This window comes from Microtus pennsylvanicus, chromosome 1 (genome assembly GCF_037038515.1).
Source record: "Microtus pennsylvanicus isolate mMicPen1 chromosome 1, mMicPen1.hap1, whole genome shotgun sequence".
Lineage (NCBI taxonomy): Eukaryota > Metazoa > Chordata > Mammalia > Rodentia > Cricetidae > Microtus > Microtus pennsylvanicus.
In genome coordinates, this window is record NC_134579.1 from 205064797 (window position 1) to 205208975 (window position 144179).

The following is a 144179-nucleotide window of genomic DNA, read 5'->3' on the forward strand; positions in this document are numbered from 1 at the left end:
ATTCTCTATTATTAAGCTATATTCCCAGCACCAAATTAATTAATTCTCTATTGCTATTCCTCCATTTCTATCTCACACCCCTTCCCCCTCTTCCTCCCTCCCCCATCCTTCCTTCTTCCTTAGCACCCCTCCTTCTCTGAGGATCAAACCCAGGGCCTCCCACATACCTAGCAGGAACTCGACCTCAGAGCCCATCTCCCAGCCTCCTTATCCTCCAGCGAAGCAGCCTTGAGGGTAGATGCGCGCATCCAGGGGGCGACTCTGAATATGTGGAAGCTGCATCCCTCGTGGGAAGAAGTGGGACAGTTGGGAGGTGGCCACTTCCAGAAAGGCCTTGATCACGGTTAGACTCAAACCCTCGGGCAGTAACGGGCTGGTGGCTTGTCAGAGGAGTGTCTTTGTTACAAACATGGCCTCACTCTGGATGCTTGCTCAGTCTCACTATGTGACGATTGCTGCCATGTGTGTTATAAAAAGCAGCGAGGAGGCCCTCACCAAATGCTGTTGGGCTTTCCAGTTTCCCAAATGTGAGTGGAATAAACTTTTGCCACAGCAATGGGAGAAATAACGAGTAACAGTAAATGTGTTCGGGTCTTTCAAGGTAGTTGAAAACTTTTTTTTGAGATAACATTAAAATAGAATGCCTACGCTATAATAGGTGCCAGTGATGGATAGCTTGTGGTATTACTAGATCCAAACCACTATCTAGTTAGGTCATCTGAGTACAGATAAGACTGGCATAGACCTGCCTACCCTGAAGAGTGGCCCGCCTCCTAGAAGTGAGTATACACAGCATAGTGAGGTCTAGACCTCTCCTGAATCTAACCACAGGGCCATGGTAAGTGCTTTTCCCATCTTCATTGGCAGTAGCCGGGGAGTTGTGACTTGTAGAAGAGCACCCAGTCCTCCAGGACACTGATAGTGCATGTACTGGGTCTTTACCAGTACCCAGACACCCCTCTAGTGTGGTGTACCCTTTTATAGCATTCGGCATCATGCAATGATTCTGACAGTTATGGATCCACACAAGGCTGTGGACTTCTAAAACAAGGAATCCACACGGTTCTGCATGGCATGTGATGACCATGTGATCTCAGTAGGAGGGTTTCTTTCCTTCTGGGTCACTAGGATCACTGGCATTTTAATGGAAGATCTTCAAACAAGAAATTAAAGCCAGTGTTGCATTCTCTTAGGCTGGAGGGCAACACTCAATTCCTATTGCTATCATTATAGTTATTAAAATTTATAAGCCATTTACAGTTGCAAAATGAGACCAGTACAATGTGTTTCAGGGAGTGGCTCCCAAACTGGTTCTGAGTAGTTTGCTATTGGCCCACGGTGACATAAGTAGCTCAATCGGGATAGATGCTTATGGTTTTTGAGGCATTTGACTGGGTCATTAGACTCAGAGCACAGACATAGAACGGGCTCCAAGCTAGTCAGAATGCTGTCATATACAGTGAGTCACAGTGACATCAGCTACATGTTAGCTGTAACTACAAGACCACACATTGCTCTACAGTGAATCTGGTAAAAACAAAACAAGGCCTCTGCAGCCTTAGGGGCAGCTTTGAGATTATTCCTACTTACGCAGCTGTGGCAAAAGAGCCCATGGATCTCCTGGGTGAGGTTACAGAGTCAGAGTTACAGACTGGCTTGCCACCTGCTTCCTCAGTCCCTTGTTCACAGTGGTGGATTGGAAAGCTAAGGTGGATGCTTAAAGGAAGGGGTACAGATTCCACTCATGAGTAGAACTGGGAGACAACTGTGTCTTTGTTCATTATGGAAATATAATAAAACTCAGGGGAGTGTCTCTTTGGAGTGAGAAGTACTGCTCCCTAGGACCTGAAACCAGTACCATTCTATCAGGGTCTGTGCTGAAGGGAGATGAAACAAACCCAAACTTCCTTTCCCTCACCTCCTGTCCCATCCCATCACCTCCCCTCCCTTCCCATCCCATGTCCTCCCCTTCCCTTCCATCTCATCTCCTCCCCTCCCATTTTACATCTCTTCCTCTCTCATCTCATGCCCTCCCCTCCCCTTCCCTTCTATCCCCTCCCCTCTCCTCTTCCCTCCTTTCCTATGTCTTGGTAATAGGGATTGAACCCAGAATCTGATACATGTTTGACAAGTGCTCTACTTCTGAGCTAAACCTCTAGCCTTAGACCTGAGTTTTTCCATATTTGTGCTGGAGAATTGGAAGAAACGGTGTGTGTAGACAGGCCCACTCTCTCATTAGTGTGTGGCATATATCGTGTGAGAAGCATTGCTCTTGTGCTTGAAAGTAGATACAACCACTAGCTACACCATAATCTCTGAGAGCTCTCAGTTTAGTGGGAGAGGCAGATGACCACTAACCTGTCATTAATGAGATATAGTGGCCACTGTTTGTTTCATAGTTATAGAAAGTAGAAATATCAATGTGAGCTACAAAATCCCTGTCCTTACGAATATACTTTCTGCTGATGAACACATACACATATAACTTCCAAACAAATAAAAGAAAGAGAGGGAGGGCAGAGGCCAGAAGGTGTAGAGGCAAGGCCTGTCTGGGGAATGACATCTGAGCAAAGAGTGGGTCACATGAATGCTTCCTGGGTGACAGGAGATCGGCAGGCATGGTGACCAAGAGCAAGTGTGAAAGCAGAAGCTCCCTCAGACTAGAGTCGTCAGGAAGGACTTGGTCAAAGGGCCGAGAACAGAGCTAGTGCAGAGGCCGAACGAAGGCCAGCTTGACACCGGGGAACCTGGGAAGACACAGGTTGGGGACACAGGAAAAAGAGGGCTGAAAGGATTTCCTGAGAACAGGGTGGGAGAGTGTTTGAGAAGACACTGAAACATAGAGCCAGGGCCAGCTCGAGACAAGCCCGTGCAAAAGGCCAGCTTGTTTTGGACTGTAGCCTGAAGGGAGTGGAAACTTCGGGAGGCGTTGCAAGTGCTTTTCACTCATCATGACATGGCCATATTTGCATTAGTAACAGGAGGAATGGAAGGAAGGCTTTCTGGATGGAGGGACCCAGAACCAGAACAGGAGAGGGCAGAAGTCTGGGAGAGAGGGTCAGAGCTGAGACAGAAGCAAATCATGGAATCATTAACATTCACTCACATGATCTGGTCTTGAGCCCAGAGCCTACACATGCTAGGTAAGCACCATACCACTGAGATACATACCGCAGGCTCTCTCTGGTTCCTTTGTGGCACCTCTTTTTGGAAAGATCTTACATATGATCTCTGTCAGTTACCCAGGGTCAAAATTGCTAGCCAAGATGTTTAATATTGGGGGAAGAAAATGCCAAGTGGACCAATAACCAGCCGGGACTGCCATCAAGAGGAAGGAGAAATGGGGCTGGGCCTTACAGACACACTCCGCCAACAGCAGCACTGGGCATGCTGAAGTATTTCTACTACTGGACTGGGAAATCAGTTTAGCCAGTTGTGACATCATTCTTTAAACTTAGTGGAACAGAATAGAATACAGACTCCAGAGTGTCAAAGTGGATCACACGCAATATGAGGAATTATATATATATGTGTGTGTGTGTGTGTGTGTGTGTGTGTGTGTGTGTGTGTAGATATTTGGGTCACAACAAAAGTATATTGCTTATTGTGACTGGTTAGAAATACTTAAAAGACACTGGGATGGAACACCTTTTACATTGCCGAGTGTAAGTAACCCCAAATAATCACTATGTAAGTTTTTTTTCCTCTAATGATTCAATAAAAGTATGTACTTGTTTAATCATGTCTGCCCTGTGCCTCAGCACTGAACGCCTGTGCTGTCCATCTGAAGCTGGGACCCAAGACCAGCTCAGTCTCGTGGGATGTCTGTGGCAGGTAGGTGTAGTAAGAGTTGCCGGAAGCTGCAGTTCTGGCAAATGACAGCCTTGCACAATGACCACCGCGACTTTAACCAAAGGCCATCTCTGCAGCGGCATCTGTGCCACATCTCCCTGCCTGGGGTTGTCATCACCCTCGCTGCTGGTTCCTGTACCCCAGGATTATGCCTACAAAAGAGCTTGTGCAATGTTTCCCATAATGCCTTTAGAATTCCCCCTTCCTTCCCTCTCTTTGAGTCTGCCCACATGCATCTCCATTCACTGATAGCCCAGATAAACTCGCTACCTTTGAAGGATCTATTTGTTGTGTAAGTTGACATAAGTAATGAGCAAAGAACAGGTCATGAGTAGAGCTGGGAACCACCTACCTTTAAGGGGAAAAAAAAGGCACAAACCCCACTGCCAGCCCTCAATCGGTAGGCAACCGAGAACCAGGGAGAATGCTGAGATAGAGACCTTAGTGGAGAGGGCTTGGAGATCAAGGTTATCAAAGAAGGCAGGAGGTCAAATTACAAAAGTGGTGAAATGTTATCAAGGACTCCTGTCGCAGGAGTTGGGAGTTGGCTGGTGACCTTGTTGAGGGCACTTCCGGTAGGGGCAGAACTATGGAGGAGCAGACAGAGACAGGAGAAAAGATGAGGCTTCAAGCAAAGAAAGGGAAGAAGACAAAAGTCCTTGGCTAGATGGGAGGATAACGTCTTCCATAAACTTAAACCTTGTTCTACAGAGAGAGACAAGATGTACTATAAGTTAGAGTCAATAGAATGGGAAGGATTTTAAACTTTTTAAAACTGTGACTCCTCCCACCTCACCCCCCACACCTGCCACCCACCCCCACATCCCCACACTACTCCATCCCACCCCACCCCACTCCTTCACCCCACCACCACACCACCCCCACTCCACGCCCCCCCCAACACCCTATCAACCCATATCTTTTATCTTGTATGGATGGTCAGGAAAGCATTTTCATGGAGACAAAGTTTTAGACTTGTGATTAATAACTTCTGGTGTTTATGCAAGTAAGAGCTGGATTCATGTCGGAACTATGACTAAATTATAGAATCAGAGGCCTAGAAGTAGAAGAAGCTCAAAACAGATGACACACAGATCAAAAGAAAGACTACAGCTTTCTATACTGGGAACAACCCTGTTCCATTTCACTTTATTCTGACAACTGAAAACATTGTGCATCATGGATAGATTCCCAAGGCACACATTTGATTTTTTCCTTGTTTAAGATGAAAAACAGACTTAAAAGCACTGTTTAATTGTCTTAACATACCCCTGAGACAATTAAGATATATGCATCTTCTATTACGTGCGTGTGTGTGTGTGTGTGTGTGTGTGTGTGCATGCGGGAGCGTGTGTGCGTGTGTGCGTGCACACACACAGCTTGTGAGGAGGTTAGAGGACAACTTGCCTTGGCAGCAAGTGTCTGTACCCATTGCGCCATCCTGCCAGCCCAAGGATTTAAACATAGCATTACTGGCCTTATTACTCTAGCTAAGAACACTGTGTTTAAGTTTGTGACCTTAGGGTGTAATTATAACATCCCCAAGGGAGATCTCCAGGTGTTGTGTAATTATGATGATATCTGGTCTTTTTGGTGGCAAGGAAATTTGTGTCTGAGCATAAACATTCATGAAGCATCTGTTTCACGGGAGGTTGAAGAACGCCCAGAACTGCTTCTTAAATAATTCTAACATCAGATATAAAAACCGTATTTAGATAGAAGACCTATATAACTCCAGAAAACAAAACACCTTCACCCAAATCAAATATCAAGGGAGGAAAAGAACATCCAAAATAAGAAAGCAAAGATCTGAAGAGAGGAGATTGACAACAGCCACTTAGCACTAACTTAAATCAAATTCTTAGGTCGCTCTCAGGAGGAAATAATTGCCTATGGGGAAAGTTCATCTCTTGCTTTCTAAAATCCTTCCATTGCATTTACTAAAAATTTGTGATTCACCAGAATAAAAAAAATGCCCCTATGTGTGTATACATATATAATATGCACATATGTATATATACTATAAATGAGAACAACTCTCAGTTTTGCTGAGTTTGCTCTCATTTTTGTTTCTTTTGGCATGGAGATGGCTCCCAGGACCTTGCTGGTGTGAGGCAAGAGCTCTTGAAGGCTGAATTCTGCCAGCTTAACTACTCATCTTAATAAAAGGACCCAGTCCAAAAAATAATTACTTTATTCCCAAACTTTTGGGCTTTGCCTTGGGAAATCTATAAAGCAGTTGGTGAAGAGTCTACAGAGATCTGCGTGTGAAGGTTTGTGTTTTCAAGCACGGAATGAAGTGTGTTTTTGGGGGTGTAGGGTGGTGGAGTTCACTTCCAACATCAGTAATGTATGGGTTAGAGAAAAATTTGTTCTAAAAGAGGGGCTCTGGATTAGTTCCAATTTCACTTGTCTATAACAGTGACTCATTAGGGGATGGAAGGCTGTGCAACTCACTGGTGATTGTTCCTACAAGGTCAGTGTGTGGCATCTACATCTTTTGTACCATTTGAAATTGCAAGTTAAAACTGAGTGTTAAGCAACAAGCAGGGGGGGGGGGGGAGAGACTCCCATCCTATGCAGTGAGAAAGAATTGACTCCAGAATTCTTCAGAAAGAACTTTGTGAAAATTTCACAATTACTTTGAAGCCTTGCTTCAACGACTGACTTCATTGTCCAAAACTTCAGGGCAGGGCGCAGGAATTTCCCACCGTTCGCCATGCTTTAGGATCACAACAGCTTCCAAAATAACTAGTATTGTAGGGTCTCAGTGCCAGGCCAGGGAAGACATGTTGTATAGCTTCTCCTTCACTAACATTTCGGTGGTTTCTGTTTTGAGTTAGATTCTGGTTAGTGCAGTTGGTTAGGACTGGTCTTGAGAACTTGGCAAGGAATGCACTGTCTGACTGGAGGAGGAGCTCACACAGGAGGGGATCACTGTTGACTGTTGTGTTCCCTTCATTCCTCCACATCCTCCTGGCAAGCAGGTGGACTTTGTGAAGACACTCACCACTTGGCTATGCCTTTGGTGTTTAAGACAATCAGAAATACCTACAAGGCAACCATGGGTGGATGACGTAGAGAATGGCTGTTGTCTCCAGGGTCTTATCATGAAAATTCATTTCGTTCATCTCTGATAGATTTGCAGGAAAACTCACCTAGTGCTTAGATGGTTTCTGCATTCTCCAGAGATCTAGTTTTTTGGTCTTGACTCTCTTCTGAGAGGAGTTCAAAACCTACCTTATCCACCCTATGGTAGGACACTGTTGTGGAATATTTGTTTAACCAGGCAGGCAAAGATGTGTAACACTTGTTTATACTGCAGAATATTACTTTAACTGTGTAAATGTGTGTTAGTTTTGTTTATGCTGCATCTGTTAAACAATGTAAGAATGTAAGAATTAATTCTGCAAAGGTGGGCTGCATTTGTTTCATCTTGCCTTCCTAAGATGCCTGATTGATCCAATAAAGAGCTGAACGGCCAATAGCTAGGCAGAAGAGGGCTAGGCAAGGCTACTTGGCAGAGAGAATAAATAGGAAAAGATGTAGGCTCAAGAAAAGGGAGGAACAAGAAAAAAAAGGAGAGGGGATGGAGGAGAGAATGGGGTACTTGCCTGGGGGCAAGAAGCCAGGCAGATGCCAGCCAGCCAGACTTACAGAAGCAGTAAAAGTAAGACACACAGAAGTAGCAAAGGTAATAAGCCCCAGGCAAAATGGTAGATAAAGAGAAACAGGTTGATTTAAGTTAGAGCTAGTCAGAAACATGCCTAAGCTAGGCTGAGCATTCAAAACTAATAATAAGTCTCTGTCATATTTTGGGAGCTGCTTGGTGGCCCCAAAGAAACAGCCTGGTATAGGACACCCTCTCTAAGGTCCTTCCTTTGTGATTCTCAAGGCCTCATGGTGTCCTCCCAGTGAACCGCAGGCATGGGAGCCTGGGAAAATTCCCTCACATTCTCGCTGGAAAACCCCACATTGGAGAAACAAAGGCATCTTAGAACCGGGGTAGAACCGAAGAGCCAGTGGGTGGTGCACAGCCTGACCCGCTGACCATGGCTTCGTTTTCTGTCTTACAACGGAGAAGCCCACCTGGACATTTCTCCAGGGGAAACCGCTCAGAGGGAGCTGACATGGTGGCTTCTTTCCTTCTGAGAGCTTCTGGGAACCTTCACCAGCTTGTTTTTACAATCTTAACCGTTGATTACTTCTCTTTGAATGTCTTTGTGATTTCTCCCAGTTGTCCGAACAGAAATGAGTTGTTATGTACAACAGGAATATGTTAGTGTCTCCCTATGATTTTATACACACACACACACACACACACACACACACACACACACACACACACTTTTCTGTTTATAATTCCACATCCCACCTCTTCGCCCTCAACCTTATAATAAGCTCATTCATTCGTAATTCTATTTGGTTGCATGATGTTTTTCAAGTAAGCTAGTCAATGCGGCTGCCTTCCTGAGCGGAAAAAAAAGAGGTCGTTTAGAAATGGCCCTGGGAGGAAAGCTGTCTGAGCTGAGAACACAACAGTAGATTTTAAGCCCAGCTAACCCTGAAACGCTTGGGGTCCTGATGGCACTAGCCCCTCACCTTCTGGGCTGTTCAAACCTTTGAGTCCCAGCTTAGGGTGAATCAAAGGCGCTTAGTAAGAAAAGGAAAAACCGGTCTGGGAATAATTTCTCAACCGTGGTGATTGCCTGATTGCACAAACATTGCCTCGTCAATTTTCTTACCAATCCGACAGAGGAAGTGGCATCCGTGGTGGCCATGGCGTGAATAGGAATGTGTGCTTGGAACAACCGGGTGGGGCCAGCCAAAGGAGAGGGGAAAAGACATTCCCTGTCATCCTGGAAGACCCTCAGGCGAGAGGACCTCGCAGCTCGATTTCCCACGACCTTTTACCCTGTGGGAAAGAGCTGACCCAGATTGTGGGAGTCCACAGATTCCGTGCTCCCCAGGACTGCGAAAGAAGCACAGTTCGAATCAGCAGAGCAAGAGACGAGGACACCCGTGTGCAAGACCGCCTCTGCCCTGCCATCCAGATAATCCACGCCAGTCTCCTCTCTGGACTACACAACCCAACACCGGCCGGTTCCCCCGGGACAGATTCTCCACCTCAGACGACTCTCAAACCGGGGGCGGTCTCTGGGGCTACAGCACCAGGGTCCTCGGAGGCGTCTTTAAGGCTGCGGTCCCGCCCTCATTGCCCGCCCTCCTCCCTCCTCCCTCCGCCAGGATCCAGCGGCCAGACTCGCGGAGCAGGTGCGGGCCCTCGTATGAGGCTGCCAGGGCCGCGGTGGTAGCGGCGCGGGGCGCTCGCCCGCCCCTTCTCCGGGCCACTCTCGGGCTCCGGCACTCGGGGACATGTCGGTGGTGACTGGCGGTGGCGAGGCGGCCGGCGGTGCCGGTGGCGGCGGTGCGCGCGTCTTCTTCCAGAGTCCCCGTGGTAGCACAGGCGGCAGCCCGGGATCCAGCAGCGGCTCGGGCTCCTCAAGGGAAGATTCGGCGCCAGTGGCCACAGTGGCCGCTGCCGGGCAGGTGCAACAGCAACAACGACGTCACCAGCAGGGAAAAGTGACAGTGAAATACGACCGTAAGGAGCTTCGGAAACGGTTGGTGCTGGAGGAATGGATCGTGGAGCAGCTGGGTCAGCTGTATGGCTGCGAGGTACTTGGGCACTGGCTGGAGGGTTGGGTTCTCTTTCGCCCCTCTGTGCCCTCCTGGGAATTTTCAGTGGCTCTGACTCCCGCTTGTGCGTTGCTCTGGTTCTTGGGGACCAAACCCCAGAGCGGGTCACTGCGCGATCTCTCTCTCCTGGGTGCTGGGGCGCAGCACTTGGGACTCCTCTACTTGGGTTCAGCAGCCTAGTACCGGGAGAGCTGCGGGCTCCCTTGATGGCGTGGGAAGAGGGTTGGGTCTCGAGAAGCCCAGGGTTTTCCTCCGAGTTTTCAGAGCTTGTCTGCACAGCCCTAACTACACCCAGTGGCACTCGGAGAGCCTCGCCTTGACTGCACCCTAGTAGAGACTGGGGAAAGGAGAGCCTTTAGTGAGTGCCCTGATCCCGGGTAGCCTGGATTTCTGTGGGAATGAAGAGAAAGAACCTTAAGAAGCTTATGGAGAGGAGAGGTTCTGGGGGTCTGAGTCCCCTTGTAGCTCACAACTGTGAATCCAACGCTCTCTCTCTTTTTCAGCCTCCCACCTCCCCTGCTCGTGAGTCCTCAAGGCTCTTCCCCAAGCTGCTCAGGTTGAGCTTTGTTGTGGCTACTTTGCCTTCCCAAGCTGCGTGCTCAGGGTAGTCAAGCTCTTCCCAACAGCCCCCGGTTCCCCACAGTTCAGGGTGTGAGGTCATGCACAGGTCTGACACACATACATTTGATGTAGGGAGAAAAATGACCAAGGGCAAATGATTTCCCGAGAGTCATTAGCAACAGGGGTTCTCAGTGAAGTGTTCTACTTCGGTTAGCCTAGTAGAGTTTGGAAGGAATAAAAACAAGCGTAGAGGAGATTAATAATTAAGAATGTGGTTTCCAAGTTAAAGCTAGATTTGCGTTCTTGTAGGCTCTTGGGCAAAAATGAAAGCCAGATGAGCTCGCTGACTTTACCATCATTTACCATGCGGCCATCCTGTTTTCACATATTTTATGGCCTATTGTGAACACATGTTTTCTTTAGCACTCATATTGCACAAGGCAACAGCATTCTCCATGCTGGCTACCGATGAATGATTGCAATATAATGAAGTTTGACTGTATAAACAATAAGCTTGTAAAAATTATTTTTCTGGTCTAGCTTTCATGAAAGCCCATTTAGTTACTTAAGGAAAAATTGGCAAAATTGGACAAGATCGTGGGTTTTTAAAATAGGGTGTTGGTGAAACTCTTTAGAGAAACAATGTGTTTGATTGTGATGAAATTCTTGCTGGGTGAATGGATGTGTTCAGTCAGGCCTCTGTAGAATACAATTAATTTTACTCTATTTCTTGTTGAGTTTTGTATCCTTTGTTAGGTTTGGAGAAGACTTGAGTTACTAGAGTAACTGTTGTGAGTTTAGCAATGCTTCATTAAAGATACCTTGGGAAAGGAGAAGCGTTCTACCTGCTTAGCCCAACAAATAATACATTCTGCAAATTCTTCAGAGTAGTTGGTGGTGGCTGCTGCTGGTGTAAGTTCGAATATTCACCGCATTGAATGTGTAGTTTAGACCACTATTTCCAAGGGGTAAATATGGCCTTGACTCTTTCCTTTGGAGGTTTTAGGCCTCACAACTAGAGTGTGTGTGAAATTCTGTAAGATTAGTCTACACACATTTCAGTGTGTCCGTATTTCCCTTCAACTCCGTCAGTCGTTGGAGGCTGGAGGGACAGAAGTCAATCAGAGAGTGCGAGCAGTTAGAGGTACTGTAATGATGAGGACCCTGCTAACTAATAAAGAAACATGTGGGGTACTGCACAACCATGGTGGACCTCTTCCCATCTCTTTCTCCACTGAGGAGCTCTGTTTTGAGTGGGAGTTTCTCACCGCTTCCTTGGCTTCATGATGAGAACCCTGACTTGTAGCTTTGAACCTTATGAATATGAAGACTAGGAAGTATTACTTTAATATTTAAAATTGGAAATGGTCATGTCTTTCAAATGCTTAGTGGCACAGCAAGCCAGTTGGCTAGACTTCGCGCTTCATACCAGCAAGAGGCCTGCGTTATCTGCTGAGCTGGGCAGTAAAGAACACATATTTAATTTTAGAAGGACTTGTACCAGACATATCGGCAGTTAGATGAGTTGTCCTTTTGAGGGTGGGAAACAATTTTCCTTTGCAAACCATAAAACAAAACATTTGAAGTTAGAAAGGAAAGGGGGAGAAGCAACACATAGGCCTGGCTGAGATTTTTACTTAGAATTTCCAAGAGGCAGGCAACTTGGCTTGGTGATTAGTGGAGTGGAGGTGTAGAGAGCCCTTGTTTGGTCCTAGGAGCTGCTTTAGCCACTTGGCATGCACCAGTTCATTTCCTGGTCACGGCATTCCTAAGATGAGAGGGCTCTTGCTGTCATTGTCTTGACAAATAGGGAAACCAACTTAGGGAAGGCTAAGAGGATTGAACAAGCTCACACAGGTGGGAGTGTCTTGGGAGAGGGGCAGTGTGACCACCATGTAACTATGGGCCCAGCTGGAGCTGCACAAAACAAATGACTCACAGAGGTCATGTCTCGATGTCTCAGTATTGGAAACGCTATGTATTTAAGCTAATAGGTGTGATGGTAAATGTGTTCTACCCGTCTACTTTGATAACTGCATCCTTATAAGGAATTAATCGCAAGGCTAAGTGTGGAATGTTGAGTTCTCACATGCCCCAGGGCATTCTGAGTTGGAATAGAATTGAGAAAAATCTTCCCAAGGCCCAGGTGCCTTCTCTTTTGCCCCCCCCCCACCCGGGACAGTCCTGGCTGGTGGAGGGCATTTGGCCACATGTACTGCTAGGCTTTCCTTCCAACACGTGGACTCTGGGGGCTCAGACTTGATGGTGTGTGCCTCTACCAACTCAGCCATCTCTTCAGTCCGTGTCTGGGATTTGTACACATCTTCTTTTCTTCCTGTGCCCATGCCTCTGGCTCATGCCCATCTAGGTGGAGCTTGTTCTTGCTCCGAAAGCTTCTTGACAATAGATGAAGGAATTCTGGTCAATTGGAGCATAAGCTAAAATTATTTCGAGGCCCATTTGGCATGGAAGGAGTGGAGTTCAGGACTAGGCCCTTTCTCACCCAGTCCAAGAGACTTGTGTTCATAGATAAACATGGTCATTAAATCCTGTAGTGATGGGTTATGTGCTTACAGCTCTTTTTTTATCTTGTGAGAAAGCTTACACAGTGAGATTTTGAGGTAGGAATCTGACTGTAACAGAACTGCTAGGTTAAATCTGCATCCATATGTAAGGAATTCTGTTTTAAGGCATTCTTGCTATCTTCCAAACTGTTTTTTTTAAGAGACTTGAAATCTGGCATAATGTCTATGCTGACAAGTGTTGCAAGACGGTTTGCGGGGTAAATCCTGTCATTTTCTTCCAAGCTTTCCCAGCCTCAAGGTAACGTCTGCGTTTATAATTTTGCAATTTGGTTTGCTTTGGAAATTAAAATCTGTTGCTAAGTGCAAATCATTGGGATGGCAGCGTACCTTAGTTATGAACATTCTCCAGTGCTGGCTCATCCTCCACATTTGACATCTTTTTGAAAGTTGTCTTCTGACTTATTGGCCCCTCCAACATTGGTGTTTCAGGCATGTGGGGCCACTCCCAGTTTTTCACCTGGGTGCTAGGGATCTGAAATCAGGTCTTCCTGCTTGCTGAGCAAAGGAGCCAACTCTTCAAACTCCAAGTCTTTACTTTTTCATTGACTTATGGACCTATGATTATTAGTGTTCCAAGATCATACTACAAAATCATACTATTGTTTTTTCTTAATTTGTTATTCTTCTGTGTGTGTGTGTGAGAGAGAGAGAGACAGAGAGACAGAGACAGAGACAGAGAGACAGAGAACAGATGCACATATGTCATGGCACCCATATGAAGGGTCAGTGGACAACTCGCAGGAGTCAGTTTTCTGCTTCTACCACAGGTCCTGGGAATTGAATATTGAATCCAGGCAGTCAGATTTGAACCACAGTACTTTTACCCACTGAGTAATCTTGCTGGTCCCATCCTATTTTTATTTATTTATTTATTTACTTACTTACTTATTTATCTATCTATCTATCTATCTATCTATCTATCTATCTATCTATCTATTTATTTATTTATTTGTATTTTCGAGACAGGGTTTCTCTGTAGCTTTTGGTTCCTGTCCTGGAACTAGCTCTTCTAGACCAGGCTGCCCTCGAACTCACAGAGATCCTCCTGCCTCTGCCTCCCGAGTGCTGGGATTAAAGGCATGCGCCACCACTGCCTGGCTCCATCCTATTATTTTTAAAAAATTAAAAACATCATTATTCACATAGGTGTGCCAATTGTACAGATTACCATGTTTCACTGTGACCTTTCTGTATTTTTTGCAGATCACGTCTTATGGCCCTGTGTGGCCTACAGGGCACAGGTCTCTCAGTGGGTTCAGTCTCATGTTCAGAAGAGAGCTCTCATTTTTTGCATTAAGTCCTTGTTTTGAGCATACCTCTCTGCTCGCCAGCATCGAGTTAGCCTGCCTTGCTTCAGCTTTGGCATCGCAGCTGGGAGATAAAGCTGCTGCCTAGAACTCAGCCTGTGGGACATGTGCTGAATTCCCGCTTCTCGGGTATTTAGGAATGGACTTTAAAGCTTTATTATTTTTTTAATCACCATAAATGCAACCAACAGAGAGTAGTACTAAGGTGTGGCGATCTCTGTAACCTTCACAGGTAGTGGAGAGATGAGCTGAGGGAGGCAGGAAGGCAGTCGGTTCAACGGGACTCAATAGTTGATGCTGGTTCAGATTCTGAGAGTCTGACCACAAGTGGTTTATTTTAGGCATATTTAATCATAGATCAATGTGGCAAAAATTATTCTGGTGATGATTAACTTAATGTCCTGCGCACAACAAAGTGTACATAGGTCTTCTTGAGGAACAAACTAAGCTAAAACACAGATCAGACATGGCTACATTGAACCTCTTTGCAAAGTCCATAAAGACAGGTTCTGGATATCAACTGAGAAAAAAATGGGTTTGCAATTTACTGGGAAAAATAAATTTATGTTAAGTGTCTGGAGGAGGCTATGATGCTAGCTCCAGCCACACAGATATCGCACGGGTCACAGGTCATAGGGCTAGAAAGCTCGTCCACTCCAGCCTTCCCTGTGGAAAACAGACTTTTCATTCCCTCCCTTGAAGGAACAACTCTGTGTGTAACATTCCAGGTTCCCCTAGTGCATATCTGTAAGCACAAAGACCTTCAGGCCCTTAGTACAAAAGAATAAATTAAATAGACAAAAAAAAAGCAAGCAGAGAAAAACAAAATAACAAAAGCAAAACAAAAAACCAACACTATGGATAAAAGAATTCTGAATTTCCAATGTAAGAAAAGAAAGACACACTTAGCCTCCTATAGGAGGCAAACTCACTGGAGTGTCTCGTGAGGTTGCTTCCAGAGAGATTTAACAGATGGTGGGAAGACTCAATGTGAACCTGGACATCTAGGGTCCTGGACGGAATAAAGAGCAGAAAGTGATGGGAATGCCAGCATTCACCTTTCTCTACTCCCTAACTCTGCAGCAGTGAGACCAGTCACTTCATCTCTCTGTATTCCCACCACAGTGGACTGGGCCTCCTCAAACCGTGAGCCAGAGTAAGCCCAAAGTTGCTTTTAGTCAAATATTTTGTTGCAGTAGTGGGCAAAGTAATAATCACACCTCCCTTTAGAGGTATGATAAATACGGGGAGCTGAGGTTAGGAACTTGTACTCTATAGCTGGATTAACTTGTGTTTTTACTGTTGTCCCTCATTTAGCAATGGGGTATGAGATTAGACAATTCCTTTGATCTCTTGAGTCTCCTTTTTCGCCCCTCTGTGCTGTAGGAATCATACTTGTTGGAGGCCTGCCTGGAGATCAGAGAGAAAAACAACCCCACTGGCCAGTCTTACAGACCAGGCAGTGGTAACATGCACCTTTAATCCCAGTAGTCACACTAGTTGCATAGAAACCGGGTGGTGCTGGTCTTTAATCCCAGTGGTGCATGCCTTTAATCTCAGCCCTAGACATGATTATAAAAATGGGAGTAGACAGCTCTCAGGCTCAGTCTCATTCTGAGATTCTTGGAGGCAGGATCACCAATTCACACTGAGGTGTAGGTAAGAGCCAATGACTGGCTCTTTTGTTTTCCTGATCTTCAGGTTGAACCCCAACTTCTCTCTCTTGAGTTTTTATTATTCGTGCTTCACCTGGCTGACAAAAACATCAAGGATAGTATAATAGTTGGTATGTCTTTGTTGTTTTTGTTGGCTTTCTAACTGGCCACTAACCATTGGTGACTCTTTGTGATATGGAGAAAGTGGACTAGGAGTCAGGAAACAAGGTGCTGGTGTCAATCAAATGTTAAGCTTCGGGGAAGCATATCTGCATCCACTGTAGACAGAAGGCTCGTGTGTTGTTTCAGTTGAACATAAGCAAATATGTTCTAGGGTCTTCCTGATCTTAGATAATTCAGTGGATTTAACTATTTGAAAACAAGAGCCACGTTACTTTTCATTGTGCTTGTCTCTAGTAGGGCACGGTTCCTGAACTTTTAAGGATTAGTTTGGATGAAGGAAAACGGACTAACCAGAAAGTTCTAAGAAAGTCTACTTGCTGGTTGTATGTCAATTTGACACAAACTAGAGCCATCAGAGAGAAAGGAGCCTCAGTTGAAAAAATTCTTCCATGAAATCCAGCTGTAAGGCATTTTCTCAATTAGTGATCAATGTGGGGAGGTCCCAACCACCAGCCCATGTTTCATGGTGCCATCCCTAGACTGATGGTCCTGGGTTCTATAAGAAAGCAGACCAAGCAAGCCATGGGGAGCAAGTCAGTAAGCAGCACCCCTCCCTGGCTTCTGTATCAGCTCCTGTCTCTGGGATCCTGCCCTGTTTGAGTTCCTGACCTGACTTCCTTCAGTGACTGATGAACAGCAATGTCGAAGTATAATCCAAATAAACCCTTTGCTCTCCAACTTGCTTTTGGTCATGGTGTTTCATCACAGCAATAGGAACCCTAACTAAGACAGAAAGTCTTGGTGTTTTAGGATTAGAACTAGCTAGCAATGTTTATTGTAGATGCAGTAAAGAGAGAAAAGTCCATCTATTTTGTTACTGTAACTCTTATCTTATCTTGGATCCTTACTATCGGTATGTAGCATTTTTAAATATATGCCAACTTCGTGGCTCCAAGCAGCTATATCAAGGAGGCAGTGATGAATAATGGCTGTGTACATTTAAATTGAGGGAATGCACTAGAAAAGCCAACCTTTCATGGGTATCCAGACTGCTCTCAGGTGACCCTGCCATGCTACTCTGCCAGGCCCATCGATGATGTGTGTTTGCTTCTGATGTCTTCTATCCTTGTCTCCGTCTGCAACCTGGCCTAGCCCTGGAATGAGGGAAGTGAGTGCTACATTGTTTTGAATTTTATTTTCTGTGCTTTCTCTGCATGGCTTCATTTTATCCCCCGCCCCTCGCCACTGTCTCTCATTTCCTGCACTTGGGTATTTCAAGCTTTGGCAGACTTTTAAGGCTCTTGTTATCTCCTCCTTTCTCCACTGGTGTCTTCTTAGCTGGTGTCCCAGGAGGCTGCTCCAGGCACACCTCTCCACTGACTATGTTCCCTCTGTGTCTGTGTTGTCAGAGCCTGTTTTTCTATCCACACTTTCAATCTCACTAGCCTGTAAATTGAAATCTTTCTCCTCTGTTTAAAGTAGCTACCGCCATTTTGTTTTTCTACCCAAACCAGCACTTCTCATTTTCTGCCATGTACCCTGGGCACCATCTATCTTTTCCTTTTCTTTTCTATTTTTTCCCAGGTCTTTCTCCACCCCCAAGACATACTTCTTTCAGCCACAGAAAAAATGATGTCAGATCCCACCACCACTGGTTTAAGGACCGCCTTCTGTCTTAGTCAAGTGGCTTTGCTTACTACTGACTTTGATTTGACCTCTAACAGTATAGGCAGCCTGTGTTCCTTTTGAAGTTCTCCCTTGTCCCTGAGCATCTTAAGCCAGCGCTGCCCCCCCCCCCCCCACGGAGATTCATCCTCTCACTCTCATTGAGTTCCCATTCCCAGATCCTTTCTGAGTCTGTACAGTGTCTGCCTCCACGATGACACCTCTCAGGGCCCATCTCCAGCCCCCGCTCACCTCCTTTTCTGCCTCTTTCATTTGTGCATAGTCTTTCTGGGTGATGTAACTCTCCCTACCAGTGCCTCCAGTTGACGTCCGTCTGTTGAAAACTTCTAAATCTGTCTTTTTTAGCCTGAATTCCAGGCATCTGCAAGGCACTTTGAAATGGACATCTTCCCTAGATGCCTCAAGGGAGGCTCATGGCCAGCTGTCTGTGAGGGCGTTGTTTATGTTCTTCTACAAATTTGCTCTTCTTCCTCAGTTCCCTCTGGGTATTCATAGTCATTCCAGGAAAATATGTGGCATCCTTATCGCTGGCATCTCCCTAGCCCGGCACACCCAGTAGTCCTGAAGTCTTGTTGGTGCTTGTTGCTCAGATTGGTTGTGTCTAGTTTTCCTGACTTCTCCCAGCTACCATTGAAGTCCGGTACCAGGCTGGAGAGATGGCTCAGAGGTTAAGAGCACAGGCTGCTCTTCCAGAGGTCATGAGTTCAATTCCCAGCAACCACATGGTGGCTCACAACCATCTATAATTAGAACTGCCGCCCTCCTCTGGTATGTGGGCATACACGGAGGCAGAATGTTGTATGCATAATAAATAAATAAATCTTTAAAAAAAATGAAGTCCGGTACCTTTTCATTTGTCACTTGCTTTACAGCAAGGGCCACTCATTGCCTTTAAAGGACCAGTACTCCTACAGCCGTCAGCACCCCTGACCACAGCTGCTTCTGTTACTACTGCTTCTGCCATTAATCCATATCTCAGGAGACTCATCCATTTCATTTCTCAGTTCTCTCCATAATTCTATGAATTGTGTATGTGGGGGGATATTGTCTTCCTTCTTCCTTTTGTAGTGAAGAAACTGAGATCCGAGGTGTCATTTGTTCTTGTTCAGCGCCATACTCATTCCTAAGTCGCTTAGCCAGGATGCTGCCATTGCTCCTGACATATGAATGCACGAAGTTCTTCCTGATTTCCCATCGCTAAAGAGGAACTGAAGAGGCCAAGGTGCAGAGTGCTTGAGCCATGGGCCATGGTCCTGGGGACATGGTTTCCTTCACCTTTGCCTCCAGCCCTCTGCCTCTGTGTCTTAGTGCTTTGGAAAAGCCAGCTCCAGAAGCTTGGTTGTTTTCTAGAATCCGAATAGAAAATTTGTATCCCTCTCTCCCCTGGCCTCTTAGGATGGAGCAACCCAGGGCTCAGAGGTCTATCCTATTCGCTTCTGTGAAGTTGTCTGTGGAGCTGTTCACTTCCTGCCTCACACCAGGCTGCTCTTTTCAGGCTCTCCATACAGGTCATCAGGAAGTCCGTTGGCCAGAATCATACGTCCCCACTTCCTTCATGTTACATGTTGCTTTCGTCTTGTTTCAAATAGACACAGGCAGTTTCTCCTCCAGGAAGCCACTCTATCCCATCTTCCCAGGAGGCTGGCTGATAGGTCTTTCTAGGCAGCCCTTTCTACTATCCTATCTAGGCATTTCTAGACAGCCCTCTCTACTATCCTATCCCCTGCCTTGCCACACCTTTGTAAGGATGGACTCTTGTACTGTCTGTAGCTCCAATGATTCACCCTCCTGGCTGCTCCTGGGTGTCCCTGCTATGGCGTAACCATGTTTCTTTGACACTAATTCCTAATTAGAAATGTTTATTTCTAAAATGATAGTATTTGGACATGGGGCTTTAGGGAGATGACTGTGCTCCATAAGATCATGAGAGTACAGCCCTTCTGGTGGTCTTAGTGCTCCTATAGAGAGATGAAGAGGACAGAGCTTTCTCTCTCTCTCTCTTTCTCTCTCTCTCTCTCTCTCTCTCTCTCTCTCTCTCTCTCTCTCTCTCTTTCTCTCTCTCTCTCTTTCTTTCTCTCTCTCTCTCTCTCTCTCTCTCTCTCTCTCTCTCCCTTCATCTAGTTTACTAGTGCCTCATTGCTATGTCTTAGAAGAGGTCTCTCATGCTGACACTCTCTTAGATTTCTGGCTTCCCACAGCGGGAGAGGTGAATGGCCGCTGTCTAGTCCCAATCCGTGGCCTTGTGCTGTAGCAGTCAGACTTGGCCCCCAAATGTCCCATATCTGACAGTGGAGTGAGACAGGTCGAAATTGACCCTTCAGAGCAGCAGCGGCATTTCTCAGCTTAGTTGCATACCCTAAATTAACTCCATTGATATCATGTTGCTGTGCCTGCTCTTTCATTGTTGACTTGAAGTCAAGGCTCTTTTTGCTTGACTGCAAATTATAACTGTGTGTTCCTTTGAACCTGGGAGCTGAAAGAAGTTGCCCCAAATAAAGGACAGATTCATGGGGGTGGGGAGGGGGGATAAAAGTCTTCGGATGAGGCAACCACCGGTCAGCATGGCCTCCTCTGTCATTTGGAGCTCTTGGTATTCATGAGGACACTGTCCTATCGCACTGGAACACTAACGGTTAGATGGTGCTCTGATGGGGTAAGCACCTGACATCTGCAAGGCAGACTCAGAGCGATGGACTCACTCAGGTCTCCACCAAGCTCAGAATGATGGCCCCGGTTTCTGACTCCCCTGAAAAGTCCAGGCCAATAAATTCCCACCACAGTTTTCTTATTCAGCACTGATGCTTTTGGAAACCTGTTCCAGTGAGACAAAAGCGTATTCTAGTCTCAAAGTATTGTTTTCATGATGGAAGGGGGAAATGAAGAAAATGGGGCTTTTCTTTTTTATAGAACTCCTTTATGGCAAATATGGAATGAACTGTGGAGGGCACATGATTCCTTCCATCCTCCCTCCCTCCTTCCCTCCCTCCCTCCCTCCCTCCCTCCCTCCCTCCTTCTATTCCCTCCTCCCTTCTTTCCCTCCTCCCTTCTTTCCTTCCTTCCTTCTTTCCTCCCTCCCTTCCTTCTTTCCTCCCTTCCTTCTTTCTTCTTTTCCTTCCTCCCTCCTTTCCTCCCTTCCTCCCTCCCTCCCTTCCTCCCTCCCTCCCTTCCTTCCTTCTTACCTCACTCTGTCCCTCCCTTTCTCCCTCCCTTCATCCTTCTTTCCTTCCCTCCCTCCTGCCCTCCCTTCTTCCTTCCTTTCTCCCTCCCTCCCTCCCTTCCTACTTCCCTCTGTCTTTGCTTCCTTCATCCATTCACCAATTCATTCATTCAGGAGATGATTACATAGGTCAAAGGGGAGGGATAGATTTATTACTTTTCTTGTTCCTGTGACCAAATAGCCAAGAAACAGCAACTTAAGGAAGGGAGGCTTACAGTTTAGGGAAAACAGTCCATCGTGGAGGGGAAGGGATGACAGTAGGTGACACTATTGGTATCAGGAGTATGCAGCTAGAAAATCTTACATCTTTAAACAGGAAGCAGAGAATGGACAGGAAGTGGAGCCTATGTAACCCCAAAGCCCACTCTTGAGTGACTCACTTCCTCCCATGAGGCTCCCCCTCCTAAAAGTGCTGAAACCTTCCAAAATAGTGCCACCATCCTGGTACCATGTGCTCGAGCCTCCCAGCACAGAGAGAATGAGAAGACATCATTCTTCTCAGACATATAAGGGCAAAGGTGAGGTTGTCAAGAAGCCATTATAGAAGAAGGAAAAAGTTCTGGATGGTTGGTAGCATATGACAGCAGACCTATGTCTGTTCCCTGTGTGTCAATGAATTTGTTAATGCATTTATTCAGATCATCATGTCTGTTCGTAACCTCTTCCTTCAGCCCCAGTCAGTTTTCCGGGGAGGATATGACAAGCTCATTGAAGTTATAATGCAAATAACCTGAACTGATTTAATTACCTTTTACTTTTGTGGGAAATGTTGGTTCTCAGGGAAGAGAAGGTGAGCTGTCACATGACTTTGTGGATGAGTGCAGCGCACCAGCGCAGGATGTGTTCCTCGTGGGCTGTGGAAATCTTCCTGGCATCTCTGACATCAAATCAGGCTTGCTCACTTTCCCATGATGCAGTGGGAAGGGCCCTGGATGCCTGAACTCTCTTCTAGGCAGGCTGTGGTTTATCAGCCTATACCCTTGGGAAATCATTTTTGCCACTGGGTTTTATTTTCAAGTTTTCTTTCCTCATGTGAAAACACAAGAAACAGAAAAACAAAACGAGGGAGACCTGTGTTTTTGCAGCTCTGAACTTTAGAGATTTTTTTTTTCTAGAAAGCTTGATGTACACCTCAGAAAATGAAGTTTATTACGGAGTGGCGATTTCTAAAGCAGAGAAATGAGAGCCAGAGACTCTGGTAGAGTAGCTCACCAAACAGCCAGTCATCCGATGCAGCCTTCAGTTAGAGTGGGAGCAAAGCTGTCCTGCCCTGGGCACCGTGTCTCAGTGAGAATGTGAGGATGAGTGTGTGTGTGTGTGTGTGTGTGTGTGTGAGACAGAGAGCAACAGAAAGACAGGGACAGACAGTGAGAGACAGACACACAGAAAGAGTGAGCTATAGGCACACGTAAAGGTCAGTTTTACGCACAGTGTCTTGGGTGCTGCCCACTTTGTCTTTTGAGACAAGGTTTCTCAGTGGCCTGAAACTCACCTGTGAGGGAGGCCAGCTGGCCACTGAGCCCCAGGGAATCACCCTTTTCTCCTCCCCAGTGTGGGGATTACAATATACCCCCGCCACATCCAGCTGTTTACAAGGATTCTCGGGATCAAACTTGGGACCTTATGCTTGCGTAGCAAGCATTTTGCTTACTGGTTTATCTTGCTAGACCCATTGAAAATTGTTTTAAAATGATATTTCTTTCTCCAAAAAAAAATTTCTCAATTATCAGCTTTTGAGTTAAAATTGAAGTCTGACAGTATAGACATTTAGCATCACCCTTATTACATTTTTTTTGCATCTAATTGGGTTGACCTTTAAGAAAAAAGACATATTTGACTTAAACATTTTAGGCCTATAGCTTACAATACTGGCCGTCAGCAGTGGCCTTCCCTGTATTATTGTCCTTTACCTTGTCAGCTCAGCTCACAGTGCAGTAATGATGGCATTTGTTTTAAGTTAAGATTGAGTTAAGATTAAAAAATGAGTTTCAGAGAAAGAAAAATCACAAAAAAACGTGAGCAATAAAAATTCAAAAGGTAAAATGTACAAGATTTGTGCTGGGGAATTTTATAGTTATTTTTAGAATTAATATGACAGGATGACACAAAGAAATTAAGGCTTTATTGTGGTTATGGTGATGGACTTGGGAAAAATGGTCCCCATAGGTTCATATATTGAATGCTTGGTCTCTATGGAGCGGCACTATTAGGAAGTGTAACCTTGTTGTGGTAGGTGTAGCCTTGTTGGAGGAAGTGTGTCACTGGGGATGGACTTTGGGGTTGTAGGTACTGAAGCCAGGTTCTCTCTCTCTCTCTCTCTCTCTCTCTCTCTCTCTCTCTCTCTGTCAGTCTCTCTCTCTCTCTCTTCCTGTTGCCTGTCATCCGGGTATAGAACTCTTGGTAACCTTTCCAGCACCGTGTCTGTCAGCATGCCGCCATGTTTCCGGCCACACCAGTAATGGAGTAAACCTCTGAGTCTGTTAGGCAGTCCTAATTGAATGTTTTCCTTTAAAAGAATTGCCATGGTCATGTTGCCTCTTCACAGCAATAGAAACCCCGACTAAGGCAGTTATGGAAGGATGTGAGAAGCAGGAGTTGTTACTTTTATGTACTGTGTGCTTACTTTGTATAATGATGGTATCCTGAATTATCATCAGATAATATCACCCAGCCCCTACCAGAACGCTAGAATGCAAGTAGTTACCCCATTTCTAAGATGAGACAACAAAGCTCAAAGAACCCTTATGACATGTACAAGCTTAATCGGGCCAAGGAAAGGGGAAGCAAAGGGCAAGTGTGGCCCCAGCGACTGTGGATCTCAGCCTCACTCTCATGCCCCTAATACAGCCATGAATGCTAGCATGTCTGACCCCTCCACCAGGCAAGTGGTGCTCTATGTCTGATACACTTTCCAAAGGGCTTTGTCTATTTGTTGAACTATGGATGGAATTCTGTCATTTCTTAGATGAACCATTTCAACAATTTCTTTAGGAAAAATATTTGCTCTGGACACCAGAATGAGAAAATGGATTATTTCTTTGATGACCAGTTTGCACACCAGTAACTAGCAACAGATCCTATGCTTTCCGTCTACCTAGTTGGACAAAATTGTCTATAGGCCCAGTCTAGTTTGTGGTTTAAAGCTAGAAGCTCACTTCTGTCGTTATTATTGTTATGGTTGTGATTTCAGTGTCAGTGACCAAATCCAGGCCATTCCTGCGCTTTACCACCGAACTACATGGTCAGCCCCCTGGAGACTCGCTGTGAGTAAGCCCTGGGTTATAGCATGTGTTCCACCCTTCATGCCTGAAAGTACAAGATACTATCTTTGATGGACAGAAAGAAAGACATCGTTTCTCTAAATAAAATGCGAAAATCCCTTAACTTGCTTGCTGATATTAGTGGGTACTTTTGTTCAGGTCCTTAGCTGTGGCCAATGATCTATTAATTTCCTTCTCTTAAATTTTATGCGTGTGTGTAACGGGTGTAATTTTCACTTCGTTTCTGCTCATATTAATGGAATTAAGTCTGTTTAAGGCAAGGTAAGGTGCAGAGTCTTCAGACTGGCACACACACACGCACACACACACAGAGGTTTTCCTGCCAAGTTCCCATGAGCAAATACTCTACGATTCTAATTAGTCGGCTGAATTCTTATGTTTTCTCTGGGTGGGGCAGTTCCCTGACAAGTCAAAAGCAAATGAGTCATTGATTTGGTGCTAAAACATGACTACGCTTGCTACAATGAAAGCATCCTACAAATAGCACAAGTCCAAGAACAGCATGGAGCGTCTCTGGTAGACAAGCGCCTTTTGTTCAGCTAGAATAATCCGTGTCTTCATCGGACTTCAGGAGGCTAAGAACTGAGCAATCTCCTAACAGAACCAGTTTACAGGGCAGATGTCTAGCGAATGAAACCTGTCCGCTTTTGGACAAGCCGTCACCTTATCTTGCCCGAGACTCTGAAAACAGTGCCTGGTCAGACTTCAGTGCTCTGAAATATGCCCATGTTAAACTTGGAGATGGATGAATGGTAGGCTGTGGCCAATGAGTGAGCCGACCTGAAGTTCGGTTAATGCTTTGCTCTACAACCGAACAAGTGAGGAACGGCTTTTGTGCTGATAAGATGTTGTAAACTGGGAAGGGAGGTGAAGAGAGCGAAGATCCCCTGAGTGGTGAGTCAGAAACTCTCGTGTTAGTCATTGCACTGGGACATTGCCACACTGCTATCTGTACACCATGGGTGCAAGGCTTAGGGAGAAGGGCTTTGTGTGCACCCAGCCTTCCTCCCCAGACCTTTATCTAGGTCATATCTGCCTCCCTCTGGCCCAACTTTATAACAGCGAGACTAAAAAGTCTTCATTATTTGGCCTCTTGCTATTGGTGTGACACAGTTTTCTATTGCAAAGCTCCATTGGTCACCACCACAGTTTTATGTGACTCTTGTAGCAGCTTTGCCTTCTAAGATGGACTGGTCCACCCACCCCCATCCTCCTTAGCTTCTTGAGGGGCTACAAATCCCTCTTCTTGGCCTTCCCCTTTAAATGTTCTAGTCTTCTCAGAGATTACCTTAAAACAAAATAAATATTCAAACCTTCCCAAGTAAAGAAAAAGAGAAAAAAAATGAGGTCCTTGGACTCCCCACAGGGCAGGGAACCCTAACTGCTCTTCAGGCTGATGAGAGAGGGGGAGTTGATTGGGGGAGGAGGAAGGAAATGAGAGGTGGTGGTGGGGAGGAGACAGAAATCTTTAATAAAAAATAAATAATAAAAAAAAGAAAAGCCCAGTGCTTAAATGAAATCACTGCTAGCAGCATCTACTACTGGTCTTCTTCACAGCCGATGCTGTTTTGTTAAAGAATGTATTTAAATTAAAGTTCTATTATTTGACCAATGAGGAAGCAGAGCCTTATGAAGTCTTTTTGTGTTATTCTGTTTTGACATTTTTATAGAATATACTGAGTTCAATTACATAGAGTAATAATCTGTATATCAAAAGGGAAAATCCTCTTTGGTTTCCTTCAGGGAATTACCTTCTCAAAGCATCTACATATGTAAATCATAAATGATTTGGATATGTTTTATGTGTGTTTAGAAAAGATCCAGAGCAACATATAAAAACATTAATTGTCCTTTTTAGTATCTGGAGGGGTAATTTTACTTTTGCTTATGTTTTGTGTGATAAATGTGTATAGCTATTTTATATAGGAAGAACCTGGAGGTTATTTTGAAAACGTAGGTGGCCTACATAGCCTACTCTCTATGTAGTCAGAGGTAAGAAAGAGCATGGCTTTATGCTGTGCTGACACTGGAACAGAATATCAAAGCCTGGATACTTTGCAAATAGTAGAAGGTTGTTTCGGTCACATTCTGAAGGAGGGGTAGTTCAAGGGTATGGTGCTGGGGGCTGGCATCGGTGAGAGAGTATTCGAAATGTGGGATAGTATGTTGGAAGGGTAAATGAGCATGAGAGAGAGAGAGGGAGAGAGGGGGGAAGAGGAAGAGAGAGAGAGAGAGAGAGAGAGAGAGAGAGAGAGAGAGAGAGAGAGAGAGAGAGAGATTGGGCTAAGCAACCACAGCCTTTCTATTAGAAATTCCGTGTAAGTAACCCTTCCCTGGAGTAATAGCATTGGTGAAGTCGGAATCCTCATTACCTCACTGGCCCTCTGAGGTTCTGCTTCAGAATCCAGCTACAAAGGTAGTTAATTCAGCAGGCATGGTAGAGGGACTTGGGAATCATAGCTACGACCTGCTTAGAATAACTCAAGGCTGGAGCAAAGAGGTCCCGTAGGGTTGTGTTTTGGCATCTTCTCTTTTTGAAGAAGATAAAAAATTCAATTGTAAATATTTACAAAAAAAATAAGCTAGCCTATTTATTCAAATCAGTTACTCCATATCTTCGGAATGGGCACCTAAAACACTGTTGGATGTTTGGTGTGTGTGGAAAGACAGAGAGGCAGGCAGATGACCCTCCACTTGTGCGTGGGAGCCCTGACCCTCCCACCTCCTCCAAGTGTGCTTAGGAGGACACCCCCATCCATAGATTGGTTTTTGAAAATGCTCATTATAAAGTTTCTGTTTAAAAAAAGAAAAACCAAAATAACAGCAAAAGCCCATTTGGGGATTCATGTTGTCTGTCTAGTGGATCCTGGACTTATCTGTAGACAACAGACCCTGTTGTCGGAAATAAGCACGGCGAGTGTGTCCTCCTACCCTGGAGTTGCCCTCTACACTGCTTTATGTGTTACTATTTCTCACTCCGTCCATTACCCCTTCAGTTGGCTCATTCATTCTGCATCCTTGAACATCCTTTGTTCCAAGGCATGGATGCTCTCTCTTCTGCATCTTAGAGGTTTGCTTTCTACATTTAGATCTATAGTCCACAGGGCACTGGTTTTGTGTATGATGTGATACGTGGATTAAGATTGAATGTGTCCTCCGTGGACATTATTGACCCAGCACCATTCATTGTAAAGATGCTGTTCTTCCAATGCTGTCGCCATATGTCAGAGGATGATGCCGTGTGTGTGTGTGTGTGTAGGAATGAATGTTTGTGCTTCCCCTCCCCAGCTAGTGAGCAATCCTCACGTCCATGATGGTATTGAGAGACAGTGCCTGTGAGAAGTGAGTCATGATAATGGGATTCCCATCAAGAGGACGAGTGTCCTCACAAGACATGAGATTGCTCCTTTCTCTCTGTTCTCTACCAGAGATCAAAGAGAACCCAAAGAAAGGCACACCTACAGGAATTCGGAAGTTGGTATTCACTGGGCAAGGCATCTGTTGGCACCTTGATCTTGCATTTTCCAGCCCCTAGAACATGATAAGTATTTGTTTTATTAAGTATTTTTAGCTTATTCTGTTCTGTTATTGCAGCCCCAAACTGACCCAAACAGAGGGCTTTGCTTATGTGTCTCAAGACAAAGCAGTGATTCTCAATCTTCCTAATTCTGCAACCCTTTAATACAGTTCCTCATGCTGTGGTGACCCCAACCATAAAATTTCCCTTGATATTACATAATTGTAATTTTGTTACTATTATGAACTGTAATGTAAACATCTGTGTTTTTTGGTGGTCTTAGGGTAACCTCTGTGAAAGGGTCAGTCAACCCCCAGAGCAGTTGAGAACCACCGAGATAGAGTTTGGTGTGTAAATTTTAATGTTGGGTGGGGCTTCCTATCTTGCTATCTATATTTCATCCCTATGGTACGAAGACCCTTACCCAAAGTAGTCCATAAATAGCAGTTGGTTGACAAATGAGTTTGATGTTGCCCTTAACATACAAGTCTCTTTCCAGAAGTTTTGGGCTCAGAGCAAACATATGAAAATGTTGTTTCAGAGAATTAACTAGAACAGTTAGATTTTTTTTTTTTACAAGAAATCTAAATGTGGCTTTTGACCAACCCTACCCACCAGATTCCTTGAGAAGGTCAGCCGACTTTCCTGTTGCCCTATTTGGTGCCAGGCAGAAAGTGGAATTGAATAATGGGGCTCTTTCCAGAATTTCTATTTTTACTTTTAGAACATTTGTTGATTCTTTCTTTACAAGTGAAATGCTCAGCACAGAGAAGGTAATTTTGGAAATTTTATTTCTGGGATAGCTTTGTGTATCATAGCTATTTAAATTATTTTCTGTGTGTGACAGTCTGGGCAAACATGCAGTTAGCCAAAGAATTAGCTTTTATGTTGCTATCAGACCACATTCGAAAACAAACAAACTCCATGAAATGAACATTTTTTTAATGCACAGTATTGCACACAGTGAATCAAGTAAAATATGCTTTTCAAAATTTTGTGCTGTGACCAATGACTCAGTTCACAGTAGCAGGAACATGCGCTTGTGGGAGGTTAGTGTAGACTCAGATAATACCCATCGGAGTCATTACATCAGATTGCATTGCAGGATGTAATTGCTGCTATTGCTGCCGCCCACTCAGAGTCAAAGAGACCTGGACACCACTCCTTTGGCAACTGTCTCAGTTACCCTGGGCAATAGTTCTTAACCTGTAGATGGTGACTCCTTTGGGGGTTGACTGACCCTTACACAGGGCTCACATAACACCATCAGAAAATATGTTATGATTCATAACAGTAGCAAAATTACAGTTATAAAGTAGCAACAGAAATAATGTTATGGTTGGGATCACCACAACACGAGGAACGGTATTAAAGGGCTGCGGTTGAGAACCAATGCTCTAGGTCCTGGACTCATGTCCAAAAGCCTGTCTTCTCCTTCCTCTCTGGAATAATGAGAGTGAAGTGTAGCTGGACTTTCTTTGGACTACCAGCTCCCAAATAATGACATGGAGACGTCTTACTAAGTATGAAAGCTCTGTCTTAGGCTAGGCTTGTTCCTTATAACTAGCTCTTATAACCTAAATTAACCCATTTATATTAATCTATATTCTGCCAGTTGGCTTGCTACCTTTCCTCCATACTGTAAGCCCAACTCCCTCCACTCACTCTCTCTAGTGAATGCTGCTCACCTCAGATTCTTCATGGCTCCTCTCTCTTCCCAGAAGTTTCGCCTATCCTCTCCTGCCTAGCTAGTGACCATTCAGCTCTTTATTAAATGGATAAGAAGGTGTCTTGGCAGAGACACATCTTCACTGCATACAAAAAGATGCCACAAGAGTGAAGAGTGTCAGAGGTGGGCAAGGGGGCTGGGTCAGCTCCCAGGTGCTGGCTGTTGAAAGGTGGGGCTGTCTCCATTAGCATTTCTTGTCTACCTCTGACTATGACTAATTGCCACTCTGCTTCTTCAAATCCTTTGTGGACAAGAAGAGAGGTAGCCATGGAGCTGGGTCTACCTTAGGAAAAGGGACTACCCTGCTAAGGGACCAGGGCATCTAGTGCTTTTGCTCACCATGTCTGACATGATGGAACTTCAATTCTTGACTAATTAATACTTCTCCATTTTCTTTCCTTTTTAGTTCCTTTCCACTGAATATTTCATACAGTTCATGAAGCCTCACCTACCTAGAAACTCTGAATTCTACAATATCAACCACTTGGGGCTCTTGGAGAACCTAAAAGAAAACAGGAGTGACTTTAGGGACCCAGCAAAATTCTACTGTTGTGTCCATTCCTTCCTGAAGATAGCCTTGGTGGTCAGGCTGAGCTTGTTTATTTTAGACATAATCCTAGCAAGTTCATTCTTCTGGCATCTTGGTTTGGAAGCAGTAAATAAGGCTGCTACATGTAAATGCTGTGTGTGTGTGTGTGTGTGTGTGTGTGTGTGTGTGTGTGTGTGTGTGTGTGTGTGTGTGTGTTTAGGGGAGTGATGACTGACAGCCTGATGGCAAGATGGGAAGACAGCATCCAAAAAAATCTTGAAGACTAGGACCATTTTTTATACAAGACAAGAGAGCTCCCTTCATGTGCCAGGAGCTGGGAGGTTGTTGCCCCAGAGCAGTGCAATAGGACGTTTGCTTATGGGAAACCTAAACCATTAAGGAAGCTTGACTATATTGAAGTTCTCTATCACTGAAAGCCAGCACATGGGCAGTGAATGCATTAGAGACTTGCAGAAAAAGGGCTTGTTTTAGTTATTTCAAATCATCTCTATATATGTAATGAACATTTTCCTAAGAATAGTCAATAAACCAAACCGTTCCTTTTGGGAGTGGTCTCCCTGCCTCTCTCTCCCTCCTCCTTGGGCTTTTGTGTTTTTCCCCTCCCTTCCGTTATCCCCCCTCACTCCTGACTCTTCTCCTCATCATTGTGCTGCTTCTGTCTTTTACTGTGTCTCTCCTCCTCTTCCTGTGCCACCCCTACAAAACACTCTTTTATCTTTTCTACGTCTTTGAGTTTTACCTCTATTCAGTGGGCTGCTGGTAAATGTTTAACAGTGGTTCCCAGAAAGAAAAGCCCTATACTGATAACAAACTCCCTGGGGTGAGCACCCTTTCCCTGGCTTTCATTACAAAGCTGGGTGTGGTCCGGGGAACACAAATGCCATGGACTTAAATAACCTCAACTTCATAGATCACAGAAAATATGATAACTTGAAAATTGATATTTACTTTGTTTTCATGTAGTTAATTCATGTGCATGTTTATATAATGTAATTAATTGTTATTTAATATTTAGTTATTGTGCACGTGTGCACATGTGAGTATATACACATGTGTGCATCTCATGGCATGCATGTGGAAGTCAGAGAACAACTTTCAGGAATTGGTTCTCTCTTCCCATCATGTGGGGTTAGGGATCTAGTTCAAATTGTTAGGCTTGGTTGCAATTGTTTTTATCCACTGAACCATCTTGTGGGCCCAGATTTCCAAAATACCTTATTTAATGCAATTATCCAAAATGGTTAGTATATAATCAATATGAAATTATTAATAAAATATTTTGTTCTCTTAAAATATATAATTTTGCAGCGTATTTAGGGGGATCTTCTTAATCTGGATCAATGGGATGACAATGGACTTCACTGTATGTAGTGTTTAATGACTTTTTAGTGTTTTGCTGTTGTTGTTGTTGTTGTTGGTATAGAACTTTTGTTGTTTCTCAGACTTCCTGTGTGTAAACAGAAGAAGAAAGAAACAATGAACAAAAAACAAAACAAAAAGAGAGCTCACCTTGGCATCTTTGAACTGTTGTTGAACACACACCATTAGCCTCTGTTAAGGGCAAGAAAAGAAAAGAAAAGTTGGTCCCATAGCTGCTGTTAAGAATCTTGTTTCACTTTAATGGGGTGGAAGAGACCTCAATGTAGCCAAGGCAGGGATCAAATTGTCTATGTGGTGCAGATGACCTTGAACTCCTGCTTCTGACTCCCAAATGCTGAGGCCCTAAACATGTGTGGCTATGCCCAATTATGCCATTGCTCTTATTTATATGAGTGTAGAAAGAGCAGCGGGCTGCGTTCCTGCCGCCTGTCCGCCTGGCTAGCTTATGCCGTGAAATAACAACACACAAATTGTATTCTTTTAAACACTGCCTGGCCCATTAGTTCTAGCCTCTTATTGGCTAATTTTCACATCTTGATTAACCCATTTCTAATCATCTGTGTAGTACCACGAGGTGGTGGCTTACCGGGAAAGATTCTAGCCTACATCCATCTCGGGTTGAAGAATCACAGGAATCATGGCGACTGACCTACTATGCTTTCTTTCTCCCAGCATTCTGTTCTGTCTACTCCACCTATCTAAATCCTGCCCTATCAAAAAGCCAAGGCAGTTTCTTTATTAACCAATGAGAGTAACACATAGACAGATGACCCTCCTCTAATAAAGAGATGGAAAGAGAAGGTGACATGGACCAAAGACTTGTAGGAAGCGAGGGCACAGGATAAGTTCTGGGTGAGAAACTTGCAGAGAGAAGAATCTGAAAGTGAAAAAAAAAACTACATGTGAAGAGTTGATATTATTTACCCATGCCAGGTGACAGACCTCCTTGAATCTCCTTTTTACTATTCTGCAGGGGCAGCGTTTCATGGGGATGACTCTTCTCTGCTGTGTGAGGAATTGGTTGGGGGCTAGCTTAATGCTGAGGTGTCCATTGTCAGAGGTTCAGAAAACAATTGGGGTTGTGAACCATTGTGCCATTTTTTTTCACACAGGAGTGATGTGGGAGTGTCATATATCAATCTGTTGACTTCATTGGTTAAGCAATAAAGAAACTGCTTGGCCCTGATAGGTTAAAACATAGTTGGGAGGAGTAAACAGAACAGAATGCTGGGAGGAAGAGGAAGTGAGCTCAGACTCGACAGCTCTGCTCTCTGGAACAGATGCCATGCTCCCCTCTCTGAGACACACGCAATGAAGCTCCGACCCAGGATGGACGTAGGCTAGAATCTTCCCGATAAGCGCACCTAGCGGCGCTACACAGATGATTACAAATGGGCTAAATTAATATGTGAGAATTAGCCTAGAAGAGGCTAGATAGAAATGGGCCAAGCAGTATTTAAATGAACACAGTTGTGTGTTGTTATTTCAGGGCATAAGCTAGCAGGCGGCCGGGGTGCTGGGGACGCAGCCTCGCCACTCCTATTACAACACAGGAGGTTTCCCACATGCTATTTAGTTTCTTTGCAGTCTAGTGACTGGTTCTTAGGAAACATTTTAAGAAACCAAGCAAGAAGTTTGGAAGTTACAGTGGTATCCCTTGGGTTCTAGTCTCTAATCCACCCAGATTCCAAGGAAGGGAAACGTGGATCTCTCTTTCTGATGTGTGTGTGGGGGGGGGGGAGTCAAGTCAAGACATTTAGTGAAATGGGGAGCTAGAGTGAAAACAGTGTTGAATCCACACTTTGGAAATGTAAGTAGCCACAGTAAATGGAGTTTCTGTCCCACCGGGTTCCACAGCCATTCAGCCCCAAAGAAACATACAGAGGATTATATTAATTATAAACTGTTTGGCCTATTAGCTCGGGTTTATTATTAACTAACTCTTACAACTTAAATTTACTCATAATGCTTGTTTATGTTTAGCCACATGGCTTGGTACCTTTTATCAGTGAGGCATTCTCATCTTGCTTCCTCTGTGTCTGACTGGTGACTGCAGACTGAGCCTTTCCGCTTCCCAAAATTCTTCTAGTCTGGTCACCCCGCCTATACTCCCTGGCCAATCAACATGTTATTAAACCAATATGAGCGATAAGTCTTTACCGCATACAAAAGCATTATCCCACAGCAAGCCACAGAGGAATAAGACACAGATGAGAAGGAATTAAAATATTCAGCAGACTTTATCATGTGCTAGAGTCCGTGGACACACTTATGAGGCACAAGAAAACAAAAGAGATGAAAGTTACCTCTTTTCTTTCTTCCTTCTGTGAAATGAATGAGGACAGGGGTGATAGGAGTGATAAATACAGACAGCCTTGGAGGTCATGCTATTTGCCTAGTAAAGCTATCCTACTTAAGAACAAATTGCAAATTCCTTACATATAATCTTTTTTTTTCCTGAGATAGGGTTTCACTGTGTAGTCCTGGCTGTCTTGGAACTTACTATGCCTTGAACTCATAGAGATCCACTTGCCTCTGCCACCCAAGGGCCAAGATTAAAGGGGTGTGCTGTCATCAGTGCCTGACTCCAATATTGACCGTGATTTCTGGTTTCTGTCCTGCCCAGTTCCCGTAGCTATTATGTTCCAAAGAAATCACATAGAGGTCTACATTAATTTTAAACTGATTGGCCTAGAACCTCAGGCTTCTTATTTACTCTTATAACTTATATTAGTCCATGATTTCTGTCTATATTAGCCACATGGCTTGGTACTTTTACGGTGAGGCAGTCACATCTTGCTTGCTCTGTGTCTGGCTTCCTCTGTGTCTGGGTGACAAAGGCAGACTGAATCTTTCCTCTTCCCAGAATTCTCATTGCCCTGCCTCTATTCCTGCCTGGTTGCCATTGCCCTGCCTGTACTTCCTGTCTGACTACTGACCAATCAGCATTTTATTAACAATACTACAAGTGACAGGATAAAAGACCATTGTCCCACAGCACTCTTATATACTTCTTGCTCCACATATGCATAGCCTCCCTGACTGCCAAGACCCCAAACCAGAGCAGTGCATTTCTTATAATCAATGGATTTATATTGAAACTCATTGTTACCCAAGGTGCATCATGTATGCTACTGTTTACTGTCTATGTGGTACTTCCTGTAGATGTCAATAAATATATAACATCTAATGCTATACCATCATTCAGAATAGTTTTACTGACCTGAAAGTCCTCTGCCTACTGTGTTTAACAGTTGAATTATGATATTTCTAAAAATACAGCTGTCTGTCCTGAACTGGTAAAGCCAGCACAGGCACACCATTGCACACCGGACACCCCATGACTGAGGAACACTTTGCTATTTTACTTGACCCCGATGACACTCTCAGAAAATCGCAGGAGCCCACAGCTAGAAGAGATGCTTCTTGAGACGGCTGCTTCTAACCTCTCTGACTGACACACTGATTCCATCTGTAGCCAGTCAAAGGCTCTCCCAGGGCTGCAAGGTTCAGATTTCTCACATCCTGCCCAGAATCAGTGATTGACACACACACTTGAAATGCAGGGGACCTTCTTAGGCTCAGACCAGGGTTGCAATTTAATCCCTTCCTCTTGCTCTTCCCTAATTTTAGTCTCACATAAACAACCCCATTCCTGATTTTATAATTAGCCTAAGACATGTCTCATTAAAGTGGGGATGACTTCAAAGACCTCAAAATCATGTAATTAAGTAGTTGGTGAATGACTACTAGTGCTTATTGGGTATTTGGGGTTTTTTTTAGTCATGAAGAACTAGGTTATAGGCAACTATGTATATTCATTACATAGTATACATGTGTGTATGTATAACATATATAAGCAAAATACATGTATTTATTAGTTGTGCTTTTACATTTAAGACTAACGGCTCAAACGGCTAATGACCATATGAAGGAAACACTTGATTTTCTCAGTTCAGTTAGAGCAGGCAGCTTTTTGGAAGATCTCTTTAACCCCCAGTATAAGTGTTTTCACACTGGGATGAAGCTCTTTTATGGTGTGTGTGTGTGTGTGTGTGTGTGTGTGTGTGTGTGTGTGTGTACACTTGCTCATGGACCCTTGACTTTATATGGCTTGCTGTTTGAGGCCCCATGGTAGCATGGAAAACATGCTGGGAAAAGCCGAGCTGAGTCAAAATTACAGTCAGTTGCTTGTGAGGTGTGTGATTATTCTTCATTTAGACTACTGAGAGCTGATGGATTCTTTTTTTCATTCTTTATGTTTATTATGCTCCTTAAAATAGAAGCTTCTCACCCGCAGATGAAAGTGTTTGGGAATGGTGCTTGGCACCTCTCCTGGTGGGTAGGAACTGAGCTGTGGACAGCGTGGGGGGACATCCAGTGGCAGCAGAGGTGAATCTGGAAACCCGAGCCAGCAGTCAGCCAGTGCATGTCCCTAAAAAGCCATATTTGTGCATGCTTGTCACATGGCTGGGTTCCACACTGGCGTGACCATCTCCGTAGCCTCTCCTCACTGGGCTGTCTGTTTCCTCAATCAGCTCATCACTTCTGCTCCAAGCCCGGGCTTGCCCTGGCCTCCCTTTCCATCCACGATCTGTTGAGTCAGAGGAAAAGGCCTGGAGGGTCTTAGCCTTTGTTTTTAAAAGACATTTTAGATATACAAAGATGGCACAGTCTCCCATGCACCCTTTGCTCAGCTTCCTCAAATGTCAATACTTTTTATAAGCTTATACACTCATACAAGGAGTCAGCAATGGTCTCAGAAAAATTGTGTACAGGGCTCCATATGATAGATGGTGTCTGCATCCACTCAAGATCTGAGATTATTGTAACCCTACAGAGAACGGAGTCTACTTTATTATTAGTCTGGTTTCAAAGAATGGAACCCGGGAAGGGAGAGGTTTAGTAACTAACTCTGAACCATAGAGAAGATGATACACACAAGGGCTTCTCTTGTGGGCTAGGTTCTGTGGTGATGGGGTCTTTGCCGACAGAGGTCACATGTGAACCCAGACTGAACCTTTTTATTTTTTTTGTAAGGAGTAACCATTCACTAAAGATATAAAATTTGGATATGTTAAATGCATTGTGGGGAAGGACAGTTTGCTGATACAATGACTATAAAATCCTTTCTTTTTACTGCTGTTTAGTAGTTTTAATTTTAAAAATCACTTCAGTAACAAAAAGACTTGATAAAAGTAAATGCCCAAGTACGTGGATTCCCTGACATTTCTCTAGGAGTGATTTGGCTACTCCGTGATGTGTGTGTGTGTGTGTGTGTGTGTGTATGTGTGTGTGTGCATGTGTGTGTCTGTATCTGTGTCTTTCTGTCTGTGCATGTGTCTCTGTGTGTCTGTCTGCCTGTGTCTCTGTGTGTATCTGTCTATTCATGTCTACGATATCTGTATATTTGTGTCTATGGATGTGTCTGTGTGGTTGTGTGCATGTGTCTGTGTGTTTGTGTCTGTGTACATGTCTGTGTGTGTGTACGAGTAGTTGCCAGGATTCTGGCTTTGTGTACTTTTCCCTGGTCAAACACATCCTCTAGCCCTGTTACTGGGTAACCTAACACACGGCTCTTGACGCTATTCTTAGGGCTGCTGTTTTTTCTCTCGGCCAGATCAGTTGAACTAAAACCTGGATGGTAGGCTCTAGGTAGAAACTGCAGTTTGAACCACAGGCACAACATATCTGTCTTGCTTCAGAGAACTTGGTTGGCAAGATTTGTTTGTAATAGTGGGCCGTTAGAAATTTCCAAGATTCTCTCTGTGTAACAAGATCTCTAAATGTGTTACCTTCAGTAAAGAAAAATCTGAAACTCCACCAGAGCATTTAGAACACAGGCTTCCTAAGGTTTGGTCCTATTTTCCATCTGTAGGGCATCCCCCCTGAGTGCCCCTTTTGTGGGAAATAGGGTCTTAAGACTAGAGTGGACAGGAGGGACCCTGTAGGCCCTGTGAGGTCAGGCTGTGGAGGTGAGGTAGATCTCAAGCAATATGGGCAACCAGCCCAGCTGGCCAGTCTGGGTGGCCCAAACTTGGCAGGCTCTTATTCTCCTTCTCCAGGGGTGCCCATAGCCTGCCAGAGTTCTCCAGCCTGGAATTGGCTCCTAAAAATGAAACGAGGCAGGATGCCATGTGCAATTTGTGTCTGACTTCCTTGGCAACCACTTCTTGTCTCACTTCCTGCTGTCTTTCAATTCAACACAACCGTTCCCTTGCCTGACTCTCTCAGGCCACAGAGACGCAGGGAAACAGCTCTGCTTCCTCCTACGCCATTTTAGCTAAAGTGCGGAGAGTTCAGGCCTCATGAGATGTGAGGCCCTCCTTAGGTTATTCGAGGGAAATGTTCCTAGTCCAATTCACGACCCATGCCTTTCTACTGATATTTTGGAGACTTACTGTGTTGTCTCTGGGGATAGTAGACTCGTATCTAAGGGAGACTCGTATCTATAGTCTAACCATCTCTTGGATCTTGACAGTGAGCTTACTCCTAGGCTAGTTTTAGGAATAAGGCCTGTGTAAGCACAGGACCCTACCCTTGACACAGGTGGTTGCCTTTGCAGAGGACTTGAAGGAGTGGCTTACTTGAGGAGAGTCTTGGTGGTGTGGGCATGCTGAGGCCAATCAGTGGCCTTCACCCCACTCAGTGAAGTGGGGTGAGTGAACAACAGTAGTGGATAATTCTCTTTGATTGGTCCGACGGCCAAGTGATCTGACTTTCCCTGTGTGCTGGCTCTTGAGTTTCTCTACCTTCTGGCTTCCTGTGTTCCTGACCTCACATCCTGTTTGCTGTCCCCCTTTACCCCAATCTTGAGGTCTAGCTGCAACCAGAGCCCTGGTTCTCAGGGGCTCCCTGCTGGTTGACTGTGCTATAGATGTCCTGTGTGACACCAAACTGCTCTCGAAACAGGGCTGAGCCAGCTTCACACCTGACAGACAAGGCCAGCCTTCCCTCTACTGCCCACCCATCTGAAAGGAGAAATTTTCTCTGTGTGTTCTAGAGAGTGAAGATGTACCATTTCCTTGGTGGTTGCTGTGTGTGAAAGGAAGTGGAGAGAAAAGCCAGAGAACACAGAGATCATCTGTGGCCATGCATAGTCACATTTTATGGCAGCTTAGGCCAGGTTTATATTGGGAAGGGAACTATCTTGGAAGATAAGTGGAAATTCTTGCCAGTGTGCCTGAAGGCTGGAATGTGTTGACAGCCAAGGCACAGGTCATGTGTGGAATCCTGGGGCTATGGCTATAGCTTCTGTAAGGGTCTGGTGTTATGGTAGTCATGCCAGCACCCCCACCCCCTTCCCATCCCTGTCCATCTCTTTTCCCAGTAGGACTATGGGGTGCATGTCCAGGCACAGTACCAAATCAGTTTCCTCTTCCTCCTTTACAACCTGTCCCCCCTCCCACCCCATGATCCTGTATTCTGCCTGGAGATTAGTCTGGCCAGGTCCTCTGGGTTCAATTCAGGACACATGGCAAAGGGAGAGAGTAGGTAGAAGTCAGTCAGGCTGACAGCTGGACCCCTGGAGCCCAACCTATCAACCACTGGGCTAGGGACAGACTCTTCAGAGAAGCCCCCATCTTGATTTACCGTTACCTTCTGTTTTATCGTTCTTGCCTCATTCATGAACATGCTGTTCTTCTGCCAATGGAGAGAGGCTGTGGAGCCACCCAGTGGTTAATGCCACTTACTTGTGAATGTGTTTTTCCAAGAAGGCCCTGGGACGTGATCTACCTCTTAGAAAGTTTGAGTGTTTCCACTAGTGTCAACTGTGAATGCTCCATGTCCCCTGCAGGCTTCACTTTCCTCTTTCTTGGCTCTGCCTAGAAGATACCTCAGGGGGGTTGGGTATCAGTTAGTCTAATTGTGGCAGAGACTGGAGGAAACCCCAAAGGCAGGCAGCAAAGTCTGCTTCTGTGATGGAGGAGTACGGCAAACTTTGGTATCTTTAGGAGACCCTAGGGTAGGTCTGAGAGGGAAGAGGCTACTGAAGGTGGGGACTGATGACTGCTGATTAGCAGGACCGGATACTGAAGTTCGATTCTCCAACCTAAGCTAAGCCAATCAGATTTATTTACAGACCAACCACATATGTGTAGTAATAAGGAGCGGCGGGGCTATTTTCCTGGCACCCGGCTACCCGCCCGGCTAGCTTTACCCGAAATAATTACACAGACACTGTATTCATTTAAACACTGCTTTAGCCCATTCCTACCTAGCCTCTTCTAGGCTAACTCTCGCACCTGGACTAGCCCATTTCTTATCATCTGTATAGCACCGGTCTTACCGGGAAGATTCTAGCCTAAGTCCATCCTGGGTCGGAGCTTCATAGCGTGCGTCTTCCCTGGAGCAGGTAGCATGGCGTCTCTCCTGCGTCTGCTCCGGAGAGGAGAGCTGTCGAGTCTGCCCTCACTTCCTCTTCCTCCCAGCGTTCTGTTCTGTTTACTCCTCCCACCTATCTTCTAACCAATGAAATGGGCCGAGGCAGTTCCTTTATTGCTTAGCCAATGAAATCAATTGATATATGACACTCCCACATCACATATGTCTCAGACAAAGGCCTGACCATTGCCTCTAACCTAAACATAGTCATGGCTGCTGCCATGGCTGCTTTATTTCCTCTTTCATTGACATGAAATTATGTATGCTATCATCACTTTTGGCTTTCAAAATTGGGATACAAAATAAAGTAATGGAAAAACAGGAGTGTTATCAGGTCATTGACTAATTTTTCGGTCCTGTCACAGCAATGGTCAGTGGGTAGAGTGAAGAGAGAGTGGGTTGAAGCGACCCGAGCATCTAGGTGCTCTCTATGACAAGGAGATTCTCAAGGCTCATAGGCGAGAAACTTCTCCATCATCAGGGAAGAACAGAAAAAATACGGGGAGCTGCTGGGGAACCCACCGAGTGTGAGCTAGTGGCAAAGCAAAGCTCTCTAGGGAAGCCATGCCGCTGTGCTTTTCAATGTACTGCTCCACTTCCTAAAATATCTCATAGCCTACTTCCTCTGGAGGGCTGTGGTGTCTCCCCGACCTCAGATTAGAACTGGGTGGAACGGTCTGGGCACGTCAGAGGGAGTAGAGAGCCAGCCTGTCTGTGAGGAGTCTTCATCTTCACAGGCAGGGCCATGGCCATGGTGACACACACAGAGAGAGACAGGATACTCATGTAGCGTCCAGACCTGGCCAGGGTAGAGGTTCTGTGTGTGCCTGTGAAAACAGAAACCAACTCTTCAGAGCTGCCCTTTCCTAGATTCTAAATCCTAGCATCAAGTCTCACGGTAAATCTGTGCTGCTGGTCTCTTCAGCTGTTAGAAAAACTAATCATATATCCATGTTAACCCTGCTGTATATGTGAGATAAAACAATTTGAAAAAGAAATGCCACAGCTGTGACAAAACTGGAAAGCAATATCCACCCATAGGCTAGTGAGAAAGACAAGGGCTTCAGTCATGGCTCAGCCCCACACTAATGACTGTCACCTTGGAGAATGAGTCAAGCTTTGGCCTTTGATTTTCCTATCTATAAAGTAAGTGTCTGTGCTATGCCTTAGTTTTCCCTCTGTCTCTTGAATGTAGATGTTCTCGTGTGTCTTGAAGATGTGCCAGGGTCATATCCGTGGGTTGCACGGAAAATAAGACACTGGAGAATTTGTAATGTGAAATTAAAAGCCACACTAAGAGATCAAAAGGAGTGTGTGATGGTTTGGGACTGTAACCCAATAGTGTGGCCAGGGGATGGTGAGCAAGGTGTGAGAATCCAGGTTGGGTGAAATGGAAGTCAGACTGGCTGCTAAGTTCTTTGTTCGCGTGAGGTTCTCAGAGCTGTCTGACAACCCTGGGCTATATTGAGCGGGTCCTAGAGGGCACCTGGATGGAACGAGACATGATTGGGGCAAATCTGCAGCTTCGCTACAGTCAACGCCCATATTCATGAGGGCAAAGTCCCAGTTGAGGTTTGTTTTGCTAAGTGGAAGTCACAGGAACAGGACTTCTAAAGAACTGAAGGTCATGTTTATATTTAGGGTCAGTTAACAAATTTACCTTTTTTCTTAGATGTGAAATTCTGTAGTGCTCTCTTGTGAAGTGCAGTGTTTATCACCTTTAAACCATGTGCCAGCAGGTGCTACAACAGGATCAGGTGAGCTTCTGTAAGAAAGGCAACTGATAAAGACTGCCTGGCGTAGCGCCCCCTGGAGGTTATCGCTTAGCATCTGCTTTTTGGGCCTGGTGGGTAATTTCTCTTTCAGTTCTTGGCTTTGGGTTGTCTTTAGGGGACACTCAGTTAATTGACTGGTTAATTAACTAACTGTGACTCTGGGGATAAACTCAGGGAGTCCCACATGCTAGGTAAGTGCTTCAGCACTGCGGTACACCCCCAACCTGAGGCCTTAATAATACGGCATTTAGAAACATCGCCTTGACCTCGGGGCATCCAGTTCTCCAGTTTAAAAATGCTCTCCATGCAGTTTCTATTCTTTCTCTTGTGTGTCTAAATGAGGGGAAATGTCCTATGTGACCTTAGCTGTGTTTCCAAACCTAGCACGGTACCCCTGTGGTGGTTGTGGCGCACTGGAGGGCTAAGTGTCTGGCTTTGCTCAGTCTGTGTGAGCCATCTTTCTAACAAACACAGCATACTTTGTATGTAAGCTTGTGATCTTTCATTAACTGTGACTTGACTTATTCGGGATTTAGAGCGATGGCAGATTTCTCTTCTCATTGCTGCCCTAATTTGTCTTGAGCTAGAACTGCTTCCTGCAGTAAATGGTTTGCAGGCTGTTTGTTTGCTTCCTCCCCTCCCCTAGCCGTTGCTAGTTGAAGTGGGAAATAGGATTCAGGGGTGGAATAAGAATTAGCTTTTTTTTTTCTTTTTGTTTTCCCAAATCCTGAGTGGCAAGTTGGCAACATAGCTAACTAGCATGAGTGTAAACGATACTAAATACAATTTAAACTCAATTTTGTCTTTGGACTAAATCCAGGCATTTTTATCAAATGAGATACTTGTTACCTTCCAGTAGTGATCAGATGCAGCAGTTTTAGTTAGTGTAGCCTTTAGATACACAGCGTCTGTCACACCAGGGCCTGCCGGATTTTATGCCTCCCATTTTCACATTGTGTATCTTGAGCCAAATGATTCAGTCTCTCTGTCTGTCTGTCCATGCTGGTGAAGAGAGCTACTGGTGAAGAGCCCACTATAGCTGAGGGAGCTCACGTAGCTGCTGCTCTCCACAGGCAGAGGCAGGAAAGCTCAAGGCCAAGGTGTCAGCGGATTTGTTGTCTCGCAAGGCCTCTTCCTGGTTTACAGAGGGCCACATTTTCCCTTTGTCTTCATAGAGTTCGTCTTTCATGATCTCTTATGAGGGCACTAATCTCATTCTTGAGGGGCCCACCCCCATGACCAAATTACCTCCCAATGATCACATCTCCTAATGACCTTATGTCAAGTCTAGGACATCAACAGAATAATTTCTGTCCGCGTTCAGTTTTATTCTATAGCATTGTCAACTTGTAAGCAGTAAAGTGAAGAGAATAGGGCATAGACATATTTTAGAGAGATGTTCTTGGGCTTAAATAATATATGTAAGGCTAAGAGGATCGTGCCTGATACCACAAATGTGATATGTTGTAGAGATTGATGAATATAAATAAGTATTCAGTGGTTTTCATATTGTATCTTTCATAGTTATTGCGGTACATTAGACTTTCATACTGGGGAAAGAATGACTTTTTTTTTCTATATGAGTCATCTTTGACTATTAGCAAGTAATTCTGGCTGGTGTTAGTCATAAACTTTATTTGACTTTGCTGTAACACAGTTAACACTGAGATTTTAAAAAGGAGTGAGTTGAACATGTTTCATAAATTCAATTTTATTTATCTGTTTCCACGGAAAATAAGTAGAATAAAAATGTATTTTCCTTTAGGAATTCAGGGCGTTTCAGTGCCCAAAAAGATTCTTCCAAAAGTTGGATTTCAGAGTCATCAAGAACCTACTGCTGAGTAACCAAAAGGGGACATTTCTTAAAATGGGTGAACGAAACAGGGAAGTCTCAATGATGGGCATAGCATTTAATAACAAATCTATTTTCCACTTTCAATGTATGTATGTGGTATATATGTGTGTATGAATGTGTACATGTCTGTCTCTATGTGTGTATGTGTGTGTGTGTATACACTGAATGTATGTTTCCATACATGTGGAGACTTGAGGTTGGTGTTGGTTTATCACCCTTAGGCACACATCCATCTTATTTCTTGAGTCAGCTCGCTGTGGGTTGACCCCCATCTCTGCCTTCAGAGGCCAGTTTTACCTGAGTTCTGAGGATCTGAACCTTGGTCCTCACACTTGAGCAAGAAACACTTAGCCATATTCCCAGCCCAACACACCATACAACACACACATACATGCAGCACACAGCACATATATACCAAGCACACATACCCTACACACATACTACACCCCCATACCATACATACACCACGTGCACTATACATCTGCACACACGGCACACTATACCACACATACCACACCACACACACACATCACAGAAGCCATACCCCCCACACACACACACCACACACACATACTACAAACACACACACCTCACCACCACAAACACACCACACACACACTCTCTCTTTCCATATATATATATATATATTTAAAAAAACAATAGCTGAGATTAGACAGGGTGCAATGCTTATTTGGGGGCATTCACACCTCTCTCAGTGTTTGAGTTTTACTCTTAGTAACAGGGCAAGTGGTCCTTTTGGCTCTTGAAGATGAATCAATTACAGTTTTCCTCTGTAGAAAGTCCCCCTCCTGGCTAGGTTTAATTGTCAACCTGACACAGCCTGGTGTCACCTTAGAGGAAGCATTGATTGAGGACTTGCATAAACCAGATTGATCTATGGCCATGTCTTCGGGGGATTTGTCTTGATTGTTAACTGGTGTGGCAGGCCAAGCCCACTGTGCCTGTGGGCAGCACCATCCCTAGGCAGGTGGTTTTGAGCAGCACAAGAAAGTTAGTCGAGCATGAGCCTACGCATGGGTGACCGAGTAGGTTTCTGTGGTTTCTGTCTAAGTTCTTGTCTAAGCTCTTGTTTTGACTCAATGGTAGATTGTGACCTAGAAGTGTAAGTCACATACCCCCCCCCCTTCTAAACTGCTTTGGTCAGCGTGGTTTTGTTTGTTTCTTTTCTCACACCCCAGAAAGTGAACCAGAGCAACCCCAAGGCCTATAGGTACAGTTTTCTCAACTACTTTGAAGATATGATGCCACTCTCTAAGAAGTTCCGTGTAATCCAGCACTGGCCTGTTCAGTTCATTATATTTTTTTTAAATTTTGGTTGCATGAGTTCCATTGCATGAGGTGAGGCTGGGGAAGTTGTCTGTCTCCCATCTTGAGACCTCCATGGGCCAAGTGAGGGGACAGAATTTTAAGTTTAAGGGAAATTCATTGATCAAGAGTTGATAGTGATACAGTTTAAATTTCTATTTTAACTCAGACTTGCCATTTTTATTTTATACTTGCCTTAATTATTATTATAATTTTTATTTCCACAACTATTTTCTTTCTATAATATTTTTGTTAAGTCAAACTTTATGTTTCATACAGACTAAGCCTATTGCCTTTAACGTTAATTCTTTCCAGTATTTTTTATTTACAGAAAATGTTCGACAATATAAAAAAAAAAGCAAAAAAGAATGTTATATTCTAACATGGCTCCAGTCACTCTTAGGGAAGGTTAAATTATCCAGATTTCTTATTTCATTAGGCAAATGTTGTGATTGGTTGTTTTGTCAAATCTGAACCTTGTGGTTATGGACTTAAAACACCAGAGTTTCTAATTTCGAGCTAATTAATATACTTCCAGTTTTATGGCAATGAATTCATTTGTGTGACTCTTTTGCTAATAGCTTTAATTAGATGGTTGGACAAGTATTTCCACAACACATTCCAAAACCAGAGATTTTGTTGCTAAGTGGTTTCAGGGGACTAGAATTTTCAAGAGAGTGTTCTACCTTCAGGAGGTGAGGTGGAGAGGGCAGTTCTGAATGTTAGGGGAGCTTCCAGCTCTCCTAGGAGACAGGAAGTCATAAGGGACAGGCTGTGACTGCAATGACAGGGGGGGGGGAGATGGGATACAGGGGGTGGATGGTGGTCACATGCTCAGGCCACTAGCCATGCTGTGCTGGAGCGCAGGTCTGCTCGAGAAAGCACAGAGCAAGACATTTCTTTCTTATGGGACGTCCCAGCTGACAGTTGTTCAAGTGCTCAATTATCCATTTTTATAAGTTTTAGTTCCTTGCTCTGAAGTCAGTTTTTAAGAGTCTGCACACACACACACACATGCACACACACATACACACACACACACACACACACACACACACGGCTCCAGTAAGCTTTTGTTGTTGCTGTTACTCTTTTATTTGTGCAACAAGGTCTCATTCTGTAGATTAAGCAGACTGGAGCTCACTGTGTAGGCCAGGCTGGCCTCAGTGTGATCCAGCCTCTAGATTGATGGAATTACAGGCACAAGCCACCATACCTGGCTCTATGCCAACATTATTTTGTGACCTGATTTATAATTGATTCTCTTTTTCTTAGCCACTCTTACTAGATATGAAGGAAACTCTGGTAGCTTCAATGGATATGACGGCAACTCCAGTGTGGCCTTGAATGAGTTTGGGAGACATTCCTCTATCTGTGCGGGTGTCTGGAGCAGCACTTAGCACTTATGTCTCCAATACAGTATGACATTTAGCTCTCTTTCATGCAACAGGGATTTCTTGTGACAGCTAGTCTCATCCACTAGTGATTGCTCAGCCTTCCTCTCAGTAGGAACCTTTCCTGATCTCATCTTGTGGAAGTGTCCACATTGGAGCCTTTGAGAGCTTTTCTTGGATCAATACAGAATGCCTGTGTACAGTAATAGCATCTGTAAAACTTCAGCCGAGGTCACAGCCTGCCATGTGCAGACTCCATCTGAAGGTGTAATCGGTAATTACATCATGGTAATTGAACAGGAATCATCAATTAAACAGGAAAGCATTGACTGTAGAGCTTAGAAAGCCAGGGTTCTGGTTCCAGTTCCACCATTCACTATCTGTGCAATGAGCCCACTGCACCTATAAAGGGGAATGAGTAGTAAGAGTGCCTACTTGAGGCCGTGGGTTTCCCAGCATCCCTCTGGCTACACAGGTGACCAGCGGCAAGAGATCCACATGGATCCCAAGTCTACAGCATTATGGGTGATGTTTTGTTTCAAGCTCAGACTGTATTCCAGTAGGCCATTTGTCCAGTTTCTGGCCTCTCTCCAAAAGCCTGCCCAGTGGGGACAGGTTTGCACTTGTGAGGGTCAGTGAGTCTTAATGACTGTTTCATTCATTGATTAATGATAAAAGATGGATTCATCAGCCATAAATCTGTGCCTTATTTTTCTCTCAGCAGCATGGTGGTGTCCTCAGTCTTATTACAAGTACAAAACTGACAGTGTCCTCTTTGCAAAACAGTAATAGCTGCTATCGACCCAGACCCCTGTGCTAAGCACAGTGCTGATGACTCTCATAGTCAATGTCTTGATGCTCACCCCAACAGTGGTTGAGGAATGGGTGCTACGGTTACACACGAGGAAGACATGGAAAGGAGACATGATTTGCCCCCCCCCGTCAGGCAGCTGGTGTGGGGTGGAAGCGGGGCTGGAGGATGTGCAGAGGTGTGATAGGTAGACCAAAACCACTGGGGTGTTTTTTTTTAAACCTGTAAGTGAGAATCAGGGTGTAGCTAAGAGCCCAGAAGCTTTGCTGAGCCATACCAATCCTGGCCTTGACCTTTGTGTGAGTTCCTGAATGTGGTCTGTGGGGATGAGAGTTTCAGGGGGAAAGGTGGTTATAACCCCGAACAGTTCAGGGTGTCTCCAACAGCAAGGGGCAGGAGTGGACGTTGGCTGGTTTCTGTTTAGAGCTAGCCAGACTGCGCTCCGAACCTAGTCTTGGCTCTCTGTCGTCTCTTGAACTAACTGTGGGTTTTGTGCCTGCATCATGTAGCAGCTGCTTCATTGGGAAGCCAGTGGATTCTATGCTCTTCATTCTGTCCACTCAGCGTCCGTATCTCCCAGGCAGGATTGTAGCTCAACCTTCCCCCAGATTGCTCTGCTTTATCCCGCTGCCCAGGCATCAGAATGGCTGAGCCCTTTTGCTGGTCCAACCACAGTTGTCCAGTTGCTACTCTTCTCTTGATAGAATATATTCTATCTTTCAGGATTCAATGATAATACTACACTAGTGAATCCAGGTTAGCATCTCCAGCCCAACCCCTTCATCGGACTCTATTTTTACCTATCCACTGCTTCTCTGACATCTCCGTGTTAGCAGGAAGCTCACATAGAGATCCCGGGTCCACCTGAAGCTGAACTTCTGAGTTTTCTTCTTCTTCCTTCACCAACCATTTTCCTGCCTTCTTCTTATCTAATGGAGTACTAGCCTAACTGCCACTCAAAACCATCTTAGAGCCATCCCTGGTTTTGCATTGCTTGCTCAATCATAGAGCAAGTTCCCTCAATGTATCCCCAAAGTGCAACCCCTCTGCCCTGGTCCTTTGTGGCCAATTTCTTTTGTTTGGGTTATTTTGTAGCTTGTAAAATTTCTCCCTCTATATTTCTGAGGGGCCTTTACAACTCTGTTCACAGATGATCAATGTCCAGGGACTGGCCCCAGCACTGATGAGAAGTTGCTGCCAAGGCCCCTCCTCCTGTATCTCTTTGCTACTTTTCTTTCCCCAGTTGCTCTTCCCTTGGTGGAAAATTTGCATTTCAGAAAGGATTCAAAGGACAAGGTTCTGTCTATATTGTCTTTCATTCGGTATTAATTACTTCTCTCATTTTCTGTAACAAAATACCCACCCAACACAAGCAACTGGAGGAAGGATTTTCTTAAGCTCATGATTTTGATAGAACACATTGTGACTTGGAAGACAGGACAGCCATCATGTTTGGAACGCAGGGCAGCAGGAATGTGACCATCTGTTCACACTGTGTCCATAGTCAGGAAGACCATGGAATGGGTGCCCACATTCAGGATGGGATTTCCCTAACAGTTAAACCTTTCCAGACATGACCTCACAGACACACCCAGAGGTATGTCAGGCAATTCTAAGTCCCATCAAGTGAGGATTCAGATCAGCTGTCACCCACCCTCTCCCTAGCACCTAGAACACTTCTTGGTGTGTTGTAAACACTGAATATACCCAGGGAATGTTTGATCTTGTTTTTCACATGTTGAGAATGAGGCTCAGAATTAGAAGGGATAGAAAGAATAACCAGCAGTGCATGAAGCCCATGGAGTTCACAGCAGTGAGAGAGCAAAGACAGAGACGGCACCTCCTCTCGTTGCATAGGTCCACATACCTGTTTGTTTATTGAACTGCTTAGTGGCACATGATTGCCCTATCAACCTTCTCAGAGAAAAGGTCAAGTGTTGGAGAATGTATTCATGGGGCACATAGTTATTGGTGGAGAATGTAAAGGAGAGACTTGAAAAGAGGCCTGTCCTTTTGAGTATCAAGGAAAGAAATGGATCTTGGCTACAGATTAGCTTCTGAGCTGGGAATCAAGGTGTAGACAGGAGGACAGAACCTTCCAGGTGTGGAGGAACACGTGACCAGGCCTGTTGTGACTGAGCTTCCCGGTAGTGTGGGGAATGAATGCATTGGTTTTGCTTGTTTCTAGGTGGTCTGTGCTGTCCTCTTCTCTGTGATCTTGTCACACACACCCCCGCCCCCAGGCTTGGAAATTCTATGACTGAGGTGTGAGTAGATGCAGATTTCAGCAGGTTCATTTTGTCTTTGCACACTCATTCTGTGCACTTGACTTGGATCCCAGCCATTCTCTGTAGTTTTTTTTCCCCCCATTGGCTGTATGAAACCAGTTAGGTTATTCCCTCTGTGGTATGGGAAGTCTTTATGTATATATGTTGCTTTTATTGGTTAATGAATAAAGCTGTTTTGGCCAGTGGCTTAGGAGAATAGGGCTAGGTGGGAACTCCAAGCAGATAGAAGAGGAAAAAAAGAGGAGTCGAGTAGATGCCATGTAGCCACTGCCAGAGGAGACAGATGCTGGAACCTTGCAAGTAAGTCACAACCTGTGGTGATGCACAGATTAATAGAAATGGGTTGATTTAAGATGTAAGAGTTATTTAGCTAATAACTATTAGTTATCTAGCTAATAGGCCAAGCAATGTTGTAATTAATACAGTTTCTGTGTGAATATTTCAGGTCAGGGCAGCCAGGTATGAACAAACAGCTTCCGCCTACACCTCTGCACTTGAGAATGTTAGAGGTGACATGGGCACAGTCACATGCTTGACTAACTCTGGAATATTCTGATGATCAATTTGTGTGTGTGTGTGTGTGTGTGTGTGTATACACAACACTTTTTTAAATTATAGACTAGTTGGCCTAGTAGCTCAGGCTTTTCTTATTAACTCTTATAACTTATATTAGTCCATAATTCTTATCTGTGTTAGCTGCATGCCTTGGTGCCTTTTATTTGCAAGACCTTCTCATCTTGCTTTCTCTGCATCTAGGTAACAATTGCAGATTGCATCTTTCCTCTTCCCAGAATTTTCCTGTTCTCATCACCCTGCCTCTACTTCCTGCCTGGTCACCTTGCCTATACTTCCTGCCTAGCTACTGGCCAATCAGTGTTCTATTAAAATACAAGTGACAAGGTACAGACCATTGTCCCACAGTACTCCCCACTCTGTTTTTTCAAAACAAGAACTCTAAATCAAATATCCTTTGTTTAGCTTTTTGTCCAGACCATTATCCATAACATCTTGTAACCAACACTCTAAACAAAGATAAATATTCATAATCCATTCTTTTGGGAATGTGGGTGTAGTTTTCCAGGATACTTTCTGCTGATTACGGGTATTGATAATCTTACAGGAACCTAATGAAATTTTAGAATTATGATCAAGGCTTGACTGGAGTTTCCTGTGAGGCTTGATTATCTCAGGCAGCAGTCTTGAATCTGTTCTGGATATAGAACTCAGACATCTGGGCCATCCATTCCTATCAGAGATTTCTCAGGGGGTCTTATTTGTTCAAACATGATTTTTCTTAGCCCAGAATGAATCCACAGCCTCTCATTTCCTGTGGAAACAAAAACAAAACCTCTTCTCCAAAGTAACATACCTTTTGACTTAAATTTTGAAGTCAAAGCATTTTCAAAATATGGATTAATCCAGCAACATTTATAATCAAATGTCTCTTAGCAGCTGTTGCTCCTTCCTCAGCATTCAAACAATTCAAAGAGAACATAATAACATAACACACACACACACACACACACACACACACACACACACACACTTTTTGTCTTTTAAACCTCTATTTAACTGTAAAGCAAGTGCCATTTCTGCAGGCTTGCCCCAGCAGAGATTCACAAAGAAAGAGGGTAGGAGTTACTTAGACCAGGCTTTCTCAGGACTAAAAATTTCAAGAATCACTGGGGTAAGGGAGGCTTTCAAAATTGTCTGGGTCTTATTAAATCAGCATCTCCAGGGAATGGGCCCAAGAATCCATATTAAAAAGGAAGAGAAGGCAGAGGTAGTGGCAGCAACAGCTATGTCTCAGAATGTGGGAAGATCACAGAGACTGCTGTGTCAGGCAAAACCTTGGCTGTGTCAGTGACTCCCCGATACCAGACTGCCCAGAAAGTAGGAAAATGTGCACAAGGAACAACGACAATAACAACAACAACAACACAGAGTCCATTTGCTTTACCCAGTTGGTATGGATGACTGTCTGTGCCAAAGTCTCTGTTTTCTAGAGAATTCCCAGTAGTGAGTAGGACATTAGGGTGCTTAGGAGGGTGCTGAGATGTGAAACAAGGACAGTGGTATGGTGGGAAAAGAAGACTGGATGGCGAATGGGAGGGAGCAAGAGGCATAGTGGGGACGCAGCACCCCTCAACCTCTGCTGGGCTGCTCACATCTGCCTCTCTCACATCTGGAAGGCTCCATTCCCGGTTACAGCTTACTCCTTATTTATTTCCTTTGACATTTATCTGGTTCAGCCCTGGAGCCCTCTCTAACTTCTCCCTCTGGCTCTTAGACACTTCGTCAGCAGACAGTTATTGGATGTCTGATGTGTGAGCCTGCTTTTCTTTACTCCCTTTCTCCCTTTGTCCTTCAATCTTCTCTTTTACTTCTGTCACCTTTCCCTTAGCCCAAGAAACGATCAATGAATTCAAAACCCTTCTGAGAATGTGATCAGTGTGAGCTAAAAATTCTCTTTGTACAGGAAACTCTAATTTACTTTCTGGGAAGCATGTACAATGATACCATAAGCAGGATTTGAAGTGGTATGTATAATTTCACTAAGAAGTGAATTGTGTTCTACCATAATTTATATGTCAATCGTAATGGTTTTTTTTTTTTTTTTTTTTGGATTTTCGAGACAGGGTTTTTCCGTAGCTTTTTTTTTTTGGTTCCTGTCCTGGAACTAGCTCTTGTAGACCAGGCTGGCCTCAAACTCACAGAGATCCGCCTGCCTCTGCCTCCCAAGTGCTGGAATTAAAGGTGTGTGCCACCACCGCCCAGCAATCGTAATTTTTTTGACATTCATTAAAGGAAGGATTCTTTATCAAGGAATAGTTTACTGTCCCAGGGTGTTCTTAAAACATGTCGTCAAAATGATTAAGTAGCGTTGCATTTAAAAAATTTTACACCTTATTTAATCACCTGGGCCTCCTACTGCTCCCCTCTTTAGCACAAGCAATTCTGTCTTTTGATGACCCAATAAAATGCCTTGCCTAACTGCAGTAAAAAGGTAAGAGGTTCTTGCAGAATGCCGCTCCCTGTGTCTGAACTGCTGCTCATAGATATTTCCCATATTTCAGTGTCTGACTATAGAGGAAGTCTGCTAGTTCCACATACTCCTGGAGTTACTGGCTCATAGTTAAAGGTGAGGCTAAACCCACTCGAATAAAACATTTGATTCAACAGTCACTGTGTCTAGGATGAATTGGGGGGAAAGGCAAAAGCTGTAAAAGAAAACATAATATATGTGCACTTGCCCTTTGCGTTATTCGACTTGGCAGTTTGTAGTTAGAGCAGTTGGTACTTATGGCTATAGTACAAATAACTATAGTTATTCTCTCATAGTTAGAAACCATGGCTCTCATAATCTTCTCTGAAAATGTGGGTCAGTTTGAAAATCCCAAGTACCCGGAGTTTTTTTTATTTGTTTGTTTGGTTTTGTTTTTTCCGGACAGGGTTTCTCTGTGTCACCCTGGCTGTCCTGGAACTCACTCTATAGACCAGGCTGACCTCAAACTCACAAATACTCCCCTGCTTCTGCCTCCCTAGTTCTTGGATTAAAAGTGTGAGCCACTGGGTTACTCTTATTAACTTGAGCATTAGAAAATGCACTTAGTGATTGCAGGCCCAAGCATCTTATTGTGAATAACTTCTGTTTATCTTTTTATTCACCATTTTTTTTGTCATTCAGTTTATTTATCAAGTTTCACCACTCAGTAGAAATCACACAGCTTGGGTTTGAGTGTGAATACCATGCTGTGTCTAGGGACGACAGAAAGGAATGAGTGTGGTCCTGACCTCAAAAAGCTCAGTTTGCATGTGGAGATGATGGAGCCCATCTTGACGTTCTGTTTTGATTTTACTGTAGTAGACATACATAAAATTCACCATCGTTAAGCATTCCCTTCAGTGGAACTAAGAACCTCATATCATTGCACCATCATCCCCATCAACCTTCTCTTGACTTTCTCATTTCCCCAGACAGGAAACCGGGGGCCACTCATGATGCATTTTAACATATGAGTGACCACAGAGGTGTGGTAGCCGAGGACAGGACCTTCCTGTGCTGATGCTGTGTCAGACAAATGTCAGAGCTCTGCTTGAATGGCCTTCACCCCATCTCCAATGTATACAAGAGATCAAAGGCCAAAGACACAAGACTCTTGAGTCTGGCCCTTATTTGAACTGAAGAGTGTGTCACCACGAGTAGAGACCAGCATGTTCCTTTCCTGGGACACACAGAACAAGGACCATGTTCCCTTTTAATGCCCCCCTTTCTAAATAAGAGCCTTGACCTTAAGGGAACAGTCACAATATTCTCTCATTCTGTCCACTCAACTATTAGCTGAGCCACCTGGGACAGCTTAGAAACAAGCAAGGATTAATGGTCATCAAGGGCAGCTGAGCAACCATAAATTGTGAGCCATGCTTGCTTGCCGTCATGATAACAAAGCAAGCTCCCTAGAGCCACTGGGACTCAGATCAAATCACACACTTGTCACTTGGCAGCAGACGATTAAGGGGCATCCACTGGGTATGAAGTGTCCTGTGGCCCTTCCTCTTCTATTAATATTCAGCTGGAGTCAGAGCAAGGCATTAGAATCTTGAATCTCATTTTTATTTCAAGCTCCTCCCACCCCACATCCACGTGGTTGAATCTGTTGTGTTCAATTCAAAATCTACCCCACGCGGTGGGAAAATGAGGTGTCGTGGAAGAGGCATTTAATGCCTCTTTCTGTAAATAAAAACAAAGATTATCATAATGAGCCTGCCCCTTATTTTTGTCACCTTTCTTTTCTATTACAAGAAACTCATGCTCCTGTCGGCTCACAAAGTTAAAATGGAATCTTGGCCCTCCTTCCCTCTGCCGATGCGAGTGTCTAGATTCCTAATCAGAATGTGTTGTAGTAGTGAAAAGGACAGATGTGGTGGGGAGAGGGAGATGGAACTTGCTTTGCTATTGAGTCAGAATAACAAAATTGGGGCCTCTGAAGTGGAGTGTGATTAGAAGCTGCTTGCCTCGAGTATAAGCACCCAAGCTGCATTATGAAGGCGAATGTGTCCTAACCAGGCTGACAACATCTGGGGGAGGAAAGGCAAGACTTTCCAGGGGCCAGGAAGAGCCCAGAGTCTCTGATTGTCCCTTATGAACAATAGCTACTCTGCAAGACCTAAACCTGGAACTGCTGCCTCTTTATAATTTTATTTTGATTATTATTGGGAGATGGGGTTAGCATATATGCCACTTCCGTGTATGTAGAAGTTGGAGGGCAACTTTGTGGAGTGTCCTCTCCCTCGGGGTTCAGAGGGTCAGAGTGTATAAGCTAGTCTTCCATTGTTGTGATACAACACCATGACCAAGGTTTATTTGGGACTCAGGGTTCCAGAGGGATAAGAATCCCTCACCATTACCTTGTGGCTGGAGCAGCTGAGAACTTGCATCTCAGACTGTAAGCTGGGAGTGGAGAGAGCTGACTGGGAATGCATCTGGCTTTTGAAACCTCCAAGCCCTTGGTCACGTTCTTTCTCCAGCAAGGTCACACCTCCTAAATCTCCCAAACAGCTCCATTAACTGGCAATGAGTACTTAATGCCCAGGTTAGGAGGGCATGCCGTTCAAATCACCACTCTCAGGTCACCAGACTTGTGCAGAAGGGCTTTTACCCTCTGAGTCTTCTTTCTGGCTTAAATTACTGCCTCTTGCCATGTAACCTTGGGGGGCGCTCGTTCACAATGAAGACTGGTAGAAGGCTTGCAAGGACTATTGCCTTGCCCAGACATGAAGTATAAGGCAAAGCTCCCTTCTCTCTCTCCATCCCTCCCCCCCACCTCGATTGAACCCAAGGCCTCTCACATGCTAGACAAACACTCTACCACAGAGCCACATCCTCAGTCCAGTTCTTTATGGGGACACAGAACATTAGGTAAGAAATGAGGCACAAACTCAGTTCTCCTGAAGTTAGGTTGCACTTACCTCAGGCCTAACACTTGTAAGCGACCTGACCAGGACTCTTGCTCTTTGTCTAGAGAGTTAATCAGGGAACATATTTCCTAAATCTTATCCCCAGCAGTTACTGGTAGGAGATGACTCCAGATCCAGGCTCTGGGGCCGCTTGTCTTGCAATGACTTGACAATCAGTGTTCAAACTGGATTGAGCGTTTACTGTTCGCCTGGGGTCTCTGAGGTTAGGGAGGAGGGAACAGATGGCCCAAAGCTGACAGGCTGCTTTCACAGAGTGGCAAAATGGTTTCCAGACTGTCACAGGATGCCTGGGGTGGGCATTCATGTTATTGAAGTTGGGCAGAGACAAAGGTGGTCCTGTTTCCAGTGTGGCGGCAATCTGCCGTGACACCTGTCCCCTGCCTGCTCGGGAGAGGAGCGAACATGCCTGCCTGGTTTTGTATGCTTGGGCTTTGGCTGCGTGGGTATCAGTAGTTCTTCTCCTCGGAGGGTGGACAGCTTCCCACCAAGGCCAGAGTGAAGGGCTCAGTGGTACCTTGTAAACACACACACCCAGAACAGCCTCTCCCCAGTTTGTCACTGATGTCCTTCCTGGGGGGAAGAGCCACATATGCACTTGACAAAAGCAATAGAAGATGAGTTCCTCAACTCTCTTTCCAAGTGGAGGTGCCAGCAAGATCTAAGAAGTACTAAGGTGGCCACATCAGAGCCATCTGTTCTCAGAGGGTCTCTGAAGAAGCCAAGACTGTCAGCGCCGAGTGACATGCCCCCGACAACAACCCTCAGGTTACTCAATGTTGCCCCTGTGCCAAGGGGAAGACCATCTCACGTCGTGGCCATCTGCTTCCTTCGACATTACTTGTTTAAACTCTTGTTGCCTGCCGCCCCAAACTGTAGATGTGACTCTTAAGGCTTGTCGATCTCTGAACAATGCCCAAACCACAGTGTGCAGTCAGGAAATGGAGTAGAAAATGTGATTCTCTCCAAAAGTGTTAAAGAAGTCAGGGCCCCCATTTCCGTGGCTTGCTTGCTTTTTCTTTCTTTTCTTTTCTTTCTTTCTTCCTTCCTTCCTTCCTTCCTTCCTTCCTTCCTTCCTTCCTTCTTTCCTTCCTACTTCTTTCTCTCTTTTCTCTCTCTCTATCCCTCCCTCCCTTCTTCTCTCCCTCCCTCCTGTCCTTTCTTTCCCTTCCCTTCCTTTCCCTTTCTTTCTCCCTCTCTTCTTTCCTCCCTTGCTCCCTCCCTCCGTCTTTTGCTCCCTCCCTCCCTCCCTTGCTCCCTCCCTCCCTTTTCTTCTTTTTCTTGTCATTATTTGAAATGAAAAGCTTCCTATATTTAAAAGGAACTCAAAACCTCCACAGTTGCAGCCATCATTCTTCCTTGGGCCCTCACTTAGACACTGGTTTGGTTGGTGGTGAAAGGAGTCTCTAGGAATCTGCCATTTTTATGAGTCCACAGGAGACTCCAAGTGGATGCTCCTGAGTCATGACTTGAAAACCGTTCTCCAGGCTTCCCAGTGAAGCACTGCTGCAGTGTGGAAATGTTGCTTCAAAAGTCACGTGTTGAAACGGAACAGCCAATGTGACAGTCTTAAGCAGATCTTTACACGGTGGTTCAGCTACAGGGAGGCCTCCCTTGGGAATGGGCTTCATTTGGTGTTAAAGTGTACAGCCCACTTTGCTTCTATCTTTCAACCTCTGAGGTGAGAACACAACGTTCCTCCCGTTGGGTGGACACCATCTTGGAAGTGTAGATGGAGATGGGGTCTCTTGCCAGACACCAAAGCTGCTACCTTCTCGGCCTTGGATTTCCCTGCTTCCAGAACATGGGAATGAATTTCCATACTTGTGAAGGAGTCCTTCTGTGGTATTTGGTTTTTTTATTGTTGTTGTTTATTGTTGGTTTCTCTTTTTTTGTAATAGCACAAACTGACTAAGATATAGATGTGCTCTTTGGAAAGACATTTTCCAAGTTTGGAATAAACACTGAAAGTGGGACCTTGTCTTCACCGGTGTTCTATTGCTATGAAGAGACACCATGACCATGGCAACTCTTATAAAGGAAAACATTTAACTGATGTGGCTTACAGATCAGAGATTTAGCCCATTATCATCAAGGTGTGACAAGGTGGCATACAGGCAGACGTGGTGCTGGATAAGGAGCTAAGAGTCCTACATCTTGACCCACAGGCAACAGGAAGTGAAATGACACACTGGGTGTGGCTTGGGCATATTTAAGACCTCAAAGCCCACTCACAGAGTGACACACTTCCTCCAACAAAGCCACACCTCCTAATAGTGCCACTCCCTATGCGATTATAGGGGCCACTTACTTTCAAACGACCACAGACCTTGACTTATTTCCGATACTTTATTTTACACCTGGGTTTTGTCCACACTTTGTTTACTTTCGTGTCTTCTTACTTAATCTTCTAGGGCAGCAGGTTTCAACCTGTAGGCGGCAGCCCCTTTTGGAGTCAAAGGACCCTTTCACAAGGGACACCTAAAACCATCAGAAAACACGGATATTTACATTAGGATGATTCATAACAGAACAAAATTACAGTTGTGGAGTGGCAACTAAAATAATTTTATGGTTGGGGTCACCAAAACATGAAGAACTGTATAAAAGGGCTGCAGCATTAGGAAGGTTGAGAACTCCTGTTCTAGATAAACATTGCAATTATTTTGAATTTATTAATTATTTATTATTATTATTATTATTATTAGTGGTGGTGGTTTTTTGAAACAGGGTTTTTCTGTGTATTTGTGACTGTCCTGAAACTCGCTCTGTAGACCAGGCTGGCCTCGAACTCAGAGATCCACCTTCTTCTGCCTCCCAATCTCTAGGATTAAAAACATGTGCCACCAGCTTATTTTTTTTTTTCAGCAACACAGTTGAAACTACTTGGTGTAGTACTTTTATAAAAAAAAACACAAAAAATAATTTACTACTGGAGATTCAAATGTAAATACATATATTTCCAAGGCAGACAGTCTTAAATGGACTCGATTTTAGCTCCCAGACACTGCCAGTTGTCACATCTTCCTTGGGCCCTCACTTAGACACTGGTTTGGTTGGTGGTAGGCCATTCACTACTTGTCTCCAGAGAGAGCTAACCTCTTCCCTCTTGGCAATCTTTATTCAACCCTGTGCTCACCAAGTCTACAGACAAAGTACACATGTCCAGGTTTAGGTAGTGGAGGCACACCGTGTCTTATCCCCTAGTTTATCCCTCAGTCTTGACAGTCTCTCAGGAGCAGACATGGCTTCCCCTCTGACATCCTGTACTACAACAACATGCAAAGAAATCAGGAAAGCAATGCACTTTACAGTAGTCACAAATAATATAAAATATCTTGGGGGTAATTCTAACCAAGCAAGTCAAAGACCTGTAGGACAAGAACTTTAGGTCTTTATCAGAAAATGGAAAGATCTCCCATGTTCATGGATAGGTAGGATTAACATTGTAAAAATGGAAATCCTATCAAAAGCAATCTACAGCATCAACACAATCCCCATCAAAATCCCAACACAATTCTTCACAGACCTCGAAAGAACAAGATTCAACTTCATATAGAAAAACAAAAAAAACTTACGATAGTCAAAACAGTCCTGTACAATGAAGACTTTATTCTTCAAGAGAAGTTTGCAGCCACTCAAATGCTCTGAGAAGGGGACAGATCTGTAGTCTTGAATCTGCCAAGCTGGCTATAGAGTAGAGTTGTACTAGAGAAGGGTAAGGATGTATGTGTGGGAACCAGCTCAAAGTGTCCCACAGCACAGCCAGGAGGCAGTCAACTCACTGTAAAAAATACAAATTCAGGGACACTTGGGCTATAGAGTGACCGGTCATCGTAGGGAGTTACAGGATAGGTTAGGAAGAGGAGGGTCCACGCAGGGGTCCTGTAAACAGTCACTCTGCCCACACAGAACACACCCATGAGTCGGAAAAGGTTATGCATATTGTTTACAAAGGAGCCCTGCCCTTTGGTCTGCTCATTTCGCAGGCAAGCTCTGGCAGCAGCTGACTTGTTTTATGAATGGCCCCTTGAAGACTGGAATTTTCCCAAAGGCAGATGTGCAAAACATATCCTCTGACCCTGGTGTACCCAATGGGAGATCCTCTCCTCTGTGCTGGAGGGGAAGTAAAGGAAGGAACATTCCAGCAAGTTCATGCAGAGCAGCCCTACAGGTGGGCTTGCCAGCATGGTGTCTGAGTTTCTCTCTCTGCCCCTCCCCAGGTCTCAACCACCATGCCATGCTGACTGGGCACCGTGGAAGTGTCATGACCCAGCTGCTCCCTCCTCCTCATAGCGCCCTGCTCCGGGCTCTCTGCGCCTTGGCTTAGCCTCTCTGGCATTTTTTCATTTGGACTCTTGTCTGTTTTGAAGTTTGGCCAGGATGCTGCCTGTCAGCTGTGGCCCTGGCTTCTCTCGACACTGAGTGGAAGTCCCTTTCTGGGCAGTGCGGACTCTTTCCTGGCACGGTATCTTTGGATTTTTGCTTGACTTTTCTCTTCTTTTCTCTTCTCCCCTTTTAATCCTTGTGGTTTTGAGCAAGTTGATAATGTGTTAGGCTTTCATTTGTGTGGTTTTTTTTTATACATGAGCAATGACAAATTTCCTGGAAGAGACATTTACATTGAGAATTTAGTTGTGTTTGAGAGAGAAGCTGATTGACTGGATATGGTGATCACTTCATGTCCACTCTGGTCCCTTTGCTATGTACGTGCCTGAGCCTGACTATGGCCTCTCTTCATCCAGCCTGAGAATCAGACAGTAGCCCTTGGTGACAGCATGGTACATGGTGGGAGGTGGGTGTCCCAGCACCCACAGGCTCTCCTTAACCCCTGCTCTGAACAGGCCACCACTCCTTGGCTCTGACCTGCTGTTTCGCTGCTGAGCGGGTCAGCCAGAGCAGATGCAGGAAAGTGAGGTTTAGGCCCTCTGATTCCCACTCTGAGCTTTATCACCCGGACTCTTCGATTTCCTTTTATTTTATAAGGAAGTGGCATCAAGAGACATTTGAGACAAAAGATGGGTGTATCCATCACTTTTGCCCGATTCCATATCGTGTGACTGTGAGTGTGTATGCGCGCCTGTGTGTGTAGGTTTATGTGTCTGAGTACATGTGTGTATGTGTGTGGGCATGCATGCACACACGCACACGACAACCTCAACTGTCACTTCTCAGATGTCTTCCATCTTCCATCTAGAGTTTTTGTGACAATGGAGACAGTGTCTCATCGGCTTGGAATTTTCCAAGTAGGCTGGCAGAAGAACCTCAAGTATCTGCATGTCTCTCCTTCCCGGTGCTCTGCTGGGATTATAAGTATGTGCAATCATGCCTAGTTGTTTTCTGTTTGTTCTTTAAACATGGGTCCTGGGACTTGAACTCATGTCTTCATTCTTCCGAGGCAGGTACTTTACCAGCTGAGCTGTCTCCGTGGTCCTCTCAGAATCTTTTAGAGGATTTTATTTAGACGTGTTTGGAGAATGTAAGCAGTTCTTCAGATATGTCCCTAAAATGCATCGCTACAGGTAGGGAGAGTTTTAAGAAGGGAGAAGCGACATGGTCAGTAGTGACGGTCTAGGGGACCTCTGCTCAGCTTGGTTGTTTGCTGCTCATCCCAAGTCAAATAGTCCTGTTACCTTCTAAGACTAGGCGTCTCCTCGGCCAGTGCCCTCTCTCACCCATTGATCTGCAGGGCCGTCTCACAGCCTTCTGATGCTTTGTCACTGCAGGCTAGATATATACATCTCCACCCAAAGACTTCTGCCCTCACCCACTTCAGTCTCTAGCAGAGAGGCAAAGAAACACCTCCGTTGGCTGTGAAGTTTGGGTTGGCAGTGACCCACATAAGAGCCTAGTTGTAAGAGCAGAATATACATCATGTGACTGCTCTGCTCCGAGCCTGCGTTGCCTTTCCCCAGTTATTTCTGGGACTGCGTAAGTTGTCTCTGTGTATGTTTTCCCCTCCCCAAAGCCCATGCTTCAGCAAGGCGCAGGCAGGAAACCTTTCAAAGGCAAACGGGGTCATGTCATCTCTCCATGCAGAGCCTCCATGCAGAGCCGCCTGCAGCTGCTCCTGCTTCTAGCACATGCTAGATGCTTTAGAGGGCCCTGTGATTCTTGGCAGGTGACTCCCTCCTCACTGGTCCTCCCTCCACTGGGAGCCCTGTGCCCCTGCCACTTGCATCTTCTTAGCTACAGATTGGTACCTGTTCTTCCCCCAGAGACTGTCTCTCTTTCTTGTCAAGATCTTCTAATGAGCTATCTCTCTGAGCCCTATCCTGTTACTGCCCTGATCCCACCCCTCCCCCCTTCTCTCCTGCTTAGACTTTTTCCCCTGAAAGGCTTGTCACCTCTTACCACATGATATTTTATGCAATATCTGAAATATTGTAATCCAAAAGCACTCCCAAATCTGTACTTTCTAAGGTCATGTTATCACCCCAAAAGCATTAGATTTGGGAGCTGGGATGCAGCATGGTGGTAGAGAAATCATCTCATCTGAGTGAGAATGTCCCCCATAGGATCAGGTATTTGAACCCTTGATCCTGAGTTGGTGGTGCTGTTTGGAGAGGGTTAGGAGGAAGTGTGTAGGAGGAAGTGTGTCATTAGAGGTGAGCTTTGAAAGCTTAAGCCTGAAGCCATTTCCTGTTCACTCACTGCTTCCAGACTGTATTTGAAGCCATGGGCCCTTAGCTTCTTTCTCCCACTGCTATGCTTGCCTCCCTTGCTGCCTTGCTGCCATGCCTCCATGCCACGGTGACCTCATACCCTCTCTAACCAAAAACCACAGTGACCTTGGTTTCCTGTTTTAATCACAGCAACAGAAGCACAGCGAACATAGTGTCCCAGCCCCTTGTTGCTCAGACCTGATGACCTAAGTGCCATCCCCGTAAACCCACACGGTGGAGGGAGAGAACTGACTCTCCTCTGACTTTCGCATATCCATCGTGGAGTGAGCACACATTTGTGTGTGCATACATACGTACACACCCCCATCCACAATGACGATAAGGCAAATAAAACATTTTTAAAAACTTGGAATTTTGCACGCTGGGTTTTCAGATTAGGGGTGGTCAAACGTACAGTTTTTGAGGATACTCCAAAACTTAAGATCTGATTGCCTCTGGTCCTGTGCGTCTTAGGTAAAGAGGACCACCCTGAACCAATGTCCTTGTCCTCTGTCTCCCCCTAAAGTGGGTCACTTCTCTCTGCCAAGGGGTAAGATACTCTGGACTCTCCTGGAGTCCTTGAGATCCTACTGTAGTTTGCCTGTTTCTACAGCAGTGGTTCCCAACCTTCCTAACGCTGCGGCCCTTTAACACAGTTCCTCATGTCATGGTGACCCCTAAGCATAAAATTATTTTTGTTGCTATTTTATAACCGTACTTTTGCCACTGTTATGAGTCAATTGTAATTTAAGTATCTGATATGCAGGATATCTGCCATTCAACCTCTCTACTCGCAAGGGGTCTCCACCCACAGGTTGAGAACCTCTGCTCTAGACTCATTTCTCCCCACCAGGAATGTCAGTTTTCCTGTCTCGCGGCAGCGTTGGTTTGATTGATGCTGCAGTTGTGTTGAGACAGCAGTGAGATCTGGGCTGCTGTGACATGCGGCTGTGTCACGAGCCCATTGTTAATAAAACTGGAAGTGCTAAATGGTGCCTGGGAGCTGTCAAAACTTCAAACACATTGCAAGGTGTCTGTAAAATAACGCAACTCGTGGTCAGTTGTATCCTATGTGCTTTCATGAACAGGAAGCAAGGGAGACAGAATGTTCGGGGGTTGGGACGGCACATGCGGCAGCCTGGTCCCATCTGCAGCAGTTCCCACTTGTTGCGGTGTTGAGCGCCTCTGAAAAGAGCATAAGCTATGGGGTGTGTGGCAAGGGGGTGCTAAGCCTTGCTGTCTTGAGAGACAAAAACAATAATTCCTATAAATAAAGTGTGAAACATCCCTTTACTGTAGCGTCTTCTGCGGCCAGGTGTGCGCATGCGTGTGTGCGTGTGTGCATTTGTGTGTGTGTGTGTGTGCGTGCACTTGTATGTGTGTGCATGCATATGTGTCGTCCAGGTAGCCAGGCATGGCCTCTGACCATAAACCTGAGCTCCTGGTCGTCCTGCCCCACCTCCTGAACGCTGGGGCAACGGGCAGGTGTCAGCCTGTCTGGTTGCTGCGATGTTTTTAAAGGAGTAGTTGGTGAGACTGGTGGCTCAGCTCTGAGGAGACTTCCGCTGAATGAGTTCAATTAGTCTTTAAAGTGAGCATGTGCTAGACAACCGCTACAGTGTGCTCTCAGATTGGAACGGTGTCTCCTATCTGCTCCTGTTGTTCACCACCCAAGCTGAGGGCACCCTGGCCCTGCTAGGAGGCCATGCTGCCATATGTCTTGGTAGTGAGGCTCCCAGACACACTGCTAGTGGGCCATGGCTCCTCAAGCCCCTGCCTGCTTGTCTCTCCTCAGTCACGATTTTATTTTGTCCCCTCTGAGCTTTGTCAGCTAGCTCTCCAGGTTCTTCTTCCTCAGTTGATTTCTCTGCTTCTCCAGAGTGCTTCTTTTATAGGAGGTAAACACATTAAGATTCAAGACCTGAAGTGTCAACATGCCTATGGTTTTTCCTGTCACTCTCGATGGACCTAATGGGGAGGAGATGCGTCATAGTTAGAAAACATCTTTCCTTGGGATTCTGGAGTCCCTGCTTGTTCTGCATTGGGTATGGCTTGTCTCTGAAGGTTCGTGTGCTCCAAGCTCGGTCCCCAATGTGGTGATATTGAATTGGTAGAATCTTTAAGGGGGGGAGGTACTTAGATCATACGAACTGTCCCCTCATGAAGAGGTTAGTGTCAGCATTGCAGAGTGGAGTGGGCTTGTCTCACAGGCATGGGTCAGTTTCCAAATGAGTTAACTATCATTGAAGAGTGACCCCGGCCCCTCCCCTACCCCTTGCTTCCTGACTCCCATCTGACTTCTTTCATGTGTCTTACTGTGTGATGCCACTATGATGCTTTCAGAGGAGCATGCTGATGTCATCCTCTTGGATTTCCAGAAGAGTGAGCGGAATAAACCTCTTTTCTATGTAAGTCTTTCAGCTTTAGGTTCTGTGTTACAGCTACACAAAACGGATGAAGGGCTGGCTCCTGGTGTTGAGCACTTGGTGTGCTGTTGGGAAGCCTGCTGGCTTAGGTGCTCTAACCTAATGTGGGCAACCTGATTCCTCGTGAAAGCCTCTGGTCTGCCTTTAATTCCCAGGGTTTTGATACTTTTCCATGGGACTAATTTCTTGCAGATTGCTAATTTATATATTTAATATTACCACATCATTTGCATATGTATCCATTAAAACAGGTATAAACTCCTGATGCTTATGCTTCTTCCAATTATGAAATTATACTGGAATTGCAAATTAAACATAAGCCACAAGCATCTTAAATGTATACCATTTACCTACTGGGATGGCTGACGCCATTCTTTCTGTAGCAGAAAATCTGTACCTATTGCTGCGGCTCAGGGTCTGCTGGATGACATCTCCCAGCATCATCACTTGGTGTGAATGAGTCATTCCTATTATTAAATTTGTATAAATTTAGAATGCCCTCTGACCTTTGTCTCATTAGCCCACAGCAAATAATGTAAATTCCGTTTGGCATAATGTGTAAATACAGTTGGTCCAACTTGATGTGGTCATGGGTGATAAGTTTTGTTGTTGTTGATGATGTTTTTATGGGAAGTTTGGGGGATTGTAGTTAGAAGGAAAACATGAGGTATCAATGTTTTCATAGAGCGCTCACACACCACTAAGGGTTCTGTTCTCATCTTGTCTCTCCCATGGCAATCTTCCCTGCTCCACACAGTCTTATACAGAGGTGAGACATCAGATGTTTAGATGGTTTTCTCGTGAGTGTCTGGACAGTCCACAATAGCTAGTGTTTACTAGGCTCCTCAGTTTCCCCCTCTGCTGCCCCCTGCTTCTCTAGAGATGCCACAGCCTACATAGCAGTTCATACCATTGTGTCCTGCCATGCCTACTTTGGGATGGAGACTTCTGGGTCCTGCAGAGGAGCTGTGTTGTATAGAGCTTGAAAACACTATCTTTTTCCAAATTTAAGTTTAGCTTGAGCATCCTGCTGGCCTTGCACTGCTGGGACAGGGTGGCATTTGCATTGACCACTCTCAGTGTGCACCTTCTGGCTAGTTAGAAATATGTATATGTATATGTATATGTATATATGTGGGGGTCCAAGGGAGTTGCGGGGGAGAGGAGCGGGAGAGAAAGATTATGCGTGGTGTGGTGTATGGCAGTGAGATTGTAATCCAGGTAGTTTGTATGCATACATGTGTATGTGTGAGAGTGTGCAAGTGAAAGAAAGCATGCACGGTGTGGTGTGTGGTGGTATGAGCAGTGTTCACGCTGGTGCATGTGGACATGCGTGTGGTGTGGTGGTGTAGATACACGTGTGTGTCCGTGGTGGTGTGTATGTGAGGGCATTTGTTATTGCTGCAGAAGGACTTGACTTCATAGTCTGCCTCAGCTGCAGCACCATATTCTAACGTCAGAGCCCGTGATGAGCTTCTGGCTACTGTGGCCGCCTATCAGGGCCACACACTGTCACTCAGTGCTGCAGTGTGGTCATGAGCATTGCAGAGTGAATATCCTGCCTCTTCCTCATAGCTGTAGGGAGGCTGGTCATGCTGACCTCACAGCTGCTGGGTAGGTTGGCAAAGTCTTCACGGTACCAGTGTCCCTGTTGTTTCCCTCGTTCTCTAGAACATCTTGGGCCCAGAACCTGGGTCTGATCTTCTCTTTTTCCTTCTCCAGCATCCAGTTCTTTCCTGATGTCCTCTCTTCTCCTTCCCTGGTGTTCACACTCTCTAACTTTTCCTTCTGTTCTTGAGGGCTCCAGCTCCAGTCCAGCTGCCTCACACTTGGATGAGACTAGCCCTGTCCATGCAGCCTCCCAGGTTCCCCATCAGCACCTGTAACTGGCCCAGCTCCTTCCTTTGTCCTTTCCAACCCTTGCTCAGGGGCCTTCAGCAGCCATGATCTCAGCAAGGTGACATCAGCCATGATTGTCCAAGTTCATTTCCCCCACTCCTATTTCCTGGCAAATCTTTTAAAACTGAGATTTTTGTATGGTTTTTTTTTTTTCATTAAGGATGACAGTTTAGCCAACTTTGGGGAGGTGGGCATCTAATTCTTACCTACTCAGTTTATTGAAAACCATGAGACAATGGTGGGAATGTACTTCAGTTTGACTATTGGTTAGGCTAAACGGCCTTTGTTTGTTTGTTTGCTTGTTGTTTGCTCTGGGGCAAGTGACCTGGGTCCCTTTCTGCCTCCTTCCTGTTATAGAAACTGTTTTTATTGGAGTCCAGGCTGAGAGAATGTGTGGGATGTTTTAAAGATCTGTAATTTTTAAAAGAGAGGCATCTTTGGGGTTTTTGTGGGTGGCGGAATACACCCACCACAGAAACCCCCAAAACCACAGAACAAAAAAAACATCCATTTGGGATTTTTATTTTGTGGTCCTTTCCTGTGATAGGTGGTGAATGGAAGCCTTTGGAGGTCAGGTTCGGGTTTCAATCTTGAGTGCCTGTTAAATGCACTAATTTTATATCTGAAAATAAAATGTGTTATCTTGATAGCTGAAGGGAGAAATCAAGTGTCTCTCAGAATCACTTCTCTCCCATGGGGACTTTGGGTCACAGCCTCAGTACCAGCAGACTTCTTGCCTAAAGAAGCATGGAGGCAGAGCTGCTAGCATTCTCCAGCACTCTGAAGACCATGGCTTCACTCTGGACACCAGAGCCTCTGTGTGGGGATACATCTTTAATATGGGGCAAATATCGAAAGACAGTCAAACTCTCTTAGGCCACTGTAGACTCTAGGAGCCTTCGCTGCCCAGGAAATGATTGGGTCCCTGTCATTCTAGGATCAACATCCACAGTCCACAGCCAAAGAGAACCTCCATGCATGTAGAATCACCAGCCTTTGAAAACCTGCTCTGTGTGCAGGCTGCATGTGGCTGCCCCAGGCCTCTGAGGCATCTGGTCAGGTGGAGACTTCATGGCTACCTTAGGTGCCTGTGATTATTACTCAGTCAGCCCTTCCCATGTGTCAGCATTGCCTCTTATAAAGGAGTGCAGAGCTTTCCAGTCAGGTGACCTCCTGTCTCAGGCGTGACCCAGGAATGACCTCAAGACTCAATATTTCCTCTGCACCTCTTAATCTCTGCTGAGACTAAGGCTTTGTAGGATTGAGACTTTGCATCTTGACTCTGGTCCAGAGGACTAGTGGCCTCACGGTCATGCTACCCATCGGGACCTTTTGTGATGAGGAAACGTTCTAAACCTAGTGCAGAAGCCGTGCGCTGCACACGCGCTCTTGAGCTCTTGAAATGTGGCTGGTGTGAATGAAAAACTGAATCCATGTCTGGCTTGCATTGCAAGGTGTTCAAATACCACCGTGGCAACCATGTTAGACAACCTAGCTCTCCAGGTCTGGGGAAAGGGGTCAAGCATAGGTGCTAACAGAGAGCCACAGCCCTGTGCACTCCTAATGAGAGGACCTCTGACTGAGGTGCCCGAGCCTGGGGCAAGAATCATCACACAAGTCCAAGCTGGTTGATAATGCTTGATTCACCAGCAGTTTCTGTTCCTGTGATCCCTTTTTAGGGGGGAGGGACCCTACTGCTGTACTGTTCTGAGGAGGTAGTCATTATTGACTGTGCTTTTGTGTCCTAGAACGGAGGACTCTAAGCTGCCCGCAGCCCCATTTCTTGAGCAGGGTCTATGCCAGGTTCCTCTGTTTGATTTCACAAAGCCATGACCTAAATATTCGGTGTCCACAGAGGATAAATACTGAACCCAGGGATTTGTTCTAGTGAGGAGTGGGGACAAAGGCAAGAGGGAGGTACTGTCACCTGCGACTTGAATGGACCCGCAAAGGTGTTCTTGCGTTAAGAGGGACTGATTGAAGATGTGATGAGCTGTGGATGGAGCTGGATTCCCCAGCTTCGCTTTCTGGGGGCTCATCATTAGGGCTCGTTCATCCTTTGGCCTGGGGATGCCTACGGGGTAAATGACCGGCCTGGTACCACCTACGGATGAATCGCCAGTGCATGTCCTCCCACAGTACCCTGGATCCCTGCTGGACTCTGCCCGTTGTTCTGTTGGGCTTCACTGTTGGTATCTGCATCCTCACTGGTCCTTTCACTGTGGAGAATCTATCAAAAGTCTACACAGCTACTGCTAATCTGTTTACCACGTCTCCCACCCCCCAGTCCCTATCTCCCCCTGCCAGTATTCCTTTCTGCCCTGATTGCAAATATACAACTTCAAAAAAAGATTTCAAATATATACAAAAATCAGATTGTTGGAGAGGTTCAGAATGTGAGCCTTGGCCGGAAGTCAAGGCCAGGTAATTTATTTAGAAGGAGTGGCTAAGGCCATGTGACCCCCGGCGCATGTGCATATGTAGCTTCCTTCCAGCCACTGCTGACTCCCCTCAATTCTCACTGCGGCTGAACAGAGTCACGCAGTTGGTGATTGCACGGGGCAAGATGAAACACACAGGTGCAGGTCTCTCTTGCATTTTGGTTTATTTTCACATTTGACTGTGTTACTCAGAGAGTAAAGGGAAGACTCAAGGGGCAAAGCGGAGGGCAGGGGACCGAGGCTACCAAGTGCTGTATACTCTGCTTCCAAACCAGTGAAGGCTTTCACCCTTCCTGCCCCCTTTTCTGGCCTGGATGTCTTTGGTTACTCAGCCCAAGTCAGCTGGAACAATATAAGACATCTGCTCAGACGTGCTTTGACCTGGTGTCTTAGTTTTATCTATAAAATGTTTTAAAAATATTTTTATTATTTCTTAGAGAATTTCATACAACATATCTTGACCATATTTATTCCCCTCTCCTCCCCGCTACTCCCTCCAGGCCCACCCTTCCCCCACCCTTCCTGTCCTATTTTATAGATATGAGATTGTCCCGCTGTGACTGTCCTGGTCCTCCCAGCTCTCCCCACTCTTGTGTCAACCTTGTCCTAAACTTGGTCTCTTTTTTGGCAGCAAGATGCTACCAGCAATGTCCAGGGCTCCCCACTTCCTCAGCCTGAACTTGTCCAGAGGGAGAGAACCTTTCTCAGAATCCCTTTGGGTCTTGGATGCCAAATTCTTGGTGGGTCTGTACCTGAGTAGGTGACCTCAGGTTTTCTACAGACCGGGAAGTGTGAGGGAAGACGGAGCCCACAATACAGACTGGCATGGTCACTGAGAGAGGAGCTTATGCTGGATCGGGAACTGTAGTTCTCACCGTTTTTTTTACTCTGCTCTGCCAGCCTGTCATCTATGCAAAGGTGTAATTTACTGTTATAAGCAGAATGCGATGCTAACTCCTCCTTCGTTTCCCCTCATCCCTCCTTTCCTGTCTCCCCTTCCTGTCCCACCTCTCATCTCTCCCCCCTTTTCATCACCCTCTTTCTCCACCGCCACCCATCCCTCTAGCCTGGCTCTCTCCTTCTTACCTATCACCCCTCTGGCTGGATAACTGAGTCCCTAGTGTGACTACCTCGTTTCTCCCTGCACTAAAGTCTTCCTCTTCGCTCCCGCCAGGAAGAAGAAATGCCAGATGTAGAAATTGACATTGATGACCTTCTTGATGCCGACAGCGAGGAAGAAAGAGCTTCGAAATTACAGGTAAACAGCTTTCAGAATCTAGATTCTTCTGAGCATGGATGTTTGAGTCTACTTGGGTTTCCAAAACCTGGGCAGAACTGGTGTTGCCTGGTGGGGACACTGGCGGTCACCAGGGTTTGAACGATGGCATTTGGCAGAGCAGAGGGCATTAGTGCTAGCTTTTCACCAATTGGTGCAGGTCTGATCAGCTGCTGACAGCAGACAGTGTTCCAGGGACCTTCTGGGGCAGTGCTCCTGAGGCGTATTATCTTGGGAGACAGAGTTGTCTCTACCTTGAAAAGTCAATCTCCAGGGAAGAGAGGGTTACCATGCAGGCAGGTACGAAGGAAAGAAACTGTGCCAGACTGGGGAATATCCAAGCCCTGGGCACTGGTCTTGCAACTGTGGATTAAATCGTTCATGAGAGCAATTCTTAGAATTAGATGGCTTGGAATGTGATTCAGTTTAGCAAAGTATCTTTTTATTAGGTGCTCACTTGATTGTATTGTGCCAGAACAGCTGGGATTGAAGTGTTTAATGTTCCATATCAGAAAGCAATGAAACACAGTTCTTCCCATGGGAGGTCGGGTCCACCACTTCTCCATCTGCACTGCGCAGTTTCTAAAACTGATTAACCTGTGGCCTGCCATTGTTCTTAACGCCCACTGGTAATCACTGTTGGTGGCTGTTGACAATCCCCAGTGGCACAGGGTGACTGGCACCAATCAAAGTGCCCATTTTATTTCATTGATGTGATTAATGTGTTCATAATTACCAGTGCCCGGGGAGTGGAAAGCAGCCTGTGCTAGAGTGATTATTCCTTGTGTGTAGATTTCGCTGGGAGACAATAGTTTTAAAAAAAAATGAAATAGGTGTTAGTTCTGTAGAAAATAAAATGACATACAAAATAAGCTGAGAACTGGGAAAGGTTTTTAGCCTCCAGTCCTCTTTCCTGCTTGGTCCAGGTGAGTGAGGAAAGACGGGCCTAGGACCATCTATGGCTGAAGTATGGCCAGTGCCCTCTCTCCACGTCCACGGTGGTTACCACCGTCTTACATAGGCAGGGTCTCAGCTCTAAGTATGTCTAGTTTAATATTAACCAGGTAGAGAGTTCAAAGGGAAGGGTGTGAGTGTGTGTGTGTTTGTGTGTGTATAGAAAAAGGTAAAAAAAAAAATCTTTAAAGCAAGTCTGCTCAACAAGGCATTTATAACCTAGTGAGGGTTATATCTTATTTTCCAAACCCTAATAGCCCCCAAAGCAAGTCTTTTGTAAATCAAAAACTTTATGAGTATCTGTGTGCATATATACCCATGCTAAGGACAACACATGGCTGCATATGAATGATGTTTTTATATCTTAGCTGACCAAGTGAAACTGAAATAAAATGTGATTGTAGATAGTCAAAAGGAAGTCTTGGCAGACGGTTGTAAAATAATAATTTAAAGATGAAATGAGGGGCCAGGAGAGAAGGCTCAGCAATGAAGAGCACCTGCTGCTCTTGCAGAGGGTTAGAAGTCAGTTCCCAGCTCCCATATCAGGTAGCTCACAACTGCCTGTAACTCCAGCTCCGTGGGACGTCCAGTATCCTCATGTGGCCTTCATAGATACTGCACATACGTGTACATACTCCACAGACATACCATATAATACTTTGAGATAAAATAAATTAAGAAGAAATGACTTTTTAATTTCACTTTGAAGGCAATGAATTTAAAAATAAAAACTGACTTTCTGTGTGTTTAATTCTAGGAAGCTCTCGTAGACTGCTATAAACCAACAGAGGTAAGCAAATTGCTCTAAGTGCTGTGCTAGAATTGGTTTTTGTCAAGTCAATTTGTCTGTTTTGAAAGCTTAGCTACAGCAAGTGAATACAAATGGCCGGTTTCCATCCTTGTGTGCCTGTGCTCTCACTGTGCTGGCATTGTTGTTTCTCAACCTGTTTAGTTTAGGAAGATGCTAATGGAACAGGGTGCGCTTATGCTGTAGAGAAAAATCTTCACTCCACAGAAAATTGTGAGGGGATGCAGAATCATTATAGAGGGAGAATATACCGTATGGCTTTATGGGTATGCATTTTTAAAGAATGCTTAAAACCAGGGCTGGAGAGATGGGTTAGTGGTTAAGAGCACTGGTTGCTTTTCCAGAGGACCTGGGTTCGGTTCCCTGCAGCTCCATGGCAGCTCACAACCACCTGTAAGTCCAGTTCCGAGGGATTCAGTGCCCCATTTCTGACATCTGTGGGTACTAGACATACACCTATACATATGGTGTATATACATACATGCAGGAAAAAACATACACATGATTGCCTTTATTAGGAGAAAGATCTTATGCCTTCTCTGGGTATTTCTCAAGTGATATGCATTAGCATAGGAAAAAATGGATATTGCTAATTAGACCAAATAAATCGGTGTAGTATCTAAACGATTAAAAGCAAAAACAGAGGAGATATTAAGATTTTAAGATATTAAGATGTTAAGATATTAAAGTTAGGAAACTATTGCCCCCCCCCCCCAAATACTTTCAGTTTGTTCTTATGGTAAACCAGAGAAATTAGAAAACCTATCAGGTGTTTGGGGGGTTACTTAATACCAAAGCATGGCAGTAATTCTTCTGATTTCTGATGTAGTAAATTATGTAGGAAAAATGCTTTTAGGTGTGTGTATGTGTGAGTTGAAAGTGTTTTGTGATCATTTGGTTGAGGGTAGATATCAGTGAGAACTATATATTTAAAGCCTCCAGTTTTGATTACATCCTATGGAAATTTAAATGATTAATTTTGTCTATTAAAAGTGCATTTTGGTGAGCATAACCTACATTCATACTTTTGAAAAACCTCCAAATGTTATAATACTGAGTAAACAAAGGTTGTGTTCCTTCTCCCGTCTCTCTAGAATCATAAATTTAACATTTATATTTAACACGTTTGTTTATTTCTTTTCATTTGCTATTATATCCCTAGATATGTATTTATTGCTTTTATTCTTCATCTGTCTGTTGACTTGAGAAGAAAAATGATAGTTCCTTTAGTATTGCCATAATTCCTTTCCATAAATCACCTCAATAAAGTAATCTAGCCATATTTGATTAAATCAATAGTTGAAGCTTATAATATTATGATTGAAGTGTTTTCACTACTAAGCCAACAGTAAACTAGGGCCATGGCTCCTTTTGTGTGTGCCTGCCTGCGTGCGTGCGTGTGTGTGTGTGTGTGTGTGTCCCTTTGACTTTTCCTGGAGTTGACAAGTTCCGGGCCTTTCATCTAGTCTCGTCCCCAATGTTATTTTTGTCGACTTCCACTGTTTCTGTCTATCCATAATGTTTCCCACATGCTCAGTGCTTCACTCTCGCCCCTTCTCCCTAAAACTTTCCTCCTGGAGCTGCTGCTCAGTGGTTTGGAGACGCTGTTCCCCGGGCACTGCTGAGAACTCAACCTGAGATTTCTGATCATTGCTGTCCCAGATCATCAGCCTCCACACCCCAGTCTCCTGGACTTTGGAGATGGTTGGAACCCACCATCCAGTAATATTTTTGAAAAGGATATTTATAGGTACATTTTTTTGAATTCCAGTATATGGGATACTATACCTCAATCAATTTTAACAGAAAATATAATAGAAGTCTAAGATAAAGTCATAATTAAACTCAAGTAGAAATACACTATTCTATGGCAGTGGGTATCATTTATAGTGGTAAGAAGTCCAAAGCCATTTCTGCTCTTAGACTTTTGCATGTGATGACTTCTTTCCAGTGATCTTGTGGGGTTCTTTCTATATTTTGAAATTTCATAGTGGCTTGCTCTGATGTGATGCTGCGTATTCTATTAACTCTTAGGGATTAAAACCACAGCTTTCTGTGTTTCAGAAATCACCTTTGTTTTACTCATTGATTTTATTTATTTCTTCCTCAGCTTTCTGCATCTTGGGCTTTCTTCTTATTTAGAAATCAACTTGAGAAGGAACCTCGAAGCTCATTCCCATTTCGGTTTCCCTGTCCTTCACTTCATCCCAGCTTCTGAAAGACTTCCTGGACTGTAGTTATTCTAGTAATTTTATTGACATCTTATAATGACATCTAACAGCCAAGATGTCTTTTTGGACTGGTTTCCATTTGTTTTAGTTTTTCTTTCTGGTTCAGGAGTCAATTTTATTCCCATTTCCATGTGAGGATTTTAATCAGGTGTTTTCTTTTCAATTTTATTATTGGATTTTATGGGGTGAGCAGCCTGGCAGTAAGACTTTTTATGCTGTTTTATGTGCAAAGAGAGAAGATCAGTATAATCATGAGCAACATAAAAATGTTGGTCCCTTAAAATTACATTATAGTTAGCTGTCACCATTGTTGCCATAAACACAGAGATTTCTGTTTACACAACAAAAATCTCACACTTTCCTGAGAAAAGATCCCCCGCTTTAAGTGCTGGATGACTACTTGGGTATCTCACTTCTTCGCTCTTCCCCCCATACCAGGGAGATTCAGGTTTTGTCAAATTGATTGGTCTAGCCACCTGCCAGAATAGTGCCAGCTTGACTCCAGGTTTTCTGGAAGCAGAGGAGGCAGGAGAGTCTCCCTCCTTAGCTGTTTGGGGAATAGAGCTTGTTTAGCTACAGAGCGCTGGGGAATGAGTCTGAATTACGACAGTCTGATGTTTGGAGACGGGTTTAAAGCTGTTCTGGCAGGTTAGAGAAGGCTGCTGGGGATGGAGCTTCCGCTGGACATGTAGCTCGGTGTGCAGTGCTTGCCTAGCATGAGCAGGGCCTTGAGTTCCATCCACAGGGCTGAGGTAAAAAGCAATGGCTTATGCAGATGGGTAACCTGCACTGTGCAGAGGCTCTGGTTGCTGCTGAGAGCAACCGCATTGGTAGGTGCAGGATGTCACTTCTCAAACCCTCACTCCCTTTTTGTTCTGTTCCCCTCTTAACTGGATGGCTGTTTAAATGAGACAACATGGACTGGCTGGCCCCATACACAGGACTCCTAACAACCCTCTTTGTGTCCCCTAATTTTTGCTGTACCTAGAGATCAAAATTCTCCAGTGGTTTACAGCTATGCCGATAAATGAACACAGAGGGCCCTGTCCCTGCAGCAAAGCTCGGCTAATTCACCTCCCCCCTTTTGGCGTGTTCGTTTGTGCATACTTCTTCACATGGGTCCGTGTGTGGATGTAAGCACATGCGGATGCATGGAGGCTAGAGATCGACCTTGCCTGTCGTTCCCCAGGTGCTGTCCACCTTGGTCTGGTTTTGTGGGTTGTTGGTTCTGTGAGAGAGGCTATCTCCTTGGCCTGGAGCTCTCCGCATAGGCTAGGCTGGTTCATCAGCAAGCCCTAGGAATCCTCCATCCTCTACCTCCCCGGGGCTGGGATTAGAGCCTTAACTACCACCCTTGACTGGCGGTTGAACTTGGCTCCTTATGCTCCTCCACAGCAAGCACTTTGCCAGATGAGATATCTTTCTCCTTAGCCTCAACCTCCACGCATGATGTGGAGGTTTAGAAGATTTTTTTTAAAAAAAGAAATAATAAAAATGCAGGCTTTGACTATTCCGAAAGGAGGGAAGTGAGCTGGAGTTTCCAAGCGAATGTCTCTGGATTCTTTTTTTAGCCTACGGTTTCGAGGAATGGAAACGGTGCCGAGTGAGGGACTCTGTTCATTTACCCTAAAGGGTTCCCCGAGAAAGAAGGAGTGCTTTGTGTTTTGGTGTACGCTCGTATGACACAGTTTGCGACACCTGGACTGTGAAAGGAGCCACCGGCTTCTATTTTATCAGTTAAAATACAGTTCACACCATATCAACCTACATTGTCATATTTAATCTACACAGCCATCAGTTAGATTGCAGAGGGTTCGGGTACCTTGTCTGCAGGGCCAGAGCAGGGAGCCAGGGAGCCAGGGCCTGACTCTGAGTTCTGACACTGGGCCTGGAGCTCTGTCGTTCCATCCCACCAGCCCTCCAAATGCCCAGCCTCAGCGAGAGGTTCAGAACTTTAAAGAGTGTTACCCAATCTGAATGAGATACTGAATAATTGAAGCACCCCCTGCCATCTCTGGACTGCTGTATTTGATCAAAGTCTCTTTATAGACAGTCATGTCACCGAGAAGTCTGGAATGTAAATTAGGAGTCATTGCTGATGGAGATAGATTGGTTTACAGACTCTTGCTGTGGAGAGGGGATGGGCGGTGGGAAGGAGAATGGGTTCTGAGTTAGTTAAGTCTTTCAGGCAGAACCAGCTAGTGCTGAGTAAGCTTAATCCCTGCTCTCAACTTCTCTGAGCCTCCATTTCCTCTCGTCATCGAGGCCCCTGTGAATGGAAGCATCATAGCCATCCATCCCCCTGCATTTCGGTTATTTGCAGTGAAAAATTTAACAGCCATAACAACAGTAATAGTTAGTTAATTAATAAGCTGGCCATTGATCTAATCACATCTCATGTATTGACTGTTTCTTTATGAACACTTTAAACACTTAGTAAATCATTCATGGCTCAGTGTTTGACATAGACTAAGATTTTCAGAGTAGTTTTAGGTCCACAAATTAATAGACCAGAGGACAGAAAGATTTCCTGCCAGACCTCCAACCTAATCTATGATCAGCATCCCCACCAGAGCAGCACATCTGTAGGTCCTGATGAACATGACACAAGGTAACCATGCAAGTCCATAGTCTACGCTAGGGTTCACACTTGTCCTACGGCAAGTTTTCAGGGATTTTTGGCCAGTGTCCCTCATCATAGAGTCTTACAGAGTAGCTTCACTACCTTGCATCCTGCCTTCTCATCCCTTCTTTCTTCCTGGGACACAACACTGGTTTCTTTGCTGTCTCCATTGTTTCTTCAGCTTGTCGTAAAGATGGAGTCGTACATCACGTCGCCCAACAGACTGGCTTCTTTGTATCCACACATTTCAGGCTCCTCTGTGTCTTTCCGTGGCTTGACAGCTCACTCCCTTCCACTCACCTACTGAAGGATGTCTTGACTGCCTTCAAGGTTAGCATTGCTGCTCTGAATATTCATGTGCAGGTTTTGTAATGACCTGTTTCCATGTCTTTGGGGTACAGTCCAAGGGACATGATTGCAGTATTGTATCTTAAGACTGTATTTGAGTTTGTGGTTAACTATCGAACCCTTTTAAGGTAGCCAGGTCATTTTTCATTCTCATCAGAAATAAATGTTCCTCCTGCCACAATCCCCCACAACATTTGGAGTTGTTGGTGCTTCGGACTTTCAGCCATTCTGAGAAGTGTATAGTGATGCTTCATTCTTTTGATTACATAAAAACTAATCTGAAACACCTATTTGCATATTTATTTGTTACCTGTGTATTTCCTTGGGAGTGAGAAGTCTAGTGAAGTCTTTTTGCTGTTGTTGGATTTAAACATGTATTTACTTTGCTATTTATTTTATGTGTGTGAGTATTTTGTCTGCATATATTTAAGTATATCACATGCGTGCAGTGCCTACAGAGCCTTAAAAATGACACTAGAGTCCCTGGAAATGGAGTTCCAGACAGTTGCAAGCCACCATGTGCGCTGGGGGAAACCAGACCCACATCTCCTGTAACAGCAGCAAATGCTCTTAGCCGCTGAGCTGTCTCTCCAGCTCCTGTTGTTGAATTTTTAGAAAACTTCATGGCTGGGGATATAGATCGCAGCTAGAATGGCTGCGTATCACACACAAAGGGGAGAGAGTGGTAAGGGATTGATTATTTTGGCCTCCAGGCTTGTATTAACTGGTTTGTCCTTTGAGTGACTTTTCACCCAGTCTGTGCTTCTCTCTTCACTCTCTGCAGTGTCTTTTACAGAACACATGGCTTATTTTAAGGAAGCCCAGCTTATCAATCCTCTCTTGCATGGATTTTTGTCTTTGTTGATGCTAATAGCCATTGCTGTTTGCTCCTGCGATGTCTTATAGGAGTGCTGTTGTTTTACATTTAGGTCTATATTTGGTCCATCTGAGTTAATTTTTGGAGAGAGAAAAGCTGTGTCTACATTATTTGCTTTTCTCTTGAATATGCATGTCCAATCGTCTCAGCACCATTTGGCGAAAAGATTATTCTTGCTTCACTCTATTGCCTTTGAACCTTTATCAAAGATTAGTTGATTATATTTCTATGGCTCTATTTCTTGGCTATCCATTCGATGGCATAGATGGGTTTTTCGTTCTTTCATAATACCTCACAGTCTCAATTACTAGAGCCTTAGAGTAAGGATTGAAGAGAGATAGCATCAGTTCTCCGAAGCATTCTTCTATTGGTTTTGAGATCACTGTTATCAGTCCTGGGCCTCTGAACTTTAGAATCAGCTAGCAATAACCACAAAAGAACTTCCTGTGAATTTTGAGTGAGATTGTGTCCAACCTTCCTGTGAGATTGTGGGAAGAATCACCATTTTGACAACACTGTATCTTCTCACCGATAGAACTGGGATCCCTCCCTGCCTTAGTTTCTTTAAACCCCATTGCTATGATATAAAATGCCCCGACAAGAACAAATGAAGACAAGAAGGGTTTATCTCGGCTCTCAGTTCAAGATGAAGTCCTTTATGGCGGGGAAGTCAAGGCAGCAGGAGCGTGAAGCTGCTGGCTATGTCACATCCACACCAAAAGCAGAGCGCAAGATGAATGTCAGTGCTCAGTTCTCCCACTCCACTTCCATGTGGTCAAGGACCCTACCCAGAGAATGGCACCACCCAGAGTGGGAAGGCCTTCACACCTCACTCCATCCATCCGAGATAATCTCCCACAAGCCCCTCCTAACATCACCTAGATAATCCCTCATAGGCGTCCCTATAGGTATCTATAGGCTTGTCTCCTAGCTGATACTAGATCCTACCAAGTTGACAATTGACACCAACCATCAGGCCTGCTGTCTGTTTTTATTCATATAGCCTCAAGCTTAGAAATTCTTTCCTTAGCTGTATCCAATCTGTTCTTCAGCCACCAAACCACCAAAGTTTGCCTACATTTCTGTGAGAGTGTTTTCCATCATCAGGACTTTCTGTCTCTATTTTCTACTTTGGTTGTGTGTTGTCTGCCTATTCCCCAGACCCTTTGATACAAGGCCGTAGTTGGTTTAGATTCTTAGCCTGAGAAGTTTCCTGTCATATCTGAATCTCATTATGAGGGTTGCTGCTTCTTTAAATTGTGACCTTTGACCTCTTTTGTTATCTTTTTTTTTTCTTGATGAATCGGGTACAGGAAGTTGATATTAATCATCACTGGCAGTCTAGGTCTGGGCGGGGAGGGAACTCATTCTTCAACCTAATGACACAGCCTCAGAGTTTAGGTGAGCTCTTGTCCCTGGATTGCAGAGTTCACCAGTTCCTCTCAGTCTCCACCCCAGCACCCCTACTGCACCTTGCTCTAGCCTTCCACCCCCTCACCCGGAAATGTATAGAGACAGCTAGAGTTGTGTTTTTTTGCATCCACCACGTGCCCTAGATTCTAGACACACAAAGGATTCCCCTCTGATGTTCAATGTAAGGACTTGGCAGAATTCACAAATTGATGCCACACTCAGACTGGAGTCCCCTTTGTGTTTTTTATCTCTCCAGTAACTTCTCATTTGTGGTTGGGTCCCACCCATATCTGGGTGTTGGTCCCCACAGAGACTGCTTCCTGTGGTTTTCTAGTTCCAGTTTTAATCGTGTATATTGGCCCACCAGTCTCTGCATTCATGTTATCGGTTTTCCCGTGGCCTCCCTTCTCTTACAGAGCTGAAAAGGGGTTGCTGAGCTTCCATTTGCCTGCTGGCTTTCTGCTTCTTGGTAGGAAGGAGTGACTGTATGGATGCCTCTGACTCAGGCTGGAAACAGGAAGATGTATTTAATCTTTACACTATAGCTAGGAGTTGAATGCCACTGCTAGCAGTTAAGGGATCTGAGACATAGAAAGGCCGCCAAAGGCCCCAAGCTTGTCTGCAGACAGGTGAAAGTACGTAAGAAACCCCATAAGGTAAAGCTAGTGCACAAGAAAGCTATAACCTGCTTGCTGAATTTGAATCTAATAAAGTAACCTCCCACTTACATACAAACATGCAAAATGTCCCAATTCGCCCATTACATTCTTCAAATGGTGATATTAAAAAATCATTCTCAAAGAACATGCTAATTTCTCAGAAGTATGTTGTTTTGGGCATGTCACTCTCTGTCATCTCTCTTCCGCTGCGGTTTCCTCTTCTGTGTGCCGCAGACGACTGAAGGGCTTCATTCTTCGGTTTAATTTAGATCCACACTATGGCCTCTTGGCACACATGCCTTTCTTGACTTGGGCACATCCAAACTCGTAATGTAGTCAGGGCCGGCTCACTGTATAGTGAGGCGATAGGAAGAGCAGGTGGGGATTAAAACACAAGCCTGCCTTGTGATCTTCACGTACGTGTCATGGTACAGCCGTGACCACAGTCACAGATAGAAATGTGCACAGAGGGGGGATGGGGGAAGGAGAGGTCTAAAGCCAAGAAGAGTGCTGTCCTGAGCTTTTCCTCATGAGTGAATGCCATCTGTGACGTAGTTGATATAAAAACAGATCAGCAAGGCCAAGGGTGGGCTGTTCTAGAAAGTCTGCTTCTAGCTGAAGGTGCTTGTGCTGCTGCTCAGGGTAGAAACATCGGGTTTTCCTTTCAGGGCTGTGATGTCATTAGCTCGCCCAGCAGTTGTGCTACAGGCTTGGCTTTGAACAATCAAAGCCTGTCAGTTGCTGGGCAATCAGAGGTCCTCAGGATGATTCAGCCTGAAAGGCAGGGGTGATAAGAAACATTTCCGGGTCCTAGTCATCTGTGGAGTCACAGAAATGTCAGGGGCGTGCCATGGTAAACGTGCCGTGGTAAACGTGCCGTGGTTTACCAACAAAAACTGATGTTCTGTGAAAGACAGCCTGCCCTGTTGCTCTTCCTCTTGCTGGCAGGAAGAAGGCAGACTCTCCTTGTTCAAGCCTGGTGCATGTCATTTTTCTAAGGGGCTTGGGTGGTGGCTGTGGTTAGCTCATCATGTGTGTTTCAGATCTCTGTCCGTGTAGCATCCTAAGCAGTCTTGCAAGCTGTTATCCTGTTTATGCTGCCGTGGACTGACCGTGCAGTCTTCCTGAAATAGGTTAGGGTGGAGAGGTCATATGAACGGAGTACTGACGTACTGATGGCACAGAGAAGCTGTGTGGGTGTCTGCAGGAGGCACAGCCCTTGCTTTACCTCAACCGCTTTACTCATTCACTCCACACATGTTTACAGACTGTGGCTGATTTAAAGACGGGGTCACAACAGTGAACACGCAGCGCTATTTAAAAAGCAATCTCTTTAGAAGGCAACTTTGGTGGGAATTTAAATGCTCAAAAGATTATCAAAATAGGAAAGAAGGGGTCACCACCTTTTGCTCAGCCCATCAGTGCTTTCTAAGTTAGGAATTGAAGTGGTTGCCAGGCTTAGAGGAACTGTTCCAACACAGTTCAACCACACTGCTCAGCCTAACGGCTTTGAGTTCTCAGGCAAGAAACCCTGTGCTATGTCCCTGTTAGACCCCATCTGGCTCCTGATGAGGCTTCTTCTAAAGAGACACCAGTCTTAGGATGCAAGAGGGACAGAGCTTGTCAAAGCAAGAGATTAGTGAGTTGGAAACATACCCTTCTCCCCAAGGGAGGCCTTACCCTTTCTGAGAAGTGCAGGAAGGTGGCGGTGGGGGAGCGGGGTGGGGGGGAGGAAGGGAGAGAGTGGAAGGAAGGGAGGGAGGGGAAAGGTTGGATATATAAAATGAATAAAAAATTTTAAAACTACAACAAAAAAAGAAACTTGTCCTTTAAAGGGTATCATGTTTTGCCCCTCATTAAAAATGATTCCCAGATAACTTCTTACATATCCCTAGTTAATAAGGCAATGCTGGGGGAAGAGCAAAGTCACCATAATCATGGGCTTACCAAGAACAAAGGAAAAGCAGAGCTGCCATTCTCAGAAGACAGAACTGGGTGCTTTCAAAGAAAAACCAGAGCCATAAGGAGCTGCTTTCCAGTGCTGCAGCCATTGGGTGGGACAGCCCTGAAGCTCTGTAGAGTAACTAGACAGTAGATTCTAAAGAAGCAATCTCACTAATCGTAATGAGATACCCAGGAGGCTGTAGCAAGTGGCTAAAGGATCCTGGTCCCTGCACATTTTCATTCCAAGCCTTTTGGGTTGTTTTGTTCTAAGGTTCTATGTAGGCCAGGCTGGCCTCAAAGTCACTGCATAGCAGAGGGTGACCTTGAACTTTTGATTCTCCTGCTTCCTTCCACCTGCAGAGTTCTGGGGTTACAGGGATGCACCATGCTGGCCTTGTGTGGTGCTGGGGATTGAACCTAGGTCTCAAGCTTGCTAGGCAAGCACTGTGCCCACTAAGCTGCATCCCCAGCGCCTTCCTACTCTGTATGCCCCAGGCCTCTCTGCCCAGTATGTGCTGGAGCTGGCATTTAGGCTGACATTTAAAATAAACCCCACGCTCTCTCTTCTCTTTGCTTCTCCTCTCTGTACTCCTACATGGTGAACATCAGCTCCCTGCTGGGATATCTATAAAGTCCATTAAGGCTGTCTTTATGGAGAGAAAACATCCCTGAAGAGTTTCCCAACATGTGTCATGGGACAAAAGTGTGTGTTTATTTCCTGTTTAGTAAAGATTCAGCTCTCTGCAAAGTTACAGAACTGTTCACAAGACCACCCTCACTGAAAAGCCAATTGCAGGTGGAGGGGTACCTCAGGCCAACTTTGGGCTTGTTGACTGGTTCTCTAGAGGAACCCACAGAATAACTGAAATCTGTTATCTTTATTGTTCGATTTGTCTTGTCAAGACAACAGATTAAAATCACAGAAGGGAAGAGTTACGAGGAGACAAAGCTGGAAAGATTCTAGACATGCTGCTTCTCTTCTAGTTTCCTCCTCTCAGTGGATTGGACAGTTAATTTTCTCATCAGTGATGGGGGACACCATGTTCAGAGTGGCAACATTGGAGGCTCCTCTGAGCTTAGGTGTCCAGAGTTTGTCTGGGGAATTGAATGAACTGACGTGACTGACTACCCACATAGCTGACCTCAGTCCCTAGGTGATACTCTGACCCAAAACCCCCACTTGAAATCACCTCATTAGACCATTTTGGCCCAAAGTAAATAAAAAGACTTTGTTGAGGAAGACATACTAAGGGAGTGACCTTTTAGGACACGAGGGCAGAGGGAAGACCTACTCTGTGCCACCCAGTCTTAGATCCCAGGTGTGGCGGTTTGAAAGAAAATGTCTCCCAAAGGGAGTAGCACTATTAGGAGGTATGGCTTTGTCATATAGGTATGACCTTGTTGGAGGAAGTATGTCACTGTGGGAGTGGGTTTTGAGATCTCATATATGCTCAAGCCACACTGCTATCATAGTCTACTTCCTGTTGCCTGCATATCTGCATGTAGCAGCACCACGTCTGCCTGCACGCTGCCATGCTCCTCACCGTAATGGTAATGAACTAAATCTCTGAAACTGTAAGCCAGCCCCAATTAAATGTTTCCTTTATAAGAATTGCTGTGGTCATGGTGTCTCTTCAGAGCAATAGAAATCCTAACTAAGGCACCAGGTGAGCACAGGACAGTGACAGGGGTGATGGTGATGATGATGATGATGATGATGATGATTGTAAGACCCTCTGGACACCCCCTCCCAGACCCCGCAGCTGGCCTGCTCTCATGCTATTTTACAAGGCTTGAATTTTTGAGCAATATACCTAAAAGCTAGGACAGGGGAGTTCAATTTAGAGATAGGGGCGTTGGTCAACTTAGGGGCAGGGGTGTTGAGCCAGGCAAGATATCTATGGTCGACCATCTGGACTGCCAGCAGGGAACTTGGGGTCCAGAAGAAGAGTTGTACCCTAGATAGGCCGAGTCAGCATGCATATCTGATTTCTTGGAAACCACAGAACTGTACTCAGTTTGAACCCGAGCCTTATTTGAATTGCCCAATAAGAACCCTGTAACTATGCATCTCGCTTCTGTACCCGCGCTTCTGCTTCCCTACCCTATAAAAAATCCACTGCCCCAACCTGAGGCGCACAAGTCCTCCAAAAGACTTGTTGCCCGCAGGTACCTGTGTTTACTCAATAAACCTCTTGCTGTTGCATCCGCACGAGTGGCCTCACTGTTCCTTGGGAGGGTCTCCCCAGACTGAAAGGCAGCCCACCTTGGGAGTCTTTCAATGATGATGATGATGATGATGATGATGACAATAACGACAGCAACAATAGCAAAAGGAAAGAGCAGATGTTTTCATGGGAAGAGCCACCCACATCTTGCTTTTGAATACTTGCCAGCCCCAGTTAATGATGTTATTTTTATAAAACACAGACTTTATTTTCTTTGTGCGAGGAGTAGAACTAGAACCTTGCTAGTTTGAGACTGGTACTCTACCACTGAGCTGTGTCCCCAGCCATGACGCACAACCTACAAAGAACACTGGGCCCAGTTGACATTTTCTAATTGTTGGCAACTTTATGGCTTCTTCTTATTATTAAATTCAAAACACACTCTTTTTCAGTTTTCTCCCTGTTTAGAATTACATAAACCTAAATAAATAGGAATTAAAGATTAATGAACACATTGTATTTGAGATTTCTATATCTTTGGCAAATGTGGCCAGGATAAAAAGAAAAGAGGTATTTGAAGCCACCACATAAAGTTACAGCTGACTTCATTTTTGTGACCTGTACTCCCTCCTGTGCCATGGTGATTAGTCTGAACTTGGTGACACATCACAAGAGAGCCATTTAAGGAAAAATCCTGAACTTTCTCTTAGAACAGTGGTATGGCCCTGTAGGCTTTGTGCTGGGCCCTTAACTACAGAAGTAGACTTATCCTCCAATCATTGTCCTTGAGAAGAGCCCACGTAAGCCACTTATACACATTCTTTGTTAACCCTGAGAGGAATCTCTAAGCCTCCCTAAAGGGGCACATCCTGGTTTCCATGGGAATCTGTGCTTCCTAAATTGCAGCTCTGAGACCACAAATAAATGCCTGTTTGCTTCACAGACCACCTGAACAAATATTAAGACATAGCAAATATTCTTATGGTAGAATTACATTAGTCTCTTTAGTGATTAGAAAATGGGAAATTAGCATTTCATTTTTTTTTCTGTCCTGTCAATTGTTTTCCATGGTTGGGATATTTATGTGGACTTTACATAATATTGCATGGATTGTGAATGCAAAGATTCCAGGAAGCGCATTAGTAAGCAAAGAACGAGTTACACATCCTAAAGTTGATAATTTGGGGCGCTAGTGAGCTTCTTTTGCTGAATGCAGACACAGGTAGACTTCGGGTAAAAAACAAATTCATCTAGGAGCAGTGCTCGAATCTCTGAAATTAAGGGGACTGCCCTTGCAGGAAAATAAATTAAACTTTAAAGGCAGACGTCCAGAAATCAAGCAGACGATGTGGTATCTGTGGCTTCAAGTTAAAGGAGGGAAATCAAAACCAGGTTGTAGTTAAGGCCTCTGGGAATTGGCACTGGCAGAAGTCACTGTGACAGCAGCCGTGACAGACTTTACCTGGAGGAGATTCCTTAAGCCTCTTTTTAGATAATGAAAAGCACGATCAATTATGCCCTCCCAGCACAGGGAAAGAAAAGTAATCCCCGCCTGGCACCCAGAGGAAATGAACACTCTTCTCACTCAGTGGTGAGTGAGACTGGAGGGAGCTCGCTGGAGGGCTGTGAGGGTTGGGAGTATATCCCAGCATCCCCTGGGCTGAGCACACCCAGAAGTAGGATTCTGCCATGGTGATTCACTGTTTCCTGCCTGGTCTCCTGGGCAACCCACGCCGTTAAGGTAGTAAAATTCTGAAGTGATTTTTTTGATAATATCTAGCTGGTTCTCTGTGTCAAGGTTTTGTTATTTTGAACAGTTTCCAGGTGTTGCCATCACTTGTCGAAAGCGATGAGACCTGCTTATCTAAACTTTTCTGAACTGGCAGGTTCTGCTCTTCACCCTGTTGGCACATTGTCCGATTCTTACCTTGGCCACTGTTCTAGTTCATCTTCTGTTGCTGTGATAAACATCATGACCAAAACCAGTACGACCACACCAACCATTTGTCATGAGAATGAGCCAAGGTCTTGCCTACGAGCGATCTGATGGAAGCATTGTCTTGGTTGAGTTTCCCTCTTTCCAGACAACTCTGCTTTTCATTGTGTTGATGAAAAGCTAATTAGCACAAACTCGCACTTGAAGCCAGTTGTGGCGAACACGTGGAATCCCAGTGCGTGAGACACTGAGGCTGAATTTAAGTCTAGCCTGGGCTACATAGCAAGACCCTGACTCAAAACAAAACAAAAGCAAACGGCAATGACAAACAAACCAAAACCCCAGAGAAACCCTTAGACTTGCAGTAAGTTGGCAGTGAACTTGGGCCCCGGGATGGGTGGCTCCTGTCAGTATGCAGGTGTAGGGCAGTGGCTGTTGTTGGGAGCTAAGAAGGGAGGGCACACAGCCATGTGGGCATGGGCAGGATTGGTGTCCCCTGTGTATCTCACCCTTAAGAATCCGTGTGTTCTCCATCTCTGCTCTCAGCCCTGAGCTCGGCTTCAGGAGTAGGTGGTATTTCCTTGAAAAGCAGGTTAAACATCCATAGTTCTTCCAGGCACACTTTGTTAGAGCTTGCCTCCCTGGCACTGTCACTGCGGCTGGTGGCACCATTCTCCAGGGAGTGGCTTTTAAGAATCCTTATATTGGGAAATACTTCTAATTAAAGAGTTGCTGTTTAGTATCTATTCATCTTATTTTTTTTCTAAGTGGTGCAGAATGCTGGGAGAGATGACCTAAGTGTAGTTTATCTACAGAGCAGAGAGCTGTTACTTTACTGGTTTCCGGGGACCCACCTTCTTCGAAGCAGCACACTGTCACTAATGGGTGAAACAGATTAATTTTTTTGGATGGCCCGGGAAGGCCCCCAACACCTGGCTATGGGGATAATTACAAAGCATGTGTCCATCTGCTGCCTGTGGCACAGGCTGGGGCAGGCTTGTGTGTGGGCAGTGGGGGCGGATGCTGAAAGCCAAAGGGCCCAGAAGGGATCGGGAAAATAAGGTCTCAGAGTAGATGTGTTACCAATTCTGCCTCTAGAAAGAGCCGTCTGTTCTCGGGGCTGCTGCCAGGGCCCCTCGGAACCTGCCTTAACTTCGTTTTCAGCTGTCTAGTAATCTGGTGACAGCATGCTTTGGGAGTTAACTTTTCAAACTCCTGGGAAAGCTAGCCTTTCTGTGATTGTGTTGACTCCCCTGTCCTGCCCTCCCTTCCGCTTCCCTCCCCTCCCTCCCTCTCCCCTACCATCCAGTCTTCTCTACTCTCTTCTCTCCCTTCTCTCTCTCTCTCTCTCTCTCTATATATATATATATATATATATATATATATATACATATATGCATACATACACATTGGCTCCACTTTTTTATTACTCATTTCTTATCCAGTCTTAAAGAAATACCCCTGAAAGTCTTCAGAGTTCCTTGGGTCAATGGATATTTTCTCCCTAATGGACATTAAAGGCATTAGTGCTGCCCACCCACCCCCAAATCTATGTATTTTAATTGTATGTATGTGAGTGTTTTTTTGTGTGTCTGTGTCCCACATGCATGCCTGGTGTGGATGGAGGCCAGAAGGGGGTGCTGGATCCCCTGGAACTGAAGTCATGGGCAGTTGTGAGCCTGGGTCCTCTGTAAGAGGAACAAGCACTCTTCTTGACAGCAGAGCCATGTCTACAACTCCCCATACCCTTTCTTTACTTCCATGCTGCCACTGTACGTATTCACTCATTCCTTCGGGTCATTCTCTATAGATCCTTGCTGAGCTTCTCCTAATGTCTTGTCTTGACCAAACAGCAATGTGGAACTAGGCTGTTGTGACGACACAGGGGTGGCAAGTATACACATAGAGTATTGTGTGTTCTTTTTCAATTTATAATTATGTTACCAGTTCTCTTTTTTAAAACCTTACTTAATTTTGCCTATCAATGGTATTAACAATTGTATTAATTATTAATGCAATGGGATGTATACTTTGTTAATTCTTCCTCATCTTTTACTATACAACATCCTTTTCAAAAATTATTTCTATGTGTTATTATTATTGTGTGTATGTGTGTATGTGCGCGTGCGCGCATGAGGGGGCACACATATGTGCCAGGACCCTCGTGTGGAAGTCAGAAGACAGTCTTCAGGAGTTGGTTCTTGATGCGTTTATCTAGTTGTTCTTTATCAGTAAAAAGTTGGGGGTCAGTTATCAGGGTAAGAACCTGAATGATCAGAGAAGCGGTGGAGAAGCGACCAGTGACCTACTATATAGCTCTGTTGTTCCTCCATCCACAAGGACCAAGACCCTCTCTAAGCCCCACCCTACTACTTCCTGTCTATCTAGCTTCAGTCCTCAAAAACCTCTATTTTAATTTTGGTCAGCTAGTCACTAGTTCCATCTTCTGATTCAAAGCAAACCTTATTTTCAGAATGCAATCAAAATACCGCAGAACAGGTTCTCTTCCTCCACCCTGTTGAGGCAAGGTTTCTCTTGTTTCTGCCATGCTGCATGCTTTAGATGGCTAGCCTGCAATCGTCTGGCTGTTTCTCCTGTCTCTGTCACTCATTTCACGGCAAGAGCCCCAGGACCACAGATTAACACCACTGGATCCAGCTTGTTTTTGTGTGTGGAGATTTTGAAGCTCAGACTCAGGTCACAGGCTTGCTCAACAAAGGCTTTTATCTGCCAAGACATCTGTCTGGTTGTGTATAGCATTCTTTTTCTCATTTATTCACTGTGTGTGCTTATGTGTTGCACCACAGTGTTTATGTGGAGGTCAGAGGGATGCTACAAAAGTCAGTTTTCTCTTCTGCCGTGCCTATAGTTATCCATTCTTCCACTGGTAATTGCTTGTGTTGTGTTCAACTTTTCATTATTGAGAATACTAATATTACTATTGCCCTCATGTCTGGTATGGAAGAATTCTTCAAGGAATATAGGAGGAATTGACTTTCCTCTTGGTTGTTGGGCTGGCTCCGTGCTCCACACCAGTAAGTGTGAGAATTTTCTTCACCCTTATTTGCCAGTCTGATGATATCTCATTGTTTCAGTAGACATTGCTGGGGGGGGGGGGGGGGGCTGGTATGCTTAACTGTGTGTCTATGTGTACGTGCATTTGTGTGTGCTTCTTTAGAAAATCCCATTTTGAAGCTGCTCTTATCCATGTTTCTTTTAAGTGTTGGTGTTTTCATTACTGATTTTTAAAGTATTCTTTATATATGTGAATATCCAGGAGGACAATTCAGATTAGAGTTTATTTCAACTTGTAATGCCTTTTATATACAGAAATTATAACTTTTAATGTCAAGTTCAGCAATGACATCTTTCATGATGAGTAATCTCTTAGAAGTTTATTTAAGAAATTGTTTATGGGACTGGAGAAATGGCCCAGTACACTTCCTGCTCTTGCAGAGAACCTGGGTTTGGTTCCCAGCAACCACGCAGGGCAGCACACAAATGCCTGGAACTCCAGCTCAAGGGGATCTGGCCTCAGTGGACCCTGTACTCACATGCTCATACCCCAAATGCCCATGATTAAAAATACTAAAAATAAAATATTTTGAATAAAATTGTTTATTGCCATGGTTGTCTTAAAGATAATCTCATGGTATTTCACTTTAAATATTAACTTTTTATGTATTTACTTTAACCATGCATTCAAAACCCCTTCATTTTATCTGCCTGTGGAGTGTGAGGTAGGGATCTCATTTGAAATCTTGCTATAATGTGATCTAATCTGACATCTTGCTATATTATACCAACTGTTCTAACCTCCAGTGTTCTGTAACACCTTTCTGTGGGGCACCGAGTTTCCCTCCCTGTAGGACCACCTTTTGGCTGCCTGTTGCTGGGAAGAGGCAATGGGCAAAACTGGAAGACAGGTTTATATTCCCAGCACAAAATGCACAGTCTCCCCAGGGACACAATATTTTAGGTCTCTCTCCTCCTTTTTCTGTCACAATGAAAAGGCTGTTCTTTGTAGTATGTGTATCTTTAGTAATTTTGTTTGTAATTAGACTAAAATCACCTAACCCAACAGCTCTAAAAAAGGAGTTTCTCATCCTCAGTATCAGTAGCACAGAGGCAGGGTGGATCTAGGTTCCTTATGTCTTTGCATCAGCATGGTATTTGGATCCTGGTCTGATTAATCAGTAGCAGCATGACCTCAACAAAGTCTCTAAATTAGTCATTTAATACAGTTCTTCATATTGTGATGACTCCCAACAATAACATTATTTTATAGCGACTTAATAGTGATAATTTTGTTACTGTTATCAATCATAATGTAAATATCTAATATGCAAGATATCTGACATGCAACCTATGTGGAAGGGTCTTTGACCTCCAAAATGGTCAAAACCCACAGGTTGGGATCTGCTGCTTTAAATTGGCATCCTGTTTTCTTAGACGTTGGTACTGATTAAGTCAGACAGTACACGGCATGCCAGGTGGCACATGGACCAAGCTTCTTAAGCTTTTTCTACTTGTAACCTGTTTCACCTGAGACATTTTTACATACCCATTATTACTATGACTTACTAATAATAAGTCAGAAATTTATCTTAAAATAATCATCATACATGCAAATCAGCATTTGTAAATAATAAAAGGAATTTGCATATGAATGAGATCAATGTGCTTTTTATCTAACACAATCCAATTCAAAGACTAATTTGATGCTTTCACGCGGAAGAATGTCAGTAGGAAAATACAAAGTCTTTGTTTTCCATAATTAAACCATTGTGTCTACAAGAGCAGAACCCTGTGTGCAGTTCATGACATAAAGTAGCCTCAGGTCTAAGCTGACAAGCCCGCCAAGGCTATATAGTAATGTCCTATCTCAAAAACAAATAAACAAAATACCCCAAATCTGAGCCGAGGTGCTTCAGGGAGCATGTGGTGGCATTGTGTGGTATGAGAACACATATGCGCAGTGCAAAACGTGACTGGTTTCCGGTCATAACCAACGCTGTGGTGGAGTCATGGTCTGTGACATAGGCAAACACGACTTCATTACGTGTGGATTATTAATCAAGTTTTGGTGCAGGAGAATTGTCTGTATTTTATCAATCATGTTTTAAATAAATGCTGATTGGCCAGTCAGGAATTATAGGCAGGTCAACCAGACAGGAAGTAAAGGCGGGGCAAGCAGAACAGAAATATTCTGGGAAAAGGAAGCCCATTCCTCCCAGTACTGCCCAGACCATGAAAGAAACAAGATGTGACCTATGCTGCTGAGAAAGGTACCGAGCCATGTGGCTAATAGAGATAAGAATAATGGTTAATATAAGTGATAAGAGCTAATATGAAGCCTGAGCTAATGGGCCAATCCGTTTATTATTAATATAGACTCTCTGTGTGATTTCTGTGGGAATTGCTGGCTATGGGAACTAGGACAAACAAGGGACCCTCTACATGCTACAAAGTTTGGGATCACTTGAGTTCAGAAACGTTTTAATGTCACTCATGTGTCACGATCCCCACATTCATTTCAGTGACCCACAAGAGGCTGCAGCACACAGTTCAAGAAGCATTGACTTGGAAGGCACCCTCGACAGGCGCCGAGTGCCAACGGAACATGGTACAATCCCAAGCAAAATGCACACACCATGAGAAAGGAAAGGCTTTGGGTAAACTAAAATATATAAAGACTAAGTGTGAGGCATTCTTAGATACAAAGGTAGTCACTAGCACTGAATGGCCCAAAGGTCATTTAGAAGAAAAGTGTTCATTGAAGATAAAAAGCTTTTTGGTTGTTTTAAAAGAAGTTACTCTGGCATAGTATGGTGGCAGTTGTGGTGGCTGTGCTGCTGCTCGGGGGTGGGGGGACGCTTGTGTGACACATGTCTGTGACACATGCCTGTCTGTGCATGGTGTGGATTGTAGTGGGTGGTGACTGCTAAGATATGCTGCTGAAGGAATGTTTCCACATTCACTTCAAGCTCCTTTTGAAAAACAGCAAACACTCACTTGCAAGCCCTTGAGAGGGGAAGTTACTTAACCCAAGTGGTTTGGAGTGGCTGATTTGTTAGCTCCTGTCTTTCAGATTGTGGAAGGAGAGGGAAAAGGCAGGAGTCTGATGAACTGTGGCCCTCTGCTCAGAGGTACTGGGAGAGGCTTGTTGCATAGAGAGAGGCCACCTGGTCATTCCCGTCTGCTCAGCCCCAAAATAATCACACAGAAACTGTATTAATTAAATCACTGCTTGGCCTGTTAGCTCTTGTTTCTTATCGGCTAGCTCTTACATTAATTTAACCCATTTCTATTAATCTGTGTATTACCACGTGGCTGTAGCTGTGGCTTACCCGCTAAAGTTTTGGCATGTCTAACTCTGGCGGCTCCATTGCATCTCTCTGACTCTGCCTTCTTCCTCCCAGCATTCAGTCTAGTTTTCCCCCACCTAGCTCTGTTTTGTCCTATCATGAGCTCAAAGAAGTTCTTTATTTATTAACCAATAAAAACAACACATAGACAGAAGGACCTCCCACACCATTTCCCTTTTTCTGTTAAAACAAAAAGGAAGGCTTCAACTTTAACATAGTAAAATTACATATAACAAAACAGGTAAAATATTTATATATACTTTATCTTTTATCATAACTAAAAACCTATAGCTATAACTATAAATCCTTAAACTTAATCAAAGACTCCAGAAGGATATAATATTACCTAAGTAAACAGGAAGTGCATTGTAAGCAACTTCCAAAACTCTAGAATTGACAGAGACTTCTTGCTGCCTGGACAGTCACCCAAAGTTCCTCTGTACTGTTGGAGCATCCATCTCCAGCCTACAGGCCCATAGTATCTAGAAGACTTTTCCACAATGCAGGAAACTTCAGAGACAGTTCCACCTATACTGGCAGTTTGTCTGTCACATTTTTCTGTGTCCTGCAGAATGTGTAGCAGACTCTTTCATGAAACAGGAATCCTGAAGGACCATCTCAGCTTTAGGCAAGTTCAGCAGTCACTTCTCTGTGGGTCCTGCATGTCCAGTTAAGCAGTTAGGCAAGAGCAGTTTCTTGTCCAAATGGTTAACAAACTCCATAAAGAGCCTTTTTGATGCCCATCTTCCTCTCGAAGTAGATTGGTGTTGCCAGGATCAGATGTGTCTTATTGTTATAAAAAGTCCTAAGTTATTAAAACATTTTAAATGCCATATTCTGAAGGTCTTTGAAAGATTTGAAGAATATCTATCTAACTGAAATATATCTCTATACATCTAGAAACTCTAACATAGCTACAAGCTTGACTATTATAGATGAGTATCTATTAACTTATATTTCTTAATTATACATTACATTTTAAAATGAGCTACACAAACACAATATCTTAATCAAGATCAGAAATACATATACATATAACAAAATTGAACTTAATTTTTATCAATAAACCAAGATTCATACCATTGCAAATTATTTATATCTATATCATATCTCCCTTTAAATGTAAACAAACATTTATAGACAATATTTGGGAATATGGGCATAGTTTTGTCCATACTGCTTCCTGCTGATTAGGGGTACTGTTTTTGTGGTGTATCCTGTGTGCTAGGTTTAACTCAATCAGCAGTTGGGCAAAGTAATTTTTGAGGGGTGTTCAAGGCGACCTTTCAGGGGGTCTTAGTCCATCAAACAATATTGGTCTGGAAGCAATCCACAGGTTCTCATCCTTTGTGGAAACAAGAGAAGAACCTCTTTTCCAAGGACCCAAATTTCCTTATCTTTAGACCCAAATTTGGAAGTCATGATACCTTTATAATATACATGCTGGTTTAGCTTAGCAGCCCATACAATGAATTGTCTTTCTGTACTTAGCTCATTCACAGTCAAAAAATTCAAATAGTATACATAATCCAGACTCTTTGTGAATTTTCCATTTTTATGTGACTTTTTTTTAACTCCTTTTAATCCACCCTTTTTTAAAGCATTAATTTTATTTTATGATTCTCTATACCCTTTATCTTTAGAACAATTCAGGATAACTAATCCACTTTCAAGGTAACTAATCCACTGTTGAGAGAACCAATCCTCTCTTAGGATCATGACATTAATCCACTCTGAGAACCTCAGAGCCCACTCACCTCTTCCAGACCATATCTCTTAATACTGTCATAATAGTGATTCAAGTTCCACATAAATTTAGTAGGATGTGTTTGAACCAGAGAAGACTGGACATAGCCGTAAAGTTAGGAATAGAAGTCTTGATCACAATGGCAGTACTACCCAGACCTCTGGGCGTGGTGGTTTACCTATCACAATGGTGGTACCCAGACCTTGGGGCATGGTGGTCTATCTATCATGATGGTGATGCTGCCCAGACCTCAGAGCATGGTGGTTTATCTTACTCCCATTTTTAGAGGCCTCCTTCCCCATTATTCTTATTCTTATTCTTATTCTTATTGAGAAGAGGCCTTGTGCTCTTCTCAATAAGTCATCCTAGCCATATGAGAGCTGCAGAGAAACTTCTTCATGTCATGGGCTTCTAGGGAAAGGAACACCAGGAACAAGATACTCTATGAGCTAACTCTTCCAGTGAGGCCCCACTTCCTAAAGTCTAGAGCACCTTCCAGAGAAGTTCCATTGACTGGGACCATACTGTCAATATGAGAAGCTTTGGAGGAACACTTCCTAGCCAAGCCATGATAGTGGTGGCTGGTGACAAGGGATTTACACAGCACTTACTGTGATCTGGTTTTTCCTAAGCACTTCTCACCTGTCAATTTGCTGAGTTTTTCCAGTGAACTTGAGGGCAGTTTCACTAGCATCTCTCCCACTTAGAAGAGAGGGACACTGACTGCTGTATCACTTTTCCTGGAGAGATAACAAATATCTATTCACCCCAGATAGGGCATGGGTGACAGAACAAAGAAAAGACACCCACACCCAGAACAGGGGAACCTGTGACTTCATTGGTGTTGCTTACAGCATTCAAATGAAGAAGTGTCATTCAAATCGTCTGTAACAGTGACAGCTCAGGAGAGCTACATCCTGGAGTGCCCAGCATAACTCAGAGGTAGCTGGCTGGTGAGCACATCTTCCGTGTCTGGCAACTGTCCCGACTTATATAACCTTGGGACAGGATCTTGTGAATCTGGAAACTTCTTGAGATCCTGGTGTTTTCCTTGAGGTTCTCTGCTCCCTTCAAGAGAGGATGCTTCAAGTTGGAGGACTCAACCGAGCAAAAGCACACAACCTTTACACCCTGCAATTCCTGAATGAGAACCACCAATCCTTGCCATGTAATTGCACCATTTATTACCGAGTGTATACAGTTCAGCTCTTTTCTTCTAGAATAAACCCATTATGACTTTTTGAGGCATTTACTTCAAAGGGTCCTTCCTGTGTTCACAGCTAGGAGTCTTTATCTTCTGTTCTCTGCTTCTTGGGTCTCAACTCACTTTACAGTCTTCAACACCCTGGGCTCACACCTCCTTAAAAAGCAGCAAGAAGGTCTCTCTGGGAGCTATAGTTTGTCCCACTCTCTCCAGTTGGCCAATCTACACAGGGAACAACCACAAAGGTGGTGCCAGGCATCTCTTAGGTGCTACTTTAGGAACGTTTGGGGAAAACCGGCTGAAGCAGCTAGAAACAAAATATACAATTTATCTTGAACAGGACTCAGAGAAAAATGGTTTTTTGCCTTTCAAAATTTTGCCTGTTAATCCAAACAGTCTTTCGATGGTCAGAGATCTAGAACGGACAGATTTTTAAAACTTGGCCAGCTAATACAAGTTTCATAAAGAAAGAAAGAAGGGGAAGGTGGTAGAGGACAAGGCCTTACTCCAAAGCAATGTCTCTTTCCTTTCCTTCCTTGCTCCCTCCTTTTCTCCCTTCCTTCCTCCCTCCCTCCCCTTCCCTTCCCTCTCCATATCTCTCCTCCTTTTTAAAAAATATTTAGAGATAGGGTCTTACAATGTAGCCTGGGTGGCTGCAACTTTTTATGTAGACCAGGCTGGTGTCAAATTCAGATTCCTCTCCCTCTGTCTCTCAAATGCTGAGGTCAAGGGCATGGACCAGAGTAGTCAGTCTTGATGCTGCAACCCTTACACTTACCAGGCAGCTCCTCTTTCATAAACTTTCAGGACCATGGCCCTCATTTGCCCTGGCATCAGAGAGAGAGTCCAGTTACAAGATCCAGGTGTTGGCCGCCATAGCTGCCCCTCTGTCAGTGTGCACACAGACACACTTAACACTGCATCTCATGCCTTGTTTGATGGACGTGTTTCTGTATCTTCCTCCCCAGCTAGCATAGAAGCCCCTGGAATACAGGATTTCCAGCCACTTCCACTGCATGGCTCAGTACTTAGGACAGAATCGTTTATGGATTCCACCTAGGACTAAGTATGGGCTTAGCCCACATTTGTCCAATTCAGGTGGCATCAACAGTCCTGCATTCAAACACTTGTCTTTTGATTTAATACGAACAACTTTTACTAAAGTAGAATATGAATCACTGTTAGTTTTCTTCTTGTGTGCAGCCCACCCAGGGCCAGATCCTAGTACAGAATCCACAGCCACCAGGGAGCTCTCCATCCATCATCAGTCATCCATGCCACCAGAGAATGAAAGTCCCCAAAAGAATGAATTACCCCTTTTGAGTATTGCAAAAGTCACAGCCTTTGTGCGCAGGGCATTGCCTTGAATGGCCCTCACTTTCCTATGGGAATCCAGCAGCTTGCAGTGGAAAGCGACTTTTCAGCATGCAGCGAGAAGCCACTTGCAGCCAGTCTTTCTCTCAGCATGTGTAGTGCATGGGGCTTAGGAGAGAGGAAGCTATATAAAGGCAGTGGCAAATTGTTGGACTTGGAAGCAGCCTATGTTTTTAGATAAAACGTGCACAGAACAGTAGCCAGTATAGAAATGTTCTGAGCCATAAAGCGAATCTCATCCTGGCAGGGATTCAAGTCACACTTCAAATGAGAGGGAAATGAGAACATTGTTTGTTTGTTTGTTTGGTTGGTTGGTTGGTTGGTTGGTTTTTCAAGACAGGGTTTCTCTGTGAAACAGTCCTGGCTATCCTGGAATTCACTCTGTAGACCAGGCTGGCCTTGAACCCACAGAGATCCACTGCCTTTGCCTCCTGAGTGCTGAGATTAAAGGTGGGTGCCCCCACCACCCAGCAAGAAGATATTTTGAAACTGAATGAAAATGAAAGATGTGTTCAAGCAGTGCTTGGAGGGGAATAAACATCACTAAATGTCTCTGTAGAGCATCTCTTAAGTCAGCTTGAGGTTGTGGCTCAGCTGGTAAAGGGCTTGTCTAGCCTGTGTGAAATCCTGGGTTTAATCCCAGATGCCGTATAAACTGGGTGTGGTGTCATTTGGTTTGCCTGTCATCTCAGCACTAGGGATGTGGAAGTAGGCAGGAGGCTCAGGAGTTCAAGGTCACCCTCAGCTACACAGTGAGTTTGATGCCAATTTGGGTTACATAAACTCTGCCTCAAAAAAAAAATACAAACACAAAAATATCAAAATCAAATTAATGAATAGATAATAGAATTTTCTCTAAGCTTATCTCATCCAGTTCCTGGGTAGGTGGGCGCAGCCTTGAGAGAAGCGATTGGTAGAGACGGTGTGCCAGAAACCAAGCAGGACATGCATTTCACTTGAACTATTTGTTTGCTTTTCTGAAAACCAAGAAACCGAGTTAGGGCTAGAGAGAGCTGTGTCTTACAGTAAGGGGACAATAGAACCCAATCCCTGTGGTCACAGATGTCCCCAATTGGCAAGTATTTGAACATAATGATCACCCTTCAAAATCCAGCGTCACTCCTTTGAGGAAGGGTGAGACCACACATTCCACCCACTGTCACCCAGCCATGTAAAATGCTCATCCTGTGCACTCTTTTCCTCCCTGATTTTTGTCACTAGTCTTCCAGATTGTAAACAAATATCGATGCATCCATTTGGGGACTGAATATGATGGAGTGTTAATGGGAAGTCTCTGTGCTTCACGCCTGGCTGGGAAACATGAACAAAGGCGACCCCGAGGGCCCTGTGCGAAACTGCAGGGTGAAATCTGTGCAATTACAAAAGTTAGCAGAGGCATAAAAATGGGCTTCATCCTCTATTTAGAGTTAGACTGAGTAGTGGAGGCGGGACCCTTTAAGCTCCATGGAGGCAGAACAAGGGAACCATGGGGTTTAGAAAGTGAAGCGTGAGTGTGCGGCATAGACTTGGCATGCTATTAGAAAAGGATTATGGGAGTGGGGCAGCCGGGACTTCCTGGAATAGTGTGAGCTGAGTGTAAACTCGTATGTTTATTCTAAAATTCTTAGGGTAATTTAAAGGGCCTATAATGGCCAAAACCATTGGAGAAAAGTCACCAAAATTGGCCAAATGGCATTACCTAATATTATCAGGACTTACAGATTGTATTTGCAGAGACAGTGCACTATTGTTATAAAAGAAAGACAAATGAATAGATTTAGCTCTTCCACACCTAACCTATACCAAAGAAAATGGAAGCATATTTCATTCAAAGACATATATACATACGTGTGTGTGTGTGTGTGTGTGTGTGTGTGTGTGTGTGTGTGTGTTTTGAGCACTCTTATTTATAACAGTCCCACACCAGAAACAACAGATTTCTGTCAGTGGGTGAATGGATAAACCACTTGTGGTACATCTATAAAATAGAATACTATTTGGCAATCAAAAGGACGGGACTCTTGAAATACACCACAATACTGCTAGATTTTCAAAATAGGCTGACTGAAAGAAGTTAGATAAAAGAGCAAACAGTGTTAGGATTCCAATTATGTGATAATCTAGTTAATAAAAACTAACATATAGTCAGAAAATAAAGCCATGTTTCCCTTGGGTTGGGAAAAGGGAGTGATTATAGAGTCATGAAGAAATTTCTGAATTTCTGTTATATTGATTGTCTAGTTCAGTGGTTCTTAACCTTCCCAATACTGCGACCATTTACTATAGCTCCTTGTGTTGTGGTGGCCTGCAGCCAAAAAATTATTTTCGCTACTACTCCATGACTGTAATTTTGCTACTAGAGTGAACTGTGAATATTTTTGGAGATACAGCTTTGCCTTGGGGTCATGAGCCACAGGCTGAGTGGAAACTGCTGGTCTAGACAGTACGCTTGTGGTAGTTGTACACCTTAGTATATTTAGTTTGTAGCTTCTCGATTAAACCTTAATACACTGGGCAGGAGGTGTTCTTGTTTTTTGTTTTGTTTTGTTGTTATTGTTTTCTTTCTTTAAAAAAAATCCCTAGGAACCTCTTAGGGATGGAGGCTTCTTTTCTAACCATTATGTTAAAGTTTCTTTGTTCCAGGACACAGTGACTTTCCCACCCATTCCAGAGGCTCTGTCTGTCTCTGTCCCTCATTTGCCCAACAATTTTATTCTATTGTTATTGTTATTTTAGCATGGGACTTTATTAGAACCTCTGCCTTCTAGAAGCACATGCTTCTCTGGGCTCCTTTCCCACTTCCTGTCTGCATCCTCCCCTACCTCTTATGCCCCCCTGTCCTCCACCAGTCCCCACTTGTCCCTTAGCCTCCAGCCTTGCTCTTCCATCTGCCTTTCTGTGCTTATACCTGCCTCCAAGGTTCCCTCATCCAGCCATGCATCTTAAGGCGTCATCATCTGCACTGACCCATAGAATTTTCTGGTATAATGTAAATATTACCTAGCTGACCGCATTGTGCCATAGGGTACCCATACAAGTATGGGTTGCTTAAAGTGTGATCAGTGTGACTAACAAAAAGTATTTTACGTTTTACTTATTTCAATGGCCGTATGCACTCAGCAGCCACAGTACTGAAGAGTGTGATTCTAAGCTATTTTGTTCACAAGTCCTCCCTGTGAACCTATTAGCTGATCTTGATCTGTGTTTGTTCAAAATGGAATGGTAACAGTTATATTTCTTTCAGGAAAGTTTGTTTTGTTTGGTCTTGAGTCTTTGTGACTCAATAATGGCCATTTGCTTTGTATTGAAGCTAAAAGCTTCTGATGGGGAGGATGCTGGTGTGGGCCACAGTCCTGACATTCATCTTGTCTGTCATCTCATTGCAAGCCCGCTACTGTCCCTCCAGTTGTCCTCATCCGAGCCAACAACATCACCTTTTTTACTGAGCCATGATGGCTTTCTCTGCCTCTTCTCCCCTCCGCATCCTTTTTTTTTTTTTTTTTTTTTTTTTGGTTTTTTTCGAGACAGGGTTTCTCTGTGGCTTTGGAGCCTGTCCTGGAACTAGCTCTGTAGACCAGGCTGGTCTCGAACTCACAGAGATCCGCCTGCCTCTGCCTCCCAAGTGCTGGGATTAAAGGCGTGCGCCACCACCGCCCGGCTCCCCTCCGCATCCTACACCCATGTTCAGCCTAGCAGGAAGATCTGTTGGCTCTGCCTCTGAAATGCATGCAGAATGTATACTCTTGTTTATTTCAGTGTTGACCATGGCATTGATTGCCAGGTTTACTACCATAGCACCAAATTGATGTGCCTTCCTTCCATGCATGTCTTCAAAGCCCATACAGCTTCCAAAAGGTTATTTCAGACACTTAAATTAAATCACATTGCTCTATGTTTCAAGGCCTCCCATGGCTTTCCGTGGCAAAGACAAGACTCTGCTATGTGGCGAACTAGGTCCTGACTGTCTGGCCCTATGAACCCCAGTATTTCCCTACCCACTCACTCTGGCATTCTGTTCCAGGGATACCCATCTCCTGACTTACTCATTTGAAGGTCTCTGCACTTGAACTGTCAGCAAGCCCCTCCAAACCTCCTCTAAAATGGCCAGTTTTCTGAGTAGGGTTTTTATTGCTATGAAGAGACACGGTGACCATGGCAACAACTACAAAGGAAAAGATTTAATTGTGGTGGCTCACTTACAGTTCAGAGGTTTAGTCAATTTTCATCATTGTAGAAAGCAAGGCAACATGCAGGCAAACTAAAGCTTGGTGCTAAAGAAGGGGTTGCAAGTTCTTGCATCTTGATGCACAAGCAGCAGGAAGTGGTCTGAGATACTTAGTGTGGCTTGAGCGTATAAGACCTCAAAATCTGCCTCCACAGTGTCGTACTTTCTTCAACAAGGTCATACCTACTCCAACAAAACCATACCTCCTAACAATGCCACTTCATTTTGGAGCCATTTTTTTTTTCAAACTACCACACCAACTAATTCAGGCCTCAGTTCAGAGGTCACTTCTTCAAAGGGACAGTTTCCCCTCCCCCATCTAAATCTGTGTCCTCAGTTCAAGGCTACTTTTTTTTTTTAATAAATGAGCTATATTGTCACTGGCTGAAAGTATCTTTGAGATACAGACATAGAGACATTTAAGTATTCTTGATTAGAAATCCTTGAGTCTTCCTGGAGAATCATCTGGAAAATTAACTGTGTCTTTCTGGACAAGGGCCATGGCCACATTTCCATATGGGGAATACATATTGGCCTTCTTGTTTTTCACATATTCAACTGAGCACCCAAATGTGCAAATTTAATGGATAATTTAAACAGGCATTATGTATTTGTGTTAGTCAGGACTCTAAATGAACAGAACTGATGTATATTAAAAAAAAAAAGGAGTGTTATTAGACTCACCTCCTGGATCCAGTCTGGTTGGTGCAAGGGTAGCTGTCACAATGGGACAGCCAGTGAAGCCAGTGAACTCAGTAACGTTTAGTCAACAAGGCTGGATGTCTGAGCAATCCCTGTCTAGGGCTGGAGACCCAGAGGGTTCCTGGAGAGCTAATGGTTTTTGTCTATGCTGGAATCCTGAAGAAGTTGGGTTTAATATCTGCTTCAGCAACAGGGTAAACAAGGGTCAGAGTGAAGGCAAGCAGGCAAAAAATAAAAGACTCCTTCTTCTGTGGTATTTTATGTGGGCTGCACTAGAAAGTGTAGCTCAGATTCAAGGTAGGTCTTCCTACCTCATACAATCTGATTAAGAAAATCCCTCAGAGGTGTTGCCTAGTAAGGTAGATTTTAGTTGATTCCGGATGTAATCAGATTGATTGACCACCAGGATTAGTCGTCACATGTACAGACAGTATATTAGGTCTATCAAAGTTATGTTTCTGTAAAATCAAAATGAAGGATCAGCAAGATGACTCAGAGGATAAAGGCAATTGCTGCCAAGTTTGACTGAGTTTGATGCCTGGGACCACTTGGTGGAAGAACAGAACCAAAACCCCAAGACTGTCCTCTTATCTACATGTTTGTCATAGTATAACACACACACACACACACACACACACACACACACACACACACACACAATTAATTATAAGCACAAATTGTAATATTGAAACATTTTAATCTCTGAGATTCACCTACATTATGATTAATTTTTGTGGAACTTGAATCTGATTTAAATGATAAAGCCACTTTTGTCTTGAGGGAGAAGGCCTTCGGTTTAGGGTATGCTGCTCCTCATGATTTTTTATCTTTACTTTGTGAAAATTTTATTAAAACAGTAGAAAATTAGCAGAGTTATTTATGAAATAAATGATGAGGTTAGCGATTCTGACCTTGGATTTTATCAAAAGAGGAAACACACAGTGGCATACTGGGCTCCTGCCTCTCGTTTGCATGGCATTCATATACGTAACAATGGTTTGCATAGCAGTTCCCAAAACAGTGAAAGGAAAACTGAATGTGCCAGATGCTATGGGCTGTGAACAATGAGAAACTTAGCTTTGCAAAATGCAAGTTAGATACAAATGGGGAAAATGGTGTTATTTCAATCATGAGCATTCTTTAAATTAGATAGGTGTGCGGAAACACAAAATGGGGCTTTCATCTTGCTCCTCTGCTGTTCTCTGTGAGGGATGGCAGGCACTAAGATGGGTGAGTTCTCTGCCCAGCTTGTGGGACCAGTCTCCAACAGGAATTGTCTGGACTGAGGACAGTTATTGACGCACATAGATTTCACTTATACCACTGTTTATAATTTGGAATATGCCAGAAGAGTCCAAGAATCTAGTACTGAGAAGTTTAGTATTGATGCTGCCTATAAAAGGACTGTGTAGCCAGGAGCATTAGCTTTTAGGAAGACTTTCTTGTAGTGGGGAAAAGCTTGGCATGATGTCAAGTAGACAGCAAGGATCACACAGTGTGATCTAAGTAGCTAAAATCAAGGTTTAAGGCAGCAAATCTGTTAAGTGCGATTAATTCAGAGTATACCACTCCCGGTTTGTATTTCCCAAATATTTAAGCAAAACACATATTAGTTTTATACTAGCAAAGACTATTAAAAATCAAATTGTGGTGGTGGTAGGCAAAGTATCACATGCTACAGCTTATTATGGGTTGGGTGGGGTCAGAGAACAGTGCAGGACTGACAGAGCCTGGGTCTTAATGACTGCAGGTGTAGCTGGCAGGAGGAGACTGCCAGAGAGTTAGTTTTTGAAAGGTCTCCACATAGATAAGCCATGATACTTTCATAAGATCAGTTTATCTGTGTCTACTCTCAGTTGGCCCTGGTATGACACGTAATTTTATTATTTTTCACCAGCCAGAAAGTCCAGCTGGCTACCAGCTTTGTCTTTACAAATACAAAATAGGAAAAAGATGGAATCATTTCTTAATACATGCGACTTTGATAGCAGATGAGCATTTAAAAATACAAGGCAAAAATGACAGTTTCTTAATGGTACAAGAGAGTTATTGTGGGTCAGTGCTCAGCCTTTGGTGTTTGGTCTCCAGGCAATCACCGGGACTAGGGATATGACTCCATCTCTGGGATGCTTGCCTAACTTGCTTGAAGCCCTGGATTTCACCCCAACTCTGCACAAATCAATCATGCAGTGCAGATCAGGAACCCGCTTCAGTGGGTCTCCCCAGCATTTCTTTGTGAATAAATTTGATGAGACTAGAAAACAGAAGCACGTGCACAGCAGGGATTTATTCTGCAAGTTTCAATGCAGGTGTGTGTAGGCACCGATCTGTAACACCAAATGTGATTTTGGTTGTTTGTTTGTTTGCTTGTATGATTTACAGAAGAAGAAAAAACCTCAAGGATCCTTAGCATGCCCCAAAGCAGAGCTTCTAAAACCTTATCTATTAGCAGTACCTTTTTATGCAAGAATTTCTCTGTAATTAGCATAATATTTATATTTATTCTTTGATATTTGCCTTAGAAAAATTATAGGTATTTAAAACAGGAATACAAATAAAACACCCACTGACAATAAATTATAAAGATATTTATAAGTTATAAAGAAATTTATTTTAAAACAATTCTTTGTTATACATGTAGCTTAGCATTTATTAAAACAAAAACTTTTTTATTCTAGCAATGTACTTGTTTGTTTTTTCATAAAAAGGTAAACATGGTTGATTATTTGAAACTTCAGGGTATAGAACATTATATATACGTGTGTGTATGTGTGTGCACACACATATATATAAAGTAAGCAATTCACTCACTGCAGTTGACATCAGTGTCACTAGGCACATTTCCAGGCACAGGTTTTAATAACGTGGCCTCTTGTATTAACTTCCTTCATGTCTTTTAGGAATTCATCAGGGAGCTGCTTTCCCGGATAAGAGGCATGAGGAAGCTGAGCCCTCCGCAGAAGAAGAATGTATAATCTTGGAACAGGGTAGGATTCTCTCGGAGACGAAGAAAGCGACCTGGGATTTGGACGTCACGAAGACTTTTATTAAATAACCATAGTTGTCTTTTACAAACAACATTTTTTGGTGTGTATGTGTGTGGAGGGGGGGGGTTAGACATTTATTCAAAAGTGTTCCTTCTTTTGTTACTTTAAAGGGTTTTTGTTACTGTAATATTTTAATGGCAAAGCTATCACAACTTGGACTGCAGCCCAAACAAGAACTGTAAAAACAGATGTATCTGTAAGGATGGGCAGAGCCAGGCAGTGTTTTCTGTTAAGGACTCAGCATAATTAGGATCTTACTCTACAGGGAAGACGGTTTTCTTGTGGTCAGTTTGATGAGACATTCTTAAGTTATACATTTGACTAAGATGTCAAAAATGTCTCATGGTTGTATATATATATATATATATATATATATATATATATATATATATATATACAAACTCTAAGTCAAAAATAGAATGTGACCTCTATCTCACGTTGATGGAATAAACCTGTGCCTGTCCTGATAGAAGAGGTCACAGGATGTGTGTTTTCCAGATGCCTCCAGGCATTCTTCATACAAGTGTGGTCTACCTTCGGCATCCACTTTCTGCGCCAAAGTGGAAGAATTAGGTGTGTTCATTATTATAATGAGCCATACGACACACATGTTGAGTTGGTCAAGGGCTTACTATATGGACTTTCATTTTTTTTTTCATTGGTTGAGATGCTTCGCCAGGTCAAGTCCTTATTGCCTCATCGTGGTCTTTTGAAGTTTTATGAACTTTTAATTTCAAGAACCAACCAGATTTCTAAAGAAAACTTCCTGAAGAGAGTTTTGCAATGGAGAAAGGAAGCCCCATGTAGCAACGGGCTCTCTACTTTCAATGCAATACTGTGTATTATCTCTGTCAGTGAAAGTCGGCCAAAGGGAAGCCAACAGATTGAATCTCTTCCTCCTTAGAAGTAGATTCTGGCCCCTTCTGTGCTTGGATACCATCAGTCTGGAAGTGTAAACTGAGTATTGAGAAAATGTAGTGATGGGAAGACCCCGCAAGATGCTTGTTGCTTTAGAAGCGTGGCTTCATCTCTGGTTTCTCTCAGTGGTTCATGGTCCTAATTGTGACTTTGATTTCCATGTTGGGAGTTAGGCCTGAGTGCCTACCCTTATCCTTCAGTTACATACCAGCTCTTTAGAGAAGAATTAAAATTCATATGGGATGTAGGCGGGGTGAAAAGTGAGTAGAAACCCTTCCTTTCTTCCAGGAAGCCCCTACTGCCTCCCCCTGGAAACCCTGCCTGCTGTAAGAAGTCTCCAGGTGGCCCTGTCTGAAGACAGGGACGAGGCATTTTATATCAAGGGTGCTTTAAACATATTTTATTTTTTAAAAGAACTATGTTTGTGAATTTTCTGTATACTGGCAAGCTTTTGGAAATGTATTTAATTTTGTAATGTTTACCAATGATTTATTTACAAGCTATTTACTCAAATAAAGGGAGCTGCTTACAAGCTTGTCTGTGCGTATGATGATTGCAGATTATGCAAGGCCGTGTTCACTTTGTGCGTATGATGATTGCAGATTATGCAAGGCCGTGTTCACTTTGTGCGTATGATTGCAGACTATGCAAGGCCATGTTCACTTTGCTGCATGCTCTGCAGATGAAGATGCCGAGCACTCAGAGGGCTAGCCCCTCATTTTCCAAGTATGTGCCAGCATTTAATCATGACATTTTTCTTGGTGTCTTCAGCAGAGGACCCGCCATGTTCTTGGACTGGGAAAGAAACAAGACCAGCAATGTGTACTCTGCCCTGTGGGCTCCTATTCCTGGGTTCTCCCAAGCTGTGCCCCCATTCATTTCATTCAGACTCCCCTTTTCCCATCTGAGACAAACCTGTAGAGGTTTGAAATTAAGAAAGCATTCCCGTTGTTAATAGTATGTCATGCACAGTAAGAATCAGGAATATGTGATATGTGCAGGGTTTCTATCAGGCTTGACCAGCCGGCGTCATGTTCAGCAGGTGAAGCAGGAGTCCCATTTCCACCCAAGGTCTCTCATCCCACTTGTGCATGTTCTGGCCTTGCTTCTCTCCCTTGCTCGATGGCATCGTCAGACTTCCTGGGTGATCCTGCTAGATGCTAGGCTACATACTTGGTTCCTCTTCCTCTCCAAAACACCCAGTCACCAAGCTTAACTAATACCTTTTAAGCCTGTTCAGCATGGGCTGAACCTCCTTAGATTGCCCAGCCATCTTAGAACTGGCTTTTCCATGTCCAGTCTTATCTCGTTCTGCTATTTCTACCTAGTAATTACAATGATTCAATCACCTTTGTCTAACAAAACTAACCCCTTGTCACACCTTCAGAGGAACATGGCCCTTGCCTCCCTGCTTCAATTTTTGGTCCTGTTGGATATCATTGAACCCTTGTGGTTTCTAGAATGCCCCATGTAATTTTCTCACCAAGGGTTAGTAAAATATTTTACCTCGGCCTAGAACACCCTCTTCACCAGCTGGCTCTGTTGAGAGGGCTGGAACAGATTACCCTGTCCTCCAAGGTGTCCTCCACAGCTCTGTATGTACCCCGTCACAGAGCGTACCAACAATGTTCTACCTGCTTGCCCTCATGTGAATCCCTCAGATCAGGCCCTGGGATTGCCATTCTGGGGAATGGACTGTAACTCAGCATCCAGTCCTATGCCTGGTTTATCAAAGAAGTCAGTGAATGTTAAAGCATCTTCTAGAAGACGCCTTCCTCCCCAGCTAGGGTGGTGGTTCTGGGGTCTGAGTGTTTGTTGGAATTACTTGAGCTTTAAAACAACACAGGCCTCAGTCAGCTCGGACCCATTACATTCATCCCCTAAGTCCACAGGACTTGTTCTTCCAGATCCCCGCATTGAACCCCACTAGTGTCTTATAAAGTATGTTGACTTGAGGTCAGTCTCCTTCATTTATGCAATGGCTGCAGGAGGCAGCTGGCCCATGGACACACTGGTGCTTGTCACGGCAGGATGACGTCAACGTCTGGTTCCATGGAACCCTGGGACACACAAATTAAACTTGATGGTATGCTTCCACTTATAAGCATTCGCTCTGGGCGAAGCCCCTTTGTACCTTTATTTAGTTCCGGCTTTAAAGCTCATGAAGCAGGCCATATCGTCGTCATTGTACATCCGAGAAGATAAACTCAGGAGAGTTGACAGCCTCCCTAAGGTGGTAATTAGACCTTAGACCTCAGACTCAAACAGGAGCCAGTTTAACTCCAATATTCCCCATGGCTCATGACCACTGTCCTGGCTCTTGTGGGGCATCACCATCAATACCATGCCTAGGAGTGAAATCGAAGAGCTTCAGTTAAGTTGCTTCAGATCTCTGAGCCGTGGCGATGGGATGCAGGCTTTGATGTTGGGAGGGTTTTAGCCACTTCAGCTCCTCCTTGTGGCTGCAGACAGGAGGCTCCCTGCTCAGCATCCCGACCCTGGTTCTACCTCTCTGTTTCAGAACTCTTTATGTGCCTTCCCTCACCCCTTGACCCAATATAATGCCCCTGGACTTGGCCTATTAGCTAAGCATGGAGTAGCCACATCATCAATTTGCTGGAAAGGCAAAAAAAAAAAAACAGCTCAGGGGAAGGTGTTTGGAACACATAAGCTATTGGATTTTTACTTACCTCCTGGAGTCTCCTTGAAAGACTGAAAATGAGCTTAGCAACAGTAGAGGAGAGTATGGTTGTATCCAGATCTTTTTGAACAACACACAATGGCTGGGAACATGAACCACCATCCATGTGACTCCAGTTTAGCAAGAGAAGAGCAGGCCCCAGGGCTGTGGGTCATATACCGGTAGCACTGAATTTTATGTGGGTCCATTATCATTGGGAGTCCCTCTTGGTATCTTGCCTGGAATCCATCCATTTTGGGGGTGCTTCCCTCCCTCCCTCTCTCTAAAAGGAAGACTGACTCTCACCTTTGTGTACAAGGCTCATGACCTTTCAATGGTGCTGTCAAGTGCAGGAGGATGCAGAAAGAAATGCTGTGGGTAGCGGAGCTCTCATCTGTGGTCTTTCTAAAAACAAGTACACTTGACAGTTGGAACTTTCTGGAAGTCATTTTCATATTGGACACAAGTGTATTTTTTTTTACTTGAATTCCTCTTATCCTAAATAAGCCTGCAGGGTTATTGTTGAAAACTAGCTCCATTTCTGTGGTGATTTGGAATATAATCTCTCATGTGTTTATAAATTGCCTGTGAATGGGAGAGCATCTTCTCAGCCTCAGAGACCCAGCTGCCCAGGCTCTGTGAGTGCCCTTCCACCAACCTCAGGAGCATACTGAATGAACGCTTCTCCATGAAGAACCATGGAGAAATCCTCACAGGTTCTGTCTTGATTCTGGTGCATTTTTGCCTGAGGATGAATTGCTTTGTAGGACCTGATTCCTTCCCATCTCCCTTGACTCCGTTCACACAGCACCGCACCGCACCACACAGCACGGCACCTGATGTCTCAATGGGACACTCAGGTTAAAACAGCTACAGACAAGGCCCTCATAATCTGCTTTCTGGTACTGGCTCAACTTTGTAACCAAGGCTAGGTTTGTTTCTGGTACAAGCTTTCCTTGTTCTGGCAGATTCTACAAGTGGATGGTCCTGGCAAGCAGGAATGATTGGTTTGCTTTCAACACGGTTGCTGCAAAGGCCCAATCCCATTTGTATACATGTTTGGAATTCCCTGCTACAGATGGTGCGAGACAGTTCTGCAGGGGTCCCTCTTGACTGAGCAGAGGTCACCTTTGTTCTGAGCTCCCTCTTCAAGAACATTTGGAGTGTAGCAAACAGCCTTGGCAGTTTGGGGTGCCACCCTTGAGAGCAAAGTGAGTGCCTGCTGCCTGTTATAACTGGTTTGGATTTCCTAAGTTCAGCGAACTTCATCTAAGACTATAACTCACCACGCGTAACATGTTTAGAGGAGCCAGGACTTCCAAAAACTTGACACTAAAAATCACCGCATACACACACACAAGCACGTGCTGCCGCTAATTACTAAGAGTGATAAATTGCCCTTCTTGAAGAGCTTCATTAGTCTTCTGTAAACATCCATACACAGTGGCAGGTTAACTCAAGAGCTTATGGGAGGGCAAACTCTCAGGCCCTTCTCAAGCCTGACACTGGTTGGCATCTTAGCTCTGCAAAACCATTTCTATCTTTCTCTTTGCCCTTTTCTCTCTTTCCCTCTCTCCCTCCCATTCTTTTTTCTTTTCTTTCTTTTTTTATCTTGACAGAGTCTCACTGTGTAGTCCAAGCTAGCCTTAAATTTTCAATCCCCCTGCCTCAGCCTTCCTAGATCTGGGTATATTGCTCTTATAATGAAAATTTTCCTTTATTTAGACTCTAACTTCGTTAATCTTTTTAACTAGATAAAGTCAGGCATTTTTCTTTACAAGGGACTTCATGCCTGGGAATGGTTTACTTTCATGGAAACCACGTTATACCCTTCCTTCTAAACAGCTTAAGAGCTTAGAGCAAAATGAGCCTTTGAATGAGGTGGGGAAGACAGCACAGCAGTTTTGTTGTGAATCTTTCTCTTTAAAATAAAAAAGCTAACAATATGTTTCCCTTATGATCTCCTGATCACTCCAGAGTATGTATCGAAAGGCACTGAAGTAGGACTACTCACAATACCTAAGATACAAGTGACCTACCATCCACCAACAGACAACAGGAATACTGGTCAGCCATGAAGAACAGCAATATCCTGTCATTTGCCACAAAATTAATAGAAATGGAGGCCGTTAAACTGAGACAAACCAGACACAGAATGCCAAGAGCACACACTTCCTCCCATGTGCGGAAACTGAAGAGGTCAATCTGAGCAGGGGTTGGCCAGACCCGTGCGGGCTGAAGTGAATGGGTGTGTGCTCTAGACATGTTGGGCCTATCGTGAGGGAACTCCATCAGCTTGTACAGACAGCACGTATGTATAAAAGCAAACCCAGGAAGATGTTAGTGAGCTCAATTCCTTTGTTGCACCACAGTCCATCAAATTGTTGTTAAAACTTAAATAGAAATTGATCTCAGGAAAAAAAAATATCTGGTGCCACCAGATCGGTTCTTGTCTGGTCCCTAGGTGACTGGTTATGATAGTCTGACACCCTCTTTGTCAACTTTGATGGCAGGTAAGTGACTTACTGTTTGTTTTTCCTGCGGTTTAGTCGCAGCAAATTATCACTTCCGTGCCAGCACAGCTGTTAGAGCGGTGCCACCAGCTCAGATGTCCCTGCAGATGCTGGCTGGCAGATGAGAGGCAAGACTCTTCATCTTTTAAAGACCCTTTGGGCAGTGTCTGGACCACCAGGACTGTAATCCTAAGGCAGTGACCAACATGCACATTCTGTGCGGTCTGCTTGTGTCTTCATCCAAGAATGTCCCAGACATTAGCCAAAGTGTCTCTTTGTAAGTGGCATTAGTCTTTAAAGAAACCCTTCAAACAGATTTTTTTTAAAGTAACTTAAGATTTTTATTTCTTCTCTAAATCTTATTTTCTGTTTCAAGCAACTGTTTCCTTTAGAGTTGAAAACTTAACTTAGCCATATCATTGTACTAGAAGTTATTAAAGCTATAGTTCCTGTAGATCCATAGGGTCTTCAAGCCGTTGAAAACATGAGACAAATACATTATAGTCATGGAAGGGAGCGGGGAGAGGGAGAGAGGGAAGAAGGAAAGAGAAGAGCATGAAGATTAGAAGCCAAAAGAAAAGTAACAAAGCATTCAGGGGAATCACGTGAACATCTGGGAAGGAGGGACCCACACTGCCTTCATATCCTGAGAATGCCTACAGCTAATGGAGGCAAAGAACGGGGCCAAGAATCTTGGATACCAGACCCATAGAAACTGAGATCCAGTCCCATTATCTCAGTAGCAACTAGTGTGGAGTTTTGAGGCCTGTTCCAAGTCCCAGACCTCAACCTGATTGGATTTCCTGCTCTCCTTCCTTCCTTCCTTCCTTCCTTCCTTCCTTCCTTCCTTCCTTCCTTTCTTCTTTCCTTTCTTCCTTCCTTTCTTCTGGACTCTTACAAGGGTGAGTATTGAGTCTCCCTTTTTCCTGTGATAACTTCTCCCCACGGGTTCTTTTGTGGAGATTCCTCTTCAATGTCTTTCTCAACAGTGAACACTCTGCCCCGCTGCCACCTCCTTGATTCTCCACTGTCCAGTCTAGCTCACCTAACAGGAAAATTAAGACAACACCATGAACCATAGTGTGCAAACACAGAGTGATAGACACAGGAAAAGTGTACATGCTGTCTTCTTGTCCCTGGAGAAATAAAAAGGAGCAGAATAGTAGCAATGCTGTGTCTTGATGAAACCCATTTTTATGTATCTTTTTTATTGTTGTGTAGCCCTGTAAATGCAAAGCTATTGCATTATACTTTGCTTGAAATTTTATTTCCATAAAACATTGCACACCTTCCAGGAGGAAGTACACTTTTTTTGGGGTTTTTTTTTTTTTGAGACAGGGTTTCTTTGTAGCTTTGGTGTCTGTCCCGGAACTAGCTCTTGTAGACCAGGCTGGCCTCGAACTCCCAGAGATCCGCCTGCCTATGCCTCCCGAGTGCTGGGATTAAAGGCGTGTGCCACCACCGCCCGGGAAGTACACTCTTAATTGCTCTTTTTGTCACTCATGTTTTATCACGACTTTCATTTCCTTTAAGGCACTGCTTCTTAATTCGAATATATATATATTCAAGGCTAGGAACAGAAACCACCCTGGCTTAGGTACCTGCTCAGCTTTCTACCACTGGTGATCAAGAATGATTCACAGTGAATGAACAAGACAAAGCCACATGTCTAATGAGAATGAGTGCCAGAGCCCGAAGGCAGAAAACATGTAAGAGCTGAAATCCTCATTTTGTTGCCAAGAACAAAATCAGACAGTATTCATTCAATGAGGATTATCCAGGGAAAGCCAGACAGAAATGAAGGGGCTTTAAACTCATAGCCACTGATCCGACCTCCCTCGAATACTCACTTCATGACCAAGAGGCAAATTCATTTTCCATTGATAGAGCATTGGAGAAAAGCCCTTGGGGATTAGTCACTGGCAATTGGGAAAGTAATGTCTGTAGAGTAGAAAGGGTGTGTTTTAACTGATCTGTCGGATGCTCATATTGAGCCACCTGAATCTGAAGGCCTCATGGTCTGCTTACCAAGGCTTCCTGGAACTTTTAAAGGACCATAGAGTATGGCAAGAAAGTCTCTATGAGGAAATGGGTGGAGCCTGCTCACTCTCCTCCGCTTGGCTTTTAAAGATAACCCAGCCGTAGCCATGTCTTCCCCTACTCCCACATTTCAGTTCGCTCTTCTGAGGTCAGGCTATAATGCCACAGATCTTAAAAGAAGAAATCCACAGGCAACAAGCATCAGTTAGCAGGCAGAGTGGAGCTAACATGTCCCCCACCACATCCAAGTCTGTGATTGCGTAATCAGCATTCATTCTCATCTAGGGCGCACTCATGAACTCCCGCTGGGAGTCCTCAGCAGCCATCACTTCTGCTTCCGTCAAAGTCAAATTCCTTATTGAGGGAACTACCTGGATGTGAGGGCTGTGAGAGACTTGTGGAGAATGGTGGGGGAAGACGTTACAACTGTCACTCAGATCTCATTAGGCAGCTTACAGAGTAAGCCAGTGTATAGCCTTGTAGTGTGAGCAATACCAAGTCCACATTCAGGACCATGCGGCCCACTGATGGAGCAAGGGAGGGGGACTAATGGGACACAATTTTGGAAGGCCGCTTGGAAATAGCTATGAAACATAACATGCAGGGGCTGGAGAGATGGCTTGGCATATTGTTTTTACAAGAGGACCTGAGTTTACTTACTAGTACCACACAGAAAGGGCTCTCAGCCTCCTATAGTTGCAACACCAGGGGGTTCGATGCCTTCTTCTGATCTCTGTGGGCACCTGAACTCAAATCATATCTCCACACATATACATGTTTTAAAAAATAATACAAATAAATCTTTAAAAATATATTATGTGCAAATATCATTCAACCTCTAAGTTCCACTTTCACAAATATCCCTAAGGTGTATGCAAATTCATATATGGTTCTTTTTGTATTTATAGTAAATGAGGATCTGAATGAGGAGCAAGCCATGCCCTCCCGAAGAAAATTGTGTAGAACCAGCTTCAGGTGTGACTAAGAGGGAACAGAAAATCCAGGAGAGGGTTTAATGGGTAGCAAAATTAGAAAATATGACACATTTGCCAAAAGTCACAGCGCTGATGGGCGGTGCTATTGACTCGCATGTGAGGCTCTTGTGCCCATGCTAACAGCGGTCAGCAAGAACTGAGCCCTGCATCTGGCCTCAAGCACCTGTGCACATGTGGAATACCTTCAGTGAGCCTTGCAGAGGGGAGTAACCAGAGGACTTGCTCCCCAGAGCCCTTCCCCTGATCCACGGGGTGAGGACACACACTGAGGGGTGGTTAAAGTATCCATGAGAAGACTTTGAAGATTTAGTGGCTGGGTAGAGAGTACATCCATCAGTCACACTTTATCCAGATGATCGGAAGCACTCGTAGAGAGAATGTTCCAGGGTAAGGCTTTGCCCCCCCTTTCACTCTTAGCTCTGATAACCCCAACAAAATCCTCCAGCCTTTGCCTGTCCTGCCTGCCCAGTGAACACGAAGAACATGGGGGGGGCATCCCTTTCCTCACCCATGTGCTTCCACTTAAGATACCCGTCATCAGCCGAGCAAGTGAGGTCGAGCTGCCTACTACAGAGCGCTCACTGTATCAGCCTCTGTGAACTCGGATGCCCGGTGCACAGACTCCCATAGTCAATACCTGCTGATGTTAGTCTCACCAACCTAGATCCGAAAATGCACTCATCTCTTGCCATCCTCGGGACCTCGCCTACAAGAACCCTCCCAGAATAACAAAACCCAGTACATGCAAGTCTATCATATAAAGTGACAATATTTTCACATAACTTGCATGCATCCTCCCAAGCCCAAACTCTTGTCAGATCGACTCTCAGTAATTGTAATCATTAACAATGGGACTGCTGTGGAATTAGTTATTGCAGAGAATTATTGTTTAGGGAATAATGCCAAAAATATCTATACGTATCCAGCTTAGAAGCCAGATTTTACAAAAGCCATTTTGACCCCACAGTTAGCTAGACCTATGGGAGTAGAGCCCACAGATGCGGAGAGTCGCCCATATTCTGGGCTCATACAATCAGCAGGTGAGAGAGCTTTGACTCCAAGACTGATAACTGAGTTATCTAGCAAATTCTGCTAAACCATGTGAAGCTTGTGTTGATAGCTGGAGCTTAGAAAGTGCTGGAAGCCTTCTCCTCTGAGACACGGGAGTGTTGTTCCTCATGACAGTACTTGTGACCAGATGCCAGTTGCTGTTTCTGTCCAAGGTGGAAAGAGGGGTGAATGGCAGGCTGCTAGCCTGGGGGGAAATTCTAAATTCAAAGCGTGATGGCTACTGAATGCCCATCACAAAATCTGTCATGTCAGGGCCTGTCTGTGTAAGTATGTATATTTACATGTATGTACACACACACACATATATATGCACACATGAAGCACTTTTTCGCTGTTCTGTAGGTGGAAACCTACACGTAGTTATATAGAATATTCTCACTCATTTTCAATTTTAAGAGCAATCACCACTATCCTAAAGCCTTTGTTTTCTCCTCTTCCCAGGCTCTTTGATACTCTTTGATATTTGATACTGCTTAGCAACAGGCATTAAAACAGGGGACCGCAGTGAGGTTGGTATCTCACAATATGCCTGCCAGGCTATAAACTACCTCCTGAGAAACAGAGTGGAGTGCCTGCCCTCCAGGATCAAGGACTCTCCCCTCAAACTCTCTAGCTCCTAAACTCCATAGTTGGAGATTTGGGAGACCTGGAAGGAAGCACAAAATGATTTAAAATTATACACACACACACACACACACACACACATTGTCTGTGTGCAGCATTTCACCTTTTAAACATTGTAATGTTTATTGTAATGTGTTCATTTTATCCTTCCCTCTTAGGGCCATATTTGGCCAGAATGGAGGTAGTCGAAGAGCAAGATTTTTAAATCATAACTGGGAAGCGTAGAGGTGGGAAAACAACCCACCCAGTCTAAATTCGAAGAACAAGAGCTGAATCTAATGAGCTCTCATCTCCCAGGGATCTCTAGGGCCACTGTTGTTAGATCAAGGACAAGGCTACAGATAATCATCTCTAATTAAACCTGCAGTCGGTCCCTCTGGGGCAGCATGCAGCGTTCACCTTTGCAAACGCATACTCCAATTAGCAGCATCCTTCCCTCTGGCCTCCAGGCTTTGTTTACAGCTCTGTCCATTCTCCGTAGCTGTAACCTGCTTGGCTCTCCCTGGAAACATCCTCAGTGCGGTTTCTCTGTTGTCTTGGGTCACATTCATTTTCTTTCCTGGTGCACGTTTTGTTGAGAGCCCTGCTGGGGGATGCTTTCTAACTTAAATGGCCACACTCTGCCCAGCACTGCCATATGTCTGTCCATGAGATTTCAGTAAAGATGTTGGCCTGCCTGTGTTTCTAACTGTATATTAATCAGCTTTCTCTCATTTTAAGAGATGAATTTCTTAAAAAGGAATGACTTGTTTTGGTTCAAAGTTTTGGGGGTGAGTCACTTGACCTGGTAGTAGCTTTGGGCCTGTGCCTGGTAGCAGGAGTGCATAGTGGGAAAAGCTCATAGTAGGGCAGGGAGAAGAGAGGAGAGGCAAGGAGAGGGGAGTGAAGAGGAGGAGGAGGAGAGAGGAGAGAGAGAGAGAGAGAGAGAGAGAGAGAGAGAGAGAGAGAGAGAGAGAGAGAGAGCAGGTATTCAACATCTCATTAGCTAACTTCCTTCCATTAGGCTGCACCTCCTGAAGATTCTGCCGCCCTCACAGTGGTGCCGCAGCCTAGAGACCAAGCCTTTAATAAACAGCTTTTGGAAGGCATTGCAAGAACCAAACCTTACATGCTGCTTCTAGAGAGAACCTTCTGGAAAGAGGTTCATCCTTCAGCTAGAAGAACTGAAATACAAAAGGCCTCCTAGGGGAAGCAGCAGCAACCCCTCAATGGAGGATGTCTTTGTGGGCTCTGCCCCTCAAAGTGACTGAAAAAAGTCAGAAGATTCTTAAAAAGAGCTTCAATAAGTGATTAAGTGACACCGAATAATTAAAGCAACTTTCCTACAACCAAGACATTAGACTCCCGACTTAGGTATTCTGAAATTAAAAATTATAATCATTTTACAGTGGTGTGTGTGTGTGTGCCCGCGCACGCACACACATACATGTGGAACCCATGAACAAACCCAGGTGCCCTTCCTCAGGATGCTCTTGTTTTGCAACAAGAGCTCTCAATGACCTAGAAATCGTCCACCAGGCAGTGGGTGGGCCTAGCTGCACCGGAGTCCTGGGAGTACAAGTGAACAACCATGCTAAGACTTTTTATGTGTGCTGTGGATTGAATGCAGGACGTCATGCCTTCCCAGCAAGCAATTACTGAAGGAGCCAGCATCCCAGCAGTGATTGCTTAAAAATCAATATAAAGTATTTCTGAATATAGGAAAATCCTAGGGAATAATATTGAGATTAATCAGTTTATTTTGGTTTGAATATAAAATGCCCCACACAGCCTCATGTGTTTGGCAGCATGGTCGTGAGATGGTAGTTTTGATTTGATGAGTGGCAGTACCTTTAGGAGGTGGGGCCTGGCCAGAGGAACTAGGCCACCAGAGGTGGGCCTCAGGGTGTAGCCAGGCTCTGGTGCTGGCCCAAGCTCTCTGCCGGCTAATCCAATGAGATCTGAGGAGTCTCAGCCTCACTTTCATGGCCATGAACTCCGCCAGACCTTCAGTCCCACGGAGGACTGGACTCTTCTGAACCCTGAGCCAAAACAAAACCCCCTCCATCGAGTTGTTTCTGTCAGGGGTCTTCTGGGTAACATGGCTCTGCTATTTGTCTGCCTGACATTACATCAGGAAATGAAACATTATGGATGAAATGAAGTTGTCTTTGGATTCCTCCCTGGCTCTTTCCTCCCCATTCATCGAGGTGACTTCAAGTGGCTATTTGTTTTATATATGCGTATGTTTTGATTTGTGCAGGTTCCACATGAATGCACTAAAAGCATCCTCCCATGGTATCAGATTCAGTGATCCAGCTGCAACCTGCTTTCTCTATGGGGAGATTCAGTGTCTGTGATTTTGACCTCCTTGCTTACTCTAAAGGACATGTCATAGCTCTCCTGATTGCATGTTCCCAGCAACCCAGACTTGCAGTGATGCAGAGTGTTACTCTGATGGTCCAGGCTCCTATTGATTATAGAAATGAGACTCTACTTTAGGCACTCCTTCTCAAACCACCCGATCCTGGGACCCTGAGGGCATTGTTGAAAATACAGACCTCTGGGCACCCTTGCATCAGATATCCCCATAAGAATCCCTGAGAGCGTCAGTCCCCATAAGGAAACCTCGGATGCTCCAGAACACACGCTTTTATTAATAGCTAGGTCATACATGTCTTCTCTTGGCAAGTCACTTGTAGACTCTGTCACTGCTCATCCTTCATCTTCACCGATCCTGTAGTCACATGATGCTGTATGTACACAATGGTACACAAATGGGGCTCATAGGCACATTATGCAGTGGTCCTCCTGGCACTGTATGATTGTGCTTTCCCCCTCTGCCTTATTTACATTTTTATTACTGTGATAAGATTCCATGACCAATGCAACTTACAAAAGAATTTAATTTGGAAGTTCATGGTTCCAGAGGGTTAGAGTTCATGATGATCATGGTGAGGAACTTGGCACTAGACAGGCAGTCATGGTTCTGGAATGGTAGCTGAGAGCTTACATATGATCCACAAGCAAGAGGTGCAGAGAGAAAGAGAGAGAGAGAGAGAGAGAGAGAGAGAGAGAGAGAGAGAGAGAGAGAGAGAACACAAGGAATAGCATGGGCTTTTAAACCTCAAAGCCCATTTCAGTGACAACCCCCCTTCAACAAGGTCACACCTTTTAATCTTTCCCAAATAGTTCCACTAACCAGAGATCAAACTTCAAAACATATAAGCCTATGGCAGTCATTCTCATTCAACCACACCCTCCTTTCCCATATCTGCTTATATACAAGTAGGCACAGAGTAGATGCAGCTGCTCCCAACTGACACAGTCCCTCTGTAGTGTGCACACATCTGAGGCCCAAATAGGTCAGAGCATCCCTCATTCCTTTTTCACCCCCATGGGAAAATAACAAGCTCAGACAACGTTTTGGCTCAAGCCCAGACACAGGTGTGTGGGGCCAGCAGTTTCAGTCACAAAGCTGAGGAGTACCACACTGCTAGTTCCTGGTCACACATCTCCTCTGGAGATTGCAGGACAGATGGGAAGCTCCTTGTCTCTTTTTGTCTACATGCAGCTGTCTGGCTTCCATAGTCTTTGTACAGGACAGTGACAGTCAGGAGAGCAATGTCTTCATTGATGACTTCCTGGATCCACTCATGGGGTCCCTGAGCCCAGCCTGGTGCACATTCTTTCCATCTGAAACTGAGCATCATCTTTTCACTGTCCTACTTGGAGATCAATTTTGTAAGCCCTGAGTTAACAAAGAAATGATTCACTGTTATCTGTAGGAAATACACCCTCCGCATTTAATAACTGACATTAGAGTGACATTTTACTGTTTAAAAAGTATTTTGACCTCTGCCACCTGCTGTTCACAATGACTCCATGAAGATAAGGCAAAATAATGATCATTTAAAAATGCTTTTGATTTAGCTAGTAAGGGCTAGAGCTAAAGAGCCAAGCAGTGTTTAAATGAAAAAAAAAATGCTTTTGATGTGACTTTATACTTGGGGATTTAAAATTATAGAAGTGTCTAAAGAGGGTTCCAGGCCCTCCAAAATTTTATTATTTTTAAATAGTGTTTTTATTTATTCTTTTCTAAACAATATATTTTGATCATATTCTCTATTACCCTACAACTCCTCCCAAATCCTCCCCATCTACCTACACAGCTTGATGCTGTTTGTCTCTTAAAAAAAGGAGGAGGAGAAAAAAAAAACTGGAGTCCAAATTGTGTTGACTCCCGGCTCCTGAGCATGGGGCCTGCCCTGGAGTGTGGTTGATATCGAATGTCATCCGCTGGAGTGGAGGAATTGATTTTTCCTCTCCCAGGAGTGATCAGTTGTGAATATTTTCTTTTTGAGGAGTGGTACTTCCTGTCCAGTTCTCTTCTGTGCTGGGATTTTATCTTCTGTATGCTGTCAAAGTCTCTGTGAGTTCATATGCACATCAATCCTGTTGCGCATAGAAAACACTATATCCTTGAAGTTATCCAAACTCTCGGATCTTCACAGTCTTTGGCTTTCTGTTTTGCATCCATCCCTGAGCCTTGAGGGAAGCAGTGTGATACAGACGTCCCATTCAGACCTGAGCTCTCCCAAGTCTCCCAGTCTCTGCAAGTTGACCAGTTGTGGGCCTCTGTGTTGATCGCCAACTACTCTAAGAAGAATCTTCTCTGTTGAGGGTTGACCAATGTGCTCATTTGAAGTTCTGGTCAGAACCCCTTCCAGAAATTTCTGAATAACCTAAAACTGGCGTGTGGAAAGTCTTCCACACTTAATACTGTGATTTTTTTCTAACTAGATATTGATGGTATCAGCAATCTCTAAGGAAATAACCAATAAGACACACATGTGGAAAAAATACACTCTCTTATACACACAAGCAAGACATTTACATGTTAGTGTGTACTTATATCTGTGTACATGTTAGTATGTACTTATATCTGTGTAAGCACACATATGTGTGCTTGTGTGATGGACATAAATGTTCTCCTTCTGGAAGATGGCGTATTAGAGATGTCACTGTAAGTAACTATTCACTACGGGACTCCCAGCAGATCTTGTTCCCCTGACAAGTTGTCTGTGAGAGCAAGGAGGTCTACTGGTAGATTCTACTGTCAGTAGAACAAATGGGACAGCACCCTAAACCCCCACACATCTCCTTCAGTCGCTGTGAAAATTTGTCAAAGCACAGGTCTTAAAAAAATGGTCCCCCTGGGGTCAAATCCTTTCATCCTCTGCCCTGGAGCCACCTGGGTCTCCAAGAGTGAAAGCATTGCATAACAAGAGGGCTTTGTGGCTCTTCCTACCACACTCCTCAGCATAGCCTGAGTGAGTGACTGGGATGATGGGGATGAGCACCCTGGGTTCTCAGCATCCTAACCTGGGTGTAATGAGCTGATGGGGGGAGAGCATCCTGGGCTCTCAGCATCCTAACCTGGGTGTAATGGGCTGATGGGGGGAGAGCATCCTGGGCTCTCAGCATCCTAATCTGGGTGTACTGGGCTGATGGGGATGAACACCATGGGCTCTCAGCATCCTAACCTTGGTGTAATGGGCTGATGGGGAAAAGCACCCTGGGCTCTGAGCATCCTAACCTAAGCGTGCTGGGCTGATGGAGAAGAGCAACCTGGGCTCTCAGAATCCTCCTCAATTTTTTTTCTCTTGCCATATTGCCCTATGTTTTCCTCTTTTTATCACTGAGAAGTAAGAATTTCCAAGGAAACACAGCCAGGCCAAAGGAAGTTAATTCTGATAAGAAGAAAGGTTCAGAGAGAAAGTCTTGTAAGTCGGAATCCAGAAGCAGAACAGTGTTGGGAGCTCTAGTAGCTGTCAGTCCTCAGCCTGATTGTGGTGCGATGCCAGCCAATGCCGGTTGCTTTGGTGTAATAAAAATGCGTGTGTCCAAGGACTCACTCAATAGTCAGTGGACTGAGGACACTTTATCCCCAAATCTAGTAGTTGAAGAAAGGACTAGCAGATATGTTTGTGGTATAATAATTTCAGTGTTTCCTAACCTCGGCTTTTCTTTTTTCTTCCTCAGGTCAAGCATTAAAATACCTAACGGCCCAGTGAAAGGAGTGTGTGGGTCTGTAGGTTGAAGGCTAGGCCATTGAGAAAGTAGATCTAGACCCTACCAGGACAAGGAGAGAACATTTTGAATTATGTGAATCTCAGTGCCCTGTTCCCCTTTGACCTTCCACCATGGACTATCTGATTGATTGAATCTTTCATTAATCAAAAACTACCCAGGAGGACCACCCCTTCAGTTTTAGGGAAAAGGTTATTAAGCCACCACAAGGCAGAGGAAGAGGCACAGAAGAAAGAAAGCATGCTCTGGAGTGTCGGGTGGGCACTGGAGTCATGCAACGCCATAGCTGTCCCTCTTTCACATTATCTTCCCTTATTCATCTAGTGCCTGTCCCTTATTCTGCACCAACGTGAATGGCAGCATCTGTGGGCATCACTCCTAATTTCAAATTTTCTCTTCTGAGATTGGGGAGAAATGGCACAGGATCCCAGGAACCCACATGTAAAATCTGGGTGTGATGACATATACTTATAATCCCAGTGCTGATGGGGCAGACACAGACAGATCTTTAGGAATCACCAGCCAGACAGCTTCAACTGACTGCTGAGCTTCAGGGTAATGAGAGACCCTGTCTTAAAGAGGTCTTAAGTGTTCTTAAGGATGGCACCTGAGGAGTTATCTGACACACACACATACACACACCCACTGCAAAAAAAGAAGCAAACTAATTCAAGAATAAAATTAAAGACTATTTCAGTGGTATTCCTGTCACTGTTGTGTGTGATCAATCCTTGCTTGTTCTCCTGATGCTCTCTTTAGGCCCAGTCGAAGTCCCTGGCTGTGTGGCTAGATTCCCTCAGCTGCCAATGTGAATGGTGGCAGGAGGCCAGAACTGGCTGCATTTGGAATCATTAGTTTGTTTTTTTCAGAGTGTCTGCCATCTGCGACACCTACCACTACAGAGGAATGAGGAACAGTGTCCTAAGAGACGGAGGAGACATAGGACCTCACACAGTCACCTTGAGACCTTGCTGTCTCATGCAGCAAGGACACTTGTTTTTCTCCCTTAAATATACAAGTTGATGCATACGGTATGTGATTTGGTAAGGACTTGGAGGAACGAGCCTGAAATACAAGGGGAGGAAACCATGGCCAGCAGGCTGAATCCAGCCCACTGTGGGTTTTTATAGCATCCTCAAGCTAAGCATAGCATTTTCCTTTTTAAAATGGTCGGGGGGGGGGAGAGAGAGAGAGAGAGAGAGAGAGAGAGAGAGAGAGAGAGAGAGAAGGTTACTTCGTGACATGTAAAAATTGTATGAAATTATACTTTTAGCATCTGTAAATGAAATTCCCTTGGGATACAGATCACGTGTGTTTGCTGGCCTGACATATACCACAACTCTTTCTCCACAAAGTCAAGGTAGTTTCCAGAAGCCTGTGCTACCCTGTCAGCACAGCTCTTCACATGATAAATCACTGTGGGGCAGCTTCCATTCCAGCCCTGAACCGATACTAACTTGTCTTAATTTATTTTTGGTTGCCAGCTTCCCCAAAGACAACAGACCATAGCGTTGAGAAGGTAGAGATCTGGGGTACAGTCCGCTGACTCAATGGGTGTTAAGAATTTTGCTGACAATCATAGACAGCAAAGTCCCTCAATCTTTCTGGTTGTATTCCTCTGAGGTTTTAACCCATGTGTACTCCAGAGCAGGGGCCTGAGCATCAAGACAGGAGCAGTGAAGCAATGCCTTTGCCTCACTGGTGCCATCAAGCAGGGGTATACAGGTATTTACCCCATGTTCTAGAATTCCAGTCAGTTTTCAAAATTCACAATAAAAATATTTTCCCTCACCTGTACGTGTCTAAATGGCATAGTTGAGTTTGACCTTTTGGCCTGCACCACTTGGACTATTTATTGTTTGTCTGTATTTATTAGCTGCTATCGCCAACTGAACACAACCTAGAGTCACCTGGGAATAGAAAACCTCAATTGAAGAGTTACCTTAAACAGACTGTACTGTGGGCACAACCATGGGTGCATTTCCTTCACTGTTGATTGATGTGGAAGAGTCTGGCCAACTGTGGGCGGGGGCCACCTCTGGGTAGCTGATTGAGCAAAGGCAGAGAGACATGACTGGTAGGCAGCCTTCCTCTACGGTTTCTGCTTCAAGTTCCTGCCTTGCTCAAGTTCTCCCTTAACTTACGATGGACTGTAACCAGATAAATTAACCCTCTTTCTGATGGGGGAGAGTCTTCTGTTTTGTGTTAATTTCATTGGTTAAATAAAGAGACTGCCTTGGCCCTTTAATAGGACAGAAAATTAGGTAGGCGGGGTAGACTGAACAGAATTCTGGGAGAAAGAAGCAGAGTCAGGGGGTCGCCATGATTCTCCCACCTGACACAGTGGCAGGTTAAGATCTTCCCTGGTAAGCCACCTCGTGGGGTATACAGAATATTAGAAATGGGTTAGATCAATATGTAAGAGCTAGCCAATAAGAGGCTGGAACTAATGGGCCAAGCAGTGTTTAAAAGAATACAGTTTCCGTGTAATTATTTCGGGTAAAGCTAGCGGTGTGGGAGCCAGGTAGCCAAAGCAACCCGCCCTAGCACAACACCTTTCTGCCCAGTTTGTTTTTGGTGATGGTGCCTATCATAGCAGACTAGGACACTGGTCAGTTCCAAGAAGTCCTACCTACTGTCTTCCCACCTTCCCACCTCTCCCTGAAAGGGTGAACACCCTGGTGTCCCACGGCTTTCATGCCTGAGTCTGTCTTTCTGATCCAGTCAGATCCTGTCTGATAAGTCCTTGCAGCAGTGACAGCTGAGAGCTGTGGGAGTCACTAAGGATCCCCAGGCCTCTTCTGTCTCCCTGATCCTGTAGTGGCTGCTTCTAGAACGTTGGAGCTTCTTTCATGTTCATCTTTTTTGTCTGACTTCATGTTTCAATGTACGACATAGTAACAGTGTAAACCCACTGAGCATTTACCAGGGAACAGGGACCACTGCAGTCATTTTTACAAGTGGCTTTAACAGACTACCCATGACTTGGTGGTTTATAAAAGCAAGAGGATTGTACGACTTATGGTTCTGGAGGCTGAACAGAGCAGCTTGCGGATGCCGTCTGTTTGGTGCCTGGTGAGAGACTCAAGATGCTTCAGTTCACAGTAGAAAGGGGAATGGAAAATGGGGGAGGGGCCCTCTTCCCCAGAAGCCAGCAATTGTCAATAGTTCTCAGTGAGGGTGTGGCCTGTGAACTCCTTTCTCCCATTTGCCTTGGGCTAGAGTGCTGACTGGCTTCATCTTAGACAGGTCTTGTGCTGACAGCCACAGCTGCTGTGAGGTCACAAGTGCTGTGTCCTCACGCCCAGCTGCGAGGTCATGAGTGAAGCCATCCTGCCACACCCACCTGTGAGGTCATGAGTACAATCATCCTGCCATGCCCAGCTGTGAGGTCACAAGTACAGCCATTTTGCCATGCCCAGAAGACATTACTTCTCTCCCATCCTTGGCAACCTTTGGCTCTTACAATACTTTTTTTTGCCTCCTCTGCTGTGATGGCCCCTGAGCCTTGAGAAGAAGGTGTGATATTGACATCCCATTTGTAACTAAGCACTTCCCTGACATTGACTCTCTAAACTTTGACCAGTTGTGTCTGCATTAACCTTCATATTCTGCACAAAGAAACTTCTCTGATGAGGTCTGAGAGCTGCACTAATCTGATATGGAATGTCCTTCTGTATATATGTTGCTTTTATTGGTTGATGAATAAAGCTGTTTTGGCCAATGGGTTAGCAGAATAAAGCCAGGCAGAAAATCCAGTCAGAGATATATAGAGAGAGTAGGCAGAGTCAAAGAGACACCATGTAGCTGCCGAAGGAGAAGGATGCCACAACATTACTAGTAAGCCACAGCCTGGTGGTGATACATAGATTAATAGAAATGTGTTGATTTAAGATGTAAGAACTAAATAGAAATATACCTGAGCCATCATCCGAACAGTGTTGTAATTAATATAGCTTCTGTGTGATTATTTGGGTCTGGGTGACCAGGAAACAACAGCACAGTCTCCAGCTACATTACTCTATGGGTAGAGAGGTACAGATTTAGAGGGAGCTTGGTACTGTATCTGTCTAATAAAACAGTAGTAGTAGGTTCATCCCTGGCGCTTGTGAGCACCCCCATTTGTGGATAATTGGTCATATTTACAATAGCAGGCATGCATTTCTTTTTGGGGAGCAGACCTTATATCCAATCAGAATTCAGTTGGTTTCCCTCACAGCATTTGTGCCTCTGTTGCACCCGTGTGCATATTTCATAGCAACCACACTCAACATTTGCACCACCTGCTGGTTCTAATAGTCATATTTATTAGTGAATGGGCAGCCAGAGGAATGGAGTCTTCTCAGGTATTGTGCTTCCTATGAGTTGAGTCTTAAAAATAAACCCTCTTAGCCGGGTGATGGTGGCACATGCCTTTAATCCCAGCACCTGGGTGTAGTAATAAGGGCGGCGGAGCTGCGTCCCCAACACCCCAGCTGCCTGCTCGGCTAGCTTAACTCAAAATAATTACACGGAAACTGTATTTATTTAAACACTGTTTGGCCCTTTAGCTCTAGCCCTTACTGGCTAATTCAGATATCCCGATCAACCCATCTGTAATAATCTGTGAGCACCAGTCTTACTGGGAAGATTCTAGGCTATGTCCATCCTGGGTTGGAGCTTCATCGCGTGCATCTGCCTGGGAGCTGGGAGCATGGTGTCTCTCTGAGGCGTCTGCTCCCGAGAGGAGAGCTGTGGAGTCTGAGCTCACTTCCTCTTCCTCCCAGCATTCTGTTCTGTTTACTCCTCCCACCTATCTTCTAACCAATGAGGGCCAAGCAGTTTCTTTTTATTTAACCAATGACCTTCCTCCATCACCTGGGAGGCAGAGGTATGCGGATCTCTGTGAGTTCAAGACCGGCCTGGTCTACAAGAGTTAGTTCCAGGACAGGCTCCAAAACCACAGAGAAACTCTGTCTCGAAAAAAAACCAAAATAATAATAAATAAATAAATAAATAAATAAATAAATAAATAAATAAACAAACCCTCTTTAAAAGAGAGTGGAGTCTTTGAAAGTGATAGTGATTATTATTATTTTTTTTGTTTTGCTTATCTGGAAACATGAGTCTTTGTTAGAAGATTGGGCTGAGAGTAAATTAGGATCGTCCTAGCCAGGAAGCAATGTGTAAGGGTGGGAAGGTATGGAAGATAAATGTGGGGTAAGGGGATTTTTTTTTAATTTATTTATTTATTAAAGATTTCTGTCTCTTCCCCACCACCGCCTCCCATTTCCCTCCCCCTCTACCAATTAAGCCCCCCCCTCAGCCTGAAAAGCAATCAGGGTTCCCTGTCCTGTGGGAAGTCCAAGGAACCCCCACCTCCATCCAGGTCTAGTAAGTTGAGCATCCAAACTGCCTAGGCTCCCACAAAGCCAGTGCGTGCAGTAGGATCAGAAACCCATTGCCATTGTTCTTGAGTTGTCAGTAGTCCTCATTGTCCGCTTTGTTCAGAGAGTCTGGTTTTATCCCAGGCTTTTCCAGACCCAGGCCAGCTGGTCTTGGTGAGTTCCCAGTAGAACATCGCCATTGTCTCAGTGTGTGGGTACACCCCTCGCGGTCCTGAGTTCCTTGCTCGTGCTCTCTCTCCTTCTGCTCCTGATTTGGACCTTGAGATTTCAGTCCTGTGCTCCAATGTGGGTCTCTGTCTCTGTCTCCTTTCATCACTTGCTGAAGGTTAATATTCAGGAGGATGCCTATATGTTTCCAAGTCGGGAGAGTCAAGATGTGAATAAAGGTCAGAAATCCTTTTACAAAGGCAACAGAGTTAACGTATGAAAGAAATCAACTAAGGACTGGAAAATCCTGCCTGAGACTCACTAGACCTGGCTGTAGGCCCTGGTGCCAGTGCACAAGCAGTCCAGCATCTAAAGGTGATCTGTCATTCATTATGATACTAAAATGTCTACCCTTGGGTGGAGATTCAAGATGCGAATGAGCCATGCCATGCATGAAGTCATATGTAAAACTAATGACAGAAGGAACATGAGCAAGAAATTTTATGTCCATGTAAATGCCACCTCCATCCATGCTATGTAGTTAATAACCGAAGTATACAGCATCTGACAAAACCTCCCATATTTAGACCACCACTGCTGTTTGAGCTTCTAAAACCACCCCCATTTTTGTTGGTTTCCACTCCTTGGAAGTGTATTGTCTATCAGCAAACTGTTGGTGCTCCTGCGCCTGCCTCTATCCAATTCCTGGGTGCTCAGTGAAACTCTATATCCTCCAGTGTCAATACTAGCCATCGCTGTTGAGCAAATGTCAGCCACACCACACTCAGCATTTTATGGATGTGCAGATCAGTTCCTACAGCTCTGCGTACAGCCTTGGCATTGCTTGAAAGTCATACGTGCAGAAGCCCAGAGAAGCAAAGCGATTTGCTCAGTGTAACACAGACATCCAAGACGTGGACCTAAGTGGCTCTGCCTAGCTCAGAATGCATTCTATTTCTAGGGATTTTACACTCGCTCCCTTCAGAAGCTCACTACTTTTTATGTCTTTCTGGTCTACAATGATCTGCGTCCAAGAAATGAGTGTGAGAAAGGACACAGCATTGGCCCAGGGAACACAGCAGATGGGCTGTAATTCTGTCCCTTTTCATAAATAAGACTCCATTTTCATCATCTTGCCCCAAGGAGCGACAACTTGAAACCACCCCTGCACGCTTTCTGGAGTCTTCACTGACGTAATTGTTTCCTCGTTCGTCCACATATTCACATTCTCTGTGGGGGGATCTGCCTCGCAGTTGTTATTCATTGGGCTGGAAAGCAAGTCGGTCAAAAACGCTTGCAAACGGTCCTGTCTAAAGTTGTCTCGGTTGGTGGTCTGATTGTTCAAATTCAAATTTTCCAGGAAATTATTTTCTCCCTCTCTAGCATCAAGTATTAGAGGGACTTGGAAGTCTTCTGCTACTCACCACAGTGTGTCATCTGAGAAGAAGGAACCTCAGCTGAATTGCCCAGATAAGATAGCCCATATCGGTGTCTGTGCAGCATTTTCTTAATTGCTAATTGGTGTAGGAGGGCCCAACCCACTGTGGGCGGTGTCATCCCTAGGAAGGAGGCCTGGGCTTTATAGGACAGATCATTGGACAAGTCACTGCAGACCAGTGTTCCCCTGGGATCCCTGCTTTAGTTCCTATCTTCAGGCTCCTGCCTTAAGGTTCCTGTCCTGGCTTCCCTCAATGATAAACTATGAAACATAACCTGAAATAAACTTTCTCCTCTCCAAGCTGCTTTGGTTGTGATGTCTATCACAGCAACAGAAATCGAACTGGACCCCTGCCTGGGCAGAGCTGCTTTATTTGAAGTCTCCCAATACTGCACAAGATTATTTTTCTTATTTTCTTTCGTATTGTTAGGTGAAATAATGAAATCTTACAGCTAACAGTTACTTTCGGTATAATAATGAAAATCAGAATTGAAGTCTGACGCTAGTTTTGAGAGGTATTTATTCATTTATTTATTCATCCTAAATTGTCCTATAGTAATTACGTATGCTTTTGAATACAAATACATAGGATAACTTGATACTTAGCTACAATATGGAAGAAAAAAGCATTTCCATTTTCCTACACAACTGTCATTTCTAAGCTAAAGGCTGTACTGGTTGGTTTTATCTGCCAACTTGACCCTTGACACAAGCTAGAGTCATCAGAGAGGAAGGAGCCTCCCCTGAGGAAATGCCCCCATGAGATCCAGCTATAAGGCATTTTCTTGATTAGTGATCAATGGGGGAGGGCCCAGCCCATGGTGGGTGGTGCCATCCCTGGGCTGGTGGTCCTGGGTTCTCTAACAGAGCAGGCTGAGGAAGTCAGGGGAAGCAAGCCAGTAAGCAGCATCCCTCCATGGCATCTGCATTAGCTCCTGACTCTAAGTTCCTGTTCCTGACTTCTTCCAATAATGGGCTATGATTTGGAAGTATAAGCCAAATAAACCTTTTCCTCCCCAAATTACTTTTGGCCATGGTGTTTCATCACAGCCATACAAACCCTACCTAAGAGAAACTGGTACTAGTGTCGTGGGGTGTTGCTGTGACCGACCTGACCATGTTTTGAAGTGGGTTATAGAAGGAGTTTGGAAGTTTTGACCTAAAGACCCATTGAGTGTTAAGAGGTGGCAGTTGAACTTGATAACACATAAGAGTCATTCAAGTGATACTGGACTTGAAGGCATGAAGGGGTCATGGAGAGCAGCTAGGGCTTAGCACTATGAGAGAGCGAGAGAGGCCATGGTGAAGGTGCAGCCCCAGCAGCAGTTGAAGGCCCAGGACTTAAGGGGTCATGCAAAAAAAGGTGAGGATCGGCACCATGAAGAGAACCTATGAGAGGCTATTGGTGACAGTGCACCTCGGTTTCAGCAGAAGACCCCAGCATTTTAGGGATGCTAGTACCATGGGAGGACCCCCAAGAACAGCAGCAGGGCCAGGGTTGTCAAGGGAGACGTAAGGGTTTCCTTCAGCTTTTCTAGCCTTTGCATTTTGTTATTCCTAGCAAGAAAGGAGCCAAAGTCAAGTTTTGTACAGAGATGAATACAGTGTCATGGCTCGGTGTCAGCTGGACTGCCAAACTGTCAGCTAACAGGGCTAGAACTGAGACCCTCCAAGAAAGGCTCAGTGTGCATGTGAGATTTGTTCACACACGCTGTTTGCAAATAGACCATATAATGTCCATGGCATGGACAGAAAGACTGCGGTGTCTTGGGAATGAGAGAAGCTTCAAAATGGGCCTTTGCTAGGACACTACAAATCAGCACTGAGATTGAGGTGTCATACATGGGGTAATCTGAGCTACCAGAGGATTCTCAGCAGCTAGGGAGACACATATAAGGACAAAGGAAATAATTTCCACAGTCAAGGTCCCAAACCAGGAGTTGGAGGGGTGTTGCCTGGCAACAAGTCTCCTTATCTTTCCCTTCTCCCCGACCCAAAGCATAATAAGGAGTTTCCTCCATTTCTTTTTCTTCTTCAAAACCTCATTCCCCACATGCCAATTTTGTTCGAAATTTGTTTGAGACTTCATAGGAATGCTGATTAGAGAAATATCATTCCTCCCAGGAACAGAGGGCCTAAAGGAGCTCAGTCAGATTCTCTGAAGCGCCCAGTTGCACCTACGAGCTTGTCAACAAGCATGATGGCAAGGGTTCCCAGCCAGAGGAGGAAAGCAGCAGGGCCCTGAAACCCACAGAAAAACAGCAGGTAGCTTACTAATGAGTCTGCACAAGCATCCCTACTGTGTGACGTCCTGATGTTTTAGTCATTGGCTACCAGTATGAGTCACCCCTGCCCACAGTGACTTTGCCTCTCAAGGCCCTGTATTCCCAGTCATTGTAGAAAATCAACCCCTAGCTGCCTTTACTGTGGTATTATTTGGAAGCTTGGTGAGATAAAAGAAAACCCACTGGATACAGGGCTCCTGAAAACAACTCACCACTTTTCACTGCTATGTACTTTATAGACATCCAGCAATTGTTTCTAAAATATACCAAATACTCAAAAATATCCATGTTGTCATAGAAGCTCTTATGTAGCAATTTCCTCTGTGTGGAGACTTTCAATCCTGTAGGACACTCATTAAGACCTAAGAAGTTCTGAAGTCGTGGTTATCAACCTTCCTAATGCTGTGGCCCTTTCATATGGTTCTTTGTGTTGTGATGACCTCAACCACAAAATTATTTCCTTTCTGCATCACAACTGTAATTTTGTTACTGTTATGAATCATAAAGTAAATAACTATTTTCTGATGGCCTTTGGCAACCCTTGTGGAAGGGTCATTCAACCCCAGAGGGTTCTTGACCCACAGGTTGGGAACCATTGTTCCAAAGAGAGGCTCATTGAGATTCCGGAAGTAAACAATTCATAAGTCCTAGGAAGTCCCTGAAATGAATCAGATGTACAAGACCCCTTCTTCCCCAAGCAGTAAGGATCACTGAGGAGACTCAGGCTAACTAAACTGCCTGGAAGAGGCTAAGCTACCAGAACATTGTGCATTGACTTCTAGGTCTCCAGCCTTCACGAGTTCTTGGCTATGCTGGTGAGCCTTTGGTGATACAGCCACTATTGAGCCATTCATGCTCCTACAAGTAATCCCTCACCTATAATCAGGTGGGTAATTCCAATAAATTCACCAGGCTAGGCTTAAGTAGAATCAATGGCTAATGCCCTATCTGGGGTGAGCAGGCATCTGAAAAGATGAATGACAGCTGGGTGGTGTCATACTTGGCCTTTAATCCCACCATTTTTCTTGAATATTGAAAGGAAAGATGACTCCAAAAAAAGTCTTGGAAAGTGATATCTTCATAGAAAACACTTAAATCATACTATGAAAAGATTTTAATAAAATCTGAAGCATGTGGGCCTGCAAGATGACTCAGCAGATAAAAGTACTTGCTGTGTAAACCTGTTAATGAGAGTTGTTCAATCCTCACAGTGGAAGGAGAAAACTGACTCCTAAAATTTATTTATGGCCTCCACACATTTACCACAATATATGCACGTATACTCGTGCACACCATATTCACACACACACACACACACACACACACACACACACACACATACACACACCAACACACTATAATAATGATGATGATAAAGGTGGTGATAATAATACAATTTTAGGTTAAAAAGAAATTGGAAGGGTATGACTATGGTACTAAGTACTTGAGTATTCCAAAGGGTCCATACATATATTTACCCAGTGCATTTGTGCTGTGCACTGTAGACTCCAACAGGGGATCAATGTTACTACAACTTAAAATATTCTCAGATCAACCCAGAAATACTTTGTGGAGAGATGTCTTTTGTTTCCTTAAAACATTGAGCTTGTGAACTCAGAAGAAGGGCAGAGATTGACTGGCAAAGGAAGTGTTTCTTCTAAACCAGGGACATTTCCTGCCAAAATGTAAGCAAAGTAAAGCAAAGAAGGAGGCATTGTAGTAAGCCTGGCCTGAACCGTCTGTAAGCTCAGAGGGGAGACCCACTACTGTTAGGGACTCTTGCATCAAGGCTTGTAGCTCTTGTTGCTCATAGTGGGGATCACTAACATTTTACATTACCCCCAGCTTTAAGTTATCATTGCTCTCTTTAAAGATCTGAACCATTAAAACAGCAATAACAAACAAACTAGCCTGTATCCTTTAACTGCACCTCAGATTCCTGAGTCTTGTGAAAGTCTGTTCCAAAGGAAGTTCAGGTAGAAGCAAACACATGGTTCATTTCTTTCTGCAGGTTGGCTTCATTCCAGAATGTTTTGGCAGGATCAGAGTAGAGCTTCCAACAACTGAGCCCTGTTCTCATCCTTGTTCATTCTGATGAGGATCAAGGAGAGGTCTGGTTTGCCATTTTGTTATCATTTGCTTGGTTTGGTTTGTTTAAATGGCTCTCCCACTTTGGACAAAACATGGTTTTGGATGTCAGTTTTAGTGATCTGAGAGTGTCTTTTCTAAGTTCTTCCTGGTAATTTGGTTGTGACCTTCAAGAAAGTGTCCATGCAAATGGCTTACATAAAGGACACGTCCTTGGTATCTTCTCAAAAAGTCTGAGAGTATTCCATTCAATATGCAGAAGAGCTGCTGCTTAGAAATATCTAACCCAATGAAAACTCACAGAAGGTAAAAGCTGGGTTTTTTTTCTTACAGCTTTCTTTGCATATTTAAGGTGGTTTTACAGAGCAAAAGAGAAACTTTTAACTACATGATATACAACTTTCTAGTTAATAACAATTAGTTAAGCATCCTGATATCTCTTACAGGAGTGGTGTTCCACATGTGTAGATGACACACTGATACATGACCAAGCAGGTTTGGTAGCCCAGGCACAGGGAGATGGTGCTTCGCCTACTGGAACATAACTAAATCCCAAACAAACAATAAAATGACAAATATAGTATCTCCGTATTTTAAAATATAACTATATAAAATAGCATCAATACCAATAATAATGAAGCCTTTAAGTGAAATGCAGAAAACCATATTCTTCTATCTGGTGAAAATTATAGAATAATGAGATATGATTGTTGGTACTGAATATGTGGCTGGTAGGAATGTAGGTGAGTGGAAATACTTAGGAATACATCTGGTCACTGTTCACTGAAGGAGAAGATATATGCACACTCTGTGATCTAGGAGTCTTACTCCAGGGTATTTTCAACACAAAGAGAAACATAAAGAGTTTCTATAGCATCAGAATGTCTATGGAGGGGTAGGCTACATGTTAATCATCAGTAGGATGGGTGGACGAGAGCACAACCTGGAATTCTATATGGAAGTTCAAATAAGTTCATTACTGCTATGCCCCTAAAAAGATGACTATGTCTCAAAAACATATTGAGTCAAAGAAATAACTACAGAGAAGTCAACAGAATCATTGTCTTTTGATTATAATTGTAAGAAATGCACAAAAGTAAGTATGAGTTTTAGAATACAAGCTGGCAGTTGCTTTGGGGTGTGGGTAGAAACTGGATAATAGCCTAGGAAATCCTATACAACACTTTTGGTTTTTTTATTTATCTCGGTGGTATTTTGTGGTACTCATTTAGTTGTAACCTATTGATATATTTTGCCACAAAATGTGTCATTTACATACTTCCCCCAAAGAACACCATAAACTAAAATAATTAAAGACCACAAAAGATTAGTTTTGAGTCTCACTATCCTCTGTAAGAAAAGACTGGATAATATTTCTTAAGAAGCACTTGGCAACACATTATAACGAATGCATCATATACACAAAATACCAAATAACACTTTGATATTTGTACTACTTTATTCAGAATATATAGTTTTGCAAAGGATGACAGCCATCAATAGAAACCCCAGGATGCTGGGCTCCGAGCGACTCAGGCTCATACACTACAGTAGTTTCTGAAGCAGTCCTGAGAGAGAACAAGTAGGCTCTTCATTGTCACATGGTTGGTGACTGTAGGAGACAGAGTCCAGAATGGCTGAGTAACCCCCCCAAGTTACAAAGATAGTAAGTGGTGAACTTGGCTTTGACCTTCATGGCAGCTACACTCTAGGACCCAGGCATGCTCTGCACCTTTCTAACTCTTCTCGCCTAACTGAAATGACATTAGTTCAGGCTGGGAAAATGACATCAATAAGGTTGGTCAGTCCAGGCTCTAAATCAGACTATTCATCCATACATGACTAGATAATTTAATCATCAATTCAAAGTTTTAACTTTGATAAGTCTTTCCGCTGAGGGCAAAGTGCCCTTCAATGTGACATCAAGAGGGATAGAAAGAGAGAGAGAGAGAGAGAGAGAGAGAGAGAGAGAGAGAGAGAGAGAGAGAGAGAGAGAGAAATATAACTTTTGTAAAATTCAGTAGCTAAACTATTAATACTTGTGTAGCTAGCATTATGTCAACTTGGCACAAGCTGGAGTCATTTTAGAAGAGGGAAATTTACTTGAGAGAGTATCCCTGCCAGATTGGCCTGTGGGCAATCCTATACTGCATTTTCTTGATTGGTGATTGCTGTAGGCTATGCCACCCTGGGCTGCTGATTCTATACAAAAACAGGCTAGTGCTGGGTATAGTGGTCCATGCATTCATTCCCTGCACATTGGAGGCAGAGGCAGGTAGGTCTCTTTGAGTTTGAGGCAAGAGTGGTCTACATAGTGAGTTCCAGGACAGCTCTTGCTACATAGTGAGACTTACTTATCTCAAAACACACACACACACACACACACACACACACAGAGAGAGAGAGAGAGAGAGAGAGAGAGAGAGAGAGAGAGAGAGAGAGAGAGAGAGAGAGAGAGAGAGAGGAGGGGGAGAGAGAAAGGAAGCAAGAAGGCTGAGCAAGCCATGAGGAGTAAGCCAGTCAGCAATCAGCAGCATCCCTCCATGGTTACTGGATCAGTTCCTGTCTCCAGGTTCCTATGCTATTTGAGTTCCTGCCCTGACTCCCTTCAATAATGAACTAAATGAGGAACCATAAACTGACTTTCCTCCCCAGGTTGCTCTTTGGTCATGGTGTTTTATAGTAGAAGCCTGAGGCAAGACTCAGCTGAGCACTCTGAATTTCAGATATCATCTCTGGCAAATGTACTCAGTGTCATTGTCAACAAGTTGGTTTATAGATCACAGTCTACTGAGGCTGAGTAGTATGAGTCGGTTCATCGATGTGTGAGTCCCCCTAGAATATATGTAACCTTCCCTTCAGATACACAACTTGGAGAACTAAGTTGGAGGAGTGGGGCAGCAGGCCATGTGGTAGAAAAAAAGTAACTTTTGTCCCTGTAAACTGTGAAAGCTGTGGCATCTTAGACCAAGTGTTCATGTCAGTTGCAACACCTGGGAGAAGAGTTTTCCATAGATATGGTGGAGCTCCAGAAACATGATTTGACACATAAATAGGGAAAAAAGTGCTATAATCTAGATGACTGTGTCAACTATCTAGGGGGGGGTGAGGATGCCTTCTTAACTATTTCAGTCCACATCTCTTGCTGATAACTAAATGCCAAGGACTAAGTGCTGCTCTTTAAATTGGGTTTATTTTGACTTGTAGTCTCTAAGGTATCACTGAGTGGTCATATCTAGTGATGGCCTTTTTGCCATCAGAGTCCTGATGTGATGCATCATGGGATTAGAGAGGAGGAAGAAATGGATGGATCTGAGTTTTCTTTGGTTCTTCTACCTCTTCTTACAAAGCCATCTGTATTCAAATTATGGGAACTCAACCCTAACAACCTTCATCTTCATTACCTCCAAGAGGTCCCAATTCTAAACGCCATGGCCAGATTAAGCTTCTACCCTTTAGGTATCTCATAATGTTATGGTTGGGCTCAAGTATATCTGCTCCCTATTCACAGGCCAGTAATAGGGAGACAAGAGTCATTAGGAAGAAACCTAGGTTTATTCAAGGGTCAGCACCTTGGAAGATCGAAGTAATCACTGTCTCAGAGTTCTCATTGGGGAACTCAGATATGTGAAAGTTATTTCCTTTTAATTAATTAATTTGTTTGTTTGTTTATATGTCTGTTTGTTTATTTACTCATTCTGTACTACAGCATGAACCCAGGACTTCCCATGGGGTAATCACAGGCTTTATCACGGTGATATGAAGGGATAAAAGGTGCAGAGGGCAATGGGCAAGAAGACTCCATGCTTGACTGGGGGTGGAGGAGTCTTCCTCACATAGGACACACATTTCTTAAATTTCTTTTTTTCTGGTTAGAACACTCATTAGAATCAGTTTTGGCTTCCTGGAGTTGCTTTCTAGAATTTTCTAGACAAAACATTTTACTTTTCTGAAACTTAAAATCCAAAGCAAATTATACACTTTGTGTTACATGAAGGTCACCATATTTTCTGGGTTTTATAAATCTAAAGAAAGATTATTTAGCATTCAATATTTAGTCAATTAACTGCGACCTTTCTTTAAAATTTAGAAAGCTGGCACAGGAAGAGAGGAATCACTAGCAAGGGACTCATTATCAGAGCAGGGACTGCATTTCCACACACTAAGCCTTGGACTGAAAACTTACATAGAAGATATAAGAGAAAAGCTAGATATATTGCTAAAATTTAAAACAAATGAAAAATCTTTTATGGAAAAATTATAATACAAAATCAGCAAGCAGAATCTATTGGGAGAAATGATATATAATGCAGAAGACAATTATGTCTTTACTGACAATTAACAAAGAACCTCTATGAACAAATGAGCAAAAATGTCAATGGATACCACATTTGTGAATTCCATTTATTATAGATTTGTTGTATATTTTTATTATTTCATGTAGATAGTAAACTAGAGTGAAATAAACATTTTTAAAGGCTATCATTTTGGACTAGTCTCTTGCAGCAAGCCCAAACAGAAAAAATGAAAACAGGAAGTGTCATGTGAGGTTCCATGACACCAGGAAGAAACTTCACTATTTAGCTGAACTTCCAAGAAATCAGGACCACAGAGATAATGACCGGGTTTCCCAGACACGAGAAAATCACTTGAGTGATCTGATGTCAACCAGCCAATCCTTTTGCTATTATCTCTGTCCCTATTTGTAGGGAAGGTAGCTTTGAAATAACAATCCACTGGGTTTTATTTCTGCTTTTTTTTTTTAGCCATTTTCTGTCTGAAAAACCAACTTCTTCTGCTCATTGGAGTGCTTATTTATGTTTTACTGTATGAAGTTTTGGCTGATTGTAAAAATAATAAAACCAATAAAGATGTTGAAATTCTTATAATTTTTCCTTGCAATCCAAGTGAAATTTAAAAAGACTTTGTCCTAGGGTCTAGCATTCCCGGTTCAGATTCTCTGTCTTGTAAACAAAAATACACAAGGATGTAATTTTGTTTATAAGAACACATTCTCCATTTATTCAGTATTAAACACAAAACTAAAATCAAGAAAGAAACCTTAAAGCATTTACTGAGCTGAGCACAATGCACATTGTTGTTGAGGGGTGAGGATGTGGGTCAGAGAATCCCAGACTAAATCCAAAATATTTTAATTACATCTTTATTATAAGGGGCAAACTTACAAAACAGGAACAAGAAGTCCAACCTCAAATGTGTAGTGCAGGAATCACAGAGAGAGCGAACCCTGGGTGGGCCGGCGGTTTTCTCTGGGTACCCAAAAGGTCACACCCTAACCTGGTCCAATCTCTTTAAGGTTATTGGCTGACAGAGGGTCCCCATCACACGGTAGAAACTGTTAAATTTTCACTTATCTCTTTTGAAAGGCACGAAAAACAGGCCCATTTATATTTCCTTATGAGAGAAGAGAACTCCAGGAGTAGGAGTACAACAAGACCCTGTCTCATAGAGGCAGAACGAATCAACCAAACCCAGGAACAACAAAGAGTAGAATCTGATTGTCCGATCTAAAAGTTAAATAGGAAGACAAAAATAAAATCCTAAGAACTTAGAAACAGAGAAAAAAAAGAATCAGAAATATTTTATGTGTGTGGATGTTTTGCCTGCATGTGACTCCCTTAGAGCAGACTCCTTGACTGTTGGTTCATACTGAGCCCCATACACCAAGGATTCTGATGTGAACTTCTTATCTTTACTGAGAGTGATATACAACCACAGGATTCTTCATCAGTCTGACCATCTGCCCAAATGAGGAAGCAGAGTTAACCATGGGGCTTTCGTGGTCGGTGCTCTATGGCTGTGAGAAGACACCATGACCAAGGCAACTCATAAAATAAAACACTTAAGTGGGGGCCTTGCTTGCAGTTTCAGAGGTTTAGTTCATTGTCATCATGACAGGGAGGATGGGGCATGCGTGCCTCTGGAGCAGTAGCTGCGAGCTACGTCCTAATCCACATGTTAAAAGAGAGACACTGAACTTGTGGGCTTTTGAAACCTCACAGCCCACCCCCAGTGGCAGACTTCCTTCAATAAAGCCACACTCTAACAAGGCCACGCCTCCTAATCCTTCTAATGCTTTCAGATGATTCCACTCTGTGGTGACTTAGGTGTGGTAGTTTGAATATAATTGGCCCCTACAAGCTCGTAGGGAGTAGCACTATTTGGAAGTGTGGCTTTGTTAGAGTAGGTATAGCCTTGTTGGAAGAAGTATGTCACTGTGGAGGTGAGCTTTCAAGTTTCCTTTGCTCAAGATTTGCTTAGTGTGACACTCAGACGACTTCCTGTTGCCTGTGGGTCAAGATGTAGGGCTCTCAGTTCGTTCTCTAGCACCCTGTCTGCCTGCACACCACATCACACCATCATGATAAATGAGCTAAATCTCTGAAACTGTAAGGCACCCCAGTTAATTGTTTTCCTTTATAAGAGTTGCCACGGTCATGGTGTCCTAACTAAGACACTAGGCATTCAAATACATGAGCCTATGGAAGCCATTCTTATTCAAACTACCGTAGGGCTTGATACTGAAGCAAAATCTTCAAAGAGGCCTTCTGTGGTTCTGGTTCTGAGCCAGAGTGGAGCTGAGTGAGGCAGAAAGCCAGCTGGTACACTGCCCAGTAGAGAGGGAAAACAGCCTCCAGCAGGAAAGATAAAGCAAGTCTAAGTTAGACATCCCCGATTATGAAACCACTGCACCACCCCCACCCCAATTTTCATTTTGAAAAATGAACACTCTGACCGAGAGGTCTCCAGCTCTAATGGAGTGGCCGGGAGTGTGAGGAGAGACCTCAGCGCCTATGATGAGAGCTCAACCGTGACCTACTTCTCCCAGTCCTCATGGTGAATTACAGGACAGCACGTCAGCTGGCGCATGTGAGTCACTGTCAACACAGCACTGCGAAAACGGCTCACACAGATGCTCAATGAAAACCCGTGGCTTCTTGTCAATCTCAGTGTCTCCCGGCGTTCCTCTGCCGTGGTGCGAATATACAAGCCCCAGTCGTGGGGTGTAAGCAGACAGGAGCAGGAGCAGTTAGCAAGGTTCTTACTGCCCAAGCATGACGACCTCACTTCAGCCTCCAGGAAGCAGTGTAAAAAAGTCAGGCAAGGTAGTGCAGGTTGCAACACTAGACACAGAAGAGTCCTGGGGGCTTTGCTGGCTAGTCAGTCTAGCTGAATCAGAAAGTTCCAGGTTGACAAAAGTCGTGTCTCAAAAAATAATGTTCTATTGGGAACTCACCAAGGCCAGCTGGCCTGGGTCTGAAAAAGCATGGGATAAAACCGGACTCGCTGAACATAGCGGACAATGAGGACTATTGAGAACTCAAGAACAATGGCAATGGGTTTCTGATCCTACTGTACATACTGGCTTTGTGGGAGCCTAGGCAGTCTGGATACTCACCTTACTAGACCTGGATGGAGGTGGGTGGTCCTTGGACTTCCCACAGGGCAGGGAACCCTGATTGCTCTTCAGACTGATGAGGGAGGGGGATTTGATTGAGGGAAGGGGAGGGAAATGGGAGGCAGTGGCAGGGAAAAGGCAGAAATCTTTAATAAATAAATAAATAGAGCAATAGAGGAAGACATTTAATATCCACTTCTAGCCTATATACACACGCACACACACATGCGCACAAAGATGTAAGTAGATATTCGTAGCAACAAATTTAACAATCTCTTTTCCCCCAACACCTAAGTGAGAAGCCAAGTATATGGTTTTATATAAAATGGCCCTAACAGATCTTAGGTTCCCGCTGCAGGTGCACTGAGAGCTGACTGGATCTTGGGCATGCTAATTTCATTCCTGAGTTAGTTCACACTGCATCCCTGTTGGGAGGCAGTGATGGCCTGCTTGGGAAAAGCCGTAGCTGGAGGCTGCTTTTGCGGGGAGTATCTTGGTCCTGACCCCTTCTTGTCTCTCTGCCTGCCTCCTCTCCTCCCTTTCCTCCACTCCTCTTCCCCCTCCCTTATTCCACAAGCATTCTCTCATCATAGAGTCAGAAATGATGGAGCCAGCTGGCATAGATCAACATCTCAAACACACATACACACACACAAGTAAACATTCCTCCTTTAAGGCTTTTTTGTTTTTTTAAAGGTGTTGTTGCCGAGATTAAAAACCTGATTAACACACCAAAGTTCCAGTCAGTTAGCTGAAGTCGTTCCCCAAAAATTACTACGAGTTACAGCAGACAGATCTATCCCCGGGACTCCTAACTTTAGTCTTCTGTGCCAACACTTTCCATTACATTGCCAGGCGGATTCATTGGTTTTACCAGTGAGCTGTCCTCACACATTGCACCCAGCCAAAGTTCGTTGTCAATCACTTAGAGCTGCAGGGGAGCCCGAAGTCCTCCTCCATCAGCAAGATTACACAGGCTGCTAACTATCTTCCTTACATGGATTCTGGCCTTACGTGGTGACACAGAAACCTGCTAACTGTGCCAAACTCTTCACCAGAAATAATGATTTGTGCAAACAGCCTTTGGCTCAGGGTGTCTAGTGGCTGTGTGCAGCTGTCCTGGATTCCTGGAAGTGCTTTCCTCTGATCTCCTGCATTTTTCTGCCATTCTTCCATACCCGGGCAGCCTGCAGGCAATCTCAGGCTGAACAGGCCAACCTTACTGAGGCTTGGACAAAGCATAGGTGTGTGCCCCACTCGAGCTTTGGAGGCCTCCACGGGGTGCAGCAGGAACCCCAAGCTATCCTCGGATGAGAGTGAGCTGATGGAACTCTCCAGAACATTAGAGTCAGCTGCCCAGAATCAAGCGATCCGTTCACAGCTGGTCAGTTTTGACAAGGAATAATATATGCTTGTGACTTTTAAAATAGAAGCTGTGCTGGGAGGCCAGAGGCAATAGAGAACCAAGCACTTACAAAAGTGAGTAATTCAAAGCAGCACTTCCCTTTCTTTTTTTTCCTACATCTGGGGACCGACTGTCTTGACAGGTGAAAAGGAAGTCAGTATTTGCCTTTCTAGGTCGATGAGCCCTTTGGGTCTTTCTGAGTGTAGAAATAGCTTCAAGTGTTGGCATGCGTCTCGGGATCCTGGCCACAAGTCATTTCTCGCCCTCAAGTTAACATCCCTTGCGCTATAATTACTGAGATAACCTTTCAATAAACGTGTCCTTCCAGCGTGCGCTGCTCCTCTGGGCCAACAATTCATTCTGTCCTTCCCGTGAAAAGCTGTGGCAATAGAAGCATCAGGGGCTGCTCATGGGGCACAGAGGGGACTGATAGGCACACACCAGTGACTTCACCATCTCTGGGGATGAAGAGCAAAAGCTGGCTGCCTTATTTCAAGTGAGAATTTGAGTCTCACCCAGACCCTCGAGAAGCAGCAGCAGGAACCAAACACTCAGGAGGTGTTTGTGGATGTAATTATGGGGTACCAGTTCTGCAAGATTGCACAGGTAGGGGTGTGCTAAATTTAGCAGGTTGCTTTATTAGTGTTGACCAGCAGCATCCCAGGGATACAGGATGTTAAGCACTGTACCTGGCAGGATGTTCTTGGTGTTGGGCCTGGAAATCAATAGGAGACATGAAGCTCATTTGTCCCAGCAACCAAGTACTGCTCAGCATCATTAATAAGCCAGTCTCTGTCTATTGTTGCTGGGACCAATGGTGGCAGATCAGTTGGAGCTGATAGAAGACAACTTCCCTTCCCTTTTGTGGTTACAACCTGTGTAATATATTTCAGTGCTGGCTCATAGTGAGCTGGACTGCTTCTGAAAGAATTTCAACACAATGCATTTCAGCATGAGCTATGAAGACTGTGGTTCTCACTAGAAATTGATAGGTCACACTTATTTAACAATTGCTAAAGATTCTGAGAACAAGATCCCCAGAGATGGATCAGGCAGAGTGCTTTGTGGTTTGGCAGTAGACTGTAAATAAGCTTCTGTTGGACTCATACGCATTGCCTGCGGCTACTTTGGGGCTATAAAAAATTTTTTAAATAAGAGATGGAATTGCCCCCAAGGCTCAAACTGTTGACTTTGTGGCCTTTTAAGAAAGCCATCAGACCCTCTCTAGGGCAATGTCCAGGGCCATATGTTGTCTGTAGCTCCAAAACCTAGTGTTACTTGAACATAATGAGATTTCAGAGAGTGACAAGCAGCAGAGATATCAAACTGGTGGCCCAGAGTCTGTTGGTGTCTGTTGGCAGCATAAGTATTTTTCTTAATATTAGAATATTATATGACCAGGAGATTTCACATAATTTCTTAGAAATTTGGGCAACCCAGCCACACTGATTCTCTTTCCTATGCAGACACCCAGGGGTCAGTGTTGTTCTGCCTTGGCACAGTGCCCATCACTTCTCTCCCTACCATCAACAATGTCAGATACTTTCTTCATGATTCAGTCCTTTGGGACCCGTACCCTAGAAGGCATGAGTAAACATCATCGACCAGCCGTTACAAAAGCTTGCAGCCCCAGACTAAAATCAAGGTTCTTTGTGCTTGAGCTCTCTCTGGTTACTTACTCCCCAGTCCTGGCTTGGTCACACTGACCCGAGGGGGTGTCACCATGACGACTTCACCATTCTATTGATGATGACATTAATAAATCAAATGGAAGGACATCACAAAATTGGTACTTCATGATAAAAAATGGGAAGCGTGGCTATAAGACAGCTAAGAAAACAGACAACTACTGTCTTCATCATTAGGAAGACAACATTTCTCTCCCAGTCTTTGGTAACTAGTCCTCACTGAACTATCAGATGATGAAAAATCCAGTCACTTTGCTATCCTTATATTTCTTTGTATCAGTCAGGGTTCTCTAGAGGAACAAAATCAATAGCTGTAAGAAATAAAGTCATACCTTTTTTTTAAAAAAAGGTGTCCTGAGTCAGCGTAGGGCTAACTTCAAATAAACAGAAAATATTAGGTCCCTGCTGGTGCCTAATAATCCAGCTATTTTCCCCTACTCCAAGTCCACTAAGCCACTCCAGTCCCAAACTAGAAGTTGAGAGTAGAAAATTACTGGCAGCCAGGCTAGTCTGATAAGATTTCAAATAAATGGTATAAACACGTAGAGATAAATCCATTCAATTTTTTTGCCCTTTTTTGATGAGAAAAAGACAAACAGAAGTTATAGAGTGAAAGACAAATACCCAAGCAATATATGAGACTGTACTCTCTTGCTTATTAAAGAAGAGGGGCAGGTCACATGTTCAGGTTTTATAAACTGTTCTCTGCACTCAATCATTACACCTGCGACTGTAGGCAGACACCTGGCTTCACAAGATTGTAAAATAAACTGCCTGGATTTCACTGCTTTAAGTCCCCATCATGCTTCTTATGGAGTGAGGGTCATTGTTTCTCACAATAAGATAGGTAAGTAGGTACATAGATCTGTAGACAGATGGATAGATAGATAAATAGATGTATATACATATATATATATATATATATATATAGAGAGAGAGAGAGAGAGAGAGAGAGAAATGTAGATAGATAGATGTAGAGATAGAAGATAGATAGATAGATAGATAGATAGATAGATAGATAGATAGATAGATAGATATAGATATAGATAGACAGATAGAGAGAGATGCTGGTAAATTTTAAAGAAGGGATTTAATAGGTTGGCTGTACATAGTTGGCCAG

General features: G+C 44.3%; 1 protein-coding gene across 1 annotated transcript; it reads left to right on the forward strand.

Moving 5' to 3' along the window:
• The first annotated feature begins 9104 nt into the window (after nt 1-9104).
• Nucleotides 9105-104651, forward strand: Ppp1r14c (protein phosphatase 1 regulatory inhibitor subunit 14C). The gene is made up of 4 exons (XM_075949651.1): nt 9105-9531; nt 69559-69642; nt 71372-71404; nt 104142-104651. Exons 1-4 carry the CDS (start codon nt 9229-9231, stop codon nt 104214-104216), a joined length of 495 nt encoding a protein of 164 aa, XP_075805766.1. The 5' UTR covers nt 9105-9228; the 3' UTR covers nt 104217-104651.
• The last annotated feature ends 39528 nt before the right edge of the window (nt 104652-144179 follow it).

Excerpts from the sequence above, each read along its gene's own strand:
- Ppp1r14c (XM_075949651.1), top strand. The coding sequence starts at position 9,229 with ATGTCGGTGGTGACTGGCGGTGGCGAGGCGGCCGGCGGTGCCGGTGGC. Across the intron at positions 9,532-69,558 it reads GTCAGCTGTATGGCTGCGAG|GAAGAAGAAATGCCAGATGT; the intron begins GTACTTGGGCAC and ends CGCTCCCGCCAG. Across the intron at positions 71,405-104,141 it reads ACTGCTATAAACCAACAGAG|GAATTCATCAGGGAGCTGCT; the intron begins GTAAGCAAATTG and ends CATGTCTTTTAG.